Here is a 144,179-nt window from a genome sequence, read left to right as displayed (position 1 = left end):
CGTTAATTACATTTTCTCAGAATTTTGATAAGGTCTAACTAGTACTGTCTACTACAAAAAACAAGTCTTACGAACAGAGAAAATAAACATCTGTACTCTCAATTCAAACATCAAACCCAACTTTTGATCATTATTCTAGCATATCAAATTATAGAGGCTTCTCTAGTACGAAGTATGAAGTATATAGCATATCAAATTCTCTAGTACGAAGTATGAAGTATATAGCATATCAAATTATTCTAGCGTAATGTTATAGATGAACTTTGATGAGAATGAATAGAATAAAATAGCAACAATAAACATTTTCCACTAGACTTGATGCATTGAGTTTGATCGTTAACCAAAATTCCAATTGAACTGTATATCGGAGTGGATATGTTTTAATAACAGCATCGTTTTAATATTGTGTTGAGACCATCAACTTCTGAAAGGGACAAGTCTTTGATGAGGGTTTATTTGTTAGGCACTCCTTTCTTCAGATCTTCACACAAAAGCTTATTTGAAGCAAATTTAAAATGTCAGACCAAGAATAAATTCTGTCAGAAAGTGGAATTTAACATATCTGTTTTTGGACTCCATATACAAATATCTTCATGCATATTTTCTTCCTTTCTTTTTTTAATAGTATTTATGCATTTATCATTTTTTCCCCTGGATGTTTTATAGCTGTTTGTAATCTTGGCAATTAACATTGATGCAATGAGCATGAGCATGATGAAGTGCTACGTTTTTTTGGGTTTAAAGTTAACGTTTACAATTAGTCTGCCTGCATACATTTAGATTGATGGTGTTGTTGGGTTGATGGAAACGATGTAGCATGCCATGATCATTTTTTGTTGGTGCTGTGATTTCCGAAGTTATCTTGTTTGAAAATTGTCAGCTTACATTTTGCAGGTTGTCCCTTTCTTACTATTAGTTGTGGCAGTAAAACTGAGAGTTGCATTAAGAGACATCGTTGTTGGAGGCACAGCATCGTTTGCTAAAGCCGCAGGTGGCATAAAGATAACCATTTTTTTGAAAGTTTATGTAGCTATTCCGTTAGTTGAACCGAATGATAGAAGGGCCATATGCGAATTATAGTTTTTACACATGATGATGATTAACCTCACCTACTCTTTGTAGTAAAATTTCATTAAATTTGTAAAGTTCCTGTAGCTTTAGACGAAGTTATGGAGATTTAGGACAAAGCTAAATTTTAGCTGAGGGGTTTTTGAATCTAATTTTCAAAATCTGAATTTGCCAAGATGTAGGTTTGGAGTGAAGTAGTAGCTCATTCTTTTTTCTTTCATACGAAGATTACGAAATATGATAACGTCCTAATTTCACATCTACCCCTGATAGTTCGTTTATTTCTCTTCCCTGGTATGATTCAGTTTGGCTTAACGGTTCTGTTGAATTTTTTGTTTAAGTTTTGTGGAATTATCCATGATTACTGTTGTGGTTTACAGAATCATTTTTCAGTTTAGAATATATAGTTCGTCGTCGTCGCTTTATTTGATTACCAAAAACAAAAATTGCATACATATAGTAAATAAATAAGTGGAAGAGACCACTTACATCTAAAACCAAAAATTGCATACATATAGTAAATAAATAAGTGGAAGAGACCACTTACATCTAAAACTTCACCGGTATATGTGAAATTAGAATAGGAGGAAAATAAAAAAAAAACTTCTTAACGTGTAGTGCTTATCACACATGATATTGTCTGCATATGAAAATTTTGTAAATAAAATGGATTTAATTTTATATACATCGATATTGTAAAACTTTTTTGTACATGCATCTAATCAAAACATTTTTATAGTGCCATATTTATAGGTTATTTTCTAAAATATCTCTAAATTTTTAGGTGGTGTGATTTGCTTGGATCCATGTGTAAATTATTTTACATCGTCATGCATAGCAATTAAACTAAAAAAAATAGCAATACTTTTATATTTTCCATCTTAAATAAATATCGGTATATATTTTCAACATAAATAGAAATACGAAAATCTTATAAAATTAGCATTGAGTGTATAAGATTACCTAATTTAAATTTTGAAATACTTCCTTATAAACTACATTTAAAATTGTTATCAAGATGTTCAAAATCTTTCTTGATGTATTGAAATGAAAATATATAATTGTCTATGTGAGAGAACACATAATGCAGAAGATAAACTCAACATGCTTTAAAGATTATCCTTGGTTTTAATTAATAGTCATTGCAAATAAAATAACTAAACAAAATTGGCTTTTTTTTTTGTCAAAAAAAAATTGGCTTTTTTTTTAATGGAATTTTGGGATCGGAACGTGTCAACAACAATATTGGTTTATAAACTTGTTGCTCACATTCCTTATTGATAGAACAATTCTTTCATGAACATATTTCCCATTTTTGTGATAATTAGTCAAGTCTTCCATAATTTAGAGAGAACCGTACGTCCTACACTCCAAAATTCCTCATATAAACCTACCATGAATCATTTCATCCTCTTCTACTTCATTGATCGTAAAAACAAATCAACTAAGTGCAATGATATAAGTTCAATTATCAAAACTTCCAAACCTCAGACATCAATTTTTAGGTCTTAATTCGACCAAGTCTAAGAAAGCATTAGATGCAAGTTTCATATCATTCATTACTCCTTTTACCAAGATAACTCTACTTTTATTTTAAACATCAGTTCGTTGTCCGGGAGTAGATATTTTTTATTTTAAATCGATTACTGCTTTGGAAAGTGGGGATCTGGTCAAACCGTTTACTACAGTGGAGGTTAAACATGTGGTTTGGGACTCTGACAGTTTTAAAAGTCCCAAGCTAGATGATATTAATATCGTGTTTATTAAGGATTTTTGGATAGACCTTAAAAATCATTTAAAGCGCTTTCTATATGATTTTTATCGAAATGGTAAGTTGATTAAAGGGATCAATTGTACTTTTATAACCCTTATTCTCAAGGCCGAGAGTCCGTACCAATTGTCATATTTCAAACCTATATCGTTGGTTAGGTGTTTGTATAAGGTGTTGGCAAATGTGTTAGCTAATAGACTCCGAAATGTTATTGGGAGTGTCATCTCGGATTCCCAATCAGCTATTATTAATGGAGGCAATATTTGACGCGATTCTTATAGCTATTGAATTGATTGATGAAGCGCGCAAGCTTAAATGGAAATTAGTGTTATTCAAAGGCAATTTTGAGAAGCCTTGTTGTTAGGGGTGGGAATGAGCCGGGCCGAGCCGGGCTTTGCTTAAATAGGCTAGGCCTGGTTGAAAAAACTAAGGCCTAAGCCTTGGCCTTTTACCTGGTTGAAAAAACATCAAGAGTTGTGTTGTATCCCAAATACAAAATTAAAAAAAAAAAACTGAAATGATAATAATTGTGGTATGAGAATTTGAAGGATTAGTAATTCTTTTTGACATATATAGATATAGATAATAAATGTGGAAAAATGTAATATACTCATATACGGGTCGGCCTAGTAGGCTTCATAGGCTTTTTTATAAGCCTAAGCCCGGCCTAATTAAATTAATAAGCTTTTTAAAAAGCTCAAGCTTGACTCATTTATTAAACGAGCTAGGCCGAGCCATAGGCCCCTGACGGGCGGCCTGGCCTATTCCCACCCCTACTTGTTGTAGACCTAAAAAAAACTAAGCTTAATTGTAATACAAACTGAAACTTTGAAAGTAGCTTATATCCTCAACAAAATGCAGAGGAGAGAGAGAGTAGAGAGAGAAAGTATAAGGAGAGAGAACGTGCGGGAAGCAAGGGTTAAACCAAAGAAAGGTCCTAATGAAGTTCAACAGCGGCGTGGAGGGAGACATTTGGACCAGGTAACTACATCCTTCTTTGTATCAAAGTTCCCTGAAGAGGTTTCAAACACAGATCTATGGAAACTGTTCATCCCCTTTGGGAGAGTGGGGGAAGTCTTTATCCCCAAAAAGCTTGATAAATGGGGACAAAGGTTTGCCTTTGTTAAGTTTTGGGAGGTGAGGAATGCAGAGGAGTTGGAGGCTGAGTTGCAGGATGTGTGGTGAGGGGAATCAAAGCTGAAGATCAATAAAGCTAGATTCGGAAGAGAGGAAGATGTAGGGGTAGAGAAGGTGTCAAGGGGGTCAGTGGCTGTGCAGAAGGACCTGGGCGAGAGGAAGACTTGTGAAGCAGGAACATCTTTTAGAGGTGCTCTAATGGGGGAGAAGAGTAGGGAATTAGAGGAACTTGTGAAACCAGCACTGCAAGTTTTTCCGTCGGAAGGCGTTCTGGAAGAATTGAAGCGCAGCTCTGTAGGGGAGTTGAAGTCACACATGGAAGCAGAAGCAGTGCAAACAACCTTGTTCATGGAAGGTTGGAGAGGTATCAAGGTCAGTACTATGGGAGATGGTTTGGTGCTTTTGAGAAGCGATATTGATGGTGTCGTGGAGAAGGCTATGAAGGAAAAAAGGGCTTGGTGGAAAACAATGTTTAAGGAGATCAAACCATGGTCTCCCCATATGGTGGCTAAATCAAGGAGAGTTTGGATCCAAGTGAGGGGAATCCCTTTGCATATTTGGGAGGAGAATTTTTTCAAGAAAATCGGATCCTTTTTTGGTGTTTTTATTGACTTCGACGAGGATACAGTAGAGCGGAAGCGTTTCGATGTGGCTAACCTTTTGATTTCAACGAGGAGAATGGGAAGGATCGATGACTGGGTGACGGTGGAGGTCATGGGGGCGACATTTCATATATGGGTAATGGAGGCGGTGGTGAAGTATGGGGGTGGGAGTGATTGTAGGGAGGAGGCATCTGTTTCTTCTAAGGAAGGTGGCAGAGTGTGGGAGGATGAGGTGCGGCGGCAGGTGGAGGAAGAGAGGGTGGTGGAGGAGAGTTCTGATGGGGAGGAGGAAGGTGTTGACAGTGATGATTTACTGAAATCCGTACATGATGGGACTCCCTATGTTGGCCAGTTACCTAGGTCAAACATAGGATTGGATGGACAAATGGGAGATTTGGATGGAGCCTTTTTGGATTCTCAGACAAATGGGCACTTTTTGGGGGAAGGGGGTACTGATGGGCAAATGGTGGAAAGACATGTGGCAAGCTTGGGGGAAGGTGTAAATTTGCAGGATGTTGGGGGAGCAGGTGAGGATTGTGAAGCGCGCGGGAAAGATAAAGTTCAGGAAAGGGATGTTATACCCTAATTTTGGACCTAAAAATACTAACTCAATTCATCTTATCTTGCATTTCAAGCCATTTGATATGTCTCTGATCAATTGCATCTTTCTCTGCATTTTATTTCAATGTTATTTGCAAAATCTACATGCAAGGGTATTTTAGTCATTTCCCATGTCAATTTCCTCTCAGTCTTTCAAAATTTTGTTTGAGTCCTTTCAAGTAGTTTGAATAAGTCTTTGTTTCATTCTATGTCAAAATCCATTTCAAAAAACTGCATTTGAAGTCATTTTGAGTCAGTTTTGCCCCTAGGGGCATTTTGGTCATTTCAAGTGTCAAGTCACTGTTTAAATCCTAAAAACTGTCTCTGAGTCTTTTAATTTTGCTTGTATGAGCCTTTGATTCAATCTCTGTCAAAAATCCGTTTTAAATTTGCATCTGAGTCATTTCTAGTCGTTTTAGCCCCCAGGGGCATTTTGGTCATTTCACACGAAATTTCGGCAGAGAGGTACTTTAAAGTACCTCATTTAGGCCATTGGTTCATTTTTAGTCCGTTTTGTCAAATTTTAATCGTTTCGCTTTACGTTTATTTCCAAATTACGTTTTTTTACCAATTTTATTATTAATTACTTTTAAAGTCTTTTTTGTCATTTTTTTTTACATTTCAGTCCTTTATTTTTGGTTATTTGCAATTTGGTCCAAAATCTGTTAAGTCCAGTGCCACGTGTCCTTTTTCCATTGGTCCAGTCTGTTAAGTCCAGTGCCACATGTCATGTCCATATTGGTCCAGAAGCTACACTTGGCAGCCTATAAAAGGCTCCAATCATTGCAGTGCCATTCAGATTTCAACAACTCATCACAAACACTTCACAATTTCTCTCTCTGCTCAGAACAGATCAAAACCGTAACAAACTCTGAAAAAACTCAAGAACATGATGAACAAGTTCATCATCTTCAAACCCTAACCACTTTTCCAGAGTCACAATACACACAAATCCTCTCAAATTCACACTAATTTCCATCAATTCAGTCACAAACAAAACGAATTCAGCAAGCGTTTCATCAAATCAGTCCCAATTCAACAAATATTGAAGGTTCTCAGTGACTCTTTTCCAAGAATCATCATCATTGAACCATTCTCTCGCAATTCAAGCATAACTGCGATCACGAGAGAGAGATCGAGGAAGAGAAGAAGAGGATCGAAGAAACCAGCACAGAATCACAACGAAATCTGAAACCCTAGGGTTTCAAATCAAGAACCGAAGCATCAACGTAAAAGCACAAAGAAGAGAAACAGATCGAAAAGTTCACAGAAGTCAAAAGAAGAAAAACCTCCGAAGAGTTCGTCCTCTCTTTCGTTCAGGTACCAAATCTTTCTTCCCATCCTGTTTTCGCTCTTTCGTTATAAATCATAGCAACTTGTTTCATATACGTGCTTTTTCTTCGCAAATCGACGTAGATAGGAGTGTTATAGGAAATCTTTCTTCAAAACATCGTTTGAAAAGAGTTAAAAGCAAAAAGAACATCAACGTCGTGTTTGATTTTTCCCCGATCTACGTCGATTTGCAAGTCCTTTGAAAAAACGAGCCTCAGAATCGAAGAGAGGAGGTCAAGAGCTTTAGAAACATGTGATTAGGTCTGAGTTCTGGGCGGTTTAGGGTTCCGACGCGGCGGCGCCACCGCCGGTCACCGCGTCGGAGAAAGGTTGAAGATGACCGGCATTAGGTCGGAGAAGAGAGAGTCTGCAGACTCTCTCTCTCTAAGAACATTGTAGAGAGAGAAAGGAGTGAGGATTGTGAGGTTCCCCCTTTGTTTTTGCTTATATACTAGCTTTGTGATCCCACGCGCGCGCGTACACTGCATGTCCATGCTACCTTCGCCTTGCAGCCGTTGGATCTAGGGTTTAGAGGTTCTGGATCAATCCAACGCCTCAGAGGCTCTTGGATGATCCAGATCCAACCTGCGTTTGGGCCTGGGTCGTTTCTTTGTTGTTTATCCGTATTTTGCTTGTTTTCTTGCTATTTGTCACACAGTCTTGTGTTTTTTACACCCTCATCATGCCTAAAATCTTTTAAAAAAAATTCTATAAAGATTTGTGAGTGTTTCATGTTATTTTTGCAACCTTTGCATGATATTTTTGTGCTGAAAAAATGGATAAAAAAATAAGGTGTTGTGTTTTGCTTTATTTCTTGAGTTTCATGACAAAAACTTGTGAAAATGTGCATTAATTTTAATTCCAATCTTTGATACATGCTTGAGATTTGTGATGTGTGAATTGATGATGGATTTGGCACTGCTTGGATGAGTTTCTTGCTGAGAATAAATATGTGTGATTAGTTACTTGTTTTACAAGGCAAATTAGTGCTTGTTTGAGAAGATAAAGTGTTAAAGGTTTCTAGAGATGAATTGTAATCTTGCAATTTGAGTATGAACTTCTAATTCCCACACTTTTGCTGTATTAAAACTTACTTTAAAATTGTCATAATGTGGAGAGTATGGTTCATATGCATCTTGAAGTATTGTGATTAATTTCTAATATGCTCTAGCACTTTATCTTTGTGTTTTTGCTTTTGTGTAGTATCTCTTTGCTCTCTTATTACTTCATTATATTTGGTGCTACTAACTCTTTTTCATTTCATGTTTCACCACTTCATAAGCATCTCCATTGCATTCCATATTCATCTCTATTTCTTTCATGCAATTTAATTTGTACCAAAGTTAGAATGTAAACCTTTAGGAGTTGTAATATTCTTCCTTTATGCCACTTTTAATTTCTTGGCAAAGAGGCCATAGAATGTATCTAGGGTATGATGTAAAGGACAATGGACTCTAATGATGTACACCGACACAAGCACCGACACATGCACACACATCACCAAATAGCTAGAATATGCATGTTTAGATGTATGTTTAGGATTGTATGCTTAGATGAATGCCTAGGACTTATACTTAGAAAAAACCAATTTTCCAAACAAATGTGAACAACTTCACTCAAACCTTTTCCAAATAAACCTTGGGATCCAACATCCCATTGTATTTTCTTTTCCATTTTCTTAATCAAACTTCAATGAACTCTAATCCTACTTTGACCATATTTTGCAATTCACTAATTCAACCTCACTATTTCCTAATCTCATGCCCTTGAGGCCTCTTTCTATTCTTCCAAAATCCATTTTCAAACTTAAAATCAACCAACAAAAACAAAAAACATTTTTTGAGAGAGAACTACGGTGGATTTGATCCCTTAAACGGGTACGTAGGCAAGGAACAAAATTCCTTCAATTCAAATAAAATAAAAATTCAAAAACATACTTCTCCCTCCAATTCTTCACTTAGAACACCTTTAGGTTTAATAAACACTTTCAAAATAGCATTTAAAAATAAAGCGCGCGCGTAGAAATTAAAGACGGTTCCTATAGGTTACTATAGTCGTTATGGGTGCCTAACACCTTCCCGTAGCGAAAACAACTCCCGGACCTCGATTCTCAAGGGTTTTGCTTACTTTTTCCCTTCCCAAGAAAAAATAAGATATCACCGGTTTAAAAGGTTCAAACGTAATCAATGTTTGACACCCGAAAACCAAGATAAAACAGCTGGCGACTCCACTGGGGAGATTCGAGAGTTACGCCTAGTCTTTATTTCCACGCTTGCGCTTTTTTTACTTGCTTCTTTTACTTGCTTACCTATGTGAATAAATGTTTAATTTTTTTGCAAACGTGTGGGGTGAGAATATCAAAAGTCCTGCACCCGGGCTGAGTGAACTTAGGATTTAGGAGGGATATAATCGACAATTCATTCCGGGGGTTGCCTCGTGTTTTGGATTATGCGATCAATCCCACATAGCTGAGGCATTTTGGGGGTGATGTTGTCGGCGCGGGTTGTCGCGTTTAGGCACTTTACTTCTAATTGTTCTATGACGCTATGAACCGTAGATAACCAAACCCATCCATGGCCATTTTCTAGGATGTAGTGCGGAGGCTAAACCGAGTGTCGTCTCGAGTTTTAGTCGTCACGCGATACTACACTCAAGTTAGACCTTCCACGTATAATCATGGAGCGAGTGTTGCCTCGTGACACCATGAGGTACGTCGGAGAGGTTGCAACTTGGGAACCTTTTTAGAACCCGGTTACTATTATCCTAAAACCATAGTTTCACCGGACACCGTGTCCACCCATGACTCCTCGACTTTGAACTTCAAACCCACCATGTTTTCTCCGAACTTGAACATAATCATGCATTCATGCATACATGCATACATGCATGAACTTTTTGTCATGCATTGTTATCGAAGGGCTTAGACAAGTTGAAATTGTAAACATTGTAGGGATGAAGATGACTAAGTCCTACAAGTTTAAGGAAGTGGATTTGGCTAGTTTGAGAGATTTGGCACTCAAGATTGAGGATCCGACTGGTTTCCGACGCCGTTACGGGGCTTTACTTCCTATTCTCCATACTAATGTGGATGAGAAGCTTGTGCACACTCTAGTGCAATTCTATGATCCGGGGTATCGGTGCTTCACTTTTCCAGACTTTCAGTTGGTGCCTACTCTAGAAGCTTATGCTTGCTTGATGGGTTTATCTATTGCTAAGGGGATACCTTTCTCAGGACCTGAAGATCCTCCTCCTCCATTGGTTATTGCTAAGGATCTCTATCTCAAGACCACCGATGTCTCCAAGAATCTTGTCACTAAGGCACGCATCCGAGGGTTCACTTCAGAGTATCTTCTTGGGAAAGCCAATCTCAATACCACTTGTCAGGACACTCTCGAGGCTATTCTTGCACTTCTCATCTATGGGCTTATTCTCTTTCCGAATCTTGATGGCTTCGTGGACATGAATGCTATTATGATCTTCCACTCCAAGAATCCGGTTCCTACTTTGCTAGCTGACACATACCATGCTATTCACGATCGTTCCGGCAAAGGTCGTGGATACATTCTTTGTTGTGTGCCTCTCCTCTATAGGTGGTTTATTTCGCACCTCCCGCAGTCTTTCCACGACAATCCGAGGAATTGGTCTATTTCACAGAGGATTATGGCTCTCACTCCTAATGAAGTGGTTTGGCTCACTCCCGCTTCTAGGGTCAAGGAAATCATCTTTGGTGGTGGAAAGTTTCTTAATGTACCTCTTCTTGGTACCCGGGGTGGAATCAACTATAACCCGGAGCTTGCTTTGCGACAATTTGGTTTCCCGATGAAAGATAAACCCATCAATCTCGCTACAGCTCCTTACTTCTTTCATTACTCCAATGCTCCCACCGGAATTAGAGAAGATTTCATGCAAGCTTGGACCAAGCTTCGGAAGAAAGAGGTAAAGCATATGGGTGTGAGGTCCGGTATCGCTCATGAGGCCTATACACAGTGGGTGATAAACCGAGCTGAGGAGGCTGGTACGCCTTACCCCTCTATGAGATACGTGTCTGCAACTGTTCCTACCATGCCTTTGCCTCTACTCCCACCTACCCAGGAGATGTATCAGGAGCATCTAGCTATGGAGAGTCGGGAGAAGCATCAGTGGAGAGCTAGATACTATGAGGTTGAGAACTTGATCATGACTTTGGATGGAAAAGGTGAGCAGCAGACTCATGAGGTCTTGACACTGAAGAAAGAGCTAGCTAAGGCCAAGAGAGAGATTGAGGAGAAAGATAGACTGCTTATGAGGGACTCCAAGAGAGCTAGGGGGGCCCGTAACTTCTATGCACGATACTGCGACTATGAGTCTGAGTCTGAGGACGACGCTTCCACTTCCTATGCTTGAGGATTGCCATTTTCTGTTGTTATTTCCATCTGTTCATGTTGAAATTGTCTTGTAAAACTATATGTTGGTTGTTTGTTTCCCATTTATGTTAATTGTTGTTTAGTAATGTTTGCAAGTTTATAATTTGTCTAAAACCCTTCGATAACCTAAAAAGAGTCTTTTTGCATATGCATTAACACATTTCATGCATCATATGCATTCATTGGTCACAAAAAACTTCTCTCGTGCTCATTGCCTCCTGGTTTTGTCTGCCGCAGTCTGAAAAGTGGCTCGTGTTCGCAAAGTCTACCAACCAGATAGAATTCATCAGACAAGATTTCACAAGAGAAGGATGATGGCTAATTTTGAAGAAGAAAATGCTCAGCTCCGTGCCGAATTGGCTGCTATGAAAGAAGACTTGGCTAAGGCTCATGACGCCATGTCCGCTATGATGGCTTCACAAGAACAACCAGCCACTTCTATTCCAGTTACTGCTGAGGGACAGATTCATGTGTCTACTACTATGCCTCAAGTAACCACTGTTGTTACCGACCCTATTGTGCACACTGTGCAACAGGTGATTGACGTTGATACTCCGCGTGGACAAGATCCCGCAATGGAAGCTATGAAGAGACAGTTAAGGGAGTTGGCTGGAGAACTCCGTGAAGTCAAGGCTAGCCGAGGAAACAATGGTGCTCCTGCTAAAGCTCGTGATCTATGCTTGGTATCCCGGTTTGAGGTTCCTAAGAAATTCAAAGAGCCAGAATTTGACAAGTACAATGGGACTTCTTGCCCCCACAACCATGTTATCCGGTATGTACGAAAGATGGCTAACTATGCCGACAATGATGCACTGATGATCCACTGCTTTCAGAGTAGCTTGACAGATGATGCAGCAGATTGGTACACTAGTCTGAGCAAAGACAACATTCATACTTTTGAGGAACTCGCCGCTGCTTTTGAAGGTCAATATGAGTTCAACACCCGTCTGAGGCCAAACAGGGACTCTCTCAAAGCCCTATCTCAGAAATCAGATGAAACATTCCGTGAATACGCTCAAAGGTGGAGAGGGGCAGCTGCCCGTGTTTCTCCTCGACTTGATGAGGAAGAGTTAACACAAACATTCCTGAAGACTCTGAAGAAGGAATATAAGGAGAGAATGATAGTCTCTGCTCCGAACAATTTCTCTGATATGGTTACAATGGGAACCCGTCTAGAAGAGGTTGTCCGAGATGGTATTATTATCCTTGAGAAGGGTGAATCTTCAAACAGTGCACCGAAGAAGTACGGTAATGGTCATCACAAGAGAAAAGAATCTGATGTAGGGATGGTGTCTGGTAACCCGTCTGCAACAGCCATGCAACTACCTTTGCCCTATCAATACATGCAATACTCTCAACATCCTTTCTTCCCACCATTCTACCAACAATATCCTCTGCCACCGGGTCATCCACCAATGCCCGTCAATGCCATCCCTCAGCAAACACAACAACAGCCTCCTGCTCAACAGCAACGGCAGCAACAACAGGGTCCCCGACCCAAACCTTCTTTTCCAACAATACCAATGCGGTATGGTGAGCTGCTCCCAACTCTACTGGCCAAGGGACACTGCGTCACCAGGCCAGGCAAGCCTCCGCCTAATCCGTTACCTCCCAGGTTTCGTGAGGACTTAACATGTGAATTCCATCAGGGTGCTCAAGGCCATGATGTCGAAGGTTGCTTTGCTCTGAAATATATTGTGAAAGATCTGATAGAAAAGGGACGTTTGACTTTTGAGAACAGTGTTCCTCATGTCCTCGACAACCCGCTTCCCAACCATGCTGCTGTCAATATGATTGAGGCCTTTGAAAGGGTTCCCGTCCCTCAAGAGGATCCCATGTTGGATGTCCGCAATGTCGTTACTCCCCTGGTGCCATTACATGTCAAACTATGCCATGCTTCTCTGTTCAATCATGATCATGCTACTTGTTCAGAATGTCTGCAGAACCCCATGGGCTGTTGTGTGGTGCAAAATGATATTCAGAGTCTGATGGATGACAAACACTTGATCGTCAGTGATGTATGTGTGATTGTGCCAGTGTTCCATGATTCTCCTGTTGAAAGTGTATCTCAGACGAAGAATGTTGAGCCTTTGGTGATCAGGCTACCTGGTCCGGTATCTTATACCTCTACCAAAGCAATTCCCTACAAGTACAATGCAACCATGATTGAGAACGGAGTGGAGGTGCCTCTGGTATCCCCAGCTACAGTTGATAATGTTGTCAGTGAAGTTACAACTCTGAGAAGTGGAAAAGTCCGTCCGCCCTTGTTTCAAAAGAAGGTGGTCACACCTATTGCCACGGTAACTCCACCAGTTGCTCCACCTGTTGACAAGAACACTGGCCCAGCAGGCCAATCTATTGAAGAGTCCAATCTGGACGAAATTCTGAGGCTTATCAAGAAAAGTGACTATAAGATTGTTGACCAGCTGCTACAGACTCCTTCAAAGATATCCATCCTGTCTCTGCTCATGAGCTCAGAAGCCCACAGGAGGGTGTTAATGAAGATACTGGAGCAAGCTTATGTTGACCACGAAGTCTCTGTGGATCAATTTGATGGGATAGTGAGCAATATTACTGCCTGCAACAACTTGGGGTTTGGTGACGATGAGCTCCCCGAAGCAGGGAAACGCCACAACTTGGCTCTACATATCTCAGTACATTGTGGGTCTGATATGATATCCAATGTATTGGTGGACACTGGATCGTCTCTGAATGTAATGCCTGAATCCACACTAAGGCAATTGAGCCATCATGGAATTTCCCTGAGGGGTAGCAGTTATCTGGTTAAAGCTTTTGATGGATCCCGCAAGGATGTTCTCGGGGAAGTGGACTTGCCAATCACCGTCGGTCCCGAGACATTTCAAATAACTTTCCAAGTCATGGATATCAATGCCTCTTACAGTTGTCTCCTCGGAAGACCGTGGATCCACGACGCTGGAGCAGTCACGTCCACTTTGCATCAGAAGCTTAAGTTCATGAGGAACGGTAAGGTTGTCACTGTATATGGTGAGGAGGCATTTCTGGTTAGCCAAATATCATCGTTCTCTTGTGTTGAAGCAGGGTCCGCAGAAGGGACGTCATTCCAAGGCTTGACTGTCGAGGGTGCGGAGCCCCGGAGGGCTGGTGCTAGCATGGCCTCACTAAAGGATGCCCAGAAGGCTATCCAGGCAGGGCAAGCTGCTGGTTGGGGCAAGGTGATTCAGATTCTGGAAAACAAGCGTAAAGAGGGCCTTGGATTCTCCCCAACATCTGCTGTCTCAAAGGGAGCTTTCTACAGTGCTGGGTTCATCAATGTTATTGCTGAAGACGCTGCTGGAAGTGGTCACGTGCCTGCATTTGTTATACCAGGAGGCACTGTGAGAAATTGGGAAGCCATTGATGTTCCTTTAGTCATGCATGCTTCCATGTAATGTGTTTTGTTGCTCATGTTTTTTGTTTTCAAAATAACAATCCTTTCGCTCTGCCCAAGGCGAAAGTGATATCTTTGTAAGGGCGTGTTTGTTTCGGCATTGCCGTTAATCAATAAAAAGTTGTCGTCTTTCTCACGACTCTTTGTTTTTCACTTTTTTTAGTGCCTTTTTCTTGGAAATAATGGTAATGCCAGAAAAAAACCAAAACATTTGTATTTTTCTTATTAATTTCAAAAATCTGCATAAAAAACATTTTTCTAAAATCATCCCAATCATATTATGCAGATTGAACCATAATAAACCCGTTGAACACAGTGACCCTATGGTTCCTCCAAATTTTGAATTCCCTGTATATGAAGCTGAAGATGAGGATGATGATTATGAAGAGATACCGTATGAGATCACTCGACTGCTCGAGCAAGAAAGAAGAGCCATTCAGCCTCACCAGGAAGAAATTGAGCTCATCAACCTGGGCACTGAAGAGAACAAGCGAGAGATCAAGATCGGTGCAGCACTTGAGCCAGAAGTGAAAAGGAAGATCATTCAGCTTCTCCATGATTATCCAGATGTCTTTGCATGGTCCTATGAAGATATGCCGGGTCTAGATCCCAAGATTGTGGAACATCGGATACCGACAAGGCCTGAATGTCCTCCTGTCAAACAAAAATTGAGAAGGTCTCGTCCAGACATGGCTCTTAAGATCAAGGCTGAGGTACAGAAGCAAATTGATGCGGGTTTCCTCATGACAGCTGAATATCCTGAGTGGATTGCCAACATTGTGCCAGTGCCAAAGAAAGATGGGAAAGTTCGAATGTGCGTGGATTACAGAGATTTGAATAAAGCCAGTCCGAAAGATAACTTCCCATTGCCTCATATTGATGTGCTTGTTGACAGTACTGCTCAGTCTAAAGTATTCTCCTTCATGGACGGTTTCTCCGGCTATAACCAGATACGGATGTCTCCTGAAGATAGAGAAAAGACGTCCTTCATCACTCCGTGGGGAACGTTCTGTTATAAAGTGATGCCGTTTGGCTTGATAAATGCTGGTGCTACCTATCAAAGGGGTATGACCACTCTGTTTCATGATATGATTCACAAAGAGATTGAAGTATATGTTGATGATATGATTGTGAAGTCAAGTGATGAAGAGCAGCATGTTGTGTATTTGAAAAAGATGTTTGAAAGATTGAGAAAGTACAAGCTGCGGTTGAATCCTAACAAGTGCACATTCGGTGTACGATCTGGAAAGTTGCTAGGCTTCATTGTCAGTCAAAGAGGCATCGAAGTTGATCCTGACAAAGTCCGAGCCATCCGAGAGATGTCGGCCCCTCAAACTGAGAAGCAAGTCAGAGGTCTCCTCGGACGTTTGAATTACATTTCAAGATTCATATCTCACATGACTACTACTTGCGGTCCAATTTTCAAATTGCTCAGAAAGAATCAGCCTGTTGTATGGAATGATGAATGCCAGGAAGCTTTTGATAGCATTAAAGAATACCTGTTGGAACCACCTATCCTTGTCCCGCCAGTGGAAGGAAGGCCTTTGATTATGTATCTATCAGTGTTAGATGATTCAGTGGGCTGTGTTCTCGGTCAACAAGATGAGACGGGTAAGAAAGAGCATGCTATCTACTATCTGAGCAAGAAGTTCACCGACTGCGAGACTCGGTATACAATGCTTGAAAGACTTGTTGTGCTTTAGCTTGGGCTGCCAAACGCCTGCGTCATTATATGGTGAATCATACAACTTGGTTGATATCCCGAATGGATCCAATCAAGTACATCTTTGAAAAGCCTGCTGTTACTGGAAAGATCGCACGTTGGCAAATGTTGTTGTCTGAATATGATATTGTGTACAAAGCTCAGAAAGCAATCAAAGGAAGTGTCCTTGCTGAGCATCTTGCTTGTCAGCCTCTTGATGATTACCAGCCAATTAAGTTTGATTTCCCTGATGAAGAGATCATGTATCTGAAAGCAAAAGACTGTGAAGAGCCACTGATCAATGAAGGGCCGGACCCCAATAGCAAGTGGGGATTGGTGTTTGATGGTGCTGTTAATGCCTATGGTAAAGGAATTGGAGCCATCATTGTAACGCCGCAAGGGCATCACATTCCTTTCACCGCTCGAATAACTTTTGAATGCACAAACAACATAGCTGAATATGAAGCATGCATCTTGGGCATCGAAGAAGCCCTTGACCTGAGAATCAAACACCTTGACATCTATGGAGACTCTGCACTTGTCATTAATCAGATAAAGGGTGAATGGGAGACTCATCATGAGAAGCTGATCCCATACCGTGACTATGCAAGACGTCTGCTGACATACTTTACCAAGGTTGAGCTGCACCATATCCCTCGGGATGAAAATCAGATGGCTGATGCTCTTGCTACTTTGTCTTCCATGTTTCGTGTCAATCACTGGAATGATGTGCCCGTAATCAAAGTGCAGCGTCTCGATAGACCCGCTCATGTGTTTACTATTGAAAATATGCCAGATCAAGCCGACAAAGATTTGAATGACAAAAAGCCTTGGTATTACAACATCAAGCAATTCTTGCAGAATCGTGAATATCCACCTGGTGCTTCCAACAGGGATAAAAAGACTTTGAGACGATGGGCTAGTAAGTTCTTCCTGGACGGAGAAGTCCTATACAAGAGGAACTATGACATGGTCTTGTTGAGATGTGTTGACAAACAAGAAGCTGAGAAATTGATGCATGATGTACATGATGGTACCTTCGGGACCCATGCTTCGGGCCATGCCATGTCAAGGAAACTGTTAAGAGCCGGCTATTACTGGATAACTATGGAGCGTGATTGCCACAAACATGCCAAGAGATGCCACAAATGTCAAATTTATGCTGACAAGATTCATGTGCCTCCACATGCTCTCAATGTTATCTCTTCCCCATGGCCTTTCTCTATGTGGGGCATTGACATGATTGGAAGGATCGAACCAAAAGCTTCCAACGGACATCGTTTCATTCTAGTGGCAATTGATTATTTCACCAAGTGGGTTGAAGCTGCCTCCTATGCCAACGTGACCAAGCAAGTGGTTGTCAAGTTTATCAAGAATAACATCATCTGTCGATATGGTGTTCCCAACAAGATCATCACTGACAATGGTTCCAATCTGAACAACAGCATGATGCAAGCTTTATGTGAAGAATTCAAAATTAAACATCACAACTCTTCTCCTTATAGACCTCAGATGAATGGTGCAGTTGAGGCCGCTAACAAGAACATCAAGAAGATTGTTCAGAAGATGGTCACTACTTACAAAGACTGGCATGAGATGCTACCTTTTGCCTTGCATGGCTACCGTACTACAGTGCGCAGTTCAACCGGGGCAACTCCCTTCTCTCTGGTATATGGTATGGAAGCAGTTCTCCCTCTGGAAGTGGAGATTCCATCTCTTCGAGTAATCATGGAAGCAAAGTTAACTGAGGCTGAATGGTGTCAAAGTCGGTATGACCAGTTGAATCTGATTGAAGAGAAGCGTATGAATGCTTTGGCTCATGGACAGTTGTATCAAGTTCGAATGAAGAATGCTTTTGACAAGAAAGTCCGATCTCGAGAATTCAGGGAAGGCGAACTTGTATTGAAAAGAAGGATAAGTCAGCAACCCGACCCAAGGGGCAAGTGGACACCTAACTATGAAGGTCCTTACGTTGTCAAGAAGGCTTTCTCTGGTGGTGCTTTGATTCTTACACACATGGATGGTGTTGAACTCCCAAGTCCCGTTAATGCCGATATAGTCAAGAAATACTTTGTCTAGAAAGAAAAGAACAGCGTGGTAGGTCGAAAACCCGAAAGGGCGGCCTAGGCAAAAATGCGCTTCCCGGTGGATCGAAAACCCGAAAGGGCGATCCAGGCAAAAGTTAGGGACAAAAAAATGAATATGAAAGAGCTCGCTGAGATTGTACGCAACTCAGGCAAGAATGAGCGCCTCGATGAGCCGAAAACCCGAAAGGGCGGTTCATGCAAAAATGAGGTTGACAATAAAAGACAAGTAACTATATCTGGCAAATCACCATCACCCCTTGGGGCATCTGCAACTGTCAATGATCTTCTTCATCAGAGGCTTCTGTACTTGTGAATTCAAAATTTCTATGAAATGTAGCGGTCATCGTGTTCAATGTATCGCCAACCAATAAAATTACCATTTTCCAAGCTTTGTAAATCCGTGAAGTCATGCCTTTGGCTGACTTTCACTCTTATACATCAATTTGAGCCTGTGCTTTTGTTTGAAACTCTACTTTTCTTTCTACTTTCAATGCTATATATACAAAATACTTTCTTTCTATTTGATAATGTCAATATCTGAAACAAGCATCTTTGAAAATTGAAAAATCCTTTTTTCTGTCTATTTTGAAAGCAAACCTGAGCAACAGGGTACATTTCAATGAAACATGCATGAATGGATGAATGTCAATGTCTATTTCAATACATGTTACAAGCAGGTTACTCTCCAGGATGATCTGTGGTCAATGGCAAAAATGGAAAAACAGAATGAAAATGACAAAATGAAAAAATGCAAATGAAAAGCTCGCTAAGTTGAAAACCCGGAAGGGCGACTTAGGCAAAAATGAGCACCCCGCTGATTGACAACCTATGAAGGCAATTCAGGCAAAAATGGGGCAATGAAAAGAATCTTTACTCCCCGGTGAATCGAAAACCCGAAAGGGCGGTTCAGGCAAAAGTGGGGTTTGAAAATGAAAAATGAAAGAATGAAAAATTGAAAAGCATTGACCACAGATGCGAACATCCAATGTTTACCCAGCACTGACACGCCTAGCAACGGCGACCTGTATCCAAGAACCTTCCAAGGGTCCTCCTTTACAAGTTTTATTGCCCTCAGCCATGGTTTCGACACGTCTCCCAACGACGGTCTCTCCAAAAGAGGTTTTTCCCCTGTGAATATGTTGCAGCACGAGCCACTACGTGCCCAATCTTCCAATGTCTCATCTGCCTTTGTGAAACTTCTCTGTCAAACTGCCAACCAATCATGCATTCCAAGCATTCATACATGCATAATCATGCATTTTATGTGCTCATACATCCAATAATCTTGCTATACCATACATACATGTTGCATATCCAACTTTCAACTGCCAAATTCAATGCAAGTTTCAATTCTCCAACTTCAATTCCAACCATGTCAAATGTCAAATTCGAAGCAATCTCAACTTCAATAACAATGTCAGTGTTGACATCCAATGACAATGTCAATGTCAATCTCCAATTCCAATGTTGACATCCAATGACAATGTCAATGTCAATCTCCAATTCCAATTCCAATGCCAATCTCCAATTCCAATTCCAATGTCAATCTCCAATTCCAATTCCAATGCCAATTTCCAATTCCAATGTCAATTTCAATGTCAAATTCCAATTTCAATCCAATTCCAATGTCAAATTCCAATTTCAATCCAATCCCAATGTCAAAATTCCAATTTCAATCCAATTCCAATGTCAATTTCCAATTTCAATTCCAATTTCAATGTCAACGTCAATATCCAATGTCAATGTCAATTTTCAATCCAATTTCAATCCAATTTCAATGTCAATTGCAACTCTCCAATCCAATGTCAATGTCTATGTCTCAATCCAATTCCAATTTCCAATGTCTATGTCTATGTCTCTGTTCAATCTCAACTTTCAATCTCAACTTTCAATGTCAATTTTCAACTCAAATCAATGTCAATTTACTCTCAATTTACTCTTGGGCCAACAAAAATGGTCATGTCTATTTCCAAATCAAGTCAATAACAATTTACCCTCAATTGGTATCTTGTTAAGCCAGACTTTCAATTGGTATCTTGTTACTGGTCAAGTGCCAAGTTCGATCCAAAAAGAACCACTTGTACCTGCTTATATACCTATGCTTCCGGACAAACGGCAAGTTCAATTTGAAGAACAGTTTGTACCCAGCTCATGCTTTGTTATCAGTCAGACGGCAAGTTCAATCTGAAGAACAGTTTGTACCCAGCTTATGCTTTGATATCGGTCAAACGACGAGTTCGATCTAATAGAACAGTCTGCACTTTCCCACATGATGTGGTGATAACCCAACAAGCAAGTTCGATCCAAAGAAGCAGCATGTATCAACCCTTTTGTCTATGTCTCCAGCCAAACGGCCAGTTCAATCCAAAAGAACAGTTTGTGTCTGCCTATCTGTTTGTACCTTCAACCAAGTGTCAAGTTCGATCCAAAAGAACCGCTTGTATCTGCCTATATGTCTATGTTTCCGGTCAAGTGCCAAGTTCAGTCCCAAGAACAGCTTGCACCTATCTCTTGTTTCGTACTCCTTGGTCAAGTGACTAGTTCGACCCAAAGAACAACTTGCACCTTATCTTCTACTCCCTGGTTTGTCTACCCTATCAATGTCTACCTGAATCCCCAGTGACATGACAGGTTCCATAGACTCCAGTTATTTGTCTTGCATTCATAATCAAAATGTTGCATGGCATTTACATTTTTGAAAATTTGAAAACGTATTTTTATGTCCAAAAGCAGTGCAAATGTTAATATTTAAGTGTCTTCGTCCCGTCAACTCTAAGACTTCGTCTCTTGACTCTCCGGACAAAGAAACTTAAATAGGGGCAGCTGTTATACCCTAATTTTGGACCTAAAAATACTAACTCAATTCATCTTATCTTGCATTTCAAGCCATTTGATATGTCTCTGATCAATTGCATCTTTCTCTGCATTTTATTTCAATGTTATTTGCAAAATCTACATGCAAGGGTATTTTAGTCATTTCCCATGTCAATTTCCTCTCAGTCTTTCAAAATTTTGTTTGAGTCCTTTCAAGTAGTTTGAATAAGTCTTTGTTTCATTCTATGTCAAAATCCATTTCAAAAAACTGCATTTGAAGTCATTTTGAGTCAGTTTTGCCCCTAGGGGCATTTTGGTCATTTCAAGTGTCAAGTCACTGTTTAAATCCTAAAAACTGTCTCTGAGTCTTTTAATTTTGCTTGTATGAGCCTTTGATTCAATCTCTGTCAAAAATCCGTTTTAAATTTGCATCTGAGTCATTTCTAGTCGTTTTAGCCCCCAGGGGCATTTTGGTCATTTCACACGAAATTTCGGCAGAGAGGTACTTTAAAGTACCTCATTTAGGCCATTGGTTCATTTTTAGTCCGTTTTGTCAAATTTTAATCGTTTCGCTTTACGTTTATTTCCAAATTACGTTTTTTACCAATTTTATTATTAATTACTTTTAAAGTCTTTTTTGTCATTTTTTTTACATTTCAGTCCTTTATTTTTGGTTATTTGCAATTTGGTCCAAAATCTGTTAAGTCCAGTGCCACGTGTCCTTTTTCCATTGGTCCAGTCTGTTAAGTCCAGTGCCACATGTCATGTCCATATTGGTCCAGAAGCTACACTTGGCAGCCTATAAAAGGCTCCAATCATTGCAGTGCCATTCAGATTTCAACAACTCATCACAAACACTTCACAATTTCTCTCTCTGCTCAGAACAGATCAAAACCGTAACAAACTCCGAAAAAACTCAAGAACATGATGAACAAGTTCATCATCTTCAAACCCTAACCACTTTTCCAGAGTCACAATACACACAAATCCTCTCAAATTCACACTAATTTCCATCAATTCAATCACAAACAAAACGAATTCAGCAAGCGTTTCATCAAATCAGTCCCAATTCAACAAATATTGAAGGTTCTCAGTGACTCTTTTCCAAGAATCATCATCATTGAACCATTCTCTCGCAATTCAAGCATAACTGCGATCACGAGAGAGAGATCGAGGAAGAGAAGAAGAGGATCGAAGAAACCAGCACAGAATCACAACGAAATCTGAAACCCTAGGGTTTCAAATCAAGAACCGAAGCATCAACGTAAAAGCACAAAGAAGAGAAACAGATCGAAAAGTTCACAGAAGTCAAAAGAAGAAAAACCTCCGAAGAGTTCGTCCTCTCTTTCGTTCAGGTACCAAATCTTTCTTCCCATCCTGTTTTCGCTCTTTCGTTATAAATCATAGCAACTTGTTTCATATACGTGCTTTTTCTTCGCAAATCGACGTAGATAGGAGTGTTATAGGAAATCTTTCTTCAAAACATCGTTTGAAAAGAGTTAAAAGCAAAAAGAACATCACGTCGTGTTTGATTTTTCCCCGATCTACGTCGATTTGCAAGTCCTTTGAAAAAACGAGCCTCAGAATCGAAGAGAGGAGGTCAAGAGCTTTAGAAACATGTGATTAGGTCTGAGTTCTGGGCGGTTTAGGGTTCCGACGCGGCGGCGCCACCGCCGGTCACCGCGTCGGAGAAAGGTTGAAGATGACCGGCATTAGGTCGGAGAAGAGAGAGTCTGCAGACTCTCTCTCTCTAAGAACATTGTAGAGAGAGAAAGGAGTGAGGATTGTGAGGTTCCCCCTTTGTTTTTGCTTATATACTAGCTTTGTGATCCCACGCGCGCGCGTACACTGCATGTCCATGCTACCTTCGCCTTGCAGCCGTTGGATCTAGGGTTTAGAGGTTCTGGATCAATCCAACGCCTCAGAGGCTCTTGGATGATCCAGATCCAACCTGCGTTTGGGCCTGGGTCGTTTCTTTGTTGTTTATCCGTATTTTGCTTGTTTTCTTGCTATTTGTCACACAGTCTTGTGTTTTTTACACCCTCATCATGCCTAAAATCTTTTAAAAAAAATTCTATAAAGATTTGTGAGTTTTTCATGTTATTTTTGCAACCTTTGCATGATATTTTTGTGCTGAAAAAATGGATAAAAAAATAAGGTGTTGTGTTTTGCTTTATTTTTTGAGTTTCATGACAAAAACTTGTGAAAATGTGCATTAATTTTAATTCCAATCTTTGATACATGCTTGAGATTTGTGATGTGTGAATTGATGATGGATTTGGCACTGCTTGGATGAGTTTCTTGCTGAGAATAAATATGTGTGATTAGTTACTTGTTTTACAAGGCAAATTAGTGCTTGTTTGAGAAGATAAAGTGTTAAAGGTTTCTAGAGATGAATTGTAATCTTGCAATTTGAGTATGAACTTCTAATTCCCACACTTTTGCTGTATTAAAACTTACTTTAAAATTGTCATAATGTGGAGAGTATGGTTCATATGCATCTTGAAGTATTGTGATTAATTTCTAATATGCTCTAGCACTTTATCTTTGTGTTTTTGCTTTTGTGTAGTATCTCTTTGCTCTCTTATTACTTCATTATATTTGGTGCTACTAACTCTTTTTCATTTCATGTTTCACCACTTCATAAGCATCTCCATTGCATTCCATATTCATCTCTATTTCTTTCATGCAATTTAATTTGTACCAAAGTTAGAATGTAAACCTTTAGGAGTTGTAATATTCTTCCTTTATGCCACTTTTAATTTCTTGGCAAAGAGGCCATAGAATGTATCTAGGGTATGATGTAAAGGACAATGGACTCTAATGATGTACACCGACACAAGCACCGACACATGCACACACATCACCAAATAGCTAGAATATGCATGTTTAGATGTATGTTTAGGATTGTATGCTTAGATGAATGCCTAGGACTTATACTTAGAAAAAACCAATTTTCCAAACAAATGTGAACAACTTCACTCAAACCTTTTCCAAATAAACCTTGGGATCCAACATCCCATTGTATTTTCTTTTCCATTTTCTTAATCAAACTTCAATGAACTCTAATCCTACTTTGACCATATTTTGCAATTCACTAATTCAACCTCACTATTTCCTAATCTCATGCCCTTGAGGCCTCTTTCTATTCTTCCAAAATCCATTTTCAAACTTAAAATCAACCAACAAAAACAAAAAACATTTTTTGAGAGAGAACTACGGTGGATTTGATCCCTTAAACGGGTACGTAGGCAAGGAACAAAATTCCTTCAATTCAAATAAAATAAAAATTCAAAAACATACTTCTCCCTCCAATTCTTCACTTAGAACACCTTTAGGTTTAATAAACACTTTCAAAATAGCATTTAAAAATAAAGCGCGCGCGTAGAAATTAAAGACGGTTCCTATAGGTTACTATAGTCGTTATGGGTGCCTAACACCTTCCCGTAGCGAAAACAACTCCCGGACCTCGATTCTCAAGGGTTTTGCTTACTTTTTCCCTTCCCAAGAAAAAATAAGATATCACCGGTTTAAAAGGTTCAAACGTAATCAATGTTTGACACCCGAAAACCAAGATAAAACAAGGGAGACAGATGGTGGGTCCCTATTAAAGCAGATTTTTTAATCTACTCTAATACCACCTTCAAATGATGTAACGTGTCCTCTGGTGGGTCCGATTTTGCAGCCGGTTGTGGGTTACGAAGCTCCTGAAGGTTTCTCCCAATCCGGGTCGGATAACAACGTGTTGGGCTTGGGCCTGACATTAAGTAGGGATTCAGAAGAGACTATTTCTGAATTCTCCTTGCAGGGTGAAGAAATGATTAGAAGGAGGTGCAAACATAATTTTCATAAACAGAAAAAGGCACACTGGCTGGAAGCTCCTAAATTTTTCCAATTTGCGGAGGCTTGGAGGGATGGTAGAGGGGGTCCGAGTAGGAAGGGAAGGAAGGGTAAGAAGGGACAGAGGTGCGTTGTGGCAGGTAAGGGGGTACTCTTAAAGGATGCAGCCGGTAAGGAGGTGGGAGGAGGTGCAGATTTTGGGAATAATTTGAATTCTGCCTGGCACTCAACTCCAGCTTCAGGGATAAGATTAATTATGGAGGAATCGGCAACTTGGGTACCGGAATCTCCTTTAGCTAATGAGGAGGTTTCAAGTAGAAAAGTCTTGGATGCGTCACGTATTTTTAGCTTGCAAAGATCGGGAGGTTTCTCGTTTCAAGTTGCGGATAAAACAATTGTTTCGAAATTGGTGGAATTAGAAGATATTGAGGTAGAAAAAGAAGAAGCTAGGGAGCAAGTAGTAGGTGATCAATGATTGTGTTGTCCTACAATGTTAGAGGCTTGGGAGGGAGGGTGAAGCGAAGGATGATTAAGGAATTGGTTTTTGAACATAAGGTGGACTTTTTGGCAATTCAAGAGACTAAGCTTGAAGTGGTGTCCGAGGCTTTGTGTCATAGTTTGTGGGGTAGTGACGATTGTGATTGGGCTTTTCTTCCGTCGGTGGGGAATAGCGGTGGGATTCTCTCTATTTGGAGGAAGTCAAATTCTAACCTTCTTTTCGCTTTTGTGGGCGACGGCTATGTGGGGGGGGGGGGGTGTGTGGAATGGGGTTTAATTAAGAAGAAGTGCTTTGTGTTGAACATTTATTCTAAATGTGACTTAGCGGCTAAGCGAAGGTTGTGGGATAATATTGTTTTGGTGAAAAATACTTTTGGAGATGGGGTTTGGTGTGTGGTTGGAGATTTCAATGCGGTGTCTTGCTTGGAGGAGAGGAGGGGGATAAATGCGGAAGTGTCGAATATTGCGGTGGTGGAATTAAATTTTTTCAATGTCTTTCTTTCGGATGTCGATCTTATTGATGTCCATCCATTGGGCCGTTCGTTTACTTGGTATCATCCTAGTGGTAGGTCGATGAGTAGAATTGATCGGATGCTTGTGTCGGAAGAGTGGATTAGTTGTTGGGGGAGTGCATCTTTATGGATTCTTCCGATGACTATTTCGGATCATTGCCCTTTGCTCCTTAAGTGTGGTGATCGAGATTGGGGTCCTAAACCTTTTCGATTTAATAACTTTTGGTTAGAGAATCGTAATTTTAAGAAGTTGGTAGAGGAGGTTTGGAGGAATAATGGAGCATCCGGGTGTATGGGAGTTGTTTTGAAATCCAAGTTAAATGCGTTGAAGGAGGCAATTAGAGCGTGGAGTAAGATTGAATATGGAGATCTAGATTCGAAAGTGGCAAAGCTTATTGAGGTTATTGCGGACTTGAATGTTAAGAGGGAGTGTGGGTTGTTGAGTGGTGAGGAGGTGAAGTTGAGAAAAGATAGTTTTGAGGAGATGTGGAGGTTGCTTAGATGTAGGGAGGCGAGCGTGTTCCAAAGATCAAAGTCTAAATGGCTCAAAGAAGGGGATGCAAATACCAAGTTTTTTCAAAGGTGTGTGAAAGCAAGGTCTCTCCGAAATTCCTTGAAAGCTCTTTGTGTGGATGGGGTGTGGGTGGACACTCCAACGGAGGTGAGAAGGGTGGTGGTTGATTACTTTAGAAACCATGTGATGGATTCTAAATGGGTTCGTCCGACTTTGGATGGGGTACCGTTTGAGAGGTAAATGGGTTCGTCCGACTTTGGATGGGGTATCGTTTGAGAGGCTATCTCCGGGTGAAAATATGGAGTTAATTGCTCCTTTTTCCATGAGGGAGATTGAAGGGGTGGTGAAGGATAGTGATGGTACAAAAAGTCCGGGACCCGATGGCTTTAATTTTGCTTTCTTCAAAGACTTTTGGTATCTTTTGAAACATGAAATTAGAATAATGTTTGATCAATTTCATGCTAATGAAAAGCTACCGAAGAGCTTTCTTTCCTATTTTGTGACTTTAATCCCTAAGGTGAGTGCTCCCTCGTCCTTAAAGAAATATCGTCCGATTTCTCTTTTGGGGAGTTTGTATAAGCTTCTTTCCAAAGTCTTGGCGGCTAGGCTATCAAAGGTGATGAATTCTATAATTTCTGATTCGTCATCGACCTTTTTAAAAGGTAGACATTTGGTGGATGGAGTGATGATTGTGAATGAGGTGGTGGATTTGGCTAAAAGGGTGAATCGGGAGTGTTTGATCTTAAAGGTGGATTTTGAAAAAGCTTATGATTCGGTGGATTGGGGTTTCTTGGAGTACATGATGAGAAGAGTGGGGTTAAGCGATAAATGGGTAAGTTGGATGAAGGCTTGTGTATTTGGAGGTAGTATGTCTATTCTTGTTAATGGGAGCCCAACGGAGGAGATAAGTGTCGATAGAGATTTGAAGCAAGGCGACCCCCTCGCTCCTTTTTTGTTTCTATTAGTGGCCGAAGGTTTTGGTGGTTTAATGTCAAATGCGGTTAATAGGAACTTATTTAAGGGTTTTCAAGTGAAGAGGGGAGGGATGACCATTTCGCATTTACAATATGCGGATGACACTCTTTGTATTGGAGAACCCACGGTGGATAATCTTTGGATGTTAAAAGCAATTTTGCGGGGATTTGAGATGGCGTCGGGGTTGAAGGTGAATTTCCATAAAAGTTCGTTAATAGGTGTGAATGTCTCAAGGGAGTTTATGGAAGCGGCTTGTGGTTTTTTACATTTCCGAGAAGGTGCTATCCCTTTCAAGTATTTGGGCTTACCCGTTGGTGCTAGTTCTAAGAAAGTAGAAATGTGGGAGCCTATGCTTGATCAATTGCGTGGTAGGCTTAACACTTGGGGGAATAAATATGTGAGTTTAGGGGGTCGAATAGTCGTCCTAAATTCCGTATTAAATGTTATTCATATTTTCTATCTATCCTTTATGAAGATTCCGGCAAAGGTGCTTAAGATGGTTATCCGAATCCAAAGAGAGTTTCTTTGGGGAGGGGCTAGAGGTGGCCGAAAGACGTGTTGGGTTCAGTGGAGGAAGGTTTGTCAACCTAGAGATAAAGGTGGTTTGGGGGTGAAGGGTGAAAGAATTAGGATTACGAACGGTGTTTTTCCAGCGATCTTGAGCGTTGACATCGGCGCCGAATTAAAGCAAGAAATTGGCGACGTCAATCCAACCGTTAAGAGAAGCGACACGGAGAGGAGTACGATTATCGTAATCGATGACATTAACGAGAGAACGATCTCCTTGAAGAAGTTTATGAACCGCTCGTTTTAATGAGCATGCCATAATATGATTGAGGTTCGACTCACTCTATGCCGACCACCATGTTTTCTGAAGCTCCCCTTGTGGTTGAAGTTGACACCGTTCTAAAATGCATTAAGCCGTTTCCTAAAGGGACATCTTGTGGTAGAGACGGTCTGCGAGACCGACACCTATTAGATGCATTGTGTGGAGAAGGTTCAGTTGTGGCTAGAGATCTCTTATGTGTTGTCACTTTAGTGGTTAACCTATGGTTAGGAGGAAGATGTCCCTTGAGTTTGGTAGATTTTGTAGCTTCTGCACCTTTGACACCATTGTTAAAGCCTGATGATGGGATACACCCTATTGCAGTTGGTGCTATTTGGAGGCGTCTGGTATCCAAAGTTGTTATGCAAGGACTTGGTAAAGATATGGCTAAAGATCTCAATGGCTTTCAGTTTGGTGTGGGGGTTTCAGGTGGGGCGGAGGCCATTTTGCACAATGTCAACGGGGTGTTGAAGCTGCGACATGGAGATGGTTCCTTGACTATGCTTACAATAGATTTTTCGAATGCTTTCAACTTGGTAGACATGTCAGCACTGCTATGTGAGGTGAGAATGAAATGCCCATCTATTTATTTATGGGTTGAGTTTCTTTATGGACAGACAGAGAGATTATACCTTGGTGATGGACATGTTATGTCTGCTACTAGAGTGCAACAAGGCGACCCATTAGGGCTACTCTTTTTTGCTCTTGTGTTACACCCTATTATTCATCAGATCAGAGATAGTTGCAAGCTTCTTCTTCATTCTTGGTACCTTGATGATGGGACTCTTGTAGGGGACTTGATAGATGATAGAACCAAACCGCAAGTGCATGGTCTATCGAAGTAATAGTAGTAAGAAGAGTATCGTTCTGCTAGGGAGTTGTTCAACTTAATTAACTTAAAAAGAATGATTAGAGGAGAAGAAAGTTTGTAAAAAGGAGGTTTGATTGCTGAAGGTAAATAACAATAATAATAAAGAGCCTTGAGATTATTGGTTTGTCATAATAACAAATCTTTCACTAGACAAGACTTTAACTTCTAATTCTATGGTTTACAACGTAATTTACTAAGACCGGTTTCCCTTTAGCCCCTCACCTTTCCGATGAAAGTCTGGTGAGAGTTTACTTCTAGTAACCAAGCCTATTTCACTGACTTGATTACTAGAGGATGCTTATAAGGATTGAAACTACTTGTGTCTCAATAATTGCAAAGACTATTTCGCTGCCTTTGCAATTATTGTCTAGATTCACTTGGTTCAACATCAAAGCTCCGCTCTCGCTTTATGAATTGATGTTTGGGATGATGGATTAACAATTATCAAACCCTCCACTTTCGCTTCTACAGTTTGATAATAGTTAATCCACGTTAAAACGGTGAATCTAAATTAGAAATTATGGTTACATAGAATTAGGGTTAAAGCTTGGTTCGTTAGGATTATGTCATTAGACTTTCCCAACAATCCCAAGACAAAGAAGTCTACTCACTCATGTTCATCGTAGACATGGGGGAAGAAGAGAGAAAACAATAAATTGCGAGAAAGAAAGTAAAAGACTTTATTGAAATAATTCACTAAAATATTCTAAGCAAAGGTGAATGTTTATGGTGGAGAGCTACTCTATTTATAGCTTTACAATTGACTTAAAAACTAAGCAACTATAAGGGTAAATCAGTAAAGCTGCAACAGGGTAACTTGGGCTTGAAGAAAAGCAGCAAAAGTGGCTCTGGAGGGTGGCACGGCCGTGCCACATGTTGGCACTGGCTGTGCCAAGCTTCTGACTTGGTAGAGACATATTTTTGTCTCGTATCTTCGTATTTTTGTACTGTATTTGCTCCAGTCCTCTTTCTTTTGCTCCAAGACACCTTCCACCATATATTTGTTCCTTAAATAAAATAAAAAGCAATTTAAAGTAAAATATTCAAAAAGGAAATAAATATGCAATAAAATAAAATAAAATCAAATCTAATTAAAACTAATCTAAATAATGCAATAACATAGACTAATTAATGACTCATCAATAGACTTTTAGCAAGTGTACTAAAATTATCGAAGTAATAAAATTTATAAGTTCGTATCCACATGGACTGTGTTAATCTCAATTTAGCAATAAGGTTAGTATCTAGGATGTGTAAATTATTTTAGTGCCCGAGGCAGTATTTTTGATTGCATAAAATTAAATAAACAGAAAATAAAGATAGTTTCGGAAAAGATAAGGAGAGAGAGTTGAGATCAGGTCTTTCGAATCATCTATGTTCCCCTAATTGGTATACTGCACCTTATGAATGATTATCTAGTTCCACGATAGTTAACAAAATAGTCCTAATCAATCCCTTGAGTTAGGACCCTCTTCTCAAACTAAAGCCCCTAATTCCTTAGGTGGTCTAATAATCTTTGAAGGTTTAAAGTACGTTAACCTAATATCACTAATAAACGATTATCCATTCCTAGACTAACCATGTTTATGTTTATTAGAATAATTCAATCAGGTCTAAGTCGAAAGCTATGGTCAGTAGTCATTTATTCTCACGAAATCATGTTTATATGGTGTCAATATATAAAAAGCATTAAGAACAATTGAATTGAATAAAAACTAGATTTTCATTCACAATAAATAGAGTTTCACAGCAACATGGTTCAATCAGGGTTACACAGAATCATCTCAGACTTAATCAAAGGAAATTAGCTAGACATGATTAAAGGAATAAACAACATAGTAAAGAAAATAAACCGATAGAGTTCCGACGTTGCCGGCTTTGCTCCTCAATTTCTTCTCAAATGTTACTGATGTTGTTGTTTTCCCATTCCCATGTGCCTCTAGCCATGCGTGAATGAGGGTCCGTTTGTTACGGATTAAAATAAAAGTGATTTTGACATAAAATAATTTAGAGATTATTTTTTAGAGATTTTATGAAAAATCAGAATCTATTTTGCGTTTGTTTACCGTAATGAAAATCACTTTTTTTAAACAAATAATCTAGTTTGTTTGGATACACCTATATAAAAGGGATTTTTTGTTACAAAATTAGTTCAATCTTTAGATGCATATTTTCTCTCTCCTCTAAAAAAAATCTATTTTTTGAGAAGCTGCTCTTAACAGCTTCTCATTTGAAGCTGTTTTTAAATTTTTTTTAGATTCTGATTTTTTTAAAAATCTGTAACAAACGGATGCAAAACTCTTAAAAGTGATTATTTTTTTAAAAAAAGTGATTTTTTTCTTAAAAAAAACTATAGCAAACGGGCCCTGAATCCTCTTTTCTTTCCTTCCAAAAGCGTGTTGTGCCGAAACTTTAATTCCCAAAAACGTGTCTTCCTTTTGTGATGTGCAGCTTCCTTTTTTATAGGTTTATGTAACCTAGTTACTTTCTTTCTCCCCAAGCATGTCACGTTTTTCTTTCGTTTCATGGATCAAACATAAGCCCATGTAAATTCTTAAATCTATTGCTTCTTGACACCTCCTGTTTTGCTCTTTTTGATCATATTTTCTCTTGTGTTTATTTCTTTCCTTGTGCCACATGTCCCTAAAATCGTGTCACGAAATAGCCATCGTGACACGTTTTAGCCAATGTCGAATGAACCTCATCCTGTGCTCCAAATCGTGACACGTTTTCAACAATCGTGACACGATTTTGCTTTCTTCAAAATCTTCTATTTTTCTTGCTTTTCTTACTGCTTAAGCTTGCTTGTGAACTCAAAAATATCATAAAAAGACTCTAAAAATGTGGCATGACAGACTGTCATCATAGGGGATTCAGAGGAGGTGGCTAAAACACTAGACATCATTCAGGTTTTAGGGCCATAATTGGGCCTTGAATTGAATATTCGTGAGACTGAGATCTTTTGGCCTTCATGTGATGGTAAAAAGCATCGTGGGGGGTTGTTCCCTGCGGATATTAGGAGGCCGACGTTGGGGGTGAAATTGCTCGGAGGGGTTGTTAGCCGAGATAAAGGTTTTATTGAGGGGTTAGCCATGAAGAGAGCTTCCAGAGCTGCTGAGTTAATGCATCTTCTTCCTCGGTTACGGAATCCTCATAGTGAGCTTTTTCTACTTCGATCATCCATGGGTATTTCCAAACTTTTCTCTGGCTTAAGGACATGCCAACTGATTCACATAGACAAACGCGAAAGGAAAAAATACCCCTGATGTCATCTTCTCAAAACCTTCACTCATCTTATTTTTCACTTATTTGTTATTCATCCTCCAATATTTTATCCAATTTATGATTTAACTTATACTTGATACATCACAATATTCCCTCCCTGAAGGATGACGAAATTCTAACCCATGCTTGACACGGGTGTCCACACTAGTTACATAGATTTAAAAAAGGAGTTGATCTCATAATTTTATGGAGAACATTACTTACATTACCTAATTTGTCTTTGGTTTAATTTTATTAAAAATAATGAACATTTATTTAGGCAATGATAATTAATTACTCACATTAAAAATGGACATTTATTTATTTAGGCAATGTTAATTCTTTTTCACAATGATTAATTTTTTGGCTTATTTACACTTTTAACCCCTGCAAATAGGGCGAGTTTTAAGTTTGATCCACATATTTCTTAATTATTTCAATTCACCACTGCAAATATTAATCACTTAAAATTCAGTCCCTCATCCAGTTAATGACTGCCACATGATTGATCAGCTGACGTTGCACTGCTGATTGGTCAAGTGGTAGTTCGAGTCAGCAAAATTTAGTGTGAACGAACAAAAATACGCCTGGCTTCTTAGACAAACTCGAAAGAACAAAAATACCCATGATATCATCTTCTCAAAACCTTCACTCCTCTTACCTTTACTGCATCGCGACATCCATATCTTCTCTTACCTTTCATTCCCCTTTTCTCTTCTCTACGCATCAAACCAGAATCACTCAACATGCTTTCTTGCTATAAAAACATGTTCTTCATTCAAAACCTCGCTTCTTAGACAAACTCGAAAGAAAGATTAGTAAATACGCCTAGCTTCTTAGACAAACTCGAAAGAACAAAAATACCCATGATATCATCTTCTCAAAACCTTCACTCCTCTTACCTTTACTGCATCGCGACATCCATATCTTCTCTTACCTTTCATTCCCCTTTTCTCTTCTCTACGCATCAAACCAGAATCACTGAACATACTTTCTTGCTATAAAAACATATTCTTCATTCACCGACATAATCCATGTTCTCATAAACCGCCGAATACAATAATTCATCTTCTAATAATCCAAACACAATAATTGAAAATGAAATTGAAAAGATTACGATTGGGAAATCGAGAGGAGAGCGCCGAAGTGGAGGAAAAGAGACTATAAAGGGTAATAGACAGTTACATGAAAAGGAATTGGAGGAAGAAGGAATATTATTAGGTTTAAGAGAAGAGGAATACAAAGAAGAAAGAGGAGTGAGAGTGGGGTTTAGGGTGAAGAAAGCCATGGCGATTTGCAGCTTTTTCCTGCCAGAATAACCCCATTAACATAAATCAATCTTCCTGAAATTATACGCATTCAATTTTAAACTACCAGTAAGGGATTTTAGCTTCTAGTTTATTGGAGATTCACAATTAAAACTGACAAAAGCTAATGGGAAATTTAAATATGAGAACTTCTACAAAAATCAATGATGGTTGATTTGCAATTAAACATATACTGTAAGTTTTCAACTTTTAATTCTTCATTTCACTAATAATTGTTTTTCCCATAAGTGCTTCTAGAGAAGTCCATTACAAAATGGCTTAAAATACCTGATGAGCTTAAATTAATTGAAAGACATCATCTTTTTTACTGTTAACATCATCGGAGGATACAACATGATTTATAAATCATAAATCACATTACTTAATTCATTGCAAGGAGAAGTGAAGGAGGAAGAAAGCCATAGAATAGAAAAGGATAGAGGGGTATTTTGGTCATTTCGCTGCAGTCAGATAAGATGAGGGGCATTTTCATCACTTCATGTCATATTTTGCTGATTCAATGAGCCACGTCAGCAATTTAGTGAGGTGGCAGTGATTAACTGGGGGAGGGACTGGGTTTTAAATGATTAAATTTTGCAGTGTCCATTTAAAATAATTAAGGAATACATGGACCAAAATTCAAACGCAGGGTAAAAAGTGTAAATAAGCTTAATTCTTTTCTCTCACGCGCGTTTTCCCGCTTGTTTGCTTTTCGTGGGTGGATATATATAGATTTTTTCCATTTGGTTTTCTTATTTCATTCTTCCGCAAATTCTCTCAACAATGAAACCCATCGGTTTCATTGTTGTATGACGTTGTTGCCGCCGCTCCTACCATCGCTTGCCGCCGCTCCTACCACCGCTTGCCGCCGCTCACTTCTCTCAGCCTGAACTCACTTCTCTCATCCTTTTCCTTTGTTCGGTAATCAACTCCTTTCCCAAATCATTTTCCCCCAAATTCTGTCAAAACCCTAATTTCATTGCAGTTCTTAATTTGGTGACTAGGGAGATCATTTTATACAATGCTACGGTTTAGTTTAATAAATATTGTTGTTATTGATGCCTAAAACCCTAAATCCTTATCAACCCAAATCCATGTAAGAAATGCATATAATTATGAAGCATGGACACTCCTCGGATTAGGCGTGTCCCGGTGTCGGACACGACACCGACACTTGTAATTACATTGAATTATGCTATTTTTTCAAATTATTAGCTGTGTTGGCGTGTCAGTGTCTGTGTCGTGTCGTGTCCGTATCCTTGCTTCATATATATTAATATCAACATGTAGAGTTTACTAAAAACATGTATGAATACATTTTATTTTTTGGGAAATTTTGGAAAACTACAACCAGAGTAATAATGATAAATGATGCATGTTTGCTTTGTTGGATTCAACATTTACATTATGGTTTATTTATGTTATGTTTTCCTCCATTTCTATTGTTAGAAAATGTTATTCTTATTATAACATATCTATTCAAATTCATCCTAAATAACAATCTAATACTGCCTATCGCGCCTAACCTACATTTGATATCGACTTTTTAGCGCTTGAGTGAATTTTTGTTGTTTTGATTATTTGGGTCTGGTTTCTTTTTTCAGGGACGTGTTACTCGGCATTCATTTCTATCCAAATCCACTATGACACAAAGAGCCACAGTTGCATGTATATCAAATCCGGGAGAACCTGATACACTTCCAAGTAGTATCGAAGCTGCTTATCAGATTCGACGACTTTTGATCAAAAGATATGGGTTTCGCCGCAGACATATCAACTTAATCTTAGATATAGAACACCCTGGGAAGGATGTAGGATACCATATAGGGGGGACTGCTACAGAGATCCTGCGAAAGCTAAATGATACGATCTCCGAATCTGTACCCAGGGATGGTGTAGTATTTTTTTTTACAGGTATGGTAGTTAAAGTCCCTATTTAAATATTAAAATATTACGATTATACTTACCCTCATAAATCATAATATATGCAAAATCTTATTTTGGTGGAATCTTGTTTAATCTACTTTTCTTTAAAACCTTCCTACGATTATCGTCGCGGTGATGGAACCACATAAAACAATTTTATTTGTTGTGTTGTTTGAGACTTGCAAGTTTGATTTAAAGTTTTAATTACATAAGTTTTAATTGCTTAAGTGTTATGCCAATATGCTATTAAGTGAGCAATGCTTATGAATTTAAATTTACACAAGTATTTCAATGTAATTAAGGTTTTTTTTATCTTGCTTATGCTATTTTATATGCGTGCATATGAATTTCTACGCATATATTTGAAATTTATGAGTTGTATACAGGGCATGGAGGTATTGTGGAGGAGGAAAACAGAGAAATGAATTCAAGTGATTACTTTTTAGAGTGTGCCGATGATAGTCGCATTGATGGTATGTTGTTTAATGCTTAGAAATGCACTGTGATGCTAAAAAAGAATAAGTTAAGAGTCTTTCTAAATAGTTTAGCACATATGTTGGGTTGCAGGTTTACAGCTTCAACAGATCCTAGAAACAATTCCTGCTGAATGCTCCTGCACAATGATCATTGACGCTTGTTACAGCGCTGGCCTTTTCGAAAGCGTCACAAAGGAACAAATTGGTATCTCTCCAACTCAAATCGCCAGGCACACAATTCATCCACGGGCTGTAGTGATAACGTCCTGCCGCAGCGGTCAAACTTCTAAAGGTAAAAAGAACAGATATAGCCCATTGTTCCCAAGGTTCTTCAGAAGAAATCGTTGCACCTTTTTTGTGGAATCTCTCCTCAAGGTTGTTAAAAAAAGAAGACGTAGAGGCACCACCAACAAAAGGTTGGTGCGAAGGATTGCTAGGCTTTTGGAAAAAGAATTTGAATATGATAGGCATAACCAACAACGACCGGCACTTTTTTGTAGTGACAGTCAAGCACAGCTGAACTTTCTAGCTCCAGTTGCATAGTAAGTGCTTCATACAAATTCAAACGCTTCGTGGTTTGGCCTAATTTCTTCTATTTTTCATGTATCCATTTTCTAAACCTTTTTTTTTATCTTTCAGGTATCATCATATCAAGCTCCATTTGCAGTTCCAGGTTTGACACTTTTCAATTTAATCTCTTTTTTTCTCTTGAGATTTAACTTTGTGCATTTATAATCCACATGCCATCAAAATTGTCTGTTCGATTTTTGTGTTGCAAAGTTATTCCTGTAGAATTTGATAACATTATGAATTTTGGATAAATTGTGTTTTTCTAGGATTTATTTACCTGGGTTGCTTTTGAATTTATGAAATTATTAAAAGTTAATTAATACTGGAAAATGAAAAGCAAATGGTTTAAATGAGAACTTTCAAGTTTTAACGACTCATGTTAATTGTCACTTAAGTTTTGCAGCTTACAATTTAACATAAGTTTTATACATTGGTATGCTCTGCAACCCCTTATAATTTTCACTTAAGTTTGGCTTGTGCTTCAACATTAGTCTTTTTCTCCCCCACTCTTCCACGCATATGATGCAACTATGCAAACCTTGCAGGACAATGGTTTTATAATGCTAGTCTAGTATAATGTTTATGAGATGTCTGTCAGTGTTGTGCAATGACGGATAGTGGCACTATAGCGTAGCGGAGTTTGAACAAATCACGAATATTCTGTGATACCATTTAGTACAAAGTGTTGTTAAGTTGTGGAAGCGCTGATGCCTGGTGGAATTTGAACCGACCGTTTTTTCTGTGAGATTGATGACACATCAAGAAATAGGACAACGAAAAATATATATGCTTCTATGATGACGACTTATGCGAAATATCGGGTCGAATATATATGTTTTTTGTTCTACGAGTCCACCAAGATGCTAAGTTGCTTTGGACGATAGTTGTAATCAGAAACTGATTCTGGTATACCTTCAACACCAAATTGCTGGGGTCTGGGTACATTTGTTGGCTTACAATATATATAATAGCAACAAGTATGAAGTATATAGCATATCAAATTATTCTAGCGTAATGTTATAGATGAACTTTGATGAGAATGAATAGAATAAAATAGTAACAATAAACATTATTCCACTAGACTTGATGCATCGAGTTTGATCGTTAACCAAAATTCCAATTGAACTGTATATCGGAGTGGATATGTTTTAATAACAGCATCGTTTTAATATTGTGTTGAGACCATCAACTTCTGAAAGGGACAAGTCTTTGATGAGGGTTTATTTGTTAGGCACTCCTTTCTTCAGATCTTCACACAAAAGCTTATTTGAAGCGAATTTAAAATGTCAGACCAAGAATAAATTCTGTCAGAAAGTGGAATTTAACATATCTGTTTTTGGACTCCATATACAAATATCTTCATGCATATTTTCTTCCTTTCTTTTTTTAATAGTATTTATGCATTTATCATTTTTTCCCCTGGATGTTGTTTTATAGCTGTTTGTAATCTTGGCAATTAACATTGATGCAATGAGCATGAGCATGATGAAGTGCTACGTTTTTTTGGGTTTAAAGTTAACGTTTACAATTAGTCTGCCTGCATACATTTAGATTGATGGTGTTGTTGGGTTGATGGAAACGTTGTAGCATGCCATGATCATTTTTTGTTGGTGCTGTGATTTCCGAAGTTATCTTGTTTGAAAATTGTCAGCTTACATTTTGCAGGTTGTCCCTTTCTTACTATTAGTTGTGGCAGTAAAACTGAGAGTTGCATTAAGAGACATCGTTGTTGGAGGCACATCATCGTTTTCTAAAGCTGCAGGTGGCATAAAGATAACCATTTTTTTGAAAGTTTATGTAGCTATTCCGTTAGTTGAACCGAATGATAGAAGGGCCATATGCGAATTATAGTTTTTACATATGATGATGATTAACCTCACCTACTCTGTAGAAAAATTTCATTAAATTTGTAAAGTTCCTGTAGCTTTAGACGAAGTTATGGAGATTTAGGACAAAGCTAAATTTTAGCTGAGGGGTTTTTGAATCTAATTTTCAAAATCTGAATTTGCCAAGATGTAGGTTTGGAGTGAAGTAGTAGCTCATTCTTTTTTCTCTCGTACGAAGATTACAAAATATGATAACGTCCTAATTTCACATCTACCCCTGATAGTTCGTTTATTTCTCTTCCCCGGTATGATTCAGTTTGGCTTAACGGTTCTGTTGCATTTTTTGTTCGAGTTTTGTGGAATTATCCATGATTACTGTTGTAATTTACAGAATCATTTTTCAGTTTAGAATATATAGTTCGTCGCTTTATTTGATTACTTAAAACAAAAATTGCATACATATAGTAAATAAATAAGTGGAAGAGACCACATACATCTAAAATCTTCACCGGTATATGTGAAATTAGAATAGGAGGAAAATAAAAACTTCTTAACTTGTAGTGCTTATCAACATGTTATTATCTGCATATGAAAATTTTGTAAAAAAAAATGGATTTAATTTTATATGCATCGATATTGTAAAACTTTTTTTTACATGCATCTAATAAAAACATTTTTATAGTGCCATATTCATATTTATAGGTTATTTTCTAAAAAAAAATTAGGTGGTGTGATTTGCTTGGATCCGTGTGTAAATTATTTTACATCGTCATGCGTAGCAATTAAACTAAAAAAAATAGCAATACTTTTATATTTTTCATCTTAACTAAATATCAATATAAAGTCAGGCACTCGATAGACTTAAAGGAAGGTTCCGCCCGTAAATTGATTGATCAATTTTCAACATAAATAGAAATATGAAAATCTTATGAAATTAGCATTGAGTAGATTACTTAATTTAAATTTTGAAATACTTCCTAATAAACTACATTTAAAATTGTTTTCGTTTGTTTTACTTTTATCATCGGTTATCAAGATGTTCAAAATCTTCCGTGATGTTTTGAAATGGCAACATATAGTTGTCCATGTGAGAACACATAATGCAGAAGATAAACTCAACATGCTTTAAAGACTGTCCTTGGTTTTAATTAATATTCATTGCAAATAAAATAACTAAATAAAATTGTCTCCCTTAAAATTTGAATGGAATTTTCGGATCAGAACGTGTCAACGACAATCTTGGTTTATAAACTTGTTGCTGACATTCCTTATTGATAGAACTTCTCTTTCATGAACTGATGACATATTTCCCATTTTTGTGATAATTAGTCAAGTCTTCCATAATTTAGAGAGAAACGTAAGCCATACACTAAAAAATTCCTCATATAAAACATACCGAGTCATTTCAACCTCTTCTACTTCATTGATCGTAAAAACAAATCAACCAAGTGCAATGATATAAGTTCAATTATTAAAACTTCCAAACCTCAAACACCAATTTTTGGGTCTTAATTTCACCAAGTCTAAGGAAGCATTAGATGTATGTTTCATATCATTCATTACTCCTTTTATCAAGATAGCTCTACTTTTATTTTAAACATCACCATAGTCAATTGAAACTAGGGTCTTTCTCCTTCAACCACCAAGAATAAATTAGCTTTACTTTGTCGACAAGAGATTTTATAGATTCTTCTTTCAGCTGAAAGATGCAGGAATTTCTTTCCTTCCAAATCACCCAAACACAGGATAACCAAATGAGATGTAATGACGGACACACACTCTCAGACAAATAACCTAGATGGCCTAACTGGATTAGTTGATCAGATAGTCAGACCAGAATGACCTAATTCTTCCAAAGAAATCACAGCCTAAAAAAAAATATGAACATTTTCAATGCTTCCACAACCACTCAGACACCATAAGTTGAATTATTGTCAACAATCTTTTCACACTTTTCCAAACACAAGGTGCACAAAATAGTAGACTGCAGTGGAGTGTGAGAGTGCTATAAAATAATATCAAAAAAGCATATGTCCTCAAACTAAATTAGGACGGAACGGGTAACCCAATCCTTATTTTTCATCATTATTTTAGTTGTGTCTCGTCCCTTATTTTCGTCATTTTTTTTAGAGTAGTGATATATGTACAACTCTTTGGTACAACTTTCATGACAACTTTGGTTTTCTCTCTTTTGATTGGTCAAAAATAAGAAGATAATGTGAGTATGAAAGAGAAAGTTGTCAAAAAGTTGTTAGAAAATAGTTGTACAAATATCATTTCTCTTTTTTTTTTTACCAGGTCAAACCCAACCTACTACGATTGGATCGGGACGAGTTCCAAAACTGGGTTGGGTTTTTTACACCCTTACTTCCTAATTCATTATTTTTCTTCATATCAAACTAAGTTATGTACCACGTGGAAGGAAGAAAATAGTAAATCTTGGTCTAATGTAAGATCTCAACAGCAGAAATATAATTGGTGGAAACCAAGACATATGACAGAATGAAGAAAAAAGAAAGAACAGGTAGTTAAAAGCATAATACCATAACATTACTTAATTTAACATATCTGATCTTATTACATTGGAAAATTTCTTACATAAGGAGGAAAAAGTAACTAAATTGCTCTTTCCATGAATCTACAAGGAAAAACAACAATAGTTTTACAGGAAGCAAGAGACTTCCACACAAACAAAAACCAATTTGCAGCACATGGACTCCAATTGGTGTCGTCTCAATGTGCATCATCAACCAACTTTTCATCTTCCTTCACCTTTGTATAACAAGTTGAAACACCAATATATATATACACACATAACCACAATCATCACGGCGATTCTCTATAGGCTTTTCAACCAGTTGGTGTGTTGTGTTTATCTGCAACTTCACCTTGGTAAAGCCAAATTCAATGTCGGCGGTGATATTGAAGTGTAGACTTATATTTGACCCAAAAACCTGTATTGAATTGCATAAGAAAAAAAATATTCTGGAGTCTTTGTTCCATTTATTTTCTAAGGTAGAAAATCATCAGGTGCAAATAGCCTCTACTGAGAGTTTCTTCATAACATGTGGACATGGATCACCTCCAAAAATTCCAGGTGACACTGTCACGGTGCACGAACTTTGACCAACACAATTCTGTAACAATAAAGAATGAGTTAGAACAACAACTTTGGTTCTAAAGAAAACAGATATGAAAAACACAAACAGAGAACACACAAGATTGGATCAGTGTTCGGCCAATTGTTCCTACTACGTCTCCAACTGCAGAGTGGTTGCGGTGATTTTCTATTATTCAAGCTTAGGTTTACCAATAACAACTTGCGTTTAAATATTATAGTCCGGCTTACAAGCTTAGGGTTACAAATTATTTAGGGTCGAGCGACCTAGCCACTAATCAGTAAACTATGAGTCATACTCAATAGAACGTATTGATAAAAAAGGGCCATAAATATTGATGGATAGAACATTAAAACTGCATATTTTAACTTCTTAAATCAGGAAGAAAAAAAAAATAATAATAATAATAGTGATGTTTTTCATGTGTCAAATTAGTGTCTGGCTAGAGCACCCTATCCACAATAAAAAAGAAACCATCCCAGAAAAATAGAACAAATAAAAATACCTTTTGAAAGGCATCATATGACTTGTGAGCGTGACAGCTTCCTTCACGGTAGTTTCCACAAGACCCGACTGGAGTGCCAAAGCTAGCAAATTTGATTGATGATATTTTTTGTCCAGGACCACATGACAAATGTGCTTTTGGACTCACAGGTATCTTAACTTTACCAGAAGCTTGCATTTGATAACTAACAAGATTTGGCTGCCACTCATAAATATCAGCACAAACACTATCTATATCCCTTCTAACCAAAGACACACCATTTGGATCCCCACCCAATTCCTCAAACATAACCAACAAATTTCCTGCTGGCTTCAGCCAAGATTTAGGAACATGATACCTGAAAATATTAGCCAGTGATTAGTTCATCTGGTGTTTCTCATCAGCATTAAACAAAACTATTCAACAAGCTATGTATGACATATTTCTTACCATCGTTGAGAAGCCTCGCCGCAGTTGGATCCACATTTTTTCTCATTATAAGTTCCTGCATAATTGCAATAATCACAAGAACCAGATGCTTTATAAGCAGGCCAGTAGCGTCCCAAATTCTGTCCATTTAACCACATTTGACCTTTTCCCATGCTATTCATGTCTAAGGCCAACGGTGCAACTCCGGCCGGGGCGTCAAAAGTTGTCTGTAATAGCATATAATGCATTAACATTTATAAGAATAATAATTAATTAAAGAGTATATTAAGAGGAATGGATCAATATCAACAGACACTAAAGCAAAATATAAACATATATTTTTTTTAAACTTCTGCAGGGATTTTGAGGAATTATGATACTCACTTTGTACCAAGTTAATGGCTGCTTGCGCGAAACTAAATATCCTTGGAACCAATCAACAGAGGAACTTCCAGTAAGAGAATGAAGACTCAAGGCTTCTCCTTTAAGACCAACCTGAACAAAACATGCATTCAAATGAATCTCAAGCAAATTCAAGCAAAGATGGGAAATGAGATAGCGCGGTGAGTGTTTGAAGTACCTTGTATGACCATTTCTGCCATGTTAAGTCCCTTCTTCCCTCGTTGAGACCATTCAACGAAATTGGACCAAGAACACCGGCGTTCCATGTTTCAAAATGTGGGCCAATATTCTGTATATAAAGACACCAAGTGAATAACATAGACATAGCCATGACATCGACAACAGTTCATATTTTTAGATATGGGTGTGCGAACACACAAATAGAGGAGGGAGAAAACAAACCGGAAGTCCAACTGCAACACTAAGAAGGGAGATTTTGTTAACACCAGCTCTAAGCTTCACACTCTCACTAAAGGTTAGTTTGGGGAAATCAACACTTCCATACACAGTTCCTGGTCAAAAGAGGATAAAAAATAGGCTCAATGTGTTGAAGATGAAATTGAATAGGAACATTAATTAATAGATCATGTCTTGATATATTATTACATGTAACAGTCTGATTCAGTGAATTCTCAAAAGTGTGTGTGTATCAACTACTTATTTGCGATATTTCTGAAGCAAGATTGCAATATGTCTGGAGCGAGAATAGTTTTAGTAGTCAAATTAACTGGTGTTATTGAAATGGTATACACCGAGGATTTGCTACTGACCTGACAGCTGACCATTGATAAAAACATGCAAAGCATGGCCAGCAGATAATACTGTAAGAACAGGATTCTTTCCATTCCTGAAAAATCCTTCGTTGGAGTTGATCACAACACTAGCAACAAGAAAAGGAACAAGATAAGTATTCAATATGAAGGAACCAAAATGAATAAATACATCAACAATGCTGCAGAGTTATATGTGACTCACTCTGTAGAGTACCACAAATAGTCCGACAAGTCTCTGGTTGCATTAACCTGTTCCAACAGGCCAGTCACAGTGAAGGAACTATCATCGGTAGTGGTTGTCTCTTCATTAAATGCTTGCCAAGAGAGCCCCCCGTGAATAGGAACGCGGCTCATCTTCATCTGTGCGCTCTGCGAACCAACCTATACAAAGATTTCGAAACTTAAATCATCGTTGTTGCTGAAATATGCTACTTGGTCAATCAAAATAAAAAGTTTGTTCTATTTTTTCCTCACCCTTGCAGTGTTATAAACAGTGTGCTTGCAGTTAGGAAGAATACTTATAGACCAAGGAGGTAAGTTGTAATGCTGATTCCCAAATGACACTGTTGCATAAGATCGTGGATTGTAGTTTGCAAGGAATGCAGCACAAGCTCCAGATTTTGATTTAAAAACATGAGCCTGTACATCAGTGACAAAGGTAAAAATTTCTTCCAATTACACAGAAATCTAGATAGTAATTCAAAAATTTAAGATAACTCAGTTTGAGATGTACCTCTTGATAGTTTCCAAGACGAGTTACAGTAGGATCTGCAGAAACTAAAGCAGGTTCGCAGAGTTTAATTGCCCTGTGTAAATCCTTTAAATGACCCCACTTTGGTTGCCTTAGAAGCCCTGCATAGCGAAAATAATAATATAACACAATGCATGGAATAAAGAAGAAGAAAAAAGCTTGGTTTTCACTTAATATATGTAGATATAGATCATAGATATTTGAATGCTGAGCATATACCGTATTCATCAAGAGGTGCATCATAATCATAGCTTGTGGCAATAAAAGGGCCACCAGCGGTTCTTCCAAAATTTGTTCCACCATGATACTGAAAAGAACAAAACAAAAGAGCTTAGTTAAATTAAAAAAACGGCGAATCCATACACCGACACTCTGGAATCAACAAATATATAAGTTACCATGTAATAATTGATAAAGGATCCTCCTTTCTGTATAAACCTTGCAATTGAAAATGCCAAGTCTTCAGCAGGTCTATGAGGAACTGGAGTTCCAAAGCCGGTAAACCTACAAGGTTAACAAAGGAAAAAGAGCAATGATTTTATTTTTCTTTTTCCTTAAGAAACATAAGTACCAGGGAACTAAATATGAGCTACAAATTTATTTATACCAGCCAGTCCAAGCTTCTGTCCACATCTTTGGTTTGTAAGCCTTATTTGGAGAGAAATAATCACAATAGAAACCATTGCAAGTATTGATCTGCAAATTTTTACACTGGAATTAGAAGCTGGAAAATGACATTAAAAAGTCGACACAACGTTATCTGGAAAACTTGGATTTACATGCAAAAATACAATATTTCTTCAACATATATAACTAAGTTTATCTCTCCTTTGCTAAAAAAACAGGAAAATGATTTCATTAAAGTTATGATGCTAAAAAACTAGACGTGATGATGAGAATGGAATTGAAAGGAGTCAAGGGACTGAACAAGTGAAAATATCAGCCATGCATGCACAAGGAGGAATAATATTAATTTTTCAAACTCTTTTCTTTTACATCTCCTTTTACGGACCCGGATTGCCTGTTGTAAAGAATCACCCAATTCACCCGGTAACAATCTCAATCATTAGTGGGAAATCGAACAATTCAAATTACAGTCAATATATTAATTGTAAACGACACCAAACATTGATTTGAGTTCGTACGGTCCAGATACGTAACAAGATGATAGATACAGTTACATCAGGGGGTCCATTTCCCTCCTTTAACGCCGCTTTTTCCATTTAATCTCTTTTACTTTCTTATCATCACATCAATTCTTTTTTCATTTCTCATCCCTTTCTATCATTTTCTTAGTTACACCTCTCAAACACAACATTTACAATCTACAAGTTTAAAAAGGTTAAAAGATTTTTCTTTAAAAGGTTACAAGTCAGTTAACTTACAACAGGATCAGGAGCATCATCTTGTTTGCACATGACCCATGGAACCCCAGTATTAAGTCCTACAGCCATATGTGCTGCCCACTGAGTATAGGCTTTAGCAGGAGCACCAAGTTCATACTCCATTGGTCCATATTCATTTTCAATCTGTGCATAAACAATGGTACCAAAAGGCAATACATTCATTATATATCTCCATTTTTTCCTCAACTAGCAAAGTAACTAGATTAACATTGTTTTTTAATATCTCAAAGAAAATACAAAGAAAGTAACAAGATTAAAATCTTTACCTGAGATAGAATTATTGGACCACCCTGAGACTCATACAACCTTTCAGCTTTCATTATATTCACAATCTTAGTAGTAAATCTTTGCATTTGAAACTTCACCAAACAAAAACATTAAACAAAAGTCAAAATTAAGTTATTAGAAGGGTAAAGTAGCAACATCAAATTAATATATTTTTTCTATTTATAGTGATTCTTAAAGATATTATCATAACAGTTATATTACCTTAAATGGTCCATTGTCTGTTCTGAAGCTGATACCTGGAATGTACTTGAGCCAAACAGGGAAACCTCTACAAAAATGAATAAGGTAAAACTGTTAATAAAAATTTCAAGTAACCATAATATTTGTTTAAGTAAAAGAGGAAATTAACATTAAACTCTTTTATTACCCAAAGTTCCATTCAGCACAAGCATAAGGACCAACTCTCAAGTGAACATAGAGGCCAGCTTGATGCACCAACTTTATGAACTTCACCAAATCATAGTTCCCCTCAAAATAATACTTCAATAATCAAAAACAAAAAATAAAAATGATTAGTTCAAATTACACTACAAGCAAAACAAACATAACAAGCATTGTTTAATGTTAATTATTATTACTTTGCCAGGTGAAGGTTCATGTCCGTTCCAGAAAACATAAGTTTGAATCACATCCAATCCTCCTTCTTTAGCCTTTTGGATAAGATCTGGCCACATCTAAAACAACAACAAAAACAACCTCAAATTCAGTAATCCAAACAAATAAAAAAACATCTTTTTTTCACAAAGGTTGAAACTTGAAACTACCCATATGATAAAAACACAAAACAAAAACAACCCAGAAACACATTTGATGAAAATACCTCAGGGGTACTTCTGGGGTAATGAATAGACCCAGAAAGCAATATCCTTCTTTTTCCATTAATGGTGATAGCTTTATGATCATATGATACAGAAGCTTCACCATAACTAATCAATGAACTTGCAAGTATGAATAATAGCAACACATTGAGCTTGAAGGCCATGATAGTGTAAAGCACAAGTGGGTTTTTTTTACACTTTATTCTATGCTTCAATGTATAATAGAGAGAGAGAGAGAAAAAACATAAATGTTGTGTGTTTCTTCAACTTTTGTTCTGTTTTTCAACAATGTTTTTTTTCTTCTTCTTTTTGTATTGAAAAGTGTGAAAGGAAGAAAAAAATGAAAGTTTTAGAGAGAGAGAGAATTTGTTTTTTTGTGTGTGTTTTGGGAATTAATGAAAATTGTTGTGTGAAGAATTAATCTTTGTTGTGGCAAAAAGGAAGTGGTTTGCAGCTGCATTTATAAACATTCAAAAGTGTGAGGAGTGGATGGTGCAAGTGTTGGATAGAGGGAAATTTAGTAGGACCATCTTTTTCAGACAATTTTGGGACCCACATTTTGTCCTTTCACCCTCCAATAAAATTCATTTTTCATTTAGCTTTATTTATTTTGACTTAACCTCCTATTCTTGAAAATAAAATTTATTTTTATAATATTTAATATTTTTTAAAAATATATTTTTATCTCTTGTATTTCAATCATCTAATTATTTTACTATCTATAGAGTTAGTCTTACATGCACAATCACAATTTAAATTATTTGGACACACATAATAAAGGAAGAAATTAAAAGATAAATAAATTAGTCACATAATTAAATTATTTTCTCTTTAAAAAAGGTATTTTTGTGAGTGAATGTGAGTCCAAATTTTAATTTTAGTTTGTTTCTAAACAAATACATTCTCTGGATTAAGATAAATAAGTTATTTGATCATTTCACCCGTATTAAAAAAATGAATGAATGAAATAGATCATTTAACAGAGGACGGAAGATGTATTCCTATTCAACCTATTACATCATATACTCTATTTATTTTTTCTGAAGAAATCATAGTTTCTGTCGGTATGTGATCAAATCAACCACTCTTGCTTGGGAGGAGGAGAGCATTACAGAGTGTTCTATATTGTTGCATAATATTGTTTTGCAAGATAATATACCTGATAGGTGGAGGTGGCTACTTGATCATATTAACGGCTATTATGTTTAAGGAACTTACAATTTTCTCACGACGGTAGATGCACCTCCTGAAAGGGGTATGTTCGACGATGTGTGGCATAAACATGCAATGTTAAAGGTTTTACTGTTTGCTTGGAGACTTCTTCGTAATCGACTACCAACCAGAGACAGCCTGGTGCAGCGTAGAATCCTTCTTATCAATGACAATGTGTGCTTGGGAGGTTGCGGGTCTTTGGAGACCGTGAATCACCTTCTCTTTGGTTGCGTCACCTTTGACAGTGTGTAGTGTGCGGTCTTGCAATGGCTTGGTATCTCCTTCGTTGCTCCAGATACGGGTCGTGATCATTTTCTTCAGTTTGGACACCTTGCGGGGTTACCGAGATCTTCTCATTCGTTCCTTAAGATAATATGGCTAGCTTGTGTCTGAGTTATTTGGAAGGAGCGGAATAATCGTGTTTTTCATCAGAAGGCGCTGGATTCACATAATACTGTAGACAAGGTTAAGTTGCTATCTTTCTTATGGTTAAAGACTAATTTGCTCACTTTTGTCTTCAATTATAATGACTGGTGGCGTAGCACCCTTATGTATGGGTGTATGGTGTAATCTTCTCGTTTTTTGTTATTATTTCCGTGACCTATATTATGGCTCCGGAGACTTGACTTTGTAAACTGTTTGGGTGATTCTCTTTTGCACGCCTTGTGCGAGATGAATCATTTGTGTTAATATATCCCATTTTGATCTGTTAAAAAAACAGAGGACGAACGAAGTATTCTCATTCATCCTATCACATCATATACTTTTTTTTTTAGAAACTCATACTCTATTTTTGTTTCCGTCGGTATGTAATGAAATCAACCACTCTAATTTTAAAATTACTAAACATAATTTGTGTGATAAAAAAATTTCTACTAACAATATTTTTAATTTGTATCTGTTGATATAATTTAATTAAGTTTGCACCGAAAGAAAAATATAACATCTACTAATTAATTTTTTTGTTAATAACAAATTAACACCGACTCCTTTTAAAAAAGAAAAAAAAAATTAACAGCGACTGGATATTCGAGCTTGGTAAAGGTGTGTTTGGTTTGATTGCTGAAAACGCGTTTTTTGTGATATTTTTAAAAGCCAAACGAGAAGGGACCAAAGGCTTCTTTCCCATTGCATGCATTGCTTGCCATCATCATAACATAAATAAAATAAATAAATTAACTTGTGTATGAATGAGAAGCTAATCGGCATTGCATCATAAAATTAAATGGCTAATTGGGTTGGTGAAAATAAATAAATAATTATTAACAGCAAAATGAAAAAAGCAAAACTCATCTACTAAATGTATATTTGAGTTCGTAGTGAATTTGGCAAAATCATATTGTCACATCAAACATACACTAAACATGTTTTTTAAAACCACGGTGAATTTTCATGTTGGCATAAAAGCTCGCATCTTTGAGAAACGAGGGTTAAAAAGCCAAATGGATGAGTAAAAGAAGTAGAAAATGTGAAACCAAACAATTACAAAGCCTACATGAAAATCATACTTAATTATATTTGAGATTTTCGTTCATATTTTCATCTTTCAATGCAATAGTGTATCATAATTGAACCAAAGATCAAACTGCGAAAACGGTGGCAGTATTAATCAAAGTAAGGATTGTATTTTGATTAATTCTTGAAATCAATTCCAAGATAACTAATGTCATCATGATAAAAAATACTTTGATTCGTCAATTAGTGATCATTGTTTTCTAACAAATGTAGCATTATAGTCCTATAAGAAAGAGTATAAGAAGCAACCTTTCTATTTCATAAATAGAAAAAAAGGGATTACTTGGCTTAAGGAGAAAGGGAAAGAGAAAAGAAACAACAACTTAGGTGCTTTTACATAAACTTTATGAATTATAAGCATTATCTCATATTTGATTTCTGTTACAACTTCCAAATCCAAACACAAAGCAATGAAGTAACGTTTTGCATATATGCACTTCACCCCCACTCACTCACCACCCCCTATGCATGATTGCCAACACCTACCTGGCAAGTGGCAACTTCACCTCCCTTCATTTTCATATGTATGTCAACAACTTACAAGTATCAAACAATAATATCTTAAGCCCTATATATTATTAAAATCATTCATGCCCTAATTTATGCATATGTTCAGATTTAGATTTCAATTGTGTGTTTGACTTCTCATCTTCCATTAATTGAGTTGATATTCCTGAACGAGTGATAGCTATTAGTATATGCATATAGTATAATGAGATTGAAACTCTTAATTAATGTGGCTATGATCTTCCATATAATACAAAACTATTTTGTGGGAAACTTCCTAAGTATGGGAGGAATTGATTAATATAGATTAGTGTTGAAAATTATTATAAAGGATGAATAGGATTTTGGAATATAATTAAGTTTGTATTATTTGTGGTGTAGTACCTACAATACAAAAGGGAAGTAAAGCATGTATAAACAAATTAAAAGTGATGGGATCTAAGGGTACATATCTTGCAAGGAATTACTTCGTGTAGTGCCCCAATAACTCATCATTGGCTTTTAAATGTACCTAACTAAACTACAACTAATATATCTTATTTGATGGATGCTCTTGTAAAGTTACACTTAACATAGGCTCGTACACATACCCACCGAAAGAGAGAGGAAAAAAAAAAAAACTTGGACGTTCATTTTGTTTTGTCAGAAGTGTATTTAGCTAAATGAATCAAATTATATGTAAAAAAAGAGCCTTTAGGTCTATAGGCCGATCTATTTAAAAAAATATGAATTATATTTCTTTATTACTATTACTGTATTAGATTTTATTTTATTTTTTGGTATAAAAGAGAGACAGAGACCCAACATAAAATTGAGAAATTAGCCGAACACTTCTAGATATGGAAGCTCTAGAGATATCATCGAAAGGAAGTCTATGAAGCTCATTAGGTAGAGTCTCCATTCTAGTACAACAATTTAAAGAGTTTAACGGAAAGCTAAAGTTAGTCAGTCATCAGCACAATAATTGCCCTCCTTTCAAGTATTACAAAATTAAACTCGTCGGTCCGAATCCAAGAGGTTGTGAATGTGCCGCACCAAAGTGGGAACCAATCAACTAAACTTACAATTAAATGTAACCATGTCAATCAAAATTTTGGGATCACTTTCTACAATGAGTTGCAGAATGCGTTCTCTCCTAACCATATCAAACCAAGGTACATGCCCCCACAATTCAGCATGAATTGCTTCACAAACTACAATTTTCTGAACGTGGCCTTTTAACCATCTCCCTTTGAGCTCGTGATTGGAAGTGTAGGCACAACTATAAGGGTGAGAATTTGAGTTAGTGGGTAAAATTTAAACCTTGATTCACTACTCCCTTCATTTTCTCTATTTGTATACTTTTAAACATATAAATACAAAATTATGATATTAAATGAAGGGGAATGCTAATACACACCCACTTTGATTTTAGAAGGTGTGCATTAGCATCCTACACCCATTTGGTTTGGACAAAAACACCCCTTCTCTCTTTTATAAAAGTCATTAAACACTTGTCCTTTAAAGTAATTTTCATGCCTGGCCCATAGCCTTATTCTCTCTTTTCCAAAAAATAAACTGATCCACCAAAAACAAAAACAAAAATCTTTCACAGAGGCCGCTTGTATGTTGCAACCGGGAAGATGAAGAAATAATACATGGAATCCACCCAAAACAAACAACAGATCTGCAACATAGGTGTCGTCATCACACCCAAACAAGCGTTGGAACGGCATCGTCGAATGGGAACTCTTCGTTTCAGAACCACCGTCGAATGAGAACCCTCCACACCGACATTAAGAAAGGTTGCAACATAGGTGCCGGAATTTCCGTTGACAACGCGGTACGACGGGTATGGAGAATTCTGACTTGTTGTGTCACCGGAGCGTGAGAGTTTTTTCGGTTGAAAGGAAGACAGGAAAACAAAGGTGTGGGCCAGGCATGAAAAATACTTTAAAGGACAAGTGTTTAATGACTTTTAGAAAAGAGAAAAAGGGTTATTTTTGTCCAAACCAAATGAGTGTAGGATGCTAATGCACACCTTCTAAAATCAAAGTGGGTGTGTATTAGCATTCCCCTTAAATGAATTGGAATCTTTTCTATACTTCCTAAAATACTATTTAAAAACTTTAATAATAAAAAGAATTATGGATAGAAATAAAGAGAAGAATTATAAATCAATCCCTACTTCATCCGTTTCTAATTATAAGCAAAATTAATTTTTGATTAATTTAATTAATGATGTATGTGGTTAAAAAATCAATTTTGTTTATAATTTAAAACGGAGGAAGCATAGTGGTCATAAAAAATTAAAGACGACATGTTCTGAAACAACGGGGACAAGTTTTCCATTTTGCAGATCATCCACTCGTTTGACTGTGTGAAGCACATCTATGTAATTCCAATAGTGACAGCAGATTTTGAAATTTGTACTCCATTAGTACTTTTCAAGATTTTTGCTTTTACTAATACGTACAAGATTTTGAAAAGGAAGTAACTTTATTTTTTTTTTAAGAAAGAAAAGGAAGTAACTTTATATTTTTATCAATTTACTAAAATGTACTTACTTACTTTATATGGCTTTTTTTTTTTTGTGGTGGCCGGGATTCAAATCCCAGACCTTGCATATATTACGCATTGTTCTTACCAACTGAGCTAAGCTCACATGGACGCAATCAAATCCTTTAAACAGGGAAAATAATTTTTAGACACCCAATAACTAATCTACCACTAGAGAGAGGAAAATGATAGATATGATATAACAATGATGTGATATGATGAGAGATATAGAGAGAAAAAATAAAGTGTTGAATCGGTACGTGAAAAACGGACTTGAATCATCTCCTTCTCTCACTCTCTCATTCCTCTCGTTTTCCATTTTGTGACTTTCTCTCTCTTGATCTTCTCTCTAAAATTTAAAGAGAAAAAGATACAAAATGAAGAAGGAGATGATCCAACCTCGTGTAAAGCATGGGCGTACAAACTTAATTTTGAAGTTATTCACCTCTTGTAAAGAAATAGAGTCGGAGTGTGTCATCTAACACAATTGTGGGTATCTAGAGACGGGGTTACATAATTTTAACTCTATTTTTATTGAGATTAAATCAGTTTTATCCTTAGGCACAATTTTTTTAAACTTAAAGAAGCACTATTTGAATTTCAGACTTTTGATTTTAAACTGGCATTTGAGTCTAAGATCAAGCTTGTATTAATAGGGAGTATAAAATATTTATAACTTTTTAATATCTTTATACTAGTATAAAATAAGTTTTTTAATTCATACTCCCTCCGTTCCTCAATAGATGACCTATTTGACAATATACATTATTGACTTAACATACTTTGACCATATTTTTCTACTAATTCACAAAGATAAATAATATCATATAAGATGTTGTTGGATTCATCTCGATGAATATTTTTAAAATATTAAATTTTCATAATTTTTTAATAGATAATTAAACATATCAAAGATAAAACATATGCATTACTACGTGTGTCGGAGTCAACTAGGTCATCTAATATTGGACGGAGTGAGTAAAATGTTTACACATTCGGCCTATTTCAGGCTTCTATGTTTGGATTTTCATAAATCTCAAAATTGAAGACAAATCTCAAACATTAAACATCCATCATGTTTCACATGGAGCTATGCATATGGATCAAAAGTCAAAGCAACTTGATAAAAGAAGGCATTTCATTAGATGCTCTGTCTTCCACCAATTAATTTTTATTCTTTTGCTGCTGCAACTTTTCATGGTGGACCTATATACATATAAAACAGTTACACGGGTTTTCACTTAAAATTTCAAATCATAGTAACTTCAAGCTCTACTCTACACCAACCTTTAAACTTTAATCTCAATCTAATTGAAAGGAAAATAATTCACTTGTTTTGCTTTGTTTGTTGAGATGTTAATTTTAGCAAACACAAATAGTACTAGAGGTACCCTACTCAATCACCATCTAGTAGTTGTTTATTAGCTGTGATTCATCGACTATAGTTTCTAAACAACTAGAGTGGACTTAGTTAGCCATATTAATTGCTCCCATATACTATATTTTATGGGTGACCTGCAATACCATTTTCTTGACCATAATACAAATCCAGCTCATTTATCTTTCATCTCAACAATAATACTAATTATTGATAAATGTAGTTCATCACAAAAATTCCTTTATGAGCTTAATTAATCAATTAAATTAACATATCTGCAGCATGTTCATTGCCGGTAACCTAATTAATTTGAAAATATCACATGCTAGTCATGTTGTACATTAATTGGTGACAATCCAATATTGTTTGGCAGCAATGTGATTGTGTGTTTAACTTATACTTTGCATATTGTTGAATTTTGAAAATTATGATTAGATATACTATTAATCAGTCCAATAGTCATATAGTTTGTTAAAATACTTTGTGATCATTGTTTGAAAGAGGAATGCTAGCAACACTCTCTTTTGAGCACTCTCTCTAGCACTCACTCCTTTATTGGATAAAATCAATGTATCTCCCACCACTTTATGTGGGTTCCATTTCCAAAGTGTAAGTCCTACATTGATTTCACCCAATAAAGAAGCGAGTGTTAGAGAGAGTTTTCAAAAGAGAGTGTTGCTAGCACTCCTCTTGTTTGTTTGAAATTAAGTTGAAAACAGCTAAAATTCGCAAACTCACAATTGTTTTCAGACTTCATAGTGATAGAGCATATTTAAGCGTGTTAAAATTAAACTATCTTGTTTTCTCAAATTCAAACATGTCTAAGGAAATTTTATCTTGTAGAAAGGATGAGTTTGCCACATACATACTCCCACTATGTGATATTGTAGCTAAGCCTTTTCTCTCCCAGTCACCACCACTTGTCATCGATCGGATTTGGTAGGGTCTAATTTATCCAACAAAATAGTGGTCGCTAAAATATGAGGGCATGAATAAAGTGCATGCATGGGACAGATGAAGAGGGACCAATTGCAATTCTTATCCAATTACATCAAATGTGTAATTTACACCAAGCTACAAACAATACATACAGGTTGCTTTGAGTGTCGGGGATTTCTAACACTTAAGCAAATGGTTAAGGGTTTGATACACGTTTTAAAGAAAACTAGTTATGAAAAGAGAATCCACATTATATATTTATTGGTTTTATAGAAGAGATTAATCTGTACTAAACGACGGTGTATACTTTATAACCTTAACATGGTTATGGTCAAGCTACATGATTCAAATTCGAACTTAGTGTGAGATTTTGGATTGGGATGGAGTTATGGTGAATCAAGTCAATTTAAACTAATAAAAGGTTGGAGTTACTATTAAAGCTCTAGTTTAATATATTGACTTGAAGTACTCTTGTTCGTTTCTTAATACTCCATCTGTCTCATATATATTAGATGATCTATTTGACAATGCGCACTATTGACGACCATATTTTTTCACTAATATACAAAGATAAATAATATCATATATTGTTGGATTCGTCTCGATGAATATTTTCAAAATATTAAATTTTCATAAATTTTTCTAATAGATAATTAAAGATATTAGAGATAAAAAAATATGCATTGCTATGTGTAACAAAGTCAATAGTGTCACTTAATATGAAAAAGAGGTAGTAAATTAATTTATTTTTCCTTATCAAAAAAAAAAAAACTAATAATGCTTCATATTGTGCAACTTGGAAGGGTTTTCAAAATCTCAAATGACGCAAGTGTTAATCATTGAGTCTTATTATCAAATTCTCTTGATAAGTTATAGTAATAGTAATATATTGAGTGCTATAATCAAAGATCTAGTTCTACACGGCAATCGAAATTAGTCAATAAACATGATTGTGTTTGTCATCTTATCAAATTGAAGCATCAAAGACTCAAGGCGTCGTACATAATAGTACCTTTTTATTTTCAATACTAAATTGATGCCAATTAATTCATATATTGAAATACAATTGTTTATAGGAGGGCCAACATGAATTTCCTTTTGTTAAAATGCAAATCCTGGTTTTTTTCTTATTCTCTAAGCTTTCTTTAAAATATGTGCATGCAAGCACTTTGTTTTTTATATTGTATGATATGGTGGAGCTTTGAATTAATTGTCGTCATTCACTATCAAAGAAGAAAATGACACAACACACCCCAAGTTATTATTTAGATCGAATACTCTCTCCGTCTCTAGATAATAGTCGTTTAAGGTTGATGCACGATTATTGAGGAAATGATTAATTGTGTTGATTTTGATGGTAAAATTAGTATCATTTACTAAAACACCCTTATTAATTGTAGTTAGTGGAGTAGTTAAGCTGGATGAAGTTCAATAAATAAGAGTATTATAATGGAAAAAAATAATAAATATTGCATTGGTATTCTAAAGTGACAATTATTTTAAGAAAAAGAAAAATGGGTAAAGAGACAATTATTGTGAGACGGAGGAAGTATACAAATAGAGGAAATGAAGGGAGTACAAATGAAGACAATCTTATATGATCATTTATGTTAGCGCGCAGTTTGTAACATATCATTCTTTTAATGCTTGTCTGCAATAAATTGGTCCTTTAATATTTAGTCATTGAATTTGTAACGGTGAGTTAATCTAGTCTTTAGAATTTGCGAAATTACAATTTTTTCATTTAAATTGAAAATTTTCACTCCATTTAGCTTGTTTTCAAATTTTGTACCACAAGTTTAAAGATTCTACACTTGTTTTGTGTTTTACTGGTTTTTTGATAGATTTTTATTGTTATACCTTTTTTTTCTTTCCAGTTTGTAAAATAAGATAGATGAAAACACTTTTATATGGCGGAACATGGATAAAACATGATAATTAATTAATCATACAATTTTTTTTATTATTTTGCAAAAGCAATAAAACCATGATTAGAGTCTTAATTTTTGGTTGGGTTATAATGAGAATGGGAACTAAGGGGCCCCTTATCTCCTAATGTGAGTCACGCATTTGTTTCCCTCTCATCTCAATCCATTTCATTTCTATAAGGCAGATAAGCACTTGCATCACTCTCCTTAAAAAAAATAAACAGCCATTCATTTCATCAAGACAATAATATTATAAATTTCCATCTATACTATTGTGATCAAGTATTTATTATTTATACTACTATTTTAGTGCAAGTAATTGAGATGTACCTTTCACCACTCTATACTTATATATGTGTGGCATGTTAGCATATCTTTTTAAATCTTAGTTAAATTTTTTAATCACTGACTAATCTGAGATCTGAGGTCATTACCTAACTTTGTCATTAGTGAATTTAAGGAAAAATATGCTCTAAATTATAATATTGATATTTTCCCAAGTTACTAACTCTTTTACATCATTAGAAGTTTCTATTCATAATATACCTCTTTTTTCAGTAGTTAGTAAACATAATTGTCCTAAGCTAGAATCCGTTGGTCCTCTTTTAGTTAAGCTTGATTGAGACCCAAAAAATGAAGGTAGTTAGATATAGTTGGCATGGTGCATACACTTTTGGTTCAACTACCATAGTTCCTTGAGATAGGATTTTCCTCTAAGTTTTGAAGATCTTATAGACCAAACTAATTGCTTACATATAACTCAATGTAATTAGTTAATTTCCTTATGATTTTGTTTTGGTTTGTTGTTTTGTAAGTTGTGATGGGACCAATCCCATGTTCTAAAGTTTAAACATTGTGCAATTCTTTTGTTAAGTATCAATTCACATTGACTCACAACTAGACAATGCCAACAAGGACCATGTGTCCAATTAACCAAACTAACCGGACATAAAAGATAATATTGAGTTAAATTGAACAATACTCTTTAATCAATATTGCAAAGATTAATTATATGTATTGCTGGTACTTTTAAAGTTGTTGGACCACTATCCTACTTCTAAATGTTAACACCTTTTATTTTCTTCCACTTTTCTTGAAAGGAAAATATCATGCATTTTGTTGGAGATATAATAGTTATGTATATTGTTAAATGTCAATTTGCAGCCATTCCAATTGGGGACCTACCAAACCTATAACCAAATAACACATTCGATGAAAAATGGAAGAGGGTTATCCTAAAATTCTCCCAATAAAAGGAGAAACATAATATCTACCAATGAAAAATGAAGATTATCTGCCAAAGCAAAGAGAATACCACTCTTTTTTTAATTTTATTTTTTAAATTGTTATTATTGGCTGAAAGGAATGTGAATGTCACATATTCATCAAGAGTAACACCATATATAAACTATGAACATATCTATAAAGTTGATAGAATGGATATCCTCCCATACCTGATCCAAATGAACATCAATATGTAGTTACAACTTGAGAAGATAGATAGCATTCAATTCAATCCCTCTTTTATGAGTCATTATCCAGTTGCCTATGCCTTATCCATGAATGTGATGTTACAATCAAACCCTATCATCAGTTCATCACATATTCTCTTCTTACAAATTAAATTTGTGGATAAAATTTAAGAAATCAAATGCATTACGTATGTCATATCTAAAGGGACACAATTTGTTATTATTAATTGTCGTCACTTCAAGTGACTGGGAACACTTTTAAATTACAATACAAATCTACAAGTATATTATTATTATTACATAGAAACAAAGGATATCGTTGCATTATCATCTCTTGATTGTGTTCCTCTAGAACAATATCTTTTGCTATGGGACCACGAACATTTTTTCATTAGTAAGGACATGGAAGGGTTTAGATTTCTAGCATGAAATAGAATGTGTCTCAAGATCTCCCATCACTAATAAAACAGGAAATTCAATCATATCCTAAGATAACTTTTTGCAAATAAAATGTATCCAAAAAATCTCTAATATTTTTTTCTTTTTCTGGGCCAGTGGAGGATTTTCAACAATCTTGATGAATTGTTCTTCCTGTCTGTCTAAAAGTGATGAAAAGAAGTAGTTTTATGGAACGTTTTAATGTTCACATTTTTATGCTCAACTAGAATTTTGGTTACTCGTACTTCAATGAATGTTTTTTTTTTTTTTTTTTTTTTTATGGTTTGTTTGAGTCAATAAAATTTTGTTCTAGCTTATCCCTCTATTGTACCAAACAAAAATCTACTCATTAGTAATTGTTATTCGCTCTGCCTAAAGTTCTAAATCACTTTAACTATTCCATACGAATTAAAAAATATAGTTAATTTTATATCTGAAAGAGAAAATATAAATGATTTTACAAAACTGTCTTACATTAATGACACGAGGAAAGAAAAATAAAAATTTAGAAGAGAAAGTAATAAGTAAAAGATATAATAGAAAAAAGAAACATTAATTTTTCATTGCTATGCTAAAGTAACTTATAATTTAAGATATAATTTATTTACAAAATAACTTACTACATTTTAGGGGAAACTGGGAAAGTAATAATCCTCTACTAGAGTAAGATGTTTAAATAAATTTTTACCTCCATGGCTATCATATGAAACATTACAACCATGAAACGTGAGTTTTATGCTTTATTGTTCAAACCCACTTAGTTTTGACTCAGTCTAAGGTCCTTACGTCCCATATACTCAGGTAACCTTTCATCGACGAGGGAGTTTCATCGCGTAAGGGCACGTTTGAATTGAGGGTTTAGGAGGGAGGGGGGGGGGGGGGGGGGTCGTTTTTATTTTTTAAATCACGAACAATGTAAAATATTTTTTTAAAAATAAATTATGTGTTTTTGAAGTATTATATGATCATTTATCAAGTTGTTAATTCAATTTTCTAAAAATCATTTTATAATGTCCGTAATTTAAAAGAGAAAAGTAAACCATCACATCCCTTCCCCTTCTAAACCATCCATCCAAACACACCCTAACGTTCAATCGTCTATTTTTCAATATCGGCTAACATGATAATTATTTTTAGGTATAGACAACAAGTAATCCACAAATTTCTAGGCACTTGTGGGCATTTATGGATATCCAACAAGAACTTTTTATTTTTATAAAAAATAATAATTTGTATAATCCTTTTTTAATTACGTAAAATTCAATAAGAAAATTCATCGCATTATTTCACATCAATTTAACAACAATAGTTTATCACATTCATTCTCTATTTACCAAAACATAAGGAAAATGAAACATTATTTCACCTCAATTTAACAATGGTAGTAATTTATTAACAAATACAAATATTGGTAGACACTATCATTAAATCCACATCCGTACATCCATTATACAAAGGAGTGGTGAAATATCCATTTATTTTAGTCATAAGTATCTATTAAGATACTTATCTCATGCATGCAACTACGAGTTTTTAGTTATCCTTACCTATATCAAATCTAAACATTGATATTATCGGCTGTGTTAGGCATGTAATATTATTTTTTTTCTTCTTAAAAATGAAAAAAAAAACTAAAAAAAACGTGGTGAGAAAGTTAATGAAAAAACAAAAGAGTTGGGTTGCATTGCATGAGAAGTAGAGTGGGATCTGAGTTAGGGTAAAAGTGAATAAAAGAATGAGTGAAGGTGGCGATGATCACGGTTCTTTTTTCTGAGGAAATTTTCTTTCGATTTCATAGTTTGTGTTTTTTGTAACAGCGCAGCTGAAGCAATTTCAAGGGCAGATATCGAACGAATTCTCTTCGCCACCGTCGATGGGGGCACAAACGGCTCCTCCTCCTCCACCTCCGCCGCCGCTGCCTAAGGAACCCTTTATTAAGCGCTACAAGTTCGTTTTTCCTGTGATTTTGGCTGGTGTTGGAGGTAATTTTTTAGGTTAGGTTTTCAGTCAATTTTTTTTTTTTATGATTGGTGAGTTTGTGAAATGGGGTTTGATTTTTTTTTTTGGATTAGTATTTGTTGCTGTACTAGATAGTTCATGTTGGAGAATAATTTATGATCATGATTCATGATAGTTGAGATTAATTTTTTTATTTTGTTGAGAGAATACCATGATTCATGATCATGATGTTTTTCTTAATTAATTGTTTGTTAATGCAACAGTTAAATGTTAGCCTAGTGTTGTTAGTTTGAGACCTTGGAGTGTGCTCCTCTCAAGTCCTTGGGTTTGATTCTCCCCAATGCCAATTTTAGTCAGCTAAGTCTGTGCAGAGCTATATAGGGCTGTGCAAGTGGATGGTGGGATTAGACCCCTCAGATTAGTCGGTCCTTGGGCCGGATACCGAGTTCAAAAATAAAATAAATTAAAAAATGCAGCAGTTAAATGATGGCCCCAAGATTTGGAAGGTTTGTTCCAGAAAAGGGGGAAAAGGTATAGGTGAGACTTGGATCTGGATACCCTGTAGTCAAGGAATTATGTATTTTCCACAATCACACAATCAAAATCATTACATAAAGATTGTATGATTCACGTTCTGACTTGGTCTTTGAGATCAATTTACAAAGTCGGAATGTGAGCATTAGACGATTTGGATTGCATGACTTTGGATTTTCCAACCATTGGGAATCTAAATCAGAGGAGACTTAGGGAAAGAGATTGTTATGCTGAGTGGAGTTTGAGCAGGGTCCTGGAAAATTGGGAAGAAGGGAGGTGGTTATGCATAGGGAGGGGGTACTCTGTGGGATAGCCATATATCTGAGTATACCAGAATCTTCCTTGGGCTTGAAGCAAGAGTTTAGCACTCACCAGCTACATTTAGTGGTGTTCCCTTTTTTTTTTTGTTATTCTGAATCTGTTTATTTTCATCTTCTACCAATACACATGTTTCTGAAATTTTAGTTCAACATAGAATCCTTTGTCTTCTTTCATGTTATTTGTGTTCGGGTTTGTACCAGAGATGGATGCCTTATGTCTTTACTGTTGTGATGCTTCTTTCATTCTCACTTTCTTAATTATGATAGTTAAGTTTGTTAGTAGTAGCATTGTTTCTAAGATCTGTTGTTAGCAGTAGCATTATTTCTTAATTACGGTAGTTGAGTTTCTTAATTATGATAGTTGAGTTTGTTAGTAGTAGAACTATTTCTATCATTGCACTTTGGAGGTTCTATTGTTTTGACGGTTACTGTTATAGTGTATAGTTTTCTTTATATTGATTCGTTGAAACAAGGTTTAACCTAAAAAATAATCAAGCTCACACCTTACCAATGTTTGAAGCTATAAATTGGACTACAAGTCTAAAACGTGCTGTAATCCTTATAAGTCATCAATACATCATCCTATATATGTATATTTGCACAAGATCTTTAGCTGGATACTTAAAACTTCCCTAAGTAATATATGAAACACTAAATAGTGTTACATTATATCAAATGGACGTTTTTAAATTGTAACCTTACAATAATTGCCTCAAACCAAATAGAAGGTGATTGAATGGCTTGCTGCTTGCCTGAAAGAAAGTTTGTTTATAGTTTAAGCTCAGTGAGAAACCATATGTGCAAATAATTTCTCTTGTACATGATTCAGTAAATTAGATAGAGGAAAAAAGACCTGAAGATCAAATCAAAGTACACATTTACGGTATTATTTTACATATAAACTAGCTATCTAATCTCCAAGTAATTACTTCAAAATATGGCTAGCTGCATTTAGGTTTTGATAATAAATTTCAAGTTTGTTTGCTAAATTAGTTTTCTAAATTGAGTAACAGCATTATCACTCGGGGATGGCAAAAGGCCGAAAATCCGCCTTTTTGAGCCCTCATATCTTGCTTTAAAACACCTTGGTGCCGCCATCCTTCACAAATTGGTCATGGCAGTTGTTAAAAAGTCCGCCGCCACTAACCGTCATGGCGCCACCAAGGCAGATATCTAATAACACTGTTTAGCAATCACTTTTATTAGTATTCTTTTGCACTGTTTTTCAATTGCTTTCTTCTACAGTTACAGTTTTTAGCAACAAATAGGAGCTCTCAATTCGAAGTCATCCTTGCGTTTTTTTTAAAGCATTGTGGAAGAAATTATTATTAATTAATGTGATACTAATGACCATTTTACAACCGTCCTCGAGGGAATTTGAAGTCATCCTTGCATATATAAGTATATAACCATGAGATTAATCAATTATATTTTAAATGAACCACTTTCTCCACTAGCATGTCACATTTTTAACTATCAAATTTAACTCTGGTTTTTCTGATCCGAACTCTATTGCATTTGAGTGAATTTCTATTGTCAAAACCTATCTTGAACTTGTTTGCTAGATATGTGACTGATAATTGTTTGAACTCTGTAGTTTATTGGGCTTTAAGGACAAACACAAAGAAGAAAGAAACTGTGGATGACGAAAAAGATGCAACTCCCATTTCGATTAAAGATACTACAGCTCCTGTTGTCGAGACATCTGTGTCCCCGCCCCTAACTACAAATACTGTGATTAAAAGAGAACCAATTCCGGAAGGCCAACAACGTGAACTCTTCAAGTGGATATTGGAAGAGAAGAGGAAGATTAAACCAAAAGATTCAGAGGAGAAACAAAGAATTGATGAAGAGAAAGCTCTTCTTAAAAACCTTATTCGGTCAAAATCTATCCCAAGTATCTAATGATGATGTTTCTCCTATCTTTGTCCAAAGGAAAGAGGGGAAAAAAAGTTTCTGAATTTGAATATACTTGAGTTGATTCCTTCAATGGTTCACTTTTCTGGTTGCTTGTTGGTTGATGAGTTTTAGACTGTACATATTTTTAGATTGTCATTATTTGTCATTTGCAAATGTGATGGAAGAACACATTCCTATTGATCATGTTGGGTCCATATTCACCATTTTACTATGTAGAAAAAATGGATCTTTTTATTATGCTGCTAGTGAAAGATGGATGTTACTTTTGCTTGCAATTTGAAACAATGAAATGATGCAATGGATGTGAATGAAATATAACATAATTCCATTTTGTCTAATACTACAATTCTTTTCTCCTCTAAATTAGAGGTATAATAAGGTTGAATCGTCATTTTCCCCTCTATTTTCTTCATGAAAATAGCCAAACATTAATAATTTAATTAATTTCACTACACATGGTTTAAGTTTATACCACTTTGGATCTAGGTATGATAGATCATTGCATTGAGAGGCTTTCATTTAGTCAAATCCAATGTGTTACAAAAACAATTACACCCTTCAGTGGGGACTTCTCGTTATATTCTCTGTATATAGGATGAAACAAATCATAAACTCAGCAGAAAACAACCGTGCATTAACGTTTAATATAAATATCTAAGACCCCATTGAGGTACCTAATAGGTATCAAGTCTTCAGATTTGAGACCCCGAGTGAAGATGGTTTTATTCTCTCACTTTACTTACATTTGGAACAACTTTTTTAAAAGATTAAATATATGATACATTATTAGTAACAGTGTGTAGTTTTCTGGAATTAGGGTATAGATAATAAGGTAGACTGTTCTGAGACCCAGTTAAGTTCAAAGTTAGCACTAAAGTTCTTCATGTAGTGAGAATAATTGAATTGAATATTATAGTTCATTAGACATTTTTGGTCCCTACAGTAAATACATTTTCACTCATACTTGATAGGTAGGGAATGTTAGATATGCTAAAAAGTAATTACTAAACATAACAAGTCGATACAACTCTGGTTTTAAACAAGGCCCCCATAAGTGGGCGGTGCGATTGATCTCCTCGGATCAGTCGGTCCTTGAATCAGATACCAATTTTTTTTTTTTAAAAAAAGTATAACACAACATAAGACATGACAAACTTTTATGATATTCAACATTTTTTTTTTTGTCTCATACGAAGTTCGATGACAAAATTTTATTTAGTATTTTAGATAACTTGTTGGGATAAAAAGTTGTGTTGTAGTTTAAGGATGATAAAAATTTCAGTTTGTCATGTCTCTTGCTCTTGGTTTGTCCAATTCTTGAAACAATTTTACAATTTAACACCATATAACTAAAGTTGTTATGCACAATCTTTTTTTTTTTTAGTATATCAAACACACCTTAAAATGCATCGATTAGATTGATGGAATGTAGTGAGATGGAATGAAACACGATGAAACGTATTAAATCTCATACTATCAAATCCTTCGATCACAATTTGAGGTGCACGCAATGGAATTGAACTTTATAAATTTCAGCAATATTACATTTAGGGTAGTTACAGATTTATTGAAAAGATTTTACATAAGTACAGTTAGCAGGTAAAAATAGAATAAAATGTTATATTCTGTCTCGTTTCATTCATTATCAACATAATATAATGAAAACACTCCCATCATCTCAAAATAATTGTTAATCTAATATTTTTTTTCTCTGTCTCAAAATAATTTAAGAATATCAATACATCATTTATAATTTTTTTCATTATTATATTTCATTAACTATAGATAATAAGAGTATTTTAATACTGCCTCTGTTTTGTAATGAGTGTCATTTTAGTAAAAAAAATTATTTTTAAATGAATGTCACTTTACATTTCTAATATAACTTTATTTTTTTTCTTTCAACTTTACCCTCAAAAAATACTTTAACTTTTCTCTCACAAATTTTTCAATAAGTTTGTCTATTGAAAATACTTCATCATGACGACATTTTTTACATAGGTGGCTGTGGATGTACAGAAACGACAAGTCATCTTCTCCTTAGATGTAACATTTTTAGCAGTGTTTGGTACGGGATTTATCAGTGGCTTTGTATTTCATTCATATCTCCAGATTCTGTTCGTGAGCATCTACTTCAGTTTGGTTACTTGGCGGGGTTACCGCGATCTACGCATTCATTCTTCAAAGTGATATGGCACGCTTGCGTTTGGATAGTTTGGAAGGAAAGAAACAATAGGATCTTCAAAAGCAAAACACTAGATTTGGTTCAATTAGTAGACAAAGTAAAGTTTGTATCTTTTTCTTGGCTACAGGCGAATAAGCTAACTTCAGCTTTCAGTTATAATGACTGGTGGCGACACCCTTTAATTTGTATGGGTGTTAGGGAGTAGTCTTTTTGTCATACTTCTTTTTGTTGTGTTTTTTTTCGGAACAGATACATTTCTTGTATTTTTTGAGGAGTGATTCTTTCTGCACACCTTGTGCGAGATGAATAACTCCTAGTGTTTAATCTAATTCCATTTTGACTTCTTCAAAAAAAAAAAAAGTTTGTCTATTTCTTATAAAAAAGGACAATTTTGTACGTGTTATATTTAATGATTATTTCATTCTATTTTTTAATTTGTGTCGTAATAAAACAGAAGAAATGATTTTTTAATCATTTCTTTAACACTCCTGTAGAATTATTATTTTGAGACATTATTCCTGTTTTGGTCCAATTTGTTCTATTAGTTCAAATAGAGTCTTAAATGTCATTTGGTAGTTACTAGTTAGGGTAAAAGTGAAGAAAAGAATGAGTGAAGGTGGTGGTGCTGATCATGGTTCTTCTCCGAAACTATATAATCACAAACCCAAAAAATGTACTATCTCTCTCTCTCTCTTTCTCTCTCTTGAAGGATTTTTTTCTCTCTTGTTTCGATTCATTGTTTGTGTTTTTTTTTGTAACAGCGCAGCTGAAACAATTTCGAGGGCAGCCGAAATCGAACGAATTCTCTTCGCCGCCGTCAATGGGGACTCAAACGGCTCCTCCTCCACCTCCGCCGCCGCCTAAGGAACCCTTTATTAAGCGCTACAAGTTCGTTTGGCCTATGCTTTTGGCTGTCAATCTTGGTATTGGAGGTAATTTTTCTACGACCCAAACGATTTTTTGAACTTGTGAAATTGGGTTTGATATTATTTTATTGACTCTTCTTTTGGATTAGGATTTGTTGTTGTAGTGATGTGCTAGATCTTTTAGGTTGAAGAGAAATCTAAGTTTCCCTTTTCTCTCTTGAAAATGTTAGCTTTCAATTCCTATTGTTTTTTATTTAAATGGTCAAAGTTAATAATTTAGTTGTTAGGTTAGTATTTTTATCATTCACCGGGTTTGAACTGGGGTACTCGAGTTCCTTTAACAACAACAACAACAACCAAGCCTTATCCCACTAAGTGGGGTCGGCTACATGGATCAAATGACGCCATAGTGTTCTATCAAAAACCATATTTGGATCCAACTCATTGACCTCTAAATCTTTTCGAATGGTTTCTCGAATGGTTTTCTTAGGTCTTCCTCTACCTCTTTTAACCTGACTCTCCTCCATTTGATCTACCCTTCTTACAACGGCATCCACGGGTCTTCTCTCTACATGTCCAAACCATCTAAGCCTATTTTCTACCAACTTTTCTACTATAGATGCTACCCCCACTCTCTCTCTAATGGTGTCATTCCTAATCCTATCCTGTCCAGTCTTACCACTCATCCAACGCAACATCCTCATCTCCGCTACGCTTACTTTACTCTCGTGTTGGCTCTTAACCGCCCAACACTCCGTACCATACAACATTGCCGGTCTGACTGCTGGGTGGTACTTTCTTATCGCACAAAACACCTGAGGCTCTTCTCCATTTCAACCACCCAGCTTGAATATGATGATGTACATCAGCTTCTATTTCTCCGTCATTTTGTACTATGGACCCAAGATATCTAGTCATTTTGTACTATGGACCCAAGATATCTAAACCGTGTAACTTGGGGTATGATATGATCTCCAACTTTCACCTCCAAGGTAGACCCACTTCTCCTTTTGCTGAAGTTACATTCCATATACTCCGTCTTGCTTCTACTCAGGCGGAAGCCATACGCTTCTAAGGCTTGCCTCCAAGTCTCTAGCCTCCCGTTTAACTCCTCCCTCGACTCACCAAGAAAGACTACATCATCTGCAAAAAGCATACATCTCGGTGCTAACTCTTGGATGTGTTCCGTCAGTACATCCAAAACTAAAGTAAAAAGATAAGGACTTAGGGTTGACCCTTGGTGCAGTCCTATTGTTTTGGGAAAATCTACGGTATCCCCATCCTACGTCCTCACGTTAGTCGAAGCCCCCCTCATACCTCCAAGGGAACTCGAGTTCCTTTATCCTTTAGCTCAAAACAGTTGAGCTATCCAACTTCATAGTTGCTAGTATTAATTTTTTTAACGACAAATATTAGTAATTAGTTGTAAGATTAATATTTACTCTTTCGTCCGAGTTTGAGAACAAACCTCCAACTCTTTATCGCTTAGCTCAAACTAGTTGAGCTACCCAATTCCCCCTTACCCCCCTGGTTGCTATTGTATTATCATTTATTGATCACATGGAAGGAGGAAAAGAAAGCAAACTTATAAATAAAATAAGGTGATGTTTTTTTAATTAAAAGTAAAATAGGAAATGAAAGTTAAGGTGATGTTTTATCAAACTAAACTGGTCGTAATTTTTCTTTTTCACTTTGAAATTGCATTGGGTGGCATCCTTGAATATTTGATTTTGTTTGTGTAGAAATGGGGGAGGCTAACTTGAAACCACAAGTTGGGTGTTATATGGTTTGATTTACCTTGCCCATGTTTGTTTGTGCAAAAATATCCACAAAAGTTGATGTGCTGATATTGGTTGAGGCAGGAAGGTCAATATGGTGTTCCATTGAGCTGCATTTGACTTTGCCAAGTTGATTCACGAGGGTGGTGTGTGAGTGAGATCATAAGTTCTGCACTCCTGTAGTATTTTTTTATTGGGGAGGTGGGCTTAACGATCTTCTGATTCTACTGCACCTAGGTAGTCAATCCCAGATAATGGCGGGAGCGGCCGACCCCAAAAATGGGATAGCGGGATCGCCATGATTGATCAGTTTTTGGGACAAATTACATGAATAATGTTAAGTATAAACAACCATATATTGAATATAAAATTAAACCAATAACTCAAAACTCATGAAACATTCCGTAAATCAAAACACAAGTCTTAATCAAAACACTCAAACATTCATAAGTTTTAATCAAAACATTACATCCAATTCCAAATACCAACAAAAGTCGAGGATTGACCGTGATCGCGCCAGGATCCACTCCGTCACTGTTTTCCTCTGGGCTACTCCGCTTCTTTGGGATTGCGTCGGGATTGACCACCTATTGCTGCACAACATCCACTTATGAAGATGAGGGTGAGGAGAAAGTGAGATCATATATCCAAAGCATTGGACCTGGCTATGAATGACAAATGAAAAAAGATGGGAAATCTAATCACATGATCTAGAATGTAAAGCATTATATCTATTTATGGATTTTCTATGTAAGGCCAAAAGGAAATGTTGAGACCGATATAGTTAGTGACTGATGTTAAGTGCCCAGTAATGCAGCAGTTAAGCCATGGCCCTAATGTGTGAAAGGTATGTTCCAGAAAAGAGAAAAAGGTATATGTGGTCATTGTGGAGTGGATGAGACTTGAATCTGGACCCCTGTAGTCAGGGGATTATGTATTTTCCGCAATCACAGTCAAAATCATTAGATAAAGATTGGATGATTCACGTGCGGACTTGGTATTTGAAATCAACTTACAATGTCAGGACGTGAGCATTAGACGGTTTGGATTGCTTAACTTCCGATTTGCTGACCATATGGAATCCAAATCCAATGAGACTTAGGGGGTGAGATGGTTATGCTAAGTAGAAATTGAGTGGGCCCCAGGAAAAATGGGATGAAGGGAGGTCGTTAAGAATAGGAAGGGGACACATCTTTGTGGGATAGCCAGAAATCTGAGGTTAACGGAGTCGGCCTAGTGGGTTAGAAGCTAGCATTCATCATCTACTTCTTGTGTTCTTCCTTTTATTTCCTTCTTTGTTATTTTATTTATTTTCATCTTCTACTGATACACAATAGGCTACCTTATGTCTTTTTTGTGGTGATGCTTGTTTGATTATTATTTTCTTAATATATAATAGTTGATGTTCTTAGTAGCATCATTCTAACTTCTAAGATCTGTTTGCCAGTTTAATATCATTGCACCTTTGAAGGTTCTATGGTTTTATAATCACTGTTATGGTTTATAATTGTCTTTATATTGATGCATTCAAACAAGGTTTGACCACAACTTGATGTAATCCTTATAATTTCGTAATTTATCAATACATCATTCTATATACTGATTTGAAAAAGATCCGTAGTCTTATAATTGTTAAAATTTTCCTAATTAATATATGGAAATCTAAAAGGTATTAAATTCCATCAAATGGACATATTTTGAATATAACAAACTTGCAGAAATTGCCTCACAACTTACTGAAGACGACCAATTGCCCTTTGCCTGAGTATGTTTGTTTTAGGTCTGTGAGAAATCATATGTTCAAGTAATTTCTCTTGTACTATCGTACATGATAGTAAATTAGATAGAGGAGAAAAGGCTTGGAGATCAAATGAAAGACATACAAAATACACATTTCTGGTATTATTTTACATATAGACAAACTACTGGTTAGTAGCTATCCAATGTCCTAGTATTTACTTCAAAATTACGGACATTTATAATAATAAAGTTACAGTTAGTTTTCTAAATTTAGTAACCACTTTTACCAGTATTCTTATGCACCAACTTCCAATTGCTTTCTTGTAGAGTCACGTTCTTTAGCAACAAATAGGAGCCATTAATTTTAAATCATCCTTGTGATTTTGTAAAGAAACATTGGGGAAGCATAAATTATCATTAGTTCAAGTGACACTAATGGCTATTTAAGAATTGTCTTCAAAGGGATTTGAACTCCATCCCTTGAGGTTATAAAGTCAAACTTGTTCCATTGAGCTGATACATCATGGACATCATCATCCTTGCGTGTTGATCTTGTTACTAGTTTATTCTCTAGCGATAGTTTAGCTAAGTTAGCCTCTCAATTATGTATACATATAGTTTAACATACTGAAAAGGTCGGTACACATAACATGAGAGATTAATCTGTATATTTTGAATGAACTACTTTTTCTGCCTTACCCATGTGGTTTTTCTGATCCCAACTCTAGCAAATTTGAGTGAATATCATTGTCAAAACCTATCCTGAACTTGTTGATAATGTAACTGATGATTGTCTGAAATCTGTAGTTTATTTGTTTGCAAGAACAAGCACAAAGAAGGAAGATACTGAGGTGGAGGAAAAAGATTCAGCACGTCCCATTTCAGTTAAAGATACTACAGCTCCTGTTGCTGCGACATCTGCAACCCCGCCACCAATTGCAAATCCTGTGATTAAAAGAGAACCGATTCCAGAAGGCCAACAGCGTGAACTCTTCAAGTGGATATTGGAAGAGAAGAGAAAGATCAAACCAAAAGATGCAGAGGAGAAACGGAAAATTGAAGAAGAGAAAGCTCTACTTAAAAACCTTATTCGGTCAAAATCCATCCCAAGTATCTAACGATGATGTGCCTCCTATCTTTGTCCAAAGGAAAGGGAATAAAAGTTTTTGGATTCGAATATATTTGAGCTGATTCCTTAAATGATTCTCTTTTCTGGTTGCTTGGCTGGTTGATGAGTTTTAGGATGTACCTTTTTTTTTTTTAGATTGTCATAATTTGTCATTTGCAAAATTGGCGTTTGGTTCACTGGTTCTTATTAGACAGCGATACAAGAAATCGATGGCACTTGATGTATATTACCGGTGTTCTGTTATACTCCCTCCGGTCCTATATATAAGAAAAGATTCTTTTTTTAGATACATTTAATAATCAATGTATCTAGTCTTCATTGTAAACGAGATACATTAATTATTCAATATATCTAAAAAAAGAATCTTTTCTTATATATAGGACCGGAGGGGTAGATGTCATGTGCATTTTCAATAGCCTTGTTTGTTTGATGGAGAAAGCCAGATTTGAGTTACACTTTAGACCCATAATAATAACATAGCAAGTGACGAGGTTGGTAAAAACAATTACTAAGGTAATTTAAAGCATCAAGATTGGATTGGAATTAAAATTCTGCCAACACAATGAACTTTGATGCTGAGGTGTTTATAAGAACTTATTTGGACTTATCTCAAGTGTTGGCTATATGTTTGGAATAGCTTGCCCTATGGCTGTCTTGAAGTAGTTGTTAGGTTATTATCAAAAGCTATTCCAAATAACTTCTGGTCATAAACTGTTTTTAATTTACACAATGTTTTTTACTTTCATTTTCTCTTCGATTGTAGAAATAACTTATACATAACTTCTCCCATATGTTTTGCTCATTCCCGTCAAATAGCCGAGCGTGAGTTAACTCACGCAGGTGTATTTTTCAGCGTGAGTTAACTCACGTAGAACGGGAATGAGTAAAACCAGATGGGAGAAGAGCAATTTTCATTTTTGTTTTGTACTCGCAACTTTGGTAGGAGGATCAGTTTGCTGAATAATATACCGATGTTCTTGGTCAATACATTGGACCTCCCTCATCATCAACTTGTCTGTATTTATTATCAATTGTTATTTTCCAACTTCCAAAACCAAGCATATTCAATATGTTGAGCACTAGAGAATCACATGGAACTCGTGTAAGCATGCACAATTCCCCAAAAGGATGTTGTCATGACATTGTGCAGAGTGCAGAGTGCAGACTAGCATGCATGCGAATTGCAAGCCTCTACCCAACCGCTAGTAGCAGGTTAGATACATTTTTGCATCATGCACAAATTACTTTCGGATTAATAATTTCACTATTTAATCAAATGAGATGAGACTTATTGATTAAGGGGTGAAATATACACTTCTATATGATGCAAACTTATTTTATTTTGGTACCTTAGAGAAAGCTAAACTTACTTAAGTATATTTTCTTTTGCGATGATTTTTTTATTTTATTTTAAAAATTGCATTTGTATGCCCGCATTCCTCAAATTCCAAGAAAATATACAATATATGTTCTCACCTATTTTTGTTGGTTCTTAATTCTTATAATTCGATTTTTCATTTGTCTTTATAAGTTTTTTTCTTCTTTTGAAAATAGATATTTTTTTCCTCATTTTGATCTGTGATTGGTCTTTTGAAAATTAAAAACATTTTGTAAATAAATCCTTATAACATTTTGGTCCAAGTTTTTTTTAGGGAGGTCAAGTTTTGTTTGTCGGTGTAATATACTAATACTTTACGGTTTAGTTCTTTTTTATTTTTTAAAGGATACGGTTTAGTTCTTGTAATTTGGTTCCTTAGGAAAAAAAAAGTTCTTGTGATTTGGTCTTCTGGTTGTCATCTCAATAATTAACAACAACAAACTAACATCAAAGACTATGAAAAGAAAAACAAACAAATTAACCACAAAGAAAGATCAAAGTGAAACAAAACTTTTACAAGAATAAGTGAAAAATCATGTATTTTATTTGTTGTTTTTATTTTGGTCCATGACTTGTTAACATTACATTTTGTTCCCTTAAGTTAAACTCCGTTAGCCAAATAAATCATCTCCGTCAAAAACGTTAACCCAATTCTAGAGTGGATATACACCGTAAGTTGTCCTCCACTTGGGTTTGCCTGATGGTATTGGCTTGGGACCTGAGAGTGTGCTCCTTCTCGAGGTCTCATGATCGATTCTTCCCGAAGCCAATTTAGCTTCTTCAACAAAAAAAATTAACCATTTGATTTTTTTTCTTTTCAAAATTACAACCATTAGATCATGCATGTCTACTAGATCTAATAGTACACCATCAAGACCTAATTTTTAATACATTTCTTCATCTCCTTTCCTATTTCATCTTCATGAACATCTCCATACATTCTTTAAAGAATTTCAAATAAACCTAGAAAAAAAAATCAAGAAAAATAAATTAAAATAAAATAAAATTGGATCTTATGTTTTTTTCCTTCCCTTCTATTCCTCCTTCATCCTTCTCTTCTCTCTTCTATTATCTTTTTCTCATTCACAAAACACAAAATAAACACAAACACAAGATCGTACGCTCTCTCTCACTGAATCAACAACAACACAAAATCTTCATTTAAAATTATGTCATTCGTGGCCGTTCTTTGAGCTCTTCCCCTCTATTGTTTTTAATTCATAATCAAGTTTCAATTAAAACCACATATCTTTCTCAGTTTCCTCAAATAACAACGAATCATAATATAAATCTTTATAACATTTTGGTCCTTTTAACAACAAACATTTTTCTTATAAAATGCCATTTTTGCAATAATTTTTTATAAGTCTTTTTAACAACAAATATTCGTATAAAATGACATCTGAAGCGCCATCTCAAACGACCATATATGATTTTCCAACTCTGTGGCTATGACCACTAAAAAAACCAACACATCACCATCCTCCATTTGCTCGGCTAACGTTTTAAGCTTCGTAGCGATGCGCTACTGCCGATATGGAATGAAGATGCTCAATTTGTTTCCAATAGTTTCCATCATGAGATCGATCTCTTCCTCACAAAAACCAAAACTATATATGAGCACTTCCTCGTAGCAAGGCCATCGTTCTGTGTAGCCCATAACTCTCAATATATTCAGCAATAGCAGTTTTCTAGACAAACACATTCAATTGTAAATACACATGTAATAAATAGAAAGAATTTTACAATTGAATTTTACATGATGTATCGACTGTGCATTACAAATTAATATAAATATTCAATTATTTCAATGTCATGGTTTACAATAGTGTACAACTTGTATTAAAATACATTGTCGTTTGGATTACATATTCGACAATATTCAACTGTAGTATCAGTTTTACTTCAATTAGAGAATTTTTTTAAAGAAAACATATTTATATTATTCGCACTTCAATTAGAGATTTTTTTTTTAAAGAAAACATGAATTTATATTATTCGCAGTCGTAGGTTTCTTAGATTCATTTGCTAAATAAAAAAGGTTTCCTATATTCACGCAGTCAACTGCATCGATGGTTGGAGGATCGAGATCGATGATATAGATTTCAGACAAATTTAATATTTTTAAAAATTGATTTTGAAATCTACACTGATATAATTGACCGCGTGAATACGAAAACATGCAGCAGCATGAATCCAAATCGAGAAGATATATAATTAAATATCGGCAGCCTTAAATATACATGAATGTGTGCATATAAACTTTATATTGTTCTAGTACAACGTTTAAACTCTTGAAGAATATACTCCAGTACCATTGCCTAATACATTATAAGGATTCAAATGATGGGAAAAGATAAGCAAAGCAAAATGATATTATAATGAGAAAGAAAGGTAGATGTGGCCTCTAGGCTCTAGCATATAATAAGAGAAAGGAAGAAAATGATGATAACTTGAGAACATGGTTGGACTAATTGAGTTTCACATGAAAGCACGATCTCACCCAGCTGCTATTGCCAAAGAATTAAAGGAAAAGGGATGAAGGGGGGCCAAAATCTAACGTGTTACAACAACAATCATGCCCTTGCAATAACAATCATAACCTTCTGTGGGGTCTTCTTCTTATATTCTTTGTATAGCATGAAACAAAATCATAAACTAAGCAGAAACCAACCGTGCATTAACAAAATTAATACAAATATTCAAAGATCTCAACATATGAAAGATCTTATTCTCTCACTTTACTTGTATTTGAAACAACTTTCTTTAAAAGATGAAATGTGATACGTTATTAGTAAGAGTAGTGATATATGAACAACCATTGATTGACAACTTTTATGACAACTTTCTTTTCTTCAATTTCTATTGGTCAAAAATAATAGAGTGAGAAAAAGGAAGAGAGAGAATAAAAACATAATGTGAGTATGAGAGAAAAAGTTGTCAAAAAGTTGTTGCAAAATGGTTGTTCAAATATCATTTCTCTATTAGTAAATGGTGTATATTTTCTTGGAATTCGGGATCAATAAGGCTAAGAAAGTACACCGTCCAGAGAGACCCAGTTAATTACAAAGTTAGCACTAAAATTCTTGAGTTGAGAATAAAATAATTGAATTGAATACTATTATTCACTACATATATTTTTTGAGATACTTGCTCACAATACCTACAATCTCTCCTCAAGTGTGAGTCATTTCATTCATTTGGGATTGCTCCTCTTCAAGCGGAAATTTTTTCATCCACATTTATTTGCTCAACGAGACACAATGCCTAACCAACTCATTGTGGTGAAGATTTTCTATATAAGGAGTGGGTCACCTTTGGTCAAACCATCAACTTTGATATTATTGTAGGATCATGAAAAGAGCCCTAAAATACTGGAAATTGATCACATTAGACTAAGAACAATCACGTAATTTATTTGAACATCACATCTTCAGCCAAAAACTTAAGACATAAAATATATCAAAATCCACTTTTCCATCCAATGTAAGACCCTCAATCACTCTTGATATATCAACGATTTCACTTTCTTTTTTTATCTTTGACACATCTAGAATGGCTTCTTTTAGTCTCTACATTCGATCTTTGTTTATTTGGCACTGATTTAGCAAACAAAATACATGTCATTGTTGCCACATATGACTAATATTCTCACGTGAAGCCTACTTTATCTTCATCTTCTTCTCTATCTCTCAACACCATAGGAGGTTGGAAGTAGGGAGTGTGAAAGGCTGAAAGAGATGAGTGACTGAAAGAAATGATTCTAGAGTTAAAATGAAAATTCTTTCTAATAAATAACTGTTTTTTTTTTTTTTTGCATAAACTAAAATAAAATAAAAAACCTCGTATTTGCAGAAACTAAAATTATTATACTTAAGAAAGAAAGCTCATGTCTCACAAAACCTCTTACTATGTCCCTCTTGCACGCGTGTACACACACATGCACATAAAAATATATATATATATATATATATATATATATATATATATATATATATATATATATATATATATATATCATAAAGCATAACTAGGTTATGGCTGTGTCCACCATATACATGATTGATTATGCATATTTGCATATTTAAGCCAAAGCTAGCATAGAAAGTGTGAGAAAAAACAATGGACACTACTTGGATTCTATTTGTGACACCAATTTTCTTGTGCACTTTGATCCTTTACTACAAAAACAGGCTTAGTCTTAAGCTCAAACCAAAACAAAGAAATCAGCTTCCACTAGGTACTCTTGGATGGCCTTTTATTGGTGAAACCATAGATTTTGTTTCTTGTGCTTACACCGACCGCCCTGAGAGCTTCATGATCAAGCGATGCGCCATGTAAGTTCATCATCATACAATACTTCATTTTAGTTTAACTCACTTTCATTCATAGGCATAGCTACCTTTCTATGAAGCTCAAGAGACAGAGCTTCATAGAAAGTGTATTTGTCAGTAAAGTGTAACTTACTCAAATCCCCTCAGAGAGACAGTTGTAAAATGGTCGTTAGTGTCACTTTAATTAAAAATAAGAAAAGCCGTGCGAGATTGTTTGTTTTTGACAAGGATTTGTGGTGTGTTGTTGCAAACTGTTGTAGGTATGGTAAAGTGTTCAAGTCACACATATTTGGAAGCCCTACCATAGTTTCAACAGATGCAGATGTGAACAAGTTTATACTACAAAGTGATGCAAAGGTTTTTGTTCCTTCTTATCCCAAGTCATTGATGCAGTTAATGGGAGAGTCTTCTATTTTGCTCATCAATGGAACCTTGCAAAGAAGAATACATGGACTTATTGGTGCTTTCTTCAAGTCTCAACAGTTAAAGGTTCAGATTACCTCAGATATGCAGAAGTATGTACAAGAATCAATGGCAAATTGGAAAGAGGACCAACCTATATACATACAAGATGAAACAAAAAAGGTTACCTCTGTTTCCTTCCCCTCTCAGTCTCTGAGTGTGTGTGAGTTTGCACCTATCTTTGTTTGCTTCTCTCTCCCACGTGTGTTGGTGTCAGAATCTATCTCCAAAGTTTGAACTCTAATATTTTACCTTCAATCTCATGGTGACTTCTTGAAAAGAGTTCCATTCAACTGACACAAGATAAAACAAAAAATGCACGTTCCTTCTCTAAAATATATATATTTGGCAATTGGCATCACCTTTTTCTATGTTCAAGTTGTTTATATGAAAGCAACCATTCAAAAATCATGTGACAAATTGACCTTCCTTTCCCTACTTAAGTTTTTGCATGAGTTGTAAAAGTAATAATTGGTGATCAAATTATCTATCTAGCGGTGAATGTTTAGATTAGGGATAAATTTGGCACAATCACGGTGTGCCGTTGTGATTTTGACAAAAACTACACTCTAGAGCTTCAACAAACTCACGGCGTCATCATGATTTTGTCAAACTCAATGTGATTCTAAACATGCACGTCTTTTGATTCCAACTTTGTTTCAACATGATATTATTAATTATAAATTAAAAATATATATATCTTAGTTATCTTTATAGGGTTCATAATCATTTACAGGAACCATGCTGCATTAAAAAAAGGAGATTCACAATAATTTACCATTTTCCAAGATACTAACTCCAACAATTAATTTCTACAAACAAAAACACCAACAATTAATCACTTCTTCTTTTTTGTCCCCAGATTGCCTTTCATGTATTGGTTAAGGCATTGATTAGTTTGGAACCAGGTGAAGAAATGGAACTTCTAAAAAAACATTTTCAGGAATTTATCTCTGGCCTAATGTCTTTGCCAATAAACCTACCAGGAACCAAACTCTATCAATCTTTACAGGCAAGTCAAGTAATAAGATTAATTTATTTTACCATATATAGCATGCTTTGCCTGCAAGTAATGATGACTTCACATTTGGTTTCAGGCAAAAAAGAAAATGGTGAAATTAGTGAGAAAAACTGTCCAAGCTAAAAGAAATAAAGGCATCTCTGAAGTACCAAGAGATGTAGTGGATGTGCTTCTTAATGATACAAGTGAGAAACTGACAGATGATTTAATAGCAGATAATATTATTGATATGATGATTCCTGGAGAGGACTCAGTCCCAGTTCTTATGACTCTAGCTACAAAATACCTATCAGAATGCCCTCTTGCTTTACAGCAATTGACGGTACGTTATGTATGTACGTATATGTGTATGTGCGTGTGTGTGTGTGTGTGTGTAACATATATGTAAAGCATATGTATACTTGAAAATCATGGTTAATAGTGTTTAGCGGATAATTAATGAGTGGCGGCACCTAGTCATTTTTATCAACCATCTCCTGAACATAATTAATCACAAATTTGAATTGTTTAACCTTCTACATTGTCAAACTTAATGCTAAATTTGTGTGTCGAAAGTTAATTTGTGTCAAAAGTTATGCAGACGGCTCCTAGAGGCCTAGTCTAAAGTCAGAATGACAATTTTTATTTTTTTTATTAAAAGAAAATCAAGATTTTGTGAGTGACCATTATGCTTCTTTTCATCTATGTCATTGAAGTTTGAATTTTTCCTTAGACAAAGTTGGCTGGTAGTGGTAGGTTATGTCCTTTCCATACTAGCTATATATGACTATAAACAATCAAAAGGGAAACATCACAATCACACTCATAGAAATTCAAGATAAATAATTGAAAGTTCTAGTGGTAGAAAGAAACGTGTGCAATTTTTCCTCCCATTCACCAAATTTTTTGAATAATCTCAATGGTTATGGTATTGGTATGTGATTGCAACACATGCCCTTAAAAAATTCCTTGAACCGATTTCTTAATTAGCTTTTGGTAACTGAACTTTGGTGATTCACAGGTGGAGAATATAAAGCTTAAGAAACTCAAAGATCAGCTTGGGGAGCCTTTGTGTTGGAATGATTACTTATCATTGCCATTTACTCAAAAAGTAAGCCAAGCACAGTTCCTTATCAAACACAAACAAAAGTGATCCATAATTTTATACTGACTTATTATATGCCTAACTTATACAGGTAATCACTGAAACTTTGAGAATGGGAAATATTATAAATGGTGTTATGAGAAAGGCCTTAAAAGATGTTGAAATAAAAGGGTATTTAATACCACAAGGATGGTGTGTGTTTGCAAATTTTAGATCAGTTCATCTAGATGAGAAAAACTATGAGTGCCCATATCAATTCAATCCATGGAGGTGGCAAGTAAGAGAACATTCCGCTACACTTTAGATCTTGGTATAGTTTATATGGATCTAGGTTTTGTTCAGTCACAACCCTGTGATTGCATGCAGTTAGCCACGTTTGGACCGTCTGATCAAAATAAGCAAATCTCGATTTCAAGCTCGGTATTTTGGTTTAAAAAAATAAAATAAACCGACACTGAATTCTGAGCCATTCGATCTTGATTAGACGATTGCACACACTTCAAATCCAGTTTCTTTATAGTTAATTTTCATGTTACTACATGAATAGGTTAATTAATGTAATGGGGGGTTTTCAGGATAAGGACATGAACAGTTACAATTTCACTCCTTTTGGAGGAGGACAAAGGCTGTGTCCTGGTCTTGACTTGGCAAGGTTGGAAGCTTCCATCTTTCTGCATCACCTTGTTACTCAATTCAGGTAATAATCATTCTATACTTATTAAATATTATATTGCTCAAACTTAGGAGCAGAGGCAAAATTATTACATAAGAGAAGGCATAGAAATTTCTGCCATTCTGTAACTACGTGGAGTTCATGTAGGCTTTTTCTTTAGTTTTACATTTCCACTCATGATTTTCTATTTTCAAGCTAAATTGAGTAGAAGGAAATCACAGATTCCATATGTGTCCAAGTAGATAGAATAAGAGCAAAAATGTCTCTTTCTAATTGCATATGGACAAATATGGAATCCAACTAGTAAAGTTTGTGGGGGCCATAAAGACTTTAAATGCTGCATCAGAACACAGAAAAACCATTTGATCCTAACCTTTGTTATAAGATTTGTGTGTTTCATTGGACAAGTACACTTGACCACTGTCACTTGGGACTGTTTACACCATACAATAAGGCTTTGTTAGTTCTGCATAATATACAATGCTATGATGCATTTTTATGCTTTTCTTTCCTAACATCTCTGAACTTGAATAATTTCTCTACTAAGCTAATTTCAAACTTCAATAAAAAAAATTAATATATATTTCAATGAATATTAGACATTTAAATTTAATGTTTCACATGCAGATGGTATGCAGAAGAAGATACAATAGTGAACTTCCCCACAGTAAGAATGAAAAGAAGGATGCCTATCTTAGTAAGGAGAGTGGAAACTTAGCCATAAAGTATGAAGCCAGTTCTACATACTCATACAGTACAAACAATATATGAAAAATACACAAGCAAAATAAAAAAGGATAAATGGAGGGCCAGGAAAAATTGGCTAATGTAGACACACGTGTGGAGAATTTCATTAGCATTTTTGTTTCTTTGTATTTGTCTTTTGCACATAAAGACAATAGAAAAAGTTTTGTCTTTTGAAGGACCCCGTGAATTAGGTATTTACTTTTCATCAATTTTCTTTTCCATTTTACCTGCTATGCTAGGGAAGAAAAGGTTGATTGTAAGAGACAATATTATATATTATCACTAATTAAAGTGACACTGATGATCATTTTATAATTGTTTTTGAGGAGATTTTGAACTCTGTCTAATGAAATTACAAAATTAAACTCTTACCAATTACCACTGAGCTACTACCTCATGCACAAGAACAACACTTTCATCTTAATTTAAAATTAAGAGTTCCTCTTTTTTATATCTCTTCTCCACATTGTTTTTTCTTTTCTTTACTTTTTCTCTTTTTCCTTTCTGTAGGAGGGAAGGATTTAATAAGATGAATAAGTGGACTTGGAAATATAGTTGTTTGAGTTCAAGGGTCCCATAAATCAATGATATTCATGGGACAAGTTGCTGATAGTCCATTTTAAATATGCATTTAGTCATACTTTAAGTAGGGATGATTGAAATGGGAAACTTTAGTAGTATATATGAGGTCCATTGCTTCTCATCATGAATCTAACTGTATCAGATTCTTGATTCCCCGTTAACTCTGATTCGTTCTTCAACAAAGTTGTACTTTGAACCTATCTCTTTGTTCTTTTTTTAATTGATCAAACAGAAAACTGCACTACTCATAGATTATGATTATGATTTTTTCAGTTTATTTAATCAGTTGTTGTTATCTGACATGGAATCCAACATGAAACCATAGGATGGAACTCAACTTAACTATGATTGCATCAATTTTCTAAAATCTAGTTCTTTAAACTCACCAAGCTTTTTTTTATTCCTTCGTTTGTTTATCTTCTTTGGTACATATAACTTCGAATATAATAAAATGGCATCATAATGAAATAAGATAATTATATGGACGTGTAAAACCTTTTTTACGGTGCATAATTATTAAACTCCTTTGAACATTCAAATGTGTAATATGTCCCTCATCTTTGATGGAACAACTAGGCATGAACCCACACAATGCATCCAACTCTAAAAAAATTGTTTTACAAGTTAGTTTTGTGGAATGACTTATTTGAACTTCAATAAAATACATATAATAAAAAATGAAAATTAATAATAAAACATGTAAAGTCAGTTGAATACTTTTTCCTTCTTATTCGTCTTTTTTAACATTTTATTTATTTCTCAAAATACCTAATTCTAACATAACTAACAAACCATCAAAAAAACATTACTACCAAAATCATGACTCGTATATGTCATTGATTTCAGTTTAATAAATCAGTTTCCTGCTTTTCTTCATGTAGAAATTTGCTTCATATCACAATAGAAGTGTTTGTTTGGGAGTTGGGAGGGGTTAAGGGAAAAGGGACGATGAAAGGGAAGAGGAAGAGATGGTAGTCTCTCACTTTGTAGGGAGTTTATTTTTGGCTAAAATGCACTTTTGGCCCCCTAAGTTTGGCCCGGTAGCGATTTTGGCCCCCTATTAAAAAAAACGACTTTCCAGCACCCCAACTTCACCCCCTTTTGCAACTCGGTGGCCCCCTTCAATTTTGACTTGGTCAAAGTTCAAGTGGCCAATCAATGGACGCCACGTGGCCAATTTCTGAATTAAAAATAAAAAAAATGCCACATATTTTTAAATGAAATTAAATAATTAAAATAAAATTAAAAAAACACCCAAAAATTTAAAAAAAAAAAACAAAAAACTAAAAAATAAAAAAAAACCCAAACCGCCGGATTTATCATCATCCTTCATCCTTCAAAAAAAAAATCATCATCCTTCATCCCCTTCACAATACCAGGTTTCCGCCGCCGCCGTAAAACCTAACCGCCGGATTGTTCATCACCAAACCACCGTCCACGGCTGAGCAAGAGGTAGTAACCACCGGTAAGATCAGTGTTGTAAGTCCACCCATCACTCAAACCTGAATTCGCACACCATAGAAGATGAACCATATAAATCATAAAGAGGGATGATTTATATGGATTTATATGTGATTTATACCGTTTCAGATTTTGCCGATGTTGCTGCTGATGTTGCCGCTGTTACTCCCGTTTCAATCTGCATGTTCCTCGTTGTAATCTTAGTCTCAATTCTCAACACAAACGATTCTCCTACAATCTCCACCATAGCCAACATAGCATACGACGAAACAACCTCAGATTCTTCCTGGGACAAATTCCTCGGCGCAGTTTTAAACTCTCTCTCCTTCGTATCATTCGACACTTCACAAGCTGCTGCTGCTGATGTTGCCGCTGTTGCTGCCGTCGCTGGTGTTGCTGCTGTTGCTGTTGTTGGTTGGTTCGAAGCAGAGGAAGAGGGAGCAGGCACTTGCGCGTTACCCATTGAAGCAGAGGAAAATTGATTCTCCTTTTCCAATTTTTTATCTATTTGTTTTGAAATTTCATTGTAAGATGAGATATAGTTGTTAAGAAATATGCAAAGAAAGTGTTCAATAGTTTGGATGAATATGAGAGAAGCAGTGGGTGGTGTTTGTTGATGGTGAAGCTTAGAGAAAGAATGGGAAATGAATGGTGGGTGGTGGAGGTGATGAAGAACAACCTTAATTTAAAATTATTGGTTTTTTAAAATTATTTGTTTATTTTTTTATATTTATTTAATTATGTAAATAATTAATTGGTTTTTTTTAATTTTAATTTATTATATGCCACGTGGCATCCATCTATTGGCCACATGAGTTTTGACCGAGTCAAAATTGAAGGGGGCCACCGAGTTGCAAAAGGGGTGAAGTTGGGGGGCTGAAAAGTCATTTTTTTTAATAGGGGACCAAAATCGCTACTGGGCGAAACTTAGGGGGCCAAAAGTGCATTTTAGCCTTTATTTTTCTTCATAAGACAAACTCTCAAATAAGTAGGACAAAACTTAGAAGCATTTTCTTATATACTATCAATGTTGTTCTCTACTTAAAACATTCATAACTATCCATAATTTTCTCAAAGTTTATTATTACCATAAGATTAGATTTTAAGTGAAGAACAGCACCAAAAGCACCTAAAAAAAGACATTCAAGTTTTATCCGAATTACTCAAAATGAATTAAAGGACTTTGGAGAGTTTTGGAAAACTTGAAATGAAAAGATTTTATTAATTGGGTACCTCTTTTTATAATACCCTAAAAACAAAATATATTAGTAATAAGTCTTTCCCTCGCTTCCCCCTCCTGACTCCTACACGCAGCCTAAGAGACACTACTAATTAAGACTGAAAGCTGATGTAATTGTCATGTAATTGGTGTCATTGATCAGTCATCAATTTGGTTGTAATGCAATTGTAAGTGTAACTGCGTTCTGTGTTTTTACCTTTTTAGTCACCAACCTGGATTATAATGACAAGCAAAAACGATAATAGCTGTTTGATGACCCAATCACACTGCAGCGAGATTTTATTCTGATGACGTTACGTGCCAGACGGGTACTAACAGTTCCATTCTCCTCAGGCGTCATTGCATCTACCTGAAGACTATGTATAATTTAAACACAATAAAATTCAACAAAATGTTTGTTTTAATACTAAACCACATTTTAATCATTTAATGGTGTACACTGCGCCAAACCAAGGTATACACCGCACCACAATTTGATACAATTTAAACGGATCACTCGGTTTGGATAAGATTTTGGAGCACCACTGTACTCAATCAAGACTTGTTGGATTTGTCCACTTTCAAAAAATTTGCCCGGTTGAACTTCAAATCAATGGGAGAAGGAATCACCATAATCTAATTCTCAGGGAAGCAACAGCAGAGGCATCAAAACAGAACAAGCTTCAACTCCTTGATGTCAGATTTTGACTAGCCAATGAGTTGCTAGTGGAAATCATCAACTCCAGTGTTGAAAATGAAACTGGTAAATAGTGTGGTTACGTCCCTGGCAAGTGACCATACAAAAATTAAAGCTTGAATTCAGTCCTAAACCAATGCAATCCAACCATTGAATCATAATATTGTTAAAATGTAGGCAATGGTGCCTAGAATGACTTTTAATTGGATTGATGGTGAAATGAGTATAAAGCAAATTTATATTAGCAATACATCAAAATTCACGTATTACAATTTATTGGCCTTATCAACAGATATATACATGACTTCATTATTTTAATTTGACATGTTTGCAGAGCTGACAAAGATTTTTTTTCCAAAATGAAAAAAAAAAAAAAAAATTAAAATTTCAACACTTTCTCTGTAGTCTAAGTATGTTAATATTTATTTTGACTATTTATGCAAGTAGTGAATTGAACAATACAGCACTTGCTAATGCTTTGGATACTAATCGTTCTCATTCACTCATCCCATGAGGTGAAGACATATAATGATCAACTCATATAATACAAATTTACAAATTATATAAGATATGGGAGAAAAAAGTAAATACGAGAACGACGATGGCAAAAATAAAAGTGTCAAAGAAGAAATAAATAAAATTAAAAGAGGCAAGGCATGGAGAGTATTTTACTTCAGATTAGGAAGAGTCATGTGCCTCAAGAGTGATGGGTTCCGAATGACAAATGCTTTCCACTCTTCTTTACTGATCTTATCATCTTTGTCAGCATCGGCATCTTGAAATGTCTGTTTTTTTTTTTTTTTAAATGTTACCTAAAGGATTAGACTTAAACAACATAAGAGAAACACATGTTCCAACAAACAATTACCTTATCAATAATGGATTCAAGGATTTCATTTTCCACATCCATGCCACATTCTGACAAAATGGCAACCACCATTTCCCGAACCTGGAAAAAGTTGCAGGATAACAAAATAGTTCCGAGCATTAGTAAACATATAAGTATTGGGAGAAACAAGCTATATAAAAAAGCAGAGCCCTCATGGTGGTTATAAGAACCGAGTTTAGTACATCTTCAATGGACATAACACCGCCAAAAATAATAATAATGATTTTCTATACAAATATTTTCCCTTTTCTTTTTTTTTTTGGTGGGAAGAAATATTTTCCCATATTTGTCACTTAAAATATATGAGACCCAAATTATATAAAACTTTTGGAATATACACAAAATTTACAATACTAGTCAATTTAAATCGATGTTGCATTAAGAAAACACTAGAGCAATATTATTCTAGGATAAATATTCCAAGATACTTACTTCTTCTCGTTCAATATATCCAGTCTGTCTCAAGTCATACAATCTAAAAGCAACTGCGAGCAAACCAAGAAAATATAATTGATCTTTAATCCATACTGATGATACTAAAACAGATAATATGAAAATACAACTGCAAAATGCTTACTGAAGTCTTACAATCAATTTTCTTTTCCAAAGGAGTATAAGGATGAAAGACACTGAGAGCATGCACAAACTCCTCAAATTCTATAACACCATTCTTTTTTTCATCAAAGAGATCAAACACCTAGGTAATTTTTTACAAACAATCAAACGTACTCAATTATAAATATAAAGGAAGAATAGTCAACGTCAAATAAAAAAGAAAAGGAAGAACAGTTATAACACAACATATCTTTCTGAATATCAAAGTATACACATATATCTGTCTAAAATGATAGATTATCACAACCTTAATGCCCCATTCCCTTGGATACTTTTATACAAATATTATATCACTTTTGATTCAAAAATGAAAATTTTATCCTTTCTTTCTCTCTAGAACCCTTGGATCCAAGCATTAAAAACACGAAAATGGGGAGAATACACGTAGAACATCATCTCATACAACTGGGATATAATACATGGGAAACAATGCAAAATTAGATATTAAAACATTAGAAATACATCTGTCAATTCATAAGATGCATTTTGCAATATCTCTGACAAAAGAAAAGATACGTATTTGATATTTTAGAGAGTTCTACTAAGAGAACAAAAAGCTAGGAAGCTATATCAATCCATCACAACAATTTAAGACCTAAGTTTGTGAGGCAAGGCAACAATTAGGACTTACAACAATTAAGATTGAATATGCTTTGGGGTTTTATTTTAATGATTCCCAGGGTGAAAAGTGCCAGTAGGAATAGATTGAGTGGTGTGAACAAAATGAAAGTAGGGTGTGAATATATTTTGTCCTACTTGAATACAAAAATTGGGTTCCTAACAGGTGTTTTCCTTGCAAATAAAAAATTGACTTAATACAATATAGCCTCACAAATGAGATCAAGAAAACAAAACAAAAAACAAAAAGAGAATCAATAACAATTATGAAAATGCTTATACCCTATCAAGGAAAAGATTCTTGCCAACTGAGGTCTTCAATAGTGCCAATGTAAGCTCTTCCTTCATAGAGGGAAAATGAAAAAAGAGTTAAAAGAGTGTTATCTGACCAGAAATTCAACACTGGTGCTGGTAATGATAAACCTAACAGAGTCAACACCAAACACAGTTTTTTGTCTTTAAAAAAAGCACAACATTACAATAGAAAATGACAGTCCCGATCCCAGATCACAATCTAAGTTGTTACTTTCACATCATTTCATTGAAGTTGGCAACTTAGAGCATGGTATAAGAATATACATTGTACTGATAATAATAAATAAGGAGTAAACGGATGATTCAGTCGATTAAAGATCGGAGTGTCACCAAGATAGTCTACTAAAGATTAGTCTCACCAAATTACTCCTCATAGATTAAAGCATCACCATAAATAGTCCTTCAAAGGATTTTTCAACAACATGGATCCTCGGTGGCCAAAATGTTCCGGCAGAACTCAAAAACGAAAACGTAAATGCTAATCACTTGATTAATTTAACACTTGACTTAATGTCTCAACCGATAGATTGATCCAACAACTAACATTGTAGATGGAGACAGCTTTAGCAGCACTTTAACTTCAAAGGATCCAGATTCATTTTTCACCAAATAATTTGGAGGATATTCAAAATTGATGACAAAATATTTCAGAACATTACATGGTGCAAAAAAGTTGTGAGACGACTAATGCGACCACAATATGAAAAGATGGAATTGAGTGTTCAGTCACTAAATAAATAGAAGTTTAACAGGCATACACTACCAGTGTAATTCAGTTTTACATTCACATCCAATGAAAAACCACTACTTTTTTTTATCTCATACCATCAATTTCAAAATATGAGTGGGGTGATGGGGTAAAACAATAAGTTTCCATTGGATTATTAGAGCTTAACTACTAGCATATGTTTTGTGAGACTGTTTATGAGAACTTGTTACAAAAAAAAAAAAAAAAAAAAAAGCTAATGGCATTGCTCACAAACTATTTTTAGCTTATTTAGCAAGAAAGCTTATGAAAAACGGCTTATAGCTTATACGAAAACAACATAACTGTATTTTATACTTTACTATAAAAATTACTTATACACAAGTGGTTATCATGATAAGCGCTTATTCTTTAAGCTGCAAATAAGTTGTTCATCCAAATAGTGCCAAAGTCATGTTGTTATCATATAAGCTATAAGCTTACAAAAATAAGTTGAAAATGTGTTTGGTTTTATAAACTTTACCAACCTCACAAATGGTCGCATAAGTATATAAATTCGAATAAATCAAATAAATTAAAGAAGTAGAGTTAGTTAGTTAATTACTTTGTGGATGAGACCATCGTCGATGATTGAACAACTCAACTTCTTGTATAACTCATGCAACGCCTCAATTTCATTCACATTAACTGCATTCAACAAAAATCACAATTACTACAAAATTAAAACAAATTAATTAAAAATAACAGTAATTAGCATTTCCTAAACAAACAAAAGCTGATGAAAGAGAACGAAGAAACGAACAAGGAGAATCGTTAGCGAGTGCGAGAATCTCTTCAAAGGTAGAAAACATCTTCTTCTCTTTTTCTTTCTTCTTCTGCTCTGAACTCCGAAAATCGAAGCAACCAGCTAAGCTGTAAAACAAAGCTTCAGCTATACCAATCAATGGAATGAACACCATACACAGTGTTTCTCCAATCGTCAACCTCGATCCCTAATGAATGATTAACAACAAAATCAAAATCAAGAATAATAATAATGATGATTATTGAATTTCTCGGTAATGAATCAGAAATTTAAATATCTATGATTTTACCAGAGATAGAGAGCTTTCTTCCATATCAACTCAGCATTGCAAAACTTCTTCCTCAAGGGATCACGGTCAGAATTTATTTTTGTCTTTTTCAATGGATTTGGATTGGATTCAAGATTCAAACTTTTCCACTTTCGGATTCTTATGTCATGTTATTACTTTTCTTTTTACTTCTTCATAATTTATTTATAAAATAAAAATTAGGGTTAATTATGTTTCTAGTCCCTATAAAATAGCGACCTTGTAAGGTTAGTCCCTACTTAATTTTAATAGCATTTTTAGTCCCTAATTTTGTTTTTCTGCACTGAGTATTAGTCCCTACTCAACTCAAATTTGTTTAATTTATGCTTAAACTCTTAAATTTTTGAACAATTTTTTGCAGACATGTTTAGAACATTACTAAAAGTTCGTCCGCAAAAAATTATCGTAAAATTTGATTTCTACATCCAGATTTTATTACTTTTTATCTTTAACTTTTGTCGTTTTAAAAAATTCATATTTAATTCATTTCATGTCAGAAAATTCTAAATTTTAGTAAACGAACCTTTCATAGTGTTCTAATCTTGTCTCAAAAAAATCGTTCAAAAATTTAAGAGTTTAAGAATAATTAATCAAACTTTGTTTTAGCAGGGACTAAAATTATAAGTAAATTTTTTTTTATAGGGACTAAAAATGCTATTAAAATTAAGTAGGGACTAAACTTACAAGGTCGCTATTTTATAGGGACTAGAAACATAATTAACCCTAAAAATTATTTAGTAAATTATACACTTTATTACTCTCTGGGCTCTGGCTGTAAAAAAATATTTGTTGAATTAAAAATAATAATTTTTTCTTCTAAAAATCTTCTTTTGTTCAATTGTCCTAGTTCAACTCGTAAAAATTGTTAAATCAAACACTATCATTGGGGGTTTGAAACTCTAACTCCTCAAATTGTGTGTATGAATTTTCGATAAACATTTTCATTTCGTCAATCTAAAAATATATTATTTAAGGTAAGAAAATTATTCAATGTATTAAATTTTATGATAAATTTAATTAAATACTCCATACGTCTCTTATCATAAGCTTCTTTAGCTAATTTCACATGTATTAAGAAAAATTGTTATTGCAGTTAATGTGTGTAGTTTGTGTGTGAATTTTACTAAATTCTCATTTGTTTGCATATATATTTAATTTGACTTTTCATATTTCAATGCAAGTTAGTAATATTAATCAAGGCTATGTTTAAGAAAAAAAAAATAATGCACATAGTAATTTATATATGAGCTTATATTTAAAAACTATATTTTTTTTAATGGAGGTTTATAACGAGAGACGAAAGAAGTAAAGTATTTTCTTTTTGGTACATTTAATAAAGTATTTTTTATTAAATATTGTAATGAACTAGTTAAGTAAGTTTGAATATCACTTGGGATAGGTAACACATTTAGTATCCAACACATCTAAAATATGATTATTTTAGAGGAAATAATTTAGGAAAAACCAAAATTAATAACAATAGAGTTTTACGTTGATATAAAAATAGTGTTTTGGAAATATATTGGTTATATTTTGGACTGATAATTAAGAATAATTTTTTCTATATTGGTTATAATTTGGACTGATAATTAAGAATAATTAAGAATAATTTTTTCTATATTTTGGCTAATCTTTCTGACATTGTATATTTGTAACTATTGGGGGTCTTCTTGGTACACCTTGTACTTTGAAGATTCCTTGGTTTGTTAATATATAAGCTTCATTTTTTATTGTTAAAAAAAAAAGCAAGAAGTGATGATAAATATGTATATAGATAGAACTAATTGTTGTGAAAAGTATGAGACCCATACTTCGATTAATAGATAAAAATTATTACATTGTATTTTATGTAAAATTTGTTTTAATGCTATTTTTTAAATTATAAACAGTACACCAAATTTGATCCTAAGTGGTCAAGTTAGGGGGTAACAATGTAGATCTCTTCCCCTTCACTAGAGAATTTGTATCAGGAAAATAAACTCCATTACTCAAGTCTGTCACATACCCTTCTTGTGTTATCCTCATTGGATAAGTAACAAGGTGCACATCTTCCATGTCTACAATTTCTTCATTGCTGTAGATTTCCCACATTTGATCTCCAATTGAACACATTCTTTTCACACATTCCAAACTTTGTGGCTCTAAGAACAATTCATCAACACTATTTGTGTGCTCATACCATAGTGCCATTCTGTATGCATGAACATCACCAAGGTTCATTTGTTTCTCCACTTCATCATGAGATTGGAAGCATCCTATGGCTATCTCAGTGTCCCTTTTTCCATCCATGGATCTTTGGTTCATATTAGCTGAACCTATTAATATGTACATGTCATCCACTTGTGACATACATACATGCAACAAAACAGTACTTTTGTCAAACAAAAATGTCCATAAAATTTAAGCTACAATTTAATATTTGCACAAAATTACTTGCTTGTTTATCCTTATATAAAATGAGTTAGAATCAATTATTGATTATTATGTCATATTTTAAACATTATGTAAATTTGAAATAGTTAAAAAAAAAACTCTTAAGTATTACGTGACTTGAGAAAAAAAATGATTGGAAATGAATTTGGTGAAGAAGAGGTGCATGACTTCAAAAAGGTAACACCTGTAAGTTTATCATTAGTCATTATCGTCATGTGTTTCTTTCAGTATACCAAAAAGTTTAAATTTTGTGATAATCGAGGCTAAAGATAGTTTATAAACATACACTCTTCTCAATTCACTGAGACGTCTTTTAACTAAGGACAAAATCGTGAGAGCTCACAAGACCTAAAACAAACAATGCCTCAAAAAAGTGGAGCAGCAGACTTGAAGTCGGAATTTTAGAAGGACTTGAGCCGCACACGAGGGCTAACATAACCTTTAGTCCCACATTGATTGGAAATTGAAGTTAAGAGTAGTTTATAGACACTTACTCTTCTCACCCCACCTAAATGTCATTTAACCAAGGACAAAATTGTGATAGCTCACACAAGACCTAAAAATGGATAATACCTCAGAAAAACGGTGCAACTGAGTTGAGGTCAGGACACAAGTATCCAAATTTCCTTTGAGTAATGTACATGTAAAGGCTAAAAAGTGGAAAATAAAATAATTGATAAACACTAAAAGAAGAATAATAGTACCTATCATGAGCTTGGAATGAACATAAACCATGAATCTTCTATTTTTCTGTGCATTCCAGTATTGTGTTTCAGGATGAGGAGAATCCAATGGAAGATACTCTCCTTTTCCCTTATGCTCCCTATTAGCAAGACAAAAGAAATTCAAGTAGTCTCTTGGATGTCCTATTTCACCACTTTCTTTTATTGCTTCTCCAATCAACCTATACATCATTGCCACAGTTTCTCTTGTCCAATGCAATATATCTTGAATAGATTCACTTTCAGGCACTCCTTCTGGCCACATTGGTATAATTATATACACTGCAAATCTCTCTTTTGCTTTGATCTTACTTACCACCTTAAGTGCAATCTCAATTGGAATTAGATTTGTGCATCCACAATTCTTATCTTTTCTCCACCATTGGCATCCTCCAATAAAGTATTGGTTCTCAATGTATATAAACCTCTCAGCATGCCTTATTGCTTCAACATAAGCTTCATGGATGCTACTCTCCACATTGAAATTTCCACACAAATCATCAACAGAAGTATGATCAATTGACCTATAAACTTGGACTTTCCAATTACTTTCTATTGAAGTGTTTGAGTTTGTTTGAGGAATGAGATTCACCAAGGTGCTAGTAGGAACTAGAAATGAAGGATCACATTGCTTTGTCCATCTTTGCTCAAAATTTGTTAACACATCCCATGCAGCCTCACCAATAACACAAGCATGAGCATCATGCCAAGGCACCCTTGGTCCTCCTTTGTTAAGGTTAGCTTCTTGAATGTTTGGTTGGTAAAAATCATAACAATGTGACTCCTTAATGAGTGTTTGAAACAATGAATGTTGTTCAGTATCATATCTACCATCACACAAATCTAACCCACCCACAAAGCTCATAATTTGTCTTTCACTGACAGATTTAGGCACTTTGGTGTCTACTGTTATAGTTTTCTGATGGTGAGCAAATAGTGTTGGGAATTTGTGGTGCAATCTAGGACATTTTTTGCATACTACTTTTGTGTGGTTGAAATATGTAAGAGCATCCTCATCATGTGTGTTCATAAGACCTTTGTTCTTAATAAAGGGCAATGATGTTTCATCATCCCAAATCATAACTCTCACAGCCACTCCTTCATCTGCCTTCTTCTTCAATAGCTCACCCAAAGTCATTCCTCTAGCATGTTGGATTTCTGTATGGGGATCTCTAACCTGTCAAATAAGCAAAGACTCTCAAACAATGTATGATCACTGTAAAAGCTAGATATGAAATGATATTGATTAGTGTGCGTTTGATTTTACGGTGTCGGAAATTGATTTTGGTAGAATTAATTTTGTAAAATTAATTGTAGTTAAAAAAAAAAGGGCAACCCAGTGCACTGAAGCTCCCGTATACGCAGGGTCCGGGAAGGGGTCCCACCAGGGTCCGGGAAGGGGTCCCACCATTTGGTGTATTGTACGCAGCCTTACTTTGTTTTTACACAAGAGGCTGTTTCCAGGACTTGAACCCGTGACCTTACAGTCACATGACAACAACTTTACCAGTTGCGCCAATTGTAGTTAAAAGTAAGTTAAATATAAAATGATTTATCCGATTCATGTACATGAAAATGAATTGAACAAGTATAAAAAAAATCATGTTTGTAGACAATTTAGAAATCATAGCTTCATGTTAAAATTAATTATAAAGACAAAATTAACTGCAATTGAAAAGCTCCAAACATAGAAAATCAATTTTAAGTGTTTCGAAACGCTTCTAAATTAATTTTAAGTCTTCAGAAACACTTTTGACTCTCCAAAAAGTGAATCTATACATGCATTTATCGCATGTTTGCTTTCAGAATTGATTCTAACTTGAAGTTTTTACCTCTGCAATTAAACCGTTAACCTCAAATTAATCGTTCATCTCACTTTTAGCAAAAATTAATTTTACAAAATCAATCCATTTAAAATGAATTTTTGTCACTACAAAATCCAATATACATGTGAATCTACGGTGACAAAAATTGATTTTGTAAACTCGACTTTAATTAAAAGTGAGTTTAAGATAAAAAATTATATTTAGAAGTCAAAGCTACACTTTCTAGCTTTGAGTTAGAATCAATTTTTTCCGTCAAAAAAAGTTAGAATCAATTCTTCCCGTTGAAAAAAAGATACAATCAATTTTGTATGCAAAACCGATTCTAATAGAGAACCTCCAATGAAATTAAAATAAATTTTAAGTCTTTAGAATCACTTTTGACTCTCTTAAAAGTGAAATCAAGCATGCAGAGTTAGTAAATTTACCAAAACCATCTTGGGATTTAGGGACCAAGCTGCAATATAAACTATATGCTTTGCACCCTCAATGGCTTTATAGACATCCTCCCATAGATTTGTTGGAGTACCACATGGATCAGAGGGAGGTTGGAAGGTAGAAGAATGATGAGCATCATGATAAAGTTTGACTTGACAATTAGACCTTAGTGGAAATTTTGCATCCTTTAACCCTTGAAATTCACTATTGCTTAGTACCTTTACCAAACTTTGTTCCAATATTGCAGGCTTAAACCATAATATAAATTTCAATTTAAGTTTTGGGTTTGGTTTTTCATTTTCCATGAGGAGAGGAAATATTCCATTAATTATACTTCCTTCCTTCAAAAATTGTTGAGCCTTGATATGGTACTTTCCTAAATTTGGTTCCAATGTAATGGTGATAACTGAATCAACAGGATGAGCACATTGAATATGAAAGGTTTGGTTCCAAACACGATTTCTTTCTTTGCTTGTTTTTGCAACCTTCTTGTTATCAACTTTGATGGTTACATAAGCAGGCTCTCCATTTGAACATATGCACTGAAAAAAGTGGAAATTCATGCAATTTTATGAGTTTATGATTACACTACAAAACTTTCAAAGTATAGCAACATAGTATAATACACATGGGTGTACAAGGGTTGGTTTAGACAAAATTCATTACCTAAACCCATCAATATTTTCTCCTTCGAGTTTGAGTTGGGTAAAAAATATGCAATTTTTTTGTTATACCCAAATCAAACCAGTTTGGTAATAAACCGGTTCGATTGGGTCATAAACCATAAACTATGTCATTATAATTTTTTTTTAAATGTGCAATCAAATTACGTTTATTCTTAAAAAACATAGCACTTAAAAGTTAAAATTCCAATAACTTTAAAAAAAAAAAAAAAAGAGGAAGAAACTAAGGTGTCTAATCCCTATATGTCCCACCAATATATAAACATAAGGTATATAAAAGTAAAAATATTGTAAATGTCAACTTGTTTGGTTTGTGAAGTCTTATCTTGGGTTTGAAGTCATAAATTTGTTATCGGGATTAAACTATATCGAGTTGGTTTTGGTTTGACTCTCGAATTTTAGAAAAATTGAATCGGAAACTTGGTGCTGGGTGATCGAATCATCTTATAATTGTGAGTTGTGACCGCCCCTAATTATACATATACACATGTTCGCATACATACATGCATAGGTGCCATGTCTGTGTGCTTTTGTGTGAAAGATACTCACATTGAAGGGGAAAAATGATGTGTAGGGTGAGGCATTGAAGATGGTAGCTTCAATTGTTCCATGCAGAATGGTAGGCGTCTCCTCCATTTCTTTAATTTACTACTTGAAAAATTTACAACAAAATAAATGAACCGAGATACAAAACTATTGAATTTGTTTAGACATATGAAGAATCATTCTTGAGTCAATTTACCTTTATCAGTTATTGCATATTACCTTACATATATAATCCAGTTAAGTTACTAGTTGTAAAAGAAAATTTAAATGGAACCTTGAAATTCAATTGAAAGTTAGCAACTAGAGAAGACTTGTATAACTTTGCACTCACATACACACCCAATCCAACCTTGAAGTATTTGCTATTACAAGTTTTAGCTTTGAAGCTAAAGTTTCTTGAGCGTGAATCACGATATGAATTTACCGTAATCAGTAAGAATCACGATATGAATTTACCGTAATCAGTAAGTACAAGTAAAAATACTTGGGAAATAATTATTAGATGCCAAAAATTGTTCTCTAAAAAAAATATATATATACCAAGAATTGTAAATATGTAATAACAATTCTGGGCACTTTTTTTTGTTGGTACAATAATTCTCGGCACTTTATTACATCACATCTTGATCAATTAACGATTGCTGATTTTTTTTTTATGACTAACAATTGCTGATTTATTAAGACAGTAAAATAATTTTTTTTTTATAGAAGCAAGTTTAGGTGAGATGGATCTCGGAGGGCTTACCGTTATCATGTAAACCTCAAAACTCAAAAAAAATACTTACAAAGATTATGTACATATCACTCATCAAAGAGGTTTTCGCTCTAGTAGCGGAGGTAAAACCAAATTGATTATATACACATTTAGACAACAACAAATGACATTTGACTAGAGGTTGAGTGTTTTGGGTCAGTTTAAAACTACGTGGATGCTTGATATCACTGTCACATTGACTCATCGTGATTTCGATAAACCTAGAGTGATAATAAGTATGTGTTTCGTAAATCATCACACTGAACCAAATCACGGCAACTTTTTACGTTAACGCAGAAGCTACCATTTGGAGCTTCTCAAAATCGCAGAAAAAACACATTGGAAACCATGAAAAACGTGAGTCTACGATATAAAACTTCAACAGTGTCGTTCCTACGAATTCGGAGGCTCCGCTCTGTAATTAAAAAGAAACCCTGCAGTAAAATAAAAACGTATTTTTTTTAAAAGAACAATGTTCTATTTAAATTTTTTAAAAGATAAATACAAGGTGTTGTATATATGCGATACACACAAAGGTGAAAATCACTACCGTACATGAGGAACCTCAAACCACCCTCCCAAAAAAACACTCACCTAACACCAAAAGCAAGATGACCCAATTCTAATAGGCCTAAAACAAGACAACAGAAGAGAAAAAGGAAATCAAATCGGGGAAGAAGAAAAGGAAAGTCTGATGGAGTGGTGGTGATGGAACGCGTGGTATCAGAGAGAAAGAGAATAAAGAATTTTTTAGTGGGGTAATACTTAGTAGTACTACTGACCTATAAATTTTTTTCTGAGACCCATACCTTGGGAAGTCCCAACTCCATTAAGTTATTTGCACACCTCAAGGTCCGACCCTGAACTTCAAACCAAACACACACTAAACATTCACTACTATTGCTGTTTTTGAATAGGGAATGGGAGATGAAGGTGGGGTTTAAGGCATATGCTCTCACTTGCCTTAAGATTCTCGACTCTCGAGCTATGATCTGCTGTCACTACAATATGTAGTGTGGTTAGTTGCAAAGTGTGGGATCCTTTCAAGAGATGAAATAAAGCAAAGATGAGTTTTTGTATCCCACTATCCAATCATCTTACTACTTTTTTTTTTTTTGACAAATCATCTTACTACTTCTACTCTCTGTCGTTTACAGAAAAACAAATACTAAAACCACAACCTGTTTGACATGAAACATGGGTTACTAAATTGATACCCGATAATTACTCATGTTGTTTTTCACCTCTACTTTCTTGGCACATGATGATAGAATAATAGTAAGTTTGAGAATGTACATGATCTAATTTAGTAAACATTCTGATACTATTATTTAAGTCAATAAAAGTTGATGTCTTTAATTCAATTTGAATCAGATTTATTATAGATTGAACCGACAAGAGTAATTTGTAATAGTAAGTAGGGCTCAATCTTAAAACCTAAAATTCAAAAGGGAAATTTGTATTAAAACGGTTTTTTTTTTTTTTTACAAAAGTAAGACTATGTAATTTCATAAATAATAAGAGAGTTACTACATGTAGGATTGTTGCAAAAATTCTAAAAGGCAGATAAATTTGCGGCCATCCCAGCTAAGCATGGCATCTTCATTTGTTTGCCTTCAAAGAAACTAAACATATGAGCAAGTGAAAGGAAAAAATATTAATGTCTATCACAAGGATTTAAAAAACTTGCAAGCCCGTGATCACATGTGTAGGTTCAAATCATTTTTTTTTTCCGAAGAAGTCAAACTGTCCACCAAAATTGACATTGGGAAGAATCGAGTCTGAAGCCTCGAACACACCCCAAAGTCTCAAGCCAACGCTACAAACCCAAGTGGATTATGTGGGTGCAAATCTTAAATCCAAAGATTTGCATTAGAAAAAACCACTCACATGGCCAAAGCTTTGTGCAAGGAAAACTCAACAAAAACACATCAATTTTTTTTATTTTTTTTTGATTAACTAAAGTAACAAACTATTGAAGTGCAAGAGTTTTCTCCTCTCATGAAATAGGTTCAACATTACAACCAAGGAAGAAAGCAACACCAACCACCTTCCAAATTCGACAACAAAAACTTATACTATGAATGTCTTCACTCGTTTGGAAACAAACATATCAAACATCTACCTATCTAACTCACAAAAAGAAATGCAAATCCAATAGCAAAAACCAAATCAAAAACTCTAATTATTACCATATCCACATCCCATCCTTCGAAATCCATAATAATACACTCATTCATATATAATAGTAAAAAATAAAATAAAACATAAGCAAACTCACAAAATCGTAGGACCCAATTGCTCCTATAATTATTAAACTCTACTAAGTAGTAACCATTTCATTCCTAATTCCATTTACATTACAATTTTTGCATTGGTTGTTTCCACCACCATGACAACTAACTACGGCACAATCCCAACCTCACCAACACCACCAAAACTTGAATACATAACACGTGGCAAACAACGAATCAAAGCCGGCTTAGGAACTCGTCGACCATGGAAAACCATGTTCGATATCCGGTCACTAGGTATCCCCACCGGTGTACCGGAAGCAATATCCCGAGTTCGTGTCAACATCTCATACTTCCGCATGAACTACACTATGGTGATGCTTTTGATTTTGTTTCTGAGCCTTTTATGGCATCCTTACTCTCTCATTGTTTTCGTTATCCTCATGGCGGCGTGGTTGTTCTTCTACTTTCTTCGTGATCAGCCGGTGATTTTATGGGGTCGGCTTGTTGATGATCGAATTGTGGTTGTTATCATGGCGTTTGTTACAGTGGCTTTGTTGCTTCTTACGCAAGCTACTGTTAATATTGTTGTTGCGGTTAGTGTTGCCATTGTTGTTGTGGTGGCACATGGTGTGTTTAGGAAGACAGAGGATTTGTTCTTTGAGGAAGAAGAAGAAGTTATTGTTTCTGTTGCTTCTTGATTTTGATCTACTATGTTAATTAGTTTATTAATCTTTTTTCATTTGTTTCAATCGTCATTTTTTTTTCATTTTTGTTGTGTGTGGATTGGGTAAAATAAAAATGATTGGTGCATGTTTAAAGTTACGGCGAGTTTGACGAAATTACTATAACATCTAAGATTTTAATATGTAATTTTTGATAAATCACTAGACATTTGGGTTCAAATTTGTTAAGATTGAATGTATTTATGTAAAGAGATTAATTTTGATTAGTTGATAATGTAATTTTTTAAACTTTTATCTACGTCTTTTTTTAAGGTTACATGTGGGACACGTAAGATGGTCTCCCTTTCATCTTCTATACGTAAGAGTTGGAATCTCTTAGCACCAAAATGTTTGAGAGGACCAAATCTCTTAGCACTTAAACCAATTCATTGTTGGTTCCTTAGGTCTCTAAATATAAGTATATGTGGTGATAATTACTAAAATGATTCATGTCTTTGAAAATGATTATCAAATTAATCCTTGATTTTATTAATATTTTAAAGGTCAAATACATCATTTAGTCCCTTAAGTTTGAAAGAAATATTAGATTAGTCTTTTAAGTTTCAAATAAATCATTTAAGTTGTTAATTTAATGTACCGTTATCCTTTTAAAGACCTATTTGAAATTTAAAAACTTCAAATAGGTGTAATAAATTAACAACTTAAATGACCTATTTGAAACTTTAAAAACTTACTAAGCTCGTATTTTTGTCAAACTTAACAACCAAAAGAGATATTTGACCTATTTTAAATGAGATGTGTTATTTGAAGAATTATTTTTAAATGAGATGTGTTATTTGAAGAATTATTTTAATTTTTTATGACAACTTTTAGAATAATCATCAATTTGCAAAGAAAAGTAGATATTAACAAAAAAAACTAAAACAATAAAGAAAAAATAAAAACATAATGTAAATACAAGAAGGAAAAGAAAGGAAGTTGTCGCAAAAATTATAATAATGTTGTACAAATATCATTTCTCATTTTAATTTAGTCTCTCTCAAAAATTTCTCAATCAAGTGCTTGTTAACTCAAAAAAAACCGATAAACGACGCATTACGCATACACACCGAACACAAGAATTTCGTTTCATTTACAAAACTAGACCTAACCGGAGTCACTCACTCTCAAACTCCATCTCCGGCCACCGTCATCACTGCCACGCACGACGGACCTCACCCTTTCATCCTCACCGACGCAACCCTCGGAATGGCTATGCAACAATTCGATCAGTATTACCACTACCAACCAGACGAACGGAGCAACATCAACACACTCTTCGTCTCCGGTCTCCCAGATGACGTGAAAGCGCGTGAGATTCACAACCTCTTCCGCCGCCGTCCCGGTTTTGATTCTTGTCAACTAAAGTATACGGGCCGTGCTAATCAGGTGCGCAATTTCAGTGTTGCAGTTTCAACGGAGATTGAAACTTATGAAATTTGAATGTGATAATTGAAATTTCGATTTTATTTTCAGGTTGTTGCTTTTGCTACGTTTTTCAATCATCAAGCAGCAATGCAAGCGTTGCACTCCCTAAATGTGAGTATTAGTTTCAAATATTGAAATCGGTGATGAACATTGACAGTTAGGGATTAAGTTGAAGATATTAGATAGCTTTAGTTTTATGAAATTATGATTATCTCCGATAGTTTTGATTATTGTTCCTTGGAGTGAAAGTTTTGATACCATTTTCTCCGATAGCCAGGTGATAGTTGATCAACTTATAGTGGATAGCTTATAGCAGAAAAGCTAGAAGGTTGAATTCGTAGTGTTTTAAAATTAACGGTTGAATGATATGAAAAATATGAAATGACATAAAAAAATCTTTTTAATGAATATTTATATATTTTTTATTAAGATAACAGTTGTAAAATTTGAGATGAAAAAATGATAAGTTGTAAGCTATAAGCTACTTGAAATAGCTTATAAAAAATGCTATAAGCTTCTAATTAAAAAGCTATAAGCTCATGGTCCCGTGAGCATAGCTCAATTGGTAGGAGCATTGCATTATACTCCCTCCGTTGCCAATTTTAAGCAAATTTGATTTTTTAGATTCATTCAATTAATGATGTATATGGTCCATATTATGAACTGCATACATCATTAATTGAATGAACCTAAAAAGTCAAATTTGCTTATAATTGGCAACGGAGGGAGTATATGCAAGCGCCGGGGTTCGAACCCCGGATTCTCCACTTATTCACCTTAAGAGTGGATAAGCCTAGGTTACTTGACAAAAAAAAAAAAGGCTATAAGCTTGTGAGAAAAAATTGTTGCCAAACAAACAAGTCTATTTTGGTTATATGAACTTACAAGTTATAAGCTATAAACTCAAAAAACTGGCCTTGCTAAACAGAGCCTAAGAGAATCACTGAAATGGTGGACACGACTTTATTAGTTCTTAGACATGAGTAAATATCTAATTTGGTCGCTTAAATTGTAGGACTATATCAACATGGTCCCCAGCATTAACAATATTCCAAACGGATCGTGAAATTGTAAATGTTAGTCAGATTCGTCCAGTTGTTGGCATTTGTTGACATTAAGTTGATAATATCGGGGATACGTTTGAGATTAAGTGAGTAATATCAGGAACGCATTTGATAACATATCCAGATGGAGAGAAGATCTAGATTGACATTTTATGATTCTAGGGATCATTTTAAAACATTGATAATGGATGGCGAAGTTGATACGATCCTATAATTTCAAAGATCAAATCGGGCTTTTACTTGTTTAGATTTACTGAAAAAAAATAGCCTACGACATGTTTATTGTCTATTAGCTGTTTTCATGTTACTCCATCTGTCCCTAAATATAAGTACCTATTGCATATTTGAATCTTATTAAGAAAAATTAGTAGTATAGTTAATTTGTCCATTATATGTATAAATGTACCTAAAATACCCTTTGTTTTTGTATAAAGTTAATCTTGACTTTTCATATTCCAAGACACTTGTTGGTATTAGTTTGGGGTTTATTTGGAAAAGAAAAAATAAATGTATCTAGTAATTTGAAAATGGGCTTATATTTAGGGACAGTTTTTTTTTTGTCAAATGGGTGCTTATATTTAGTGACGTAGGGAGTATTTTCAATAAGCTCTTTTGAAACCACTTATGAATGAGCACTTAATTAGTCTCTCTGAAATTGCTCATTAAATTAACATTCAATTAAACCTTTTAACAAAATGCTTCCTAAAGTGATATTGAAGAAGCTTTGAAGTGCATCTCATCAGAATATGTTAATTTTAGTGACTTCACTTGACACATACTCTGAAGGAAGTCCTAGGAGTTATAGTGGATCATATATGTTTCAAATTTGTTATTCAAATGTAGTAGTTTGATAGATAAAAGAGGAAATGTTTAGAATTTATAGAAGTTGATCTTCGATCTAATATATCTTTTTTATTGTCAGGGTGTGAAATTTGATCCTCAATCTGGATCTGTTTTACATATTGAACTTGCCAGGTCAAACTCTAGGAGGAAGCGAAAACCAGGTATATATGTTATGCATGATTGGTAGGATGAATATGAAAAAAAAAAAATATACGAGGAATGGAAGACATGAGAGTATCAACTTTCAAGCTATAATGCATATATAGAATTTAGATATCATCTTGTTTTCACTTTTATTCCATATTCCTTTTTTTCCTTCAAATTATTTTTCTTCCATTCTCGCCAATTTATTTATTATTTATTTTGATGAATTATGGAGACATTCAATGTGTTTTATACTATGTTCGGGTAAACAACTTAATCCAACACATATTGAATAAACACTAATCATAAAACTGATTATGTATTAGTTGTTTCTGTAATCATTGATGAAATTAAGTTAAACTCTGTTCTTATAAAGTGTAAGTTGTTTTCATAAGCAGTCTGGGACATCTTATTGAAGTAAACTGAAAACTACTTACAGACATGTGATAAAGTTAAACTACTTTATAAGCTTAATCCAAGAACTTACACAAATGCTTTGACAAAGATAAGCTGATATTAGTTGCTAAAAGTAAATAAGCTTTTCCAAACTAATATATAATTTTACGGTTTTTCCAGGATAATTAGTGGTTTTATTTTGCATGCATAGGTGGTGGAGCTTACGTGGTTATAGACAAAAGGTCAAAGGGGGAGGCCAATGTTCAGGGATCGTCAAGTGATGATGGTAAAGTTTCTTTCATTACAAGTTCAAGGTGGCATAGACATTATTTATTCTGAATGACTATGATGATATGGCTTGCTACTATTTTATTGTTGACTCTATAAAACATCCATACCTATTTGTCCCTTTCAATTTGGTGGGTTATATTAGAATTTAAGTAGGAAAAGGTAGCTTGGTTTCACATTCTTTCCCCTCTTATTTTTGTTGCTCACATGCACATGTTTTCACATTTAGGTGAAAGTGACCCTGATGAACCATCAGAAAATGGCAGCAACCATGGCGATATAGCAACCACACAAAGGTTGAGAATGCAATTAATTTTAATACTGTTTTCCATACCTAAAAAATTCAAAATTATGCAAATTGTTAGCATAAACGAAAAATGAATGATAAAAATACACTAGTTTTCAAAATTTTCAATTGGTTCACTGAGAATATAATATTTTCTGATTGTGTGCAGTGGTGATGCAGTTGTTGGTTCTGACAATCATGTACCTGTGGCAAGGGTAAGTGAAACCCAGCATTAGCAATATGTTGGAAATTGGAACTCTTTATCTCTTTGCATTTGTAGAAGACATAAAATATTCAATAATCTTGTGTGATATGTTAGATTGTATAGTTTAATTTCAAAAATATAAAATGAATATTGTATAGTTTGTAAAATATTTCTTTTCACTCTCCCCTTAAGTACTTATGTCATATGTATATTATGATGTTTTCAAATCGGCTGCAGGCGCAACATGGAAAGGGTGGTGGTGATGGAGGACCATGTTCCACTCTTTTTATTGCAAATCTTGGTCCAAATTGCACTGAGGATGAATTAAAGCAAGCTTTATCTGCGTGAGTTGCTGCTTCTATTTTTTATTCATGGATTTGCCAAGGACCTCTGAAATTGGAAAAGCATTCAACCTGCCTGTTCTTGTTAAATCTAAATCCTACATTGTTCATCATCTAATTGATTTTAATTATCAAACTTGATGTCTTCAATCCATTTTTCCAGGTATGCTGGATTCAACTTGGTCAAAATGCGTTCTAAAGGAGGAATGCCTGTAGCATTTGCTGATTTTGAGGTAACTCAACTGTTCTTGCTGGTTATAAAGCACCAGCAGACACCACACACACGCGCGCGCGCGCGCGCACACACACACACACATAGACACACGCAGACAAAAGACACTAGGCGTCAAACTTTATGACTTAGATTAACCAATATACTTATTGTAGGATACAAAATTAACCAACCAGGCCCATTGGATCATTAGATCTTTATCATCATAACAGAAATTTTTAAATAATTTGGACACTGTATGTTATCTAACAAGGAATATTTTCATGCATTTTAAATTATATATTATCTGTTAAGTTAAAACAATAAGATAAAGTATCAATTTTTATTTGCATAAATTGCTTTTAAGCTTGATGTAATTTATATGAACTTGGAATTCAACCACGAGATTAGTCAACTTTGCATCCTACATAACATTATTAATTGGTTGAAGTGTTCCGGTATGACACTCGGTGTCATGTGATCATGTCTATATATGCAGTAGGACTGGGAATCATATTACATTGATGTAATACTTAGGTACTGCTGCACTGTTAAAAAAAACTTTTTATCGGACACCTTTATGACAAAATTCAATGTTGTATTGAAAACTTGAAAGTTATTATCAAGTAGCTCATATCTTTTAATTTTAATGATCATATAATAGGCATCATTGGTACAATATTAGGCTTCACTTTAAGCTCTGTTAACTGATGTTAATCATTACATATTTCAATGACTATTGGCATCATTGGTAGAATAGGTAGACATGTATAATATTCATACATTGTGTGTGAATGTCAGATAGGAAAGGGGGAGAGTGGAAATTATGGAGTTAACCATTAACAATTTGAGGGTTACAACATTAAATCTTTGGCCCTATTCTTTTCCATGAGTTCTTCGGTTACTCTTTTCTTTAGAATGATGTGCTGGGCTCTTTTAAAAAAAACTCTACTTTTAAGTATAAAATATTATAAAAAAAAAATATAACATAATACATGATATTTGATCGTACTCTTTGAGTTGTGTCATAAGTTTAAAACATTTTTCGGGAATTTTGATTTTCATATTGGCACACATCAGTTCGTGGTATGAAATTTATCTGGAAAGTATAGCTGTACAACTTCAGCTGACAATAATTGTATAGTGGAACAAAATCTGACCATCACTAGGTGCAAAAAAATATCAATTGGACAACCTTGTACTATGTTACTATTGTCTCATGATTCCTGTACAATCGACTGTTAATTAAAATTATAAGAATGTGGAATACGCTTACCTCCGTTGGATTGGACATGGTTATTTGATATTACTTTTTAGTTGATTTTTTTTCCATTTCTGTTCCATTCAGCATTTATTTAAAAGAAACAAGATCTTGTCCAACCTTCTCTCTTGGTTGCGATTACCTAGTATACCCCTGCCTTTTCAATGCTGTCACTTGAAGTATAACTAAGTGTACCAAATTTATCAAATAACAATTGACCTGAATTTTCGCTCATTTATCAATGATCTTATCAACCTTTCTTCTTTCGACAGGAAATTGATCAAGCTGTTAAGGTCATGGAGGAGCTTCAGGGAAGCTCACTTCCATCATCAGATCGGGGTGGCATGCACATAGAGTATTTTCTAAACTAATGGGTTTTATCGATTTTTTTGTCAGTTATGTTGGATACTTCACATTTCTAACTCTCTTCTTTCCTTGGTTGTGCTCTCTAGATATGCAAGGTCTAGAATGAGGAAGAAGCGATAGAATAAATTGGAGCTAGACCATTTCTGGATAATTTGGGTTCGATATAAAAGGAAATATTGTGTTCCCTCTGAGTTGTTGCAATTTATAGAAAGGTTGGTAAGATGTACCATTTGCAATTTACAAAATGAGTACAGCAGACAGTTATGTCTGAACCATGTAATCTGTTAGAATCAATTGAGGGCAATTTTTCAGCAGCAAGAGCAACACAATCTTTAGTAAACAATTTGTTCTATCGTACGAAAACAAGTTTGTCTATATATTTTCTCAACATCACTATTTAAGATTGTGAATCGATGTATGTAAATAGTAACAGTACTGTGTTCAAAGATCTAAAGAGAAGCACAAAGGTCCAAGTCTTCCCCACCAATCAACCCCTAAGAGTTAAATCCAAGCTAATCTTAATTCTATTTTCAATTAAAAATGTAGCAATTAAAATAAGAATAACATTACTAAAGATATAATTTTGTCTAAAACTTCGATCGTAGTCTTCACCATCAAGAATGTCAACAATGGTCTTTTTTTATGAGAAAAAGTTTAGGTAATTTGGGTTTCGACTTTTGTTTGCTAATCAGGGTCAGAGTAGGTTTCAATGCTAAAAAAATGCTTAGAGCTACTTGCAGATCACCTATCAAGGTCTTTACATTGGCAGTGTGAATTGAACCCATGACATTGTGGGGGAGTTATCTTCTTACCAATAGAGTCAACCTTCATTGGCTCAATTGTAGTCTTTAAGAGAAAAACGAACAAACAATCTATCATACTAATATCAAATAACATACACATGTAAAATAAATAAATAAATATATAATATCAACGTGGGTTGAGTGTAGCTGAAAAGGCTAAACTACCACAATATGGTGAATCAAGATTTGAATTTGATTGGGAGAAGTATCAATAGTTAGTGTTGAACACCCCTTGAATATGATTACTTCCTATGAGTGAAGAAACATATAAAAAATTAAATAAAAATAATAGATTACAATTATGTCACATTATCTCTTTTCTTCCTACCAAACACACGGCCACCACAAGCATCCTCTCAACAAGGTGGAAGTCGGTATGGTCTTCAGTCCTATCTCTCGACTTTGAGGACAAAACCTTCAAAGACTTCTTCTCCTTTCAAAATTATGTGTACACGGCAATGTTCTCACGAAACATCATACTGTCGATCCTTTTGTTTCACTTCAAATGTGTCAACAACACCTGTTGTGATCCATACGATGTCAATAGATTTATTTTAACTTTTCCATGCAACGAGGAATTGAGAACCTTAACATCAGCATTGCCATTGAATTATGCCTTAGCATTCTTAATTTTAAGACGCTTAAGGTTATTAAATTGGAACGGCTAAGGGTGAAAGATCTTTCTCATCAAGTGGATTTACATCTTCTCAAAACTCTCCATTTAAATATGTGTACACGGCAATGTTCTCACGAAACATCATACCGTCGATCCTTTTGTTTCACTTCAAATGTGTCAACAACACCTGTTGTGATCCATACGATGTCAATAGATTTATTTTAACTTTTCCATGCAACGAGGAATTGAGAACCTTAACATCAGCATTGCCATTGAATTATGCCTTAGCATTCTTAATTTTAAGACGCTTAAGGTTATTAAATTGGAACGGCTAAGGGTGAAAGATCTTTCTCATCAAGTGGATTTACATCTTCTCAAAACTCTCCATTTAAACAAAGTCTATATCCGTCATGGACATCTTGTGAAACATCTATTATGCTGTCCTATTTTAGAAGATTTGCAAATAATATATTTACATATATTGCATTCTGTTCTTCCAAAGGAAGAAAAGTTTAAGGCCTTGCCTAATTTGATTAGAGCCAAAAAAAATTATTAAAGATTTCCGATTACTTTCGTTTGTAATGTGGAGAGTCTATATGTACAATTGGTATGAATATATCATATTCCTAAATAAATTATGGTTTGTTAATAATACGATTTAATCATTCATTCTATACATTTCTAATATTATTATGTCTTGTGTAATCTATGCAGAGCAAACGGTCCTGGTGTATTAAGTTTCCCATGTTTCATAATCTGACCAACATTGAGCTAAAATTTGGCTATGAATATTGGCCTAATAGGTGGAATTGGTTGCTAGAAATGCTTGAATATTGCCCCAAACTTTAACACTTAGGTTTTGTTTGTTTGTGATTCTTTTCTTTTTTAAGTATAATTCCATGTATTTTATAATTCAAAAACAAAGAAATACGTGAATTGTTGATAGGGTGCAGATCAAGCCGAGTTGGGCGACGAAAGTTTGAAGGATCCACCAATTTGTTCCAAAATGTCTTTCATCGCAGCTTAAAACATCTTGCCATAGAGGTTACAAAGGTTGGGGACTTGAGTTTCAATTTGAAAAATATATTATGCAGAATTCAAAAGTGCTACACACCATGTCATTTGAGGATATTCACTTCCTAGATATGAATGACCTCTACAACATGTAAACTTATATTTGTTTCATAATGGCCATAGGGCGCATGTCAACAACAGATCCTATATGTCTACTTTTTCATTTGATTCTACATATAGTAGGATTTGATGGTTAGAAATACACAACTTTGTTTCATTTTCTCCTCTGGCATAACATTTTTCAAATATATATATTCTTTTCTTTCATGTAGTTAAAAGATCCTCTTCACTTGACCAAAAAAAAAAAGATCATCTTCATTGTTTTTATTTTCTTATTGATGATTATCTCGATGTCTATCATTTTTTGGCATATTGAAGTTCATGTATAAGCAGTGCCTCACTTCCAAACTTGTTATAGAAATGGTTTTTTGGTTTTAGCTTTTGATGAGGTAAGTAGTTTTAGAGTTACTGCTCAGCTCTTATATCTGTCTAATTCAAAATATGTACGCGGAAATTTTCTTCAAACGGCTCAACATAAGAAATAATCGGTTCCAATGAACTAATATTAGTGTTAATAAGTTGTGGTTATTGGTCTGTAAAGACTAATTCAACAGGCAATGTCGAAATTGTTAGGTTAGACGCCTTCAAGCGGATTCGAATCCAAAATCTCACAGTTGCGTGTGTGAGTTTCAGTAGTATTTACCACTTCGTCTACGAACAAAAAGAAAAAAATATTGTGGCCATTGTTGATCATGCTCATGAATGCAAGGTTTTGCATTTGGGTTCCTCCTGACCTGAAAAAAGTAATTCTTACTTTGTGTTCTTTGATTGCTAAGCAACATAAAAATTATATTGTTCAGGAGACAGATTTTTAAGTTTTTTTATGATTAAATTATATTGTTCTCTGATCATGGAAAATTACAATTACATAAAAAATTATATAGTATTTAATCATCAAACAACTTAAAAATCTTTATTCCCTAAACTAACAAAAAGTTAATTTTGTAAACAATTTTTTTTAGATTTCTTATATAAGTTAAAATCTGTTTTTCTTACCCATAAAACATTTATAATCTCATGAGGAGGTATATGCCTCAACCTTGAGGTCCTTGGTTCAAGGCTGGGTAATGAAAAAACTTGAGAGGTCAAAAGAGATTTATAATTCCATGAAGAGTGACGGCATGCTTATATTAATTTAAAATTGCTATAAATCAGTATTGTTAATTAGCAGTGCTCATAGCATGTATAACAGAATTTGAAGAAAACATTATTTTTTGCGATACTCTATTTAGTACGAAGTGTTGTCAAATAACAATTACGTAAGCAAAATAGCACTATTGCTTAGCACAAATTGAATAGACCGTTATTTTCCATGATTCGCAAACAATACCGGAGGAATCATAGCTGTAGGTTCTGCAAATATTTTTGTTGATGTTGATCTGCAATGAGCAAAAGATAGATATAAATGTATGGACAAGATTCAGACCAAGTTGTCCTCAGGATAAAGTGTGATGTTACTTTGTTTACATAATAACTTGCCAAAACAGAACAGAGAAACAAGACACACACATGACATGTTCTCAATTGCGTTACTACTATTATGTCTTAACCTCCAAGCCCTGTCATCATCACCCAACCAACAAAATGTTTATTTATACTTAACCAATAAAGTCTCTTTTACATGCTACAGAAATCAAGAATTCAAAAAAAGATATGACATTGTCAACATCAGCCAACTTGGTGTTTAAATTTGATCTTAAATGCTTCAGAAGTTGAAAATTCAAAAAGAAAGAAAAAATTGACATCTCTGATTTTACACTACATTAATGTTTAAAGGTAACTGTGGTATGTGTTATCATTTTCATTGTTTTCTAGTTCAGAAGACAATCATCATCACTCACATGTTTGTTTGCTTCTCATCACATGCAAGTTCATGCATATACAACAATTGGAGAGAGAGTTGGACCACCTTACAATAAGCTATTTCAATTTCATCCATTTGTAGATCATAGAAATCTCTCAAGTGTAATCAATTAAGTTCATTGAAGCACTTGTTTTACATAATTTCTCTAAACAAAATCAAAAGCTTCTATATATACTTATACAACTTTCACTCTGCTATAGACAGATACCTATGTAGCACCGATACTTCCTAATGGAAAAAGTAGAAAGAAAACATAAAAAATCAGGAGGGTAACACAAATATATTTAGCATAACGAGAACTCATTTTTCAAGATCAATCACTTCAAGTATCACCTTCACATGATGCCCTTCTTGGCTTGTCCCTATTCCTATCCCAATAGGAAGCAGGTTTGTACTTGTCAAGAGATAGATTTCCACTGAATGATGACTCTAATGAATCTTCTAAGAGGGGACCGCTGTAATGGTGCTGCCTCTGGAGTGGCTCTGACCAAAGGCGACCACTCCTGTTTCCAACATCATAGCCAGGAGTTGAAATGTAATTTGCGTCCATCACCATATCGCCCTCTAGAATTCGGAGAACCTTCAATAAACAACCGCAAGTATACCAAAGCAGTTAGCATTCGGCAATTAGCATATTATATCGTAAATTTAAAATTATACACCGACAGTGTCATAACGCTATAATTTAAAAATCTGTGCACAAACATCTACACAGTGAGATATGATTGGATGTCTGTGTAAGAAAAATACATTGTCAGCACATGATAATTAAATTCTTGTACTATTAGAAATATCAGATCTAAAAAAATTTAGGAAAGTAGAAGTGGTCCAACCTATTCACCCAAAAAAAAAAAAGTGGTCCAATTTATAATCCTTCTCAACAAGATATGATATGCAGTTAACCCTTTCCCATTGACTCACTCCGTAAGAACTAAGAAGTCTATCTTACCATTTAGATAAAGTTGAAAGAACTATGCAATTGTTAATGCTTTAAAGCAAACAAAGTTGCCACACCAAAAATAATATGTTGAGAACTTTGTTTACCTGTGACATCCGTGGTCTAGAATGAGGATCTCTTCTTATGCATAATGAAGCAGCATGAAGCATGCAATAGACCTCATGTTCTAAATAGTGACCTCCCAGCCTTGGGTCAATCAGTTCGTCAATAGCATATTCTTCTAATAGTGGTCGTGCCTGTTTAATATCCAAATATTTAAACACAATTAGGCCTTTTTAGATTGACTTATTTGAGTTTATCTGCTAGCATAAGCACTTGTGAAGTTGTGATCCAAGATAGCTTATGAAAACAACTTATAACTTATATTAAAACAATTTGACTTTATTTTATCTTATGTTATTGAAATTGCTTATCCATGAACACTTATATGATAAGTGTTTTTGTTATAAGTATTTAAACAAGTTGTTTATCCAAACAGGGCCTTAGTCAAGGCTAAGCATGAACATATTCAACCACTTTTGTTTTCAATTGTTGTGTCATGTTACTCTTTGAGTCTAGAAATAGTACCAACATAACACAATTAATTAAATATCATAACAAGTTACTATATAATATCATTTTATCATACTCTTAAGTCTTAACTTACCCACTCAGCAAGGCACTGTTGTCCCTTGGGCCTGGTGAGATCAACAGCTTTTCTACCAGTAACAAGCTCCACCAGTACCACCCCAAAGGAATAAACATCAGCTTTTTCAGTGATTTGGCCACTTTGAGCATATTCAGGAGCCAAATACCTACACATACAATACAACAGTTTAGTTGCAATTTAAGAAGCATGTATACAACATGTCACAGACATGTTATACATTATTATATAGGACATGTCACAGTTATAATACATTACACAATACTAATTTAACATAAATATAAAAACACAAATCACATATCCGTATCTGAGATAGTTATTATTTAAAAAAGTTCAAAACATAAAATTTTGAAAAATTTAAATACAATTAGATGTATCTAACATAATCTGTAATTGAGAGGGTTATTATTTTGAAGTGTCTGCGCATTCTTGGTTGTAATCTCATACCGCACTCACAAGTTTGGCAATGAAACAGAATCAAGATCGATATAAAACGTACCCAAATGTTCCAATTACTCTAGTATCCACACCCATGTCTCCATCAGGCTGCCACCTTGCCAGTCCAAAATCACCAACCTTGCATATTTTAGCACAATTCAATACTGTTAGAAAATGAAGTACACATTTGATGCACCTCGAAACACACTTCAGATTCACAGCCTTCATCTTTTGGTAAGTAAACTTAAAATATGTCCACATCCACTTAAATTAATAGATTTTTTTTATTGAACGAAATTTAGACAGATGAATATGCAATAGTGAACTAATGATAATGGTGTTTTTTATTGGCAAAAAGAGGCAGAGAACTAACGTACCAGAGGTTCAAAATCATGAGTTATGAGAATATTGTTTGGCCTCATGTCACGGTGGATGATACAACCTACTCTGCATTCTTCATGAAGATACCTTAACCCACGAGCAGCTCCAACAGCAATTTTCTGCCGTGCGGACCATTCTAATGGATCCCTTTGCCGCCCTGAAATATGTAAAAGCATTAGATCAATATACAATCGAGTGACAGTAAAGTGCTTCAAATATCATATAACAATCACCAAATGTATCATGGAGAATATAATGATATTAGCATACTCTACTTTAATCCCATTTTCCAATTGTTTAATGACGGTTAGAAATATGAAAAACAAAAAAACCTTGACAGATAATGAACTATATTAAAATTGCATGATGAGTGTCTTTATTCAAGAAAAATTTAAAAATATATAATTCTATCATGAGATAATTTAGTATTGAGAGAAAGATAAATCACCATATAAATGTGAATCCAATGATCCATTGCATATGTACTCGTAAACCAGTAACCTTCTCTTATCCTCTATACAGAATCCAATCAGCATAACAACATTTCGGTGCTGAGCACAGCTCAGAACTTCTACCTCGGAGCAAAACTCAACATCGCCTTGAGAACTAGCCAATTTATGTTGCTTGACAGCAATGACCTGTCCTTCTGGTAGAACCCCTCGGTGAACAGAACCATACCCTCCTTCTGCCAAGAAGTTAGCTTGTGAAAATCCACCGGTAGCGAGTTCCAACTCAGCATAGCTGAACCACCTAGGAGGTTTTCCAAATACAGGTGCCTTGTGTTGACATATTGAACACAATGGAGGTGGACCAAGTGGAGCATTTCCTGATAATGCTATTGCTTCTCTTAAATTACCACTAAAATCCGAGTCCTTTCTATATGCTGCCGACATTTCAATTTCAGCTCCTCTATCAAGCCTAGAAAACTTTTCTAGCAAGGCTTTGGTTGTAGTTGCTTGAGGCATACCGTGATATGGCTCTGATCTTTCCTCGTTGCGTTGAGATGATTGTTGATGTAAAAGCAATTCCGTGATCCACGGCTGGTATCTAAAGCTAGCAGAAGATGTGGACAGACTTTCACTTTCTGTGTCTGAATTAGTATCACAAAGTTCTTGACTTTCCTTGATGGTTTCCTCTTTCTTCGATTCACCATTCATTGAGATAAAGAACGGTGATGTTCCAGGATCAGAGCTTGAAGCTGATGAAGTACCGGCCTCAGTAGTAGTAGTGAATGGTGTACCTAACTCAGGGCTGCTAGTTGGAGTAACATTTGGTCCTTTGATAGAATCTACTAAAGAATCAATCTTATTTTTGGTTTGCTTTTCAAGCATATCGCCTTGCACAGAAGGTGATGAACATGCTTCTTCAACTTCCTTCTTTTTTGGTCCAATCAAGTTCAAGCGAAGTACTTTCGGTTGAGCACGCTTCATAACAACAATGTTACACTGCAGCTCTTCCATGCATTTCTTCTCCTCAGGTTTGAGATGTCTGAAAAGAAAGCAACACCAAATTTCAACAAATCACAAACTGAATTATAATCTATGATCAAGTATTATAGCTGTAATCTATAAAGCACTGATATAGACATGCCAACCGGACACGATAATGACACAGAAACTAACATAAAAGTAATTTAAGACATCAAAGTAAATTAAGACACTGACATGATCAAGTTTCAGTACTAACTTAAGAAATGAAAAAATGAATGTAACATGTGTCAGTGTTACACACTGACATGTATCAAACACTGAACACGCCTTCAATCCATAGGTAACAATAGGGAAAAGATAAGAGTGACTATTACTTGTCTAATACAACCCAACTAGCTTGTCCTTTCTTGGCTTCTGCAGCCACTGATCCACAAGGTGATCCGGAAACAATTTTAATCCTGACATTTATCTGTTCGAAAAGGTTTAAAATGAGGATTAGTATCTTCATCAATCAATTTGCATGAACCTTTTACACACCAAAACCAAGGCTACTAACCTTATTTGGATCATAGACATCATGGAGCTGAAGGATCATCTGAGAGCAAGAATCGGTGATATCACTCTTCTGCTCTAAAATTGTTCCTGGAGGATACTTCTTAATACCACCGGCACAGTCACCAGCAAATCTTGGAAAACCCCATTTTCTACCTGTACAATAGTAGAAAAACTGTCAATTACATATGTTTACATTAAAATTTGCCACTAGAAAAAACAAGAGAGTTTAATTTGTATACATTGACAATGTAAAATAGTTTACACAAACAAGATAACAAGAAAAGAAGCATAAAACCAAAAGAAGGAATCACCTGAATTTTGTGAAGGAACAACCACTAGAAGTGTAATGCAATCACCAGGTTGAACAACATGAGTCAGTGACCAAACAAGAGCTGTCTTCGGAATTTCCTTTGTCGATGCCTTAACAGCAACAATGACCTTCTCAGCACCATCACAACCTTTCTCTTGCTTCCCCCTCTTTTGCTGCTCTCGACTCATCGTCACTGAATGCCACAAAAACTACCTTGCTCAAAACTAACTCTCAATTCAAGTCTCAAAGACCATGTATGATAGATATATGCTCCACAAGAAGACTTTCAATACCCTTAGCTTACCCTACAAGTACAATTAACATTTATCATCAACATGCTTATAATTGTATAATAAAGTCTTGTAACCAAATTCAAACCATATTTATCACAAACTCTCACAAGTTTAAAAAAACTTTCTCCAACGTTCACAGAATCTTGTTCCTTTATTTTTATCACAAACATAAGACTGATTCTCTAACAAGTACATTCCTAAAGTAGTATCAAATAAACAAGTGAAGAATCAGATACCCTTTTTGTGGCTCAGAAAGCAAGATGTTTTCACACAAGTAGTAGCAGCCCCCCTTGAAGTTCAAAATGCACCTTCTCACCCTTTCATCATTTCACTAGCTTTGCTTTTTGTGCCTGCCTTCAAGTTTCAAATCACAAAGCCAAGTCAAAACAGTTGAAAAGAAACATCTTCAAAAAAGGTAAAGTTTTGTGTGTGTGATTTGGATCCAACTAGCTTGGCTCTAGTACCTAAAAAAGCAACTTAGAAGGAAAAATCCACCAATAATTCCAAATTTGCTATACACAAATAGTATCTTGGGACCCTATGCTTTCTATTTCAACAGGAAACAACACAATCAACCCTCACATGATCATTTATAGGTTCATTTAGCTTTGTAGCTCTATCAAACTTCATCATCAAATTTTCCACCCTGCACAGTTCCAAATCAAACTATATTACAAAAATATATTACAAAAAATGTAATAATGTTACAAAGTTAGGTAAATGCACATTGCATAACACTACATACATGTGCAAAAACATATATATAATTATGATATAATGAAAATAATGATAATGAAGGTCAAATACATCATTGGAGACTAGAAAACAAAAAGAGGAAAAAAGGGGTTGGTTAAAATAAGCATAAGATCCAAAAAAAATCAAACCTTTCATTTTCTTTATTATATTCATTCATTTTTTATATTTAAAAACAAGATATAAAACAACAAAAAAGAATAAGAAACAAACAACATTGTTTATGTTATTTAGCTTACAATTATTGTTGTGTTGTTTAATGTTGATTTCCAGGTAAAATGTATGTATTTGAGAAAACGGTTATGGAAATGAGGGGTCAAAGAAAATGAAAGAAAGTTGAAGACTTTAATGAGAGACAAGGTGACCCTGAAAGAGAAAAGAGTGTTTATTGAATGAATGAGAAATGAGTTATAGGAATGAAGAAGAAAGGTGTGAGCTTTGTTTTGATGAGTGAGGTGAGAGAATGACCAATTGAGATGGATGAAGAGAGAGAAAGTTTAAAAAAAATATTAAATTGAATAAAAAATGTATTATTTAATTTTGTAGTATTACATTTTTCTAAGAAATTAGAATTTAATAAATATGTCATAGTACAATAATATAAAAAACAAAAGTTGTAATATAAATCATCCTTATTAAATCCAAGATACCAAACATGCACTTTGAGATAATGTTTGTGTAAAAAGTTTTAAACGGTTAACAAAACACAAATAATCATATATGAGATATTATAAATATATTTTTTTTATATGTTAAATGTTGGTAATGAGTTGTTAAATTCATATTTTTCTCATTTTTCTCCAGTCTAAACATGTCGGTTCAACTTCTTTAACATTGGTTTCAACCGGTTGAACTACTTAACTACTCATTAGTCTTTATAAATAGTTATACAACAACAATCAATACACATCGCATAAGTGTGACCGACTACATAAACAAATCAATACAATAGTTATAATTAAAGTCAATATTTTTAATGATTTGAAGATTATAATAATTTTTTTTAAATTCAGGATCTAGCCCAAGTTGCGCGACTTAGCCCACTTGAATTGCCATCAAGAAGAATCGAACTTGAAATCTTGAGAGGAGCACACTTCAAGTTCTCAAGTCAACCCCAAATGGGTTATTTGACGATTATAATTGATCCATGTTGTGTAAAAGAATATTTAAACTAACATTTTATAAATTAAACCTTTAACTTTAATGTTAATTTTATTTCAAAAAAATAAATTTTAAATTTTTTTAAGGAAAATAAAATTTAATGTTAATTTCTTTTTTGAGAATCATATAAATTTGAAGGGAAAAGGCAATTCTGTTCATCTTTGGTTTTGTACAAGTAAAGGTGAAAATTTGCAGACTCAGTGGCAGCAGCTGGTATAGTATCAGTTTTGTTTTTGGGCAGTAAAATCACCTTCGAAGACTGTTTTGAATTTATGATATGAGTACGCCCTTATATTTTGATCTTAATTTCGGATGTGCCACTCAATCTGAGCAGTAGAAGTAGAAGAGAAGGTAGCTATGTGTGTGCACTCTTGTCGACATACATTCATCTATTCCATCTGATATGTTAATTCTAAATTTCTAATTGTTAATTTGAACAAAATATTCAACCCTGTAAATTTGGTTTAGGAGAAAAAGGATATTCATCGGTTATTATATAAAGTATAAACACATTTTCATGTTATATTTGATTTCATACCACATTTTTAAGTGTTGGGTCATGACGGAAGTTATAGGACCACGATTACATTCGATTTTGATCCGTCACGTAATTAAGCGAGTTGAACATTATATCTTAACCTCAAATCTTACAAGTTGTTAGATATGTGAAACCACACCAATGGTTATTATGGAAAATTGAGTAAAAGTATGATTCTAACTTTTTTCTTAATATAACAATTAGTAACAAATTTAACATTACAATCAACTTTCTAATTTTTTGTAATTTAGTGGATAAATTCTTAAATATATAAGGACAAGTTTCTTAATTTTTGAGAAGTTTTAAAATTTGGTTGCATGGGCGGGATCTTAATACTCCCTCCGGTCCTAAATATAAGCAAATTTCACTTTTTAGGTTCATTCAATTAATGATGTATGTGGTTCATATTATGGACCACATACATCATTAATTGAATGAATGTAAAAAGTCAAATTTGCTTATATTTAGGACCGGAGGGAGTAAATAAGTCTATAGAGATTGCTCTGTGCTATGTGATGCAGTGATGTTGTTATGACTTATATGTAATTAATAGAAGGCAGTGTCGTATATTGGTTATGGTTGTTTTTGTTTATGACAAACTCACTGGCTTTAGGTCACTGACAAATGAAGCAATTGTTTTTTTAGAGCAATGTGAAAATAGAGTGGGGGACCTACGTGATCTTCTATAATTTGTTTTATCTTTTGTGTGATATACTATACTATAATGTCATTTTTCAAATTTCAAAATAAAGGGTTTGTTTTTGTGTGTGATTCGAAGGTGCTAAAGTTTGCTTCTTCTTGAAGTTGTGTGTGCGCCAATTAAGACCAAAATAGTTGGTGAGTTGGGAGGGAAGAAATCTAGGTGACATCAACTCAAAAAATACTACAAGAAGTGAAACAAAGTGCAAAAATAATATAAAAAATGTTGAAAGAAATCAAATTAATTTATTATTGTCTAAAGTAAAAGACATCATCCACAAATCCATGCATACAACATTATGACCCCCTTTATAAATTTTTCCCTTCATGATTCATCTTATGATTGTTTGAATGTTTACACTATGAAGTCAAAGCTATGAGTGTCACATAATTTGCACATATAACTTAACCATTATATATGCCACTTTATAGGTTCATACAATATCTCCAAATCAAATATGTACTCCCTCCGATCACTATTATAAGCAAAAAACTACTTTTTAGGTTCATTGAATAAATGATGTATGTGGTCTATATTAATGGCCACATGCATCACTCATTCAATGAACCTAAAAAGTAGTTTTTTTTCTTATAATAGTGACCGGAGGGAGTATATGCGATGATGTTTAATTGGATACACATATTGTGTACCTTTAAATTTTCGATATTCTAAATTGTTTCTTAGCATGAAATTAATTAAATTTTTTCTGCTTCTATATAGCTTAAACAGCAATAATATTATTGATAACCGACTATATAATTACAAAGAGAAAAAATGATTAAGGGTATATTTGAAGAAAAAAATGCAATAACTTGAACAAAGACACTTATTGTATGTTTTTATTTTACGTACGTTTTTTCACTTTTGTCATGTGTTAGAGTGACTTACTGTGAAAATAAAGTTATTATTTGTAACTTTTGCACGTAGACACGCATGTTCATTTCATTTTCATCGTCGAATCAAACTCTCACTTACATTTAAAATATGAGTACCAGTACTTTTTAAAAATATATTTATTTATACTAGTTTTTTTTTTTTTTGAGGTAAGCAGAAGAATTCAAAAACAGTAAAAAAAAAAACAAAAATGTTCACGCATTTCCATTAGTAAAAAATAAAAACCGCATTAAGTGTGGGCATGGCAAGTGTGTGTGTGAATTTGTGCAGAAATTACAAATAAACGACAATCCCATGAACGTAAATTGCTCCACGATGTTGTCTTGTTCTGTGATCCCATTCAATGTTTTTGGACTTTGCAATAAATGTCATGCATGGTAGTTTAATAAGTTTAACATTAAAACCCACCGTCACGTCACCGTAGAAGCATTCATCGGTTAATTTTTGCTTCCAGTTTTCCAAACCAGCCACCTACCACACTTTAGGCCTACTTCACTGTCGTGATATATAGAGCAAAGAGAGTTGAACAAAGATGATCAAGTGTATTTGACTCTCTTTGACATATAATCATGTAAATTAAGAAAGTTAACGTTAAGATTAAAGAGAAATTCTTGCATGGTCATAAATTTAAATGTATAGTGTTTAAACACACATAAAAAAATATTTTTTAGAATATTACTCCCTCCGGTCTTAAATATAAGCAAATTTTACTTTTTAGGTTCATTTAATTAATGATGTATGTGGTTCATATTATGGACCACATACATCATTAATTGAATGAATGTAAAAAGTCAAATTTGCTTATATTTAGGACCGGAGGGAGTATAATATACTTCTTTCATTTTATATTATATGACATTTTAGTAATTTCACTTAGATTAAGAAATGCAATTTATTATATGACATTTTAGTAATTTCACTTAGATTAAGAAATGCAATTAATGTTGTATAGAAAAGAGTAATTGTGAGTTGTTTTACAAAAATATCATTATTCATTGATATTGTAAAGTGACATATAATTTAGAACAATTTTTTCTTTGCTAAAATGAGATATAATTTGGAGCGGATGGAGAAATTGGTTTTATATTTTAAGGATATGTGTCTCTTGTACATTTGTTCTTAGGAGAATGTTAACCAGTGCCCCTAGGGCATTGATTAAGCAATCAAAAGAAGTACTCCCTCCGTTTCAAAATGAGTGTCGTTTTAGGTGTTTATACACATATTAAGAAATGCAATGATTAAGAGAAAGAGAATGGTTATTTTACCAAATTATCCTTATTAACTATTGGTTAGTTTTAAAAGTAATACTTTGGAAGTAGTGTGCAGAGTATTAATTGGAGGGTACAATTGAAAAGAAAAAGTTATTATTGCATTGGAAACTGAAAGCGACACTCATTTTGAAACATATTTTTTTGGCTAAAGCGACACTCATTTTGAAACGGAGTGAGTAAGATTTTATTAAAAAAATGGTGTAATAATTAGTTGGTCAAAACTAACGGTTTATATTTCCAAGACATTTTTTCTACTTTTGGATTCCTTAACCGGTGCTTCAGGGCACGGGTTAATAAGACCTTTTTTTTTTTTTTTTGGTACAAAGACCTTTGTTCTTATGACCATAAAAAATTGCCCGTGACTGAATTTGTTAGTAATTAATGTTGTTTTTACAAGTTTATCCTTCAATAGAGTTGAACGAGTTAATATTAGACGCCCTCGTAAACTAAATATAGATATGTTGGTTAAAAATAATTAATGTAGTAGAAAATTCAAAAGAGGTCCTATGAAAATGGACAAGAAATTTTCTCGAGAATCATATATTTAAGAACATATGTAGTACATATCAAGAAATGTTGGCAGTGTAATTAACATTTTGTATATGATTATCATTAAATTATCATCTGTGTAAAAGGATAGACTTTGAAACTGAGAAGTCCCGGATTTAAACCCACTGGTGTTTTTGGAGGAAGGTAAATCTAAATTCTTTTGTAAATACTCTGAGTCTGAAGGTCTTCCTGCCTTGAACTTGGGCACGATCCCCTCACTTAATTAATTTCCAAGGGGGTTGAACAAATTTTACTCACCCTTGTTCTCTAAACCTACCGGTCGCCATTCACCTCTCTTTTTCTTCTTCATCTACTCAAAATGGGTGGTTTGGGGGTCAAATTTTAGTTCGAAATCACCCATCTAGATCTTTTTTCCTTCCCTTTTATTTAAATAAGTGATTTACACGTGTATTTAGTTTTATTTTTGAAATTTCGTCATCTTTGTGCGACGTTTACTTTGTTTGTCGTCTTGGTGCAACATTATTTTGCTTTCCCGTCTAGTGATGTATGTTTTGTTCTAATCGACAAATTAGCTCTGATTCAATGTATATTCAATCAAAGATTTTGACGTCATCAACGTTACATATTTGAAAGCATGAATAATTCTGACACTTTAATTTCGGCATATTTATAGGTCTTGCCATAATTGTAAGTATTTATCTTTATATCCTACTCTCTCCGTCTCAAATTATTGTTTTTTTTTTGTGGTGACCGGGGTTTGAACCCCGGACCTTGCATATATTATGCATTGTCCTTATCAACTGAGCTAAGCTCACGTGGACCTCAAATTATTGTTTTTGAACATATGATTCTTCTGCATACCTAAGTTTATAAAAAAAAAAAAAATAGGAAATATTACACAAGGGTTGTTTCACAATCCACATCTAGAACCAAAATAGTCTCACCATTTCTAATCTTGAACAAGAATCCTTCTTCTAGGGCATTTAAGGTTTTAGAGTAACTCTCCATATAGTTAAACCTGTTTTTTCTTATGAGAGAACAAGTTACCTTCCTAGAGGTATTTATCTACAACAGAGAAACCAAAAATTTCTTTTCAAATTGCAACAAACTCCAAGTTTACCAAGAAAAGCAATATTCTAGAGACCAGAAGGTCCAATACCTAAACCACCAAATTGACGAGGTCTATTGTTTTTTCAACTATCCATGTGCATGGCTCAGTTACTTACCCCCATGCCTAATGAAGTTACAAATATTTCTATCAAAAGTGTCACAAGAAAATTGCGGGAACTATTAAATTTCCCAGTAGAAAATCCCAATCAACTGTGTCATAGTATTTCTCAATTGATTTAGCTTGAATATAATATATCACATCACCAGTACTCTTCTTCTAGGACACTACTGCATGTGGTAAATAAATTCCTGGAGAATGGTAGCATTATCCACTATGCCACTCTTCTTCCATTTTAATTTTCCTTTTAAGGTTATTGTCATAAAATTATGTATTTATCTTTTATGATACTTTTAACTATTCGCTCGTTTTGTTCTACAATGAATAGCTTATTAGAAGATTTCACATAAATTAAAAAAAAATGTATAAATTAACAAAAGATAATACTACTTTTATTAAATTACTCTTATCAAGTATTGATGTATATTTTATAAATATATAGAAAAAAATATTTGTTTATTCAACATTACATATTTGCACACCTAAAAACATACATATATGTCTAACTCTCTTATTCTTCATTTCTCTATAATTCTTTCCAAAAAAAAAATTCTTTTCTCTATAATTCTTTCACAAAAAAAAAAATTCTCTAATAAAGTATCCGGATTTAGATCAGATTAAAATTTAAAGTCGGTTGAAATAAAAATAAAAAATCTACACAATTTCTACCAAAAAAAAAATCTACATAATTCCAAATTTAAAGCAGGTTTAGATAAAACGAATAAATCTCCAGATTTTGTAGAATGGAAAAATTATAAAAGAAAAATAGTACTCCCTCCGTTCCGGAATAACTGACCCATTTTCTAAAAAAAAGTGTCCCAAAATAACTGACACATTTCAATTTTCAATACAACTTTCATCATTCCCAATACAATATAACATTAAATAATACTACTTTTATCATTCCCAATACAATATATTCCACTTTTCCCTTTATTTATACACTTTTCTTAATCTGTGTGAAAAACTAAAGTAGGTCAATTATACCGGGACGGAGGTAGTACATAGTAGTAGTATAGATATAGATAATCTATCCAAAAAAATTGTGGGGTAATATAGATAGAGAAATACTCAACGACGTCGTTGTCTTTGTATCCTGGATTTTAGCACCATGTATCCCGGATCATGTTCTGTAGTTTTCGAACCTACTGAACCTTTTTATTTCTAAGCTCTAATTTCTCTAATTTAGAAAAGTATATATAATATTGTTTAAAAAAAAAAAGACGAAATACCTCTTTGGCATTTACGGTAGGTAGATTGGGATAAAGAAGAAAAATTAAGAATTGTTATTTTAAAAATCTTAAGATTTGTTATAATATACTTATAATATTTACTTTGATTAATTAAACGGTTGATATTATTCAATTTAGATTATAAATGGATTGTTCATTTTAGAGGAGCATAATCATATAGATTTTGTATTTGGCACTGTAAAGAACCAAAATAATAGTACCTCAAGTCTTGCCTTAATTGGAGCAACTAACCAAAACAAGGATGGCAAGGAATAGAAATATACTTTTATTTCATTAGGCACAAAAGTAGAGAGAGAGAAGGAGGTTGATTTTCTAATTAGAATATTAATTTGAAGTGTGATTAAATAACTATTATCTTCTTTTTTTTATGAATATATTATCCTATTTTATATCATTGAAGTGTCGAGTAATTTAAATTTGTTGGCTCAAGCGTATAAGTCAAAAACAGGTATTCTGAATAGCATACATGATGATGTCAAGAAAAGTATGTTAGTCAATATTTTCCTGCTAAATAATTACAAAATACAAATTCCTATATATTTTTTTAACAGACAAAATCCTAAATTTTATATTCATATAAATGTAGCCTTAAATTTATAATCATATTTAATATATAGAACGGTGTTGTGTCGTGAGAATATATTTTTTTTAAATGAATTGGGAGAGGAAATTAGGTTAAATTACATACTACTACTCCTAAAAAGAAATGCATACTACTGATATATCTTGTGGCCTCAGCTCGATTTAAATGAGTTTAGGTGGACCGTTCTCATAGCAGTATTATTAATTTTTAAGTTCATGAAAATTAAGCATTTCACAACATTAATCACAAGGTACACCTTTAGTCGGAAAAAAAAAATAGAAAGACAAGGTACACCTATAAACGTGTACTACGCGTAGATATTGATACACGTTAACATAGCTTATAAAAAAATGTCGAAATTGTTAGGCCAAATTTTATGTCTAAGATTTAAACTTCGTCTTCTCCATCTGTGTGTGTGAGTTCTAATGTGATAATGTCTATTGTCATTTCTTCAAAAAAAAAAACACATCAGTTATTAATTACAAGAATGATTTTATTTTCTATAGAAATTAAAGATGTTTTTAAGAAATTTGCAAATTAAAAGAAGTTAAACTATATTTGGACCAAAATAATTTGATACAATGGTTAAATTATTTGAAGCATACAGAATGACTTGATTTTTCACATGGCTTGATTAACTAACAATTGCAGGAATGCATAAATTAATGCCTGTTTGCAAGGTTAATTTTATCATTATAAGTGTTTTTAAAGATTTTCAGTCAAAGAGAAAAACGTGTGCCAGCAAGACTTACATGCCAAACGAAGTAATCCAAATAACCCTTTTTATGGTATACTTGTCTTACTCGAGCACCCCATTTTCTACAGTTAAAATAAAGTAATTGGAACACAACTCTAGATTGTAAAGCACCTATCAATGCAATTGTAACACCCACGACGTAGCTTTCGATATCCCGCCAGTTGGATACGAAAGGTTCCCGCCAGTTGGAACGGGCACTATCCGTAAGGATGACCCCACGTTAATAAGAGGAACCAAATCACATCGGAATGAGAGGGATCCGGAGGCCGTGTAGGTATGGGACTACATGGTTGAAGGAAGGCTTATAAGAATTGTTAGGTACTACCCATATCAACAAGATGCATCTTCTTTTCGGTAGCCCATTCCATAAGAACTCCACAGTTAAGCGTGTTTGGCTTGGAGAAGTACTAGGATGGGTGACCTACCGGGAAGTTTCCCGGTAAGCATGTGAGTGAGGACAAAGCATGCTGAAAAGACTCGTGTTGGTTTGTGGGGTTAGTCGGCAATCCTGAAAGCAGTTTGGGATGTTACAAATGGTATCAGAGCAGACCTCTCCCAGTACGGTGTGGTTCGGGGACGAACCAGGCGGAAGCTGGTGGGCATGTAACACCCACGGCGTGGCTTTCGATATCCCGTCAGTTGGATACGAAAGGTTCCCGCCAGTTGGAACGGGCACTATCCGTAAGGATGACCCCACGTTAATAAGAGGAACCAAATCACATCGGAATGAGAGGGATCCGGAGGCCGTGTAGGTATGGGACTACATGGTTGAAGGAATGCTTATAAGAATTGTTAGGTACTACCCATATCAACAATATGCATCTTCTTTTCGGTAGCCCACTCCATAAGAACTCCACAGTTAAGGGTGCTTGGCTTGGAGTAGTACTAGGATGGGTGACCTACCGGGAAGTTTCCCGGGTGACCTACCGGGAAGTTTTGCCGGTAAGCATGTGAGTGAGGACAAAGCATGCTGAAAAGACTCGTGTTGGTTTGTGGGGTTAGTCGGCAATCCTGAAAGCATTCTGGGATGTTACAACAATGTTTGTAGAAAATATTTTAATTGTGCAGTGAGAGAAGGTATATTTCTCTCATCCATGATCCTCCTCACAAACAAATATAAACAAAAGAGACAACATGGTCTCAATTTTTAATAACATTTTTTAATTCGCTTTTTGAAATGCTAATCTAAAGCTCATCTTGTTGGACATTGAATTTTATTGTGGTAGTGATACTCAAGTGTTGAGAAAAACTCTTAGATGAAAAGCAATAGAGTAAAGAGAATAGAGAGAATTATGAGAAAAATGATTGCACACATTTATTCATCAATGTATCAAGTACTTTTACACAAAGTCTATTACTTGTAAAGCAAGTTAACTTGTAAAGCACCTATCCCTTTAATTCAAATGCTCCAAAGATGTGACACACACTTGTTCCTCAGCTCCTGTGCTTTACAATTTTTGTTATAACGTCTGCTTCAAGTATAGCAGTAGAACAATGTAGCAGTTCTAGCCTCCATTTGATTACTTGATCTCTAATAGAGCGATTCCTTGTCTCAATGTATTTACGGTAAAATTTCACAATATTTTTTTGGATAGGTAAAGTTTCATAGTGTTTAATTTAATTTTAACAATTAGATTGGAGAAAAAAATGATAACTTATAATTTTAATTTTCTTGATTTACATTGTATTTCAAATGTTTCAAAACTATATTGTTGAAATATGAAACAATTAAGTTACAGTACACAATGAGGGAAACATTGTTTCGCTCTATAGGATTGATATCATGTTCTAGACAATATATACACACAACGTAAATGACACACATGAGTGAAACTATATTGATTGTTTCATATTTCAACAATATTGTTCTTCTCATTTCCCTCGAGCAGCTTCGTGTACAGCAACTGTTAAGAGTCTTTTCTGAGTAATTTTATACTGCGAAAAATATACACATAATATGATTTTAATGTTTATGGTAAAATTTCACAATATTTTACTTTGGATAGCTAGAGTTTCGTAGTGTGTAGTTTTAAGTTTAACAATTAGGTTGGAGAAAAAAATGACAATCCATCTACTGTTCCTTACTTACATTTTATTTCAAAGGCTTAAATATGTAATAAGTCCCTGCACTTACACCACTTTTTGGTTTTGGTCCCTGCAGTTTTTATTGTTTGGTTTATGTCCTTACACTTTGTAAAAACATTGCTTTTGGTCCTTGCTGTTGGTGAAACGTTAAAAAAACAGGAAGGTTAACAGAGTGCCAGGTGGTGCATAATCATTGGGCCACGTGGCACTGTAGAGGGGTTTTTTACATTAATTTTAAAATTTTCTTATTTTCCAGTATTACATAAATAGATTTAAAAAAAAAATAAAGATTTTTGTTCCATATCAATAATGGATTTGATGTGAACGTGATTTGCAGGCTGATTGATTTCCTGGTGTTCTCTACATCCCCTCCTTGTGCGATTGTCCTTAAATTCTCTTTGATTTCCTGATTCAAACCTGTACATTTATTCAAGCATTTCTTTCTGTTCCAGACTCCCTCTCCGTCAGTCAGTCGGTTGCGCCGATAGCTTACGGAAAGCATACTGAAGGGGGATGAGATTGGAGTTTTCAATTGAATATGTTGGTTGTTGGTGGCAATTTCAACTGGATTGCTGGGATTGGATTCTAAAATTGCAGAATCCATGGTGATGATGCAGATTGAATAATATATGGGGATTCTGCAGATTTAAAGAAAACGATGAACAATATGGATCGGTGATGATGAAGAAAACGTGATGGTGATTTAAAGATGGAAGAAGATAAAATGGTGGTGATGGTCTAATGGATTGCTCAAGTTGAGCGTGAGAATTCTTTTTTTTTTTTGTTCTAGTTAACTTATTAATAAAATAAAAATATTAAAACAAATTAAAAAAATTGTTTTGAAAACACTTTTACAGTGCCACGTGGCCCAATGATTGTGCGCCACCTGGCACTCAGTTAACCTTCCTTTTTTTTTTAACGTTTCTCTAACGGCAGGGACCAAAAACAATGTTTTTACAAAGTGCAGGGACATAAACCAAACAATAAAAACTGCAGGGACCAAAACCAAAAAGTGGCGTAATTGCAGGGACTTATCACATAGTTAAGTCTATTTCAAATGGTTCATGTAATTTTTCGTTTGTTTCATGTGGTTTCTAAACTTCACCTTCATTTATATATGATTCATTATAAATGATACTTTCACTATTGCATGTTTTTTTAGAGGATGCATGCTAGAAACATTCTAGCACTCAGCCAGAACAAAGGCTTGTTGAACCACTAAATTATGGAACTTTTTTTATAGTACATGGTATATATGTTAATTGGAACAATTTTCAGTTGACAGACAATATAAGGGAAATTTGAATCACCCTACAAAATAGAAGGTGTGTAAACCTTAGCTAATCAGCCAAACATATGCATGACAAAAATCATGTATGTCACTTGTCGAACCGCCGAAATATAAAATCGTTGAAAAATTGTTTAAATCTCACAAAATGAACCTATGATTTTTTTTTTTTTGGTAGGCCATTACACCACTTTACTAAGATTTGGATGTGTCGAAAACAAAAAAACATCGCAAAATTGTTTAAAATCTCACAAAATAAATCTAAAATTGTTAATTTTTTAATTTTTCTGGGTGTGTTGTGGCCCATCCCAACCTATAAAGGTCTTCGCCCCTGCTCTTTTATATTGACTGATATTTAGGTAAGTTTGATCATTTTTCAAAGAAAAAAATAGGTTTAAATATGTTTTTGGTTCATATAAATATGTCAACTTTTTGTTTTGGTCCCTCTAAAATCTCTCTTTAACTTTTAGTCCTCCAATCTTCACTTTTGGTTCCTCCTTTAAAATAAACTCGTATGTAGAACTCATATTTTTAAATAAAATTTTGCATAAAAATGTATAATATTATAAGGATCTCTCCAAAAAAAAATAGAATTTTTTACCTAAACATGAATTAAATATGAATTTTTATATTTTTTCCGTTAAAAAATTCACATTTAATTCATGTTTTGTTAAAAAAAATCTATTTTTTAAGTGATTTTTACAGTATTCTATACATTTATGCAAAATTTCATTAAAAATACAAAAATTTACTTAATAATAGGGACAAAAAATAGTGATTAAAAATTTATAGGGACTAAAAGTTGAAGAAAAAATTTGAAGGGATTAAAATGAAAATTTGGTATATTTATATGGAATAAAAAATATTAGAATGAATAATATGCTACCACATTATTTATTAGGCTTAATAGCAGTTTTATCCACCTAACTTTCCCAAAATTGCGATTTTAGCCCCCTAAGAAAAAAACTACAAACTCGCCCCCTAAGTTATGCACCTGTGGCAGTTTTGGCCCCCAAGGCCAATTTTGACTCGGTCTACACTGACGTGGCACCCTAAGTGAGGTGCCACGTGTTATTTTTTTTAATTTTTTTTTTGCCTTGGGGGGCCAAAACTGCTACAGTTGCAAAACTTAGGGAGCGGTTTTGTAGTTTTTTTTTTCTTAGGGGGCCAAAATCATAACTTCATGAAAGTTAAGGGGTGAAAACTGCTATTAAGCCTATTTATTAAGGGCATGTTTTATTAATTACACAAAAGATAAAATGCAAGTAAACTAAATTTTAAATTAATAAAACAATTATGAATGTTACATATAAAACTCATTTTATCTCGTTCTCATGAATTAAACATGACTCTTGCAGTCACACATTTCAATCAGAAACAACAAAACTCAATACACACGAATAACAAATATATCTTGAAAAAAATATCTATTGTTCTTCATGTATTAAATATGATTCTTTGAGTCATCAATTTCAATCACAAACAACACGACCATCAACATATGTACGAACCACCAATATATATTGCAAATAATACATATCACACCTTATTCTTCATGTATTAAATGCAACTCTTTAAGTCATGTGTGTCGTATGAAAAAAAAATTATATTATGTATGTTAGAAATACAAAGTGATTGTAAAGTTTAACATCTCTTCAGTATTTATTATTTATTTAATAACTGATTTTTTATAAATATTATAAATTATATTATTTATCATTTTAAAAATAGATGAGAAACATCAACATTATTAATTATTTATTTCTCCACCCATTTGTGTTTATCTATTCTTTCCTATTATCTAACACTACCAAAAAAAAACCTTTCCTATTTTCTTTTCTTTCTTCTTTATACACAAACGCATAAAATAATAATAATAGACATTTTATGAACACCAATTACCAACAAAAAACGCATAAAATAATAATAGACATTTTATGAACACCAATTACCAACAAAAAAAATTACCTCTCTAATTATTAACGTACGTACTATTACAAACAATTTAGTGTTCTCTGTATTTTTATACATACTACTATATTTATGTATACTGTATCTATGTATCACTAAAAAAAATGTCAAAAAAAAAACGTATTACTAAAAATATTCGGTCATTTATGTATGGGCCTTGGGCGTCACACATCCCACGGTGTCCATGGCCACCACTGGCTATAGTAATGTTACTATAACGTGAAGCTGTTAAAATGGGTTATCCAACCTGTTTAGAGTCGGTTTTACTGGACTTCGGACTTTGTTGGGTTGGGTCAAAAAAAATCCGAATTAAATACAGGTTTGAATAATACTACTCGTGGCCTATACGGGCTAACCCAAATGAGTACCGGGCTTTTTAAGATCGGACTAAAAAGTCCTATAAAATTGAGCTCAATGTTTAAGGTCTACGTCCTTTCTTCAAAAAAAAAAATTAAGGTCTAAATCCTATAATTAATCGGTTTAACGGGCCGGTCCATACAGACTAAACAATTTTGACAACTCTACTATAATGGTATGGTTTTGAAAAGAAAAAAAAAATATAAGTTTTGAGAAACTTTCAACTGACATTACATTGAATTGCACTCATTTATTGATTTTCTCTTTGTAATTTTTCAAATACGCAAAGAAGATATTATGCAGACATTTATTTGTTTTTCGTCATAAGTCGCATGTAAAACATTGGTACACATGCTAATATATACTAAATATATGCTCTAAAATAATGTCAAATTAAATTATGTCTTGCGTCTTAAGAACGTCTCTTAACTCATCTCGTCTCGGAGTCATTTTAGTTGAAACTTTTTCTAACCTATCAATTTAGAATTTGTTGGTTCTTTACAAATCTTTTATATAATCACATTTGTTTAATTACAACTCTCCTTCCGTATAACCACCAGGTTTCTGTCACCAATAGACAAATGATGTATAGCACATTTTCAAAGGTTACAACAAGTTTTCTAATATAAAACAACAATTATCCGAGCTGCAAATGGTCTCTAACAAGGTATGGTCAAAGTAAATATTGATTCTCAAGTTAAAAACAAGGTGTTCTTTGAACTATTTCAACGGCCTTTGGATGAGACACCACAAGAGCGCCGAAGGAAAAAAGACGTGAGAAAGTGAAGATGGTCATCACATACCACATTTTGACTCTGATATCGTTGTCGACTCCTACAATTAGGAAAATACTCATTGTTTAATTCAAAACAATGAAGTGAAACTTCTGATAGTAATATAGTGAAATGTGTACGGTATACAAGCTTGCCTAAACAATTAAAGTGAATCATTAACATTAAATTTTTATTGCATGTTAATTTTATTTTATTTTTCATGACAAAACGCCAAAGTTAAATTTGGTGTCTATTGTCTCTTACTCAATAGTTTGAATAATTTTTTTTAACTCAAAATTAGGACTCACAATAGAATCATATGTTAAACTTGTATATGGTATATATGCACAATCTAAATGATACACATGGTGAAACTATATTGATAATCCCATATTCCGAGAACATTGTTCTTCTCATTTTCCTCTTGAAACTTCATGTACTGCAAATGTAAGGTTCTTTTATGAGTAATTTTATAGTTTGAAAGAAAAAATGCACTCATAATATGATTTTATTGTTTATGAAAAAATTGCAAAATATATTTTTTTGGATATGTAAAGTTTCATATTGTTTACTTTATGTTTGACTAGCGAAAAGACGTCCGCTTTTTTTGCTACGCAAATGTTTGAAAATTATAAACGATGTTGTTTTTCTACAAAATTTTAATTTTGATTAAAAGTAAAAATATAATATTTTTTGAAGGAATAATAAAAATATAAATGTTTTTTGCTTTCAAACTATAACAAATCAAACTAACCATGATTATCCATTTCAATGAAACCAACATTATAACAAAAAAATATAATCTAAATTCTTATTTTTTTAAATGACACCAACATCAATCTTTATTATAGAAAAAGTTGTTGTTCAAAGGCATAATTAAAATAATGAAAAAGTTAGTATAAATACATTCATCAAGTTTATTACACTTTTTAAATGCTAAAGGAAAAAACTGGATATTTGTGTTTGTTACACTTTTATTTTATAATTTAAATTTATTCTTATCTATTTGTTAGATGTATTATTTGTATTGAAAATTAAGGGCATTTTTGAAAAGAGAAAAAGTCAGTCCAAAAGAGCTGAAAATGATTGTTTTCTTTATATATAGTATATATAATTAAATTGGAGAAAAAAATGATAATCTATCTCATTTTCCTTATTTACATTGTATTTCAAATGGTTCAAAGAATTTTTGTTTGTTTCATGTGGTTTATAATCTCTTCTTTTCCCATATCACTCCATTTATCAAATTAAACTAATGGCGGGCCTTCAAATTTATTCACTTAAAATTTTACTTCTATTGCATGTTGTTTTAGAGGATGCATGATTCTAACCCTCTCTTTTTTATATATATTTTTTTACGTAATTGGCACATTCACATGCTTTTGTTTCAAATTTGTGGTGGTTTGAAAGATCAAATGCTCAATTCAACTGCAACGGTTTTCATCCACCATCGCCTACAAAATGGATGAACCTAGATGTAGAATGGTTCATGGAATCATAGATTCAGGGCATGTTTGAAATACTTTTCAAAAACTCTTTTCTAGTTTTTAAAAACTTAAAAATTAAAAATTTGTTTGATAAAATATTTTTAAAATATAAGTTTTGAAAAGAGTTTTGGATTTTTAAGTTTTGGGGACTAAAAAACTGAAACAGGTAAATTGTGTTTTGGTTTTTAATTTTTGAAACATATTTCGAAAACTAAAAACAAAAAGTGTTTCAAACAGGACCAACTACTAATCATTTTTTTTTGAAAGAAACTTCCAACTACTAATCATTATTTTTGAAAGAAACTACCAACTACTAATCATGGAATCATGCATTTGTCAACAAGAAATTTAGATGTTAAAGATTATATTAAATGACTTCAGACCTTTTGATTGAAAAAAAACTTCTGACTTAAGGTACTTCTCTAAAAAAAAACATCAGACGTACAACTGATATGAAGAAAAATTGAGTAAATATTTATACTTTCATACTGACGTTCCTGAATACATGTTTGACCATTTACACTATTCACGTTACATACTCTGACCATAATTTTTTACTAATATATAAAGACAAATATTATTATATATGATGTTTGATTTGTCTCAATGAATATTTTTAAAATATCAACTTTTTATAATTTTTATTACAGATAATTAAAAATATTAATGATCAAAGTTGTGCATTAGCATGTGAAAAGTGGTTGAGTGCAACATGTATTTAGGAACGGAGGAAGTAGTCGTTAGATTAATATTTCCTAGGTTTGAACTCAAGAACTCCAACTCTTTAACTTTTAGGTCAAACCTAAAAAATTGAGTAAATGTTGGTAATTACTTGTTCTTGAGTAATAGGTCATACACTGGACCAATCATATCAAAAAATTGAGTAAACTCCAACTTTTTTTTTTTTTAATGACAAATGTTAGTAATTACTTGTTCGATTATATTTACTCCTTCATCCAGAATTACTTTTCAGACTTTTCAATTAGTTAATCAGGAGAGGGTCAAAATTGGCAGAAAAATAAATAAAATTTGGGGAGCTTTTGAGAATGTAAGGGGAGGGGGTAGGAGGATACAATACAAGTTTGTTTGGTGTTGAAGGAGCTTTGCCAATGTAACAACGAAATTGACCCTCCAACATTTTTTCCCCAAAAATATAGTTGTTGAGTAACCATTACCAATCACTGTATTGGTAAGAAATTAAAAATGCATCTAAAATATTAAGTGGCCAAAAAAATATTTTAATACAATACTAGGAAGCAAAAATGAAGAAAATTTATTTATAAACAACCTATTATGATCTACAACATATATATTCTCAACTCGAAAGAATGCCAAAATCTGTAACTGAATAATCACTTATTCTGACAGAATAGAAGAGAGCATTGGCGTTGATGATATGGCTAAGGCAAGTCCCTGGAAGATATTTTTGTGTCCCTCTTCTTCGAAATCATTGCTTCAGCCTTCAATATTCACGTGATTCAGGAAAACAGACTTCAGTATATAGCAGTATATAGTTTATTGACTGAGAATTATGGTTAAATTATGAACAAACAGCATGCAACATATTGAATACTCAATATTATACTTATGCCAATATTCATGTCTCAAATAATGAATTGATGTTACATTACATGGCTAAATGTATTACAAATTCCCTTGCTCAAATAATGAACTGATGTTACATGGCTAAATGTATTACAAATTCCCTTGCTAATTGTAAAAAAGGTATAATCAAAACTTCTAATTTCATGATTCCCGCCTTCATCATTAATATGATTTTAACATGTGTGAGTAGACTATGAAACCACAAATGAATATATAAAATATTAAGATTTGATTTGCACCATTTAACTGTATCAAAGAAAAGGCTTACTTTGGATATGAAATTATTTGGTCCATATAGGTTTTCAGATGCCACCATCTTGTTCATCCATCTCCTCAAGAATAACATATTTGGCTGCCGAATCTTTTGTATGATGATCTGCCACATTGTCACCTGCATGAAGCTTCTGGTATCTGAAATAACCAAACATTTAAGTGAACAGGTTAATTAAGTGATTATTCAATAAGATATATTTCGAGCTTAGTAAAATGTTTATTCATAAGCTAGAGAGCTTGAAATATGTCTGTTGATGACTTACTTGTACACATTAAACAAACTGACACCAACCATAATAGTGAATAGGCCAAATCCTTTCAACCAAGTAAACGCATCATGAAAGTATAATACCGCAACCTACACACAAACAGCATGAAACCAGAACATTAAGTTCAATATGGTCAGAAAGCCTGAGCATGAATCTAGATTATTCAATATAAAGCACTATACGAGCAATAGGCCATCCACTGGACCAATCATATAAAAAAATGTAGATAGCATAAAAGTTAATTGATACCAATATGGTGACGGCCTCCTTAACAACCCCTGCTATTGTGACTGTGACGGCACTAGTTACAGAGACTAAAATATATTCTGTCAGTACCTGCAAGAAGATAAAGATATAAGTGTTTGAAAGACAAATACGATACGTTGAAAAATACGACCGTAAACACAACAAAATAAGGTTAAGACAAGTCAAGTAAGAAGTCAAATATATATATCAGAGGGAAAATAAACTCCTACCATAAAAAAGGCAAGTGTTCCACCAAAGAACATCAGCAAGAAACTTCGAGTTATATGCCATGAACTATCAAAGTACTCATTTTCTCGGAATTCTTCCCAAGGATCTAATGCAAGAGAAAGAAGTGCGGTTGCCACAGCCATTACTGGAGCTACATAGCTCATCAAGGTAAGTGGATTTTTCAGACCTGAAGTCATTGGAAAAAGTATATAAATATAAAACAGAATGTACAAACTTACAAGTAGAAGATAAACACAGGCAAAGAAAAGGATCAGGAAAGATAGTGCTATCTACAAAGGTAATCACACAGAGCGTTCAAACAAACAAAAATAACATTCAAAGCCTTTTTCAACCATGTGGGGTTAGTTATATGGACAAAAAGACGCAGTGTCCTGTCGTAAATCATGTTTAACACCAGACATTTTAAACCTAAATCCTTCATAATGATTGAACTTATAATTTTCCTTGGTCTTTCTATACCTCTTAACAGATATTGAGTATTCCACATGCGATTTACCGTCCGTATTAGGCCTTCTTCTGGTCTTCTTTGCAAGTGCCTAAATCATCTAAGGCAAAACTCTACAATATTTTTCACATTAGGTGCTACCTCTCACTCTCAACTTTCTATCTAATGATTTCGTTTTTAATCCTATTTTGTCTTTAGTATCCACGCATAAACTGTTGCATTTGTATTTATGAAATATTGACAATGATTTCTTTTCGGTTCTCTATTGCCCAACATTTAGTTCCATAGAACATTGCCAGTCTTATAGCTGTGTGGACAAAATCCATGACTGGTAAAAATTAAATAAACTCGTATAATTAATGTTCGATTTAAGGATTGATTGACCAAAGGCAGCAGAAAAAATATATGAAAAAGAAAATATTGATAATTTAATTAAGTAAAACTGCTCATTGAATATATATATATATATATATATATATATATATATATATATATATATATATATATATATATATATATATATATATATATATATATAGGGTTTTGCTAGAAGACACCCTTTAGAGGTGTCTTTTAGCAAGCCACACCTCAAGGTGTGATTATCCACTTTTTAGTTATAACTTGCTAAAAGACACCTTCACAAAAATTAGTTGGTGTCTTTTAGCAAATGGCAATAGGATAACTTGGTAAAAGACACCTAATCTAAATCTAACAATACCAATGTTTTCAATAAATAAACTATTACATGTGCAAGGAACTTACCATAGGATTCTTTCTTTTCAATTTGGTGTTCAGTTCACAAATGAAGAGAAAGAAAATCGTTTTCCAACCCAAGAAAATGAAGCAAGAATGTTCAGTTAGCGATAGCAGGAAAAAATAGCAATGTGAATGTCTTTGTGTGTGTATGTGTAGATGGACATGTATATATAAATATACAATAATAGGGATCGTATCCGGTGAGAACTCTTATTTATTGTGAGAAATGAGAACATTTATTTATGTCCATTAAATATAATAAACAGTTGAGATTAATTTTTTATAAAATATATCACGTGTTGTCCCCTCCACCAAATTGTTCTTCACTTTTACCTTTTCACATTCACTTCTATGCTTCGGCCTCAAGGTTGTAGCCGGCGTCACCGTTAAACATAGCAACGAAAACAAGTTTATGAATTGATGATGTTGTGCAATAAAATTACACTGTAAATGTAAGGATAATTTCCCCCTTGTTTCTTATGGATCAACAACCGTGTTTGACAACTTTGAAGGGTTTTGGGATTTTAATTTGTTGGCTATATCAATCATGTTTCTCATTTGTCGGCAATATATATTTGCATTAATTTTGTGAACAGTATTGAACAAAGCGATTAAACTGTAGGCTAATCAGATTGCATAATGTCCAGTACTATATATCTATATTTAGGAATTGGAACTAGGCTACCTGTGAAGTATGGACGGTCCAATAATGCAGATCTTACACGAGGGCACAACACAGTGTGCAGTTTGGCGGTGCTATGAAGCACAAATTCACAATTTGCATTTTTCAGAAGGGGAGGAAGATAGGGTTGATGGATGAGTCAAGAGATGATGTAGGAAGGAGGTAAAAGAGGGTAAGAGGAAGAATTGAGCGGAGGAGGGAACACGTTATATTTCCAACAAAACCTTTAATCTGAATCTTTTGTTATATCTAATGAACATAAATAACTGTTCTCATTTCTCACCAGATACGCTCCCAACAATAATATAAGAAAATGAAAAGGCATATATAATACCTGCAAAAGGATCTGAGTCATACACCAGCGAAACCCAGACATAACAGCAGCAAGCATGACAAGTACAAATCCCCAAATTTCAAATTCTGTTTCTTTTGAAACTGCAGCACACCAAAATAAACTTGAAGACATTAGTTTTGAATTATTGTTGAGGTATAATTTCCTAAAGCTTGAACAATGCACTTTTAATATTCTAGAGAGCCATGGGAAAAGAATAACTAACGAAAATTAAGAATCTTTTAATGTTCGAGATATTTGTCCCTGTTCCAATCATTTATAGAAAAACCAACCATTATAATTGATAGACGAATACCAACAAGAATATGAAGAGCTTATTGCCTGTTCGAAATTCTGGTAACTGTTTAGTTGATTAACTTCCATACTAATTTGTTAGTATAAAACGTATTTCCGAACTTCTGTCTGTATGCTACTTTTTTGGATGTCAACAACAACCTTTGGATATCAAACATGATTCCTGATAGGATATAATGGAGTTGTTTGATCTATGTAACCAATCCTACCTAGAGCGATATGGCATGCTAAGATGGAAACAACTCATCACAAATAACTTTCTTACTACTGTAAGGGTGTGCTTGGATAGAGGATCTTAAAAAGGAGGGTTTTTGGAGGGATAAGTTTATATTCCGATGTAAAGTTGATATTTTAAGAAAATTGAAAGAACAGCATGATGGATGATCATATAACATTTCAATCACACTTAATTTATTTGTAGAAACATTTTGTAGTTTCCTTAATTTAGGAAAGAAAAATAAGCCCCCCACTCTCCTCCAAAATCCTCCACCCAAAGATACCCTACAGAAGTACAGATGTACCTAACCACTGAGCTTGTAGGAAGCCATGCTGGCTTGATCTTTTGAATTCCTAAGTGCGAATCAATGTACATTGAAATGATAAATAATACTATGGTAAAGTGAACGAAGATATAAAACCTGTCAGTAATATGCCGATGGAGATGACTAAAATGATTCCTGATAGTTTAAAACTTGGTACCTCCAACCTTCCAATTCAAACCAACATTTATAATTAAATGACAGAAAACAGATAAACACAAACACAAACTAATATTCGAGAGGATATACAACCAAACATATGATTATTCAAGAACCAAAATCACAAAGCAGCATGAAAAATATACGATGAACAACAATTAGAGAAGACAAAAGTTTCAATTAAAACTAATGCACTCTTGACAAACTATAAGCCATTCTAACAGCACTTTTAGGTTGTGTGTTATATGAAGATGTAGCTTATAAACAGAAGTCCACAATTTCTTGCATTGTAAAGCATCTAATTTCTGATATAGTCTTTTAGGCATCATAGATGAGAATTGGGTATGTACTTTAACATCACAGCAACTTTTATAGTTTGTTTTAAAGATTTTGTAAGTTAAATGCTAGAATTAAATGCTAAATGACCAAAAAGAACACCTATTGTCTTCTGAGATATGCAAGAATTCAAAAAATAAAATGTGTTTTCCTTTATGCATTAATCGCTCCCATAAATTATCCTAGCAATGCAGCTCCTTAAATTTTAGAATGTTTAATACTTGTCTTAAGAAATCACATAATCAGAGTGATTACAAAAACAAAATGAAAGGAAACTCACCGGAAAGCAAAAGCAAACAAGAGGAGAAAGATTGGAGCAGCAGATTTACACTGCAAAATAAAAGGAAAGGTAAATAAAGAGGGGAAGGATAGTTAGTTGTTTCCTTAAAAATGGAGGAAATGTAGAGTCCGGTTCTGATGTAACATTACCAAAAAAATAAATTATTTCATTCTATATAAAACTGAAAGAAATGCCACAAACCATTGTAGCAAATGTGACAGAGATGAAAACTAGAGATGCATTGCTCAAGTTAACATCCATAGCTGTTCCAAGAGCAGTCGGGACAACTGTGAAAGGCAAAGTCCATCTGTGGCATTAGTTGATATAAAAGTTAATGTAATAAGTCATGTATCGTAACAATAAATTTGCATAAAAGTGTGCTTCAGGGTAGAAGATCAGCGGCGAGCAAGAGAGAAGAAAGAGATAAAAACCACAGAAAACGGCACAACCAATCAACCTATTGTTAAAACATTTCATATCGCTAAATTTTGAGTGAAAATGGTAATTCAGAACCACATAATCATAAGAGTGAGAGCCTAGTCTATTTGCCTCATTTTCCATGTTTGGACCACGTAACATTAGAATCTTAATAACTGAGTGAATTGTTTTGAAAAGTAAACACTAATTCAGAATAGTTATCACCACAGAATTACAAATTATATGCGGAATATTCTGCATCCATAACACTCAACAAGTAACAACAAATAACGAAAAATCATTAGCCAAAATGTATTATGAAGTTACAGTGTTGTTGCCTACTTAATTATCATATTAAAGTCAGCCAAGTTAAAACATAGAATACCAAGAATGAAATTTACCTCGCAAAAAATAATCCCTCCAAGACATGACAACATTAGTCTCAAATTTATGAGACCAAAAATAGGTGATAAATTTCGATAGAACCGCTTGCATTACAAAGTGGATAGTATTCATTAAAAAGGGAGCTGGGAACTTTCCCATATGATCTCCCAACAGACTTTTATTATACCTGTTTCAAAACATATAACGATAAGAGACGAAGCATAAAAGGAGTTGCATCACAAACAACACTAAAAAGGGTATAATAATATAAAAGATTTGATTCATATACACTGTCATTGTAAATATTTTTACACCATCAATAAATCGTAAACATCAAATCATAAAAAAAACGTTTGACGTTAATCATAACTACTTCTGAAATCATGCATATGAGTAGCTGTAATTTATTGACAGCGTAATTTTTTTTTTGCACCGAGTGTATCAAAATTAAACTCCAATATAAATGCCAACTAAAACCAACAGTGTAAACGAGGAACTTACAAGGTCAAAAATAAACTGAAGGTGTACCACACAAATATGAAAAACATAGTCTTCAAGATATTTGCTACAGGAACAGTATTTTCAGAGCTTTTATGCAGTGATCCAACACCACCCCCCGAATCATACGAGTCACCACCAACTGTTCCCCTTTCAGGACTGTCTTCAATATCAAAAGGCACATACTTCTCAGATCCATTACCTCTCCTATAAACAGAATCATCGTCCATCGTACTAGCACCATTCATCGGCACGATCCTTTCCTTCCGAAACTTATCAAAAGAAAATCTCTCCCTATCTAAAACTCTTCCTTGCACCTCATTCTTTTCAACAAAAGGCAACTCAAAAACCGCGTCTTCTTCTACAATAACATCCTCATCACCTAATTTCTGATCCAAAATCACCCTTCCATCACCACCATCATTATCATCGTCGTCACACCAACGCGAAAACGAAAGCTCTCTCCGAATACCGGATCCTGAACTTCCACTATCAAAATCATCAATAGCAATCCCTTTAAAGCTACAACTCTCTGAATCTAATTCAATGTGTACCATCTCCTACTCTATACATATTCATATCCATGTGACCATGTTCCATCCAACTTGTTTTGTTTTTTTGACAAAATCTTCAATTGTTTGTCACAAACACCAACAACATAAATTGTTCACTTGGACTGGTGTATCATATATGAACTGCTTTTCATAATCAAATCAAATTTGCATAAAAATCAATAATAAGTATATTTATGATGACCCTTTTGAACTAAAATTAGCTAGCACATGATAAATGTGATGAAAATGAATAAAAATACAATCTTTTGATCAAATAAAAATGACCCACGTAAGGTTTTGATCATTATAAATGATGAAAATATTGATGAAAAGAGAAAGAAAGGAATTAACCTGACTGGGGTGGATTGATTGAGGAGAAAAGAGATCTGTCTGAGCTGAATGGGTCGGATCTGAAGCTTGGTTTGGTTTTGATGGAGTTTGAAGAATTGAATTGAATTAACCTGAAATAACCTTAATCTCAGATTAAGACATAAAGTGCGTTTTGTGTATCACCAAACTTTTCTTAATTAATTACTCTTTTTTTAATACATTTGGCTAATTAATATTAATAATTTTTTTGTCAAAAAAAAAATATTAATAATTTTGTATACAATTTTTTTTTGTTAATTCTTTTTTTTTTTATAGAAGTGTAACGATGAAACTCACGTAGCATTAGATATTGAGAAGCGGATAATATAAGATAAGATTTATATTAGCATTCTAACATAGTCGAGTTTCAGATTATATAAATGAGGCAACAATGTTTAAGATAAGGTCAAACATTAAAATTGTGATAAATTTCTGATCATTTGAATGAAATTTTTGTATGTTTATAGAAGTTAAACTCGAGTTTATAAAAAAACAAATTCAAGTGTTTTACACAATTATACTTTTGAAATATTGCATCATTTTTTAATAATTTATTTGGTACATAACTACTATTAATGTTTTTTGTGTGAGAAAACTACTATATTTTTGGACATAAAGAAAGACTACTATTTAATGTTGATATGCTTTTGCCATCTACATTTGCTTTTATTTTAAGTTAGGTTAAGACCTTGCTTTCGAAGATGAGAGGAGTGTTATAGAAACTTGGTGGGTGGGTGTGATGGTGGGAGGCTCAGATTGTTTAATGTATTCCAAATCTAGTTTTTTTTTTCTTTCCCCTTTTTTCTTGTAACTAGGTTCTTTATCTTTATTAAGCAAATAATTTTTTTAAAGATGAACTAGAAACTATTTAAAAGAAAAACATAATGGTACCTTTTCAATGTCTCTAAGACACACATACTTCTCAAAATTTATGTAAGTGGTGTCCAATCTTAAAAAGAGTAGTACTCCCTCCGGTCTCAAATGTAAGAAAATTTTTACTTTTTAGATTCATTCAATAAATGTTGTATGTGGTCTATAATAAAGACTACATACATCATTTATTGAATGAACCAAAAAACTGAAAATTTTCTTACATTTGAGACCGGAGGGAGTAGTATTGTACTTCTCAAAAGAATATGATTCTTTCCTTCACATTTCTCTGCTTCTTTCTTTTTGTTTTTTTTTTTTGGTACAATCTCTGCTTCTTTCTTCTAACTCTATCAATCTCTTAAACTCACTCTATTCATAAAAAAAAACTAAATATATAGTCAAAATATTCATAAAAAAAAACTAGACGTATAGTCAAAAGAGAGAGAATGATATTAAAGAAAATGAAGAGATTTAGACGAGGAAAGGAGGGTAGTTTGCACCCTTTTTTATGAGTCTAAAGTGAAGAAAAAAACCACAAGATGCACTCAAAGTCAAAGTATTTGTAGGAATTGTTTTTCCTAAAGTTTTTTTTTTTTTTTGGATTCTTGAACCGTTTACCTGATAATCACGTGGGCTTGGTGCTAAAGTCCGTGTTAGTTTACAGGCCCAATTCTACAATATTTTATACTCTACTATCGGGATCTCTCATTTTGCTAATATACCCTATATGGTGTGTTTTCATTTATTTATCAAAACTCATGCTCAAAAGTTTATGGAAATTGTTGTTCACACATGTTATAAGGCTGAAACACACCATTAAATGACCATAATACCCACTCGGCAGTTAACTACCGATGAATTCACTATTCCTCGGCAGTTAACTGCCGTCGGTTTTTTGAATTTCTCGGCAGTTAACTGCCGATGCGCTGTTTCATCAGATGAAATAGCCACCTGCTCCCCCTACTCACTATTTCATCATCACCTTTCTTTCCTCGTCCATCTAAACCCCAAATCCAATATTTTTTCACAAAATCTTGCTCCAAAATTATTGAAGCATCAAGCATAGGAGGTATCAACACACTTTTGACGTAAAAAAACAGGTGACTTGGGGTTTTTAATGTTAGTTTACGTTAAACACTGTCATGGGGGTCCTCAGCACAATCACGGAGTGGCACAATCACAAGAATGAAGAGGCGGTGACTTGGGAAGATGAGTATTTGGATCAACATGATTTGTTTCGAGATCTTATGATTATTGAAAAGGGAGAGAAACCGCCACACCCAAAAAAGGAGTCAAACAAAGC

The 144,179-nt window shown here is 34.2% G+C and overlaps 11 protein-coding genes, 1 long non-coding RNA gene and 1 pseudogene across 30 annotated transcripts in view; 7 read left to right on the top strand and 6 right to left on the bottom strand.

Moving 5' to 3' along the window:
* LOC146897036 (metacaspase-7-like) overlaps window positions 1-1,331 on the top strand; it is a 4,685-nt gene extending 3,354 nt beyond the window's left edge. Inside the window, exon 6 of the mRNA XM_085733883.1 lies at window positions 895-1,331. The gene's annotated coding sequence lies outside the window, so the exon portion shown is untranslated. The remainder of the gene's footprint in view (window positions 1-894) is intronic.
* A 32,955-nt stretch (window positions 1,332-34,286) lies between these two features.
* LOC146897035 (metacaspase-7-like) lies at window positions 34,287-38,493 on the top strand. The gene is made up of 6 exons (XM_085734507.1): window positions 34,287-34,453; window positions 35,137-35,446; window positions 35,845-35,931; window positions 36,026-36,476; window positions 36,574-36,607; window positions 38,170-38,493. Coding segments are annotated over exons 2-5 (810 nt in total). The 5' UTR covers window positions 34,287-34,453; window positions 35,137-35,175; the 3' UTR covers window positions 36,575-36,607; window positions 38,170-38,493.
* Window positions 38,494-40,855: 2,362 nt separating this feature from the next.
* BGAL1 (beta galactosidase 1) lies at window positions 40,856-47,234 on the bottom strand. The gene is made up of 19 exons (XM_085734506.1): window positions 46,803-47,234; window positions 46,561-46,656; window positions 46,350-46,462; window positions 46,184-46,250; window positions 45,961-46,053; window positions 45,674-45,817; window positions 44,896-44,984; window positions 44,687-44,792; window positions 44,508-44,595; window positions 44,271-44,389; window positions 44,012-44,176; window positions 43,740-43,918; window positions 43,535-43,644; window positions 43,167-43,276; window positions 42,943-43,053; window positions 42,747-42,857; window positions 42,384-42,589; window positions 41,955-42,291; window positions 40,856-41,467 (listed from the first exon to the last, which is right to left on the bottom strand). The coding sequence occupies exons 1-19, from the start codon at window positions 46,962-46,964 to the stop codon at window positions 41,357-41,359; spliced, it is 2,517 nt and encodes an 838-aa protein (XP_085590632.1). The 5' UTR covers window positions 46,965-47,234; the 3' UTR covers window positions 40,856-41,356.
* A 12,925-nt stretch (window positions 47,235-60,159) lies between these two features.
* On the top strand, window positions 60,160-63,798 carry LOC146897033 (uncharacterized). Its single transcript, XM_085734505.1, has 2 exons — window positions 60,160-60,709; window positions 63,138-63,798. The coding sequence occupies exons 1-2, from the start codon at window positions 60,601-60,603 to the stop codon at window positions 63,443-63,445; spliced, it is 417 nt and encodes a 138-aa protein (XP_085590631.1). The 5' UTR covers window positions 60,160-60,600; the 3' UTR covers window positions 63,446-63,798.
* Window positions 63,799-66,143: 2,345 nt separating this feature from the next.
* LOC146897032 (uncharacterized) lies at window positions 66,144-71,403 on the top strand. The gene is made up of 3 exons (XM_085734504.1): window positions 66,144-66,318; window positions 66,407-66,577; window positions 70,837-71,403. Exons 1-3 carry the CDS (start codon window positions 66,252-66,254, stop codon window positions 71,145-71,147), a joined length of 549 nt encoding a protein of 182 aa, XP_085590630.1. The 5' UTR covers window positions 66,144-66,251; the 3' UTR covers window positions 71,148-71,403.
* Window positions 71,404-76,567: 5,164 nt separating this feature from the next.
* On the bottom strand, window positions 76,568-78,195 carry LOC146897031 (uncharacterized). Its single transcript, XR_015022300.1, has 2 exons — window positions 77,461-78,195; window positions 76,568-77,301 (listed from the first exon to the last, which is right to left on the bottom strand). It is a non-coding gene; the product is annotated as an uncharacterized LOC146897031 (long non-coding RNA).
* On the top strand, window positions 76,659-81,172 carry CYP90D1 (cytochrome P450, family 90, subfamily D, polypeptide 1). The gene is made up of 8 exons (XM_085734501.1): window positions 76,659-76,873; window positions 77,131-77,455; window positions 78,195-78,344; window positions 78,430-78,675; window positions 79,354-79,443; window positions 79,529-79,714; window positions 80,013-80,134; window positions 80,738-81,172. Exons 1-8 carry the CDS (start codon window positions 76,659-76,661, stop codon window positions 80,826-80,828), a joined length of 1,425 nt encoding a protein of 474 aa, XP_085590627.1. The 3' UTR covers window positions 80,829-81,172.
* Window positions 81,173-84,522: 3,350 nt separating this feature from the next.
* On the bottom strand, window positions 84,523-89,234 carry LOC146897029 (calcineurin B-like protein 10). Of its 2 annotated transcripts, XM_085734502.1 has the most exons (9): window positions 89,054-89,234; window positions 88,762-88,951; window positions 88,564-88,646; window positions 87,221-87,280; window positions 86,294-86,402; window positions 86,138-86,190; window positions 85,685-85,765; window positions 85,489-85,601; window positions 84,523-84,903 (listed from the first exon to the last, which is right to left on the bottom strand). In XM_085734502.1, the coding sequence occupies exons 1-9, from the start codon at window positions 89,075-89,077 to the stop codon at window positions 84,843-84,845; spliced, it is 774 nt and encodes a 257-aa protein (XP_085590628.1). In that variant the 5' UTR covers window positions 89,078-89,234; the 3' UTR covers window positions 84,523-84,842. The 2 variants fall into 2 exon arrangements, with proteins under 2 accessions (XP_085590628.1, XP_085590629.1); XM_085734503.1 differs by lacking the exon at window positions 85,489-85,601 and having other exon boundaries at window positions 89,054-89,191.
* A 1,624-nt stretch (window positions 89,235-90,858) lies between these two features.
* LOC146897028 (phospholipase D alpha 4-like) lies at window positions 90,859-96,013 on the bottom strand. 3 transcript variants are annotated; one of them, XM_085734497.1, is made up of 5 exons: window positions 95,913-96,013; window positions 95,720-95,818; window positions 94,478-95,029; window positions 92,209-93,403; window positions 90,859-91,410 (listed from the first exon to the last, which is right to left on the bottom strand). In XM_085734497.1, exons 2-5 carry the CDS (start codon window positions 95,804-95,806, stop codon window positions 90,977-90,979), a joined length of 2,268 nt encoding a protein of 755 aa, XP_085590623.1. In that variant the 5' UTR covers window positions 95,807-95,818; window positions 95,913-96,013; the 3' UTR covers window positions 90,859-90,976. The 3 variants fall into 3 exon arrangements, with proteins under 3 accessions (XP_085590623.1, XP_085590622.1, XP_085590624.1); XM_085734496.1 differs by having other exon boundaries at window positions 95,720-95,916; XM_085734498.1 differs by having other exon boundaries at window positions 90,859-91,386; window positions 95,720-95,916.
* A 2,849-nt stretch (window positions 96,014-98,862) lies between these two features.
* Window positions 98,863-99,596, top strand: LOC146897027 (PRA1 family protein F3 pseudogene; annotated as a pseudogene).
* On the top strand, window positions 99,543-106,708 carry LOC146897026 (RNA-binding (RRM/RBD/RNP motifs) family protein). Its single transcript, XM_085734499.1, has 10 exons — window positions 99,543-100,818; window positions 100,906-100,968; window positions 102,844-102,925; window positions 103,516-103,590; window positions 103,822-103,888; window positions 104,048-104,093; window positions 104,321-104,427; window positions 104,588-104,657; window positions 106,169-106,251; window positions 106,349-106,708. The coding sequence occupies exons 1-10, from the start codon at window positions 100,639-100,641 to the stop codon at window positions 106,380-106,382; spliced, it is 807 nt and encodes a 268-aa protein (XP_085590625.1). The 5' UTR covers window positions 99,543-100,638; the 3' UTR covers window positions 106,383-106,708.
* Window positions 106,709-109,917: 3,209 nt separating this feature from the next.
* Window positions 109,918-116,855, bottom strand: LOC146897025 (inactive protein kinase SELMODRAFT_444075-like). Of its 16 annotated transcripts, none has more exons than XM_085734479.1 (13): window positions 116,683-116,855; window positions 116,155-116,336; window positions 115,927-116,044; window positions 115,399-115,702; window positions 115,089-115,240; window positions 114,907-115,001; window positions 113,551-114,590; window positions 113,099-113,259; window positions 112,783-112,859; window positions 112,284-112,431; window positions 111,724-111,873; window positions 111,013-111,259; window positions 109,918-110,194 (listed from the first exon to the last, which is right to left on the bottom strand). In XM_085734479.1, the coding sequence occupies exons 4-13, from the start codon at window positions 115,583-115,585 to the stop codon at window positions 110,154-110,156; spliced, it is 2,298 nt and encodes a 765-aa protein (XP_085590605.1). In that variant the 5' UTR covers window positions 115,586-115,702; window positions 115,927-116,044; window positions 116,155-116,336; window positions 116,683-116,855; the 3' UTR covers window positions 109,918-110,153. The 16 variants fall into 16 exon arrangements, with proteins under 16 accessions (XP_085590605.1, XP_085590611.1, XP_085590606.1 ...); XM_085734485.1 differs by having other exon boundaries at window positions 115,399-115,590; XM_085734480.1 differs by having other exon boundaries at window positions 116,273-116,336.
* A 17,482-nt stretch (window positions 116,856-134,337) lies between these two features.
* Window positions 134,338-142,111, bottom strand: LOC146897024 (Nucleotide/sugar transporter family protein). Its single transcript, XM_085731283.1, has 13 exons — window positions 141,989-142,111; window positions 141,087-141,778; window positions 140,603-140,772; window positions 139,986-140,071; window positions 139,785-139,834; window positions 139,109-139,176; window positions 138,159-138,259; window positions 137,149-137,161; window positions 135,923-136,107; window positions 135,696-135,782; window positions 135,441-135,535; window positions 135,173-135,315; window positions 134,338-134,759 (listed from the first exon to the last, which is right to left on the bottom strand). Exons 2-12 carry the CDS (start codon window positions 141,638-141,640, stop codon window positions 135,207-135,209), a joined length of 1,518 nt encoding a protein of 505 aa, XP_085587409.1. The 5' UTR covers window positions 141,641-141,778; window positions 141,989-142,111; the 3' UTR covers window positions 134,338-134,759; window positions 135,173-135,206.
* Between the last annotated feature and the right edge of the window lie 2,068 nt (window positions 142,112-144,179).

The sequence above is a fragment of the Medicago sativa genome, chromosome 8, assembly GCF_051527215.1.
Source record: "Medicago sativa cultivar Bolivia chromosome 8, Bolivia_mono, whole genome shotgun sequence".
Lineage (NCBI taxonomy): Eukaryota > Viridiplantae > Streptophyta > Magnoliopsida > Fabales > Fabaceae > Medicago > Medicago sativa.
Note: the sequence above shows the minus strand (reverse complement) of the source record. Positions and strands in the feature narration are given on the sequence as shown.

Coding starts and splice junctions, on each gene's coding strand:
- LOC146897025 (XM_085734479.1), bottom strand. CDS start 115,585: ATGAGTCGAGAGCAGCAAAAGAGGGGGAAGCAAGAGAAAGGTTGTGAT. Junction 112,860..113,098: donor CTCATGATTTTGAACCTCTG/GTACGTTAGTTC, acceptor AAAATATGCAAG/GTTGGTGATTTTGGACTGGC. Junction 110,195..111,012: donor AAGAAGGGCATCATGTGAAG/GTGATACTTGAA, acceptor TGCTCATTGCAG/ATCAACATCAACAAAAATAT.
- LOC146897026 (XM_085734499.1), top strand. CDS start 100,639: ATGGCTATGCAACAATTCGATCAGTATTACCACTACCAACCAGACGAA. Junction 100,819..100,905: donor ATACGGGCCGTGCTAATCAG/GTGCGCAATTTC, acceptor TTTTATTTTCAG/GTTGTTGCTTTTGCTACGTT. Junction 104,428..104,587: donor TTAAAGCAAGCTTTATCTGC/GTGAGTTGCTGC, acceptor CCATTTTTCCAG/GTATGCTGGATTCAACTTGG.
- LOC146897033 (XM_085734505.1), top strand. CDS start 60,601: ATGGGGGCACAAACGGCTCCTCCTCCTCCACCTCCGCCGCCGCTGCCT. Junction 60,710..63,137: donor GATTTTGGCTGGTGTTGGAG/GTAATTTTTTAG, acceptor TGAACTCTGTAG/TTTATTGGGCTTTAAGGACA.
- LOC146897024 (XM_085731283.1), bottom strand. CDS start 141,640: ATGGTACACATTGAATTAGATTCAGAGAGTTGTAGCTTTAAAGGGATT. Junction 135,783..135,922: donor GAACACTTGCCTTTTTTATG/GTAGGAGTTTAT, acceptor ATCTTCTTGCAG/GTACTGACAGAATATATTTT. Junction 135,316..135,440: donor AGTTTGTTTAATGTGTACAA/GTAAGTCATCAA, acceptor TGGTTATTTCAG/ATACCAGAAGCTTCATGCAG.
- LOC146897035 (XM_085734507.1), top strand. CDS start 35,176: ATGACACAAAGAGCCACAGTTGCATGTATATCAAATCCGGGAGAACCT. Junction 35,447..35,844: donor TGTAGTATTTTTTTTTACAG/GTATGGTAGTTA, acceptor AGTTGTATACAG/GGCATGGAGGTATTGTGGAG. Junction 35,932..36,025: donor CGATGATAGTCGCATTGATG/GTATGTTGTTTA, acceptor GTTGGGTTGCAG/GTTTACAGCTTCAACAGATC.
- BGAL1 (XM_085734506.1), bottom strand. CDS start 46,964: ATGGCCTTCAAGCTCAATGTGTTGCTATTATTCATACTTGCAAGTTCA. Junction 44,985..45,673: donor ATGATGCTCCTGATCCTGTT/GTAAGTTAACTG, acceptor AAAAATTTGCAG/ATCAATACTTGCAATGGTTT. Junction 42,590..42,746: donor AGCCATTAACTTGGTACAAA/GTGAGTATCATA, acceptor ATGCTATTACAG/ACAACTTTTGACGCCCCGGC.
- LOC146897029 (XM_085734502.1), bottom strand. CDS start 89,077: ATGGAAGAAAGCTCTCTATCTCTG. Junction 88,952..89,053: donor AAGAAAGCTCTCTATCTCTG/GTAAAATCATAG, acceptor ATCATTCATTAG/GGATCGAGGTTGACGATTGG. Junction 86,191..86,293: donor TTTGGAAAAGAAAATTGATT/GTAAGACTTCAG, acceptor GTTTGCTCGCAG/TTGCTTTTAGATTGTATGAC.
- LOC146897032 (XM_085734504.1), top strand. CDS start 66,252: ATGAGTGAAGGTGGTGGTGCTGATCATGGTTCTTCTCCGAAACTATAT. Junction 66,319..66,406: donor TAATCACAAACCCAAAAAAT/GTACTATCTCTC, acceptor TTTTTGTAACAG/CGCAGCTGAAACAATTTCGA. Junction 66,578..70,836: donor TGTCAATCTTGGTATTGGAG/GTAATTTTTCTA, acceptor TGAAATCTGTAG/TTTATTTGTTTGCAAGAACA.
- CYP90D1 (XM_085734501.1), top strand. CDS start 76,659: ATGGACACTACTTGGATTCTATTTGTGACACCAATTTTCTTGTGCACT. Junction 77,456..78,194: donor TACAAGATGAAACAAAAAAG/GTTACCTCTGTT, acceptor TTTTGTCCCCAG/ATTGCCTTTCATGTATTGGT. Junction 78,676..79,353: donor TTGCTTTACAGCAATTGACG/GTACGTTATGTA, acceptor GGTGATTCACAG/GTGGAGAATATAAAGCTTAA.
- LOC146897028 (XM_085734497.1), bottom strand. CDS start 95,806: ATGGAGGAGACGCCTACCATTCTGCATGGAACAATTGAAGCTACCATC. Junction 95,030..95,719: donor CATCATTTTTCCCCTTCAAT/GTGAGTATCTTT, acceptor CACTTTTTTCAG/TGCATATGTTCAAATGGAGA. Junction 93,404..94,477: donor TAAATCCCAAGATGGTTTTG/GTAAATTTACTA, acceptor CTTATTTGACAG/GTTAGAGATCCCCATACAGA.